This window comes from Myzus persicae, unplaced genomic scaffold, assembly GCF_001856785.1.
Source record: "Myzus persicae strain clone G006 unplaced genomic scaffold, MPER_G0061.0, whole genome shotgun sequence".
Lineage (NCBI taxonomy): Eukaryota > Metazoa > Arthropoda > Insecta > Hemiptera > Aphididae > Myzus > Myzus persicae.
Window position 1 is genome coordinate 43,981 of NW_019104034.1, and position 135,798 is coordinate 179,778.

The 135,798-nt window shown below is 32.5% G+C and overlaps 3 protein-coding genes across 4 annotated transcripts; 2 read left to right on the forward strand and 1 right to left on the reverse strand.

Moving 5' to 3' along the window:
• Positions 1-63,856: 63,856 nt before the first annotated feature.
• On the forward strand, positions 63,857-113,215 carry LOC111037850 (protein FAM200A-like). Its single transcript, XM_022320650.1, has 2 exons — positions 63,857-63,890; positions 112,875-113,215. The coding sequence occupies exons 1-2, from the start codon at positions 63,857-63,859 to the stop codon at positions 113,213-113,215; spliced, it is 375 nt and encodes a 124-aa protein (XP_022176342.1).
• A 1,275-nt stretch (positions 113,216-114,490) lies between these two features.
• Positions 114,491-119,395, reverse strand: LOC111037853 (muscle, skeletal receptor tyrosine protein kinase-like). 2 transcript variants are annotated; one of them, XM_022320654.1, is made up of 11 exons: positions 119,192-119,395; positions 118,223-118,396; positions 117,328-117,451; positions 116,967-117,258; positions 116,704-116,895; positions 116,343-116,590; positions 116,032-116,184; positions 115,533-115,960; positions 115,229-115,461; positions 114,981-115,172; positions 114,491-114,911 (listed from the first exon to the last, which is right to left on the reverse strand). In XM_022320654.1, the coding sequence occupies exons 2-11, from the start codon at positions 118,280-118,282 to the stop codon at positions 114,749-114,751; spliced, it is 2,085 nt and encodes a 694-aa protein (XP_022176346.1). In that variant the 5' UTR covers positions 118,283-118,396; positions 119,192-119,395; the 3' UTR covers positions 114,491-114,748. The 2 variants fall into 2 exon arrangements, with proteins under 2 accessions (XP_022176346.1, XP_022176345.1); XM_022320653.1 differs by lacking the exon at positions 119,192-119,395 and adding an exon at positions 118,463-118,607.
• Positions 119,396-129,347: 9,952 nt separating this feature from the next.
• LOC111037852 (prostaglandin G/H synthase 2-like) lies at positions 129,348-134,684 on the forward strand. Its single transcript, XM_022320652.1, has 9 exons — positions 129,348-129,396; positions 130,356-130,433; positions 130,694-130,786; positions 130,861-130,998; positions 131,736-131,852; positions 132,048-132,199; positions 132,350-132,535; positions 133,077-133,447; positions 134,174-134,684. The coding sequence occupies exons 1-9, from the start codon at positions 129,348-129,350 to the stop codon at positions 134,682-134,684; spliced, it is 1,695 nt and encodes a 564-aa protein (XP_022176344.1).
• The last annotated feature ends 1,114 nt before the right edge of the window (positions 134,685-135,798 follow it).

Consider the following 135,798-nt stretch of genomic DNA (forward strand, 5'->3'; position numbering starts at 1 on the left):
TTTTTTTTTTTTTCCGAAATATTACGGTCGACCATTGTTATTAAGTCGCGCATGTCCATTACGTCCGTTGGCATTAAACTAATGCTGTCCAGACCGCAAGATGTGCAACACCCATAATCATATACTTTCACAATGGACTCGTAATTAGAATAATATACGAGAGAATAATATTATCTTCCCATGTATCGAAGACTTTACGCGGTTGTCATATTATACATTATATTATTTATACACGTCCACCGTATAAATTATTTTGCGCGCACATTTTTTTTTAAACATTTTTTTCACGTTCGTTATTTTGTACGCTCGTTAAGGCACTCGTGTGTTTGTCAAAACTCTCCGCACTGCAACTCGGGCGATCTTTTCACCGGGAACGCCGCCGTCTTGGTGTATAAATATTATACGAAAAATATTATAAAAACGCTCGATAAAAAATATCGTGCGTAAAAATATGTGTCCGCGTCACCGCGGGGATCCGAATAATAATAAATAATGATAATAATAATAATAATATGGAACTGCTATACATATATAGGTAATACCCAGGTCGTATAATACGTATAATATACCCTCTCATTGTGTGTGCGTATCGCGCGTTACACCTGCAACCGAAACTCGTCAAACCGCCCTCTTTTATATACAATGCGGCTCATTGTGCTCGTCCACGTCGAGTTTTTAGTTTTGTTTAGGGAAATTCGGTGCCAGGGTGTCCCAACACAGCGGCTCGTGTCTTGTTTGCGCAATCACAGAATCGCGTCGTCATTATTACGTACGTGATGCGCATATACATTGTAATACTGTGTGGTACCCACACGATGGGTTACCACCTATAATATTATAGATTATTGTTATAATATGCACAGAATATTGCATTCGAACGTGACGCAAAATCTTCCATTAAAATGAGCGATTTCATCCCGACCACAATGACTGTCCGAAAATCGCATCGACCGCCGCACCGCCGCCGCCGCAATATCATTATTGTTATTATTATTATAATCGTTATATGTTGTAAGCTTTTTAGGAGGTAGGTGTCCACGCGCAGACATCTCATCATCGACCATCGTAATTAGCAGTCTAATAATATAAATAATAATAATAATAATAGTTCTTAATCATTTCCGCTACCTGCAGTAGCTACTATGAGAGCTATCCATAAAGCTTAGACTCGTATTATTAATATTATAAAAACGAAATCAGCGAAATTCGTTCCATTTACCCGAAACGCGTTGGTATTTGTTATTGTATTGATTATGACGATGCTATTAACTGGCATAAAAGACGCGATGATGAATGGACGATGAACACCGACAAAAATTACTCGAATTTCAATATTATTTTCTTATCGAATCACAGGGTACGATTATAATAGGTCATCGTGGAGGGCGTATACCAGTTGCCCTCAAAAGTACCTTTTTATACCAATTCTCCTTCAAACTACTTAGAGAAAAATGTTCCAGTTTCACTAGACTAATTATTGCAGCAGTCACATATTAAATACACGATTATATAGTGCCAACCGTCAAATTGGGGAGGTAAATATGGAAATAGACGAAAATAAAAAAACTGCTTGTAATAAAAGAATAAATATAAAATAGCAGCATACCATGCATGTAATTTGTCAAATACCTGTAAACAACTTGGATATTTACAATTATATTATTGAATATGTTGATATTGTTTACCATAATTGTATACTATTTTTTGACAAATTACATTGTATGCTGCTTAATTATAAATATTATATGCATTTTTACCTCCCTGGTAAAATCTAACCTAACCTAAATCAGACGGATTGGTATTGTAATCATGTACATATTATACAGTAGTCAATCGATAAATCGAAAAACTCCATAAATCAAACTAAACGCTAAGTCCCCCGAGAAAACCTCTATAATTAGAAAAAAATACATGTATTACGGTACCCTCGATAATTCGAAATGTCTGTCGGAGAGCCACACTCTACAATTCAATTTTTTTTCCCACAAACCTCTATAATTCGAATTTCTTATGTATTATATGTAAGTTCATATGTATAAAGATTATGTCAATCTATTTAACGTATTCGTATGAAACTAATAACGACGATGGTTAAATATTATCGTAGCTTATAAATGTTATCGTATTTTGCCAACATAATCTAATCTGTAATTGTATCATTTTACCTAAATAAACCTCTGCAATGGGTACACCAACACCGTTATTGGAATTAAATAAAAAGTAGTCAGTCGCAATATGGGTCCCATGAAGTACAAGTGCTTGTCGATAACAGACAAAAAAAAAGTGATCGCGGCAGTTGAAGCAGGTGGAAAAAAAGATGTTGCTCTACGTTTTGGTATTTCGAATTATCGAGTGACTGCTGTATTTTGTGTTAGCGTTAGGGCAATTGATACAGTCGGTTTAGGGTAACTGGTGCATTTTTTTAAATGCCAAAAACAGCAGCCGAGGGAACCTGGTCAACACCCTGTGTGGAATATGGACGGCGAATAAACGACAATTCGACGATGAACAACACAGCGGTAGGATTTATCCATAAATAAAATAGTGGATATGAAGACGTCTCTCGATCTACTAATTTCCTTTGGGGCAGCATTCTCGAAGTTACCCCAACGATACTGAAAACAAATAACTATTCTACAATATAGCTGATAACCGTACTCTTTTATATGTTATCGCACGTTCGTTTTAACACCAAATTATTAATTATCCAAGCGATCCGAAAACACGGTTATCAATTTGTATTTATTCATATTTTTATTTATACCTATTGTTTTCTTTATAGTAAACACGGAATACCTCCAAGGGAAGAAAAATTTCACCCCAACAAACTTCCATATTATATCATTCCATAACTCTCGTACAGACAACATGATGATATCCTATAGGTACTCCTAAGCACATAAAGTCAGGATTCTTTTAGTGAGATGAAGAGGTGTTTTAATTTTTTATTTAAATATAACTCGTGAGGGACATTGCATTCTGTACTGTAGCAGCCATCTACCTTCAAATTAATATTATATAATATTATATTAATATCAATTTATAGAAAATATAACCGTCGTAATAATATGAGTATACGACAACATGTCTAGCAGAAATCTGAACGCCTCTGCGGGGTACTCAAATCCATCGTGTTTATTTTTTATCATCTACCAAGTCTCGACATCACACTTTGCAATGAAGGCATGCTATCGCATTTCGTTAGTGTTTATGCCTACCTAGTCCTGAGCAATATTATTATTACGACTTTATCCGACGTTTCCCTGGAGCAGTAAACGTTTATGCCTACCAGTCGATCTTTCCCTTCAGACGAATTCTCGACGACTGCAACCGTAATACTAATAATAATATCTAGCCGTTATCATCGTGATTACAATTCGGGGAGGTCCTGGCACAATGGTTTGCGAGCGGCGAACAACTGCAGTCGGCGGGTCTGGTCGTCGTGGGCGTATTGCCGCCGCGTATATACATATTGTTATTATTGTATATTGTGATACACACACCGCGACATCCTGTGCGGTACACGATTTGATTAGACGATGTTGCGGCGCAGATAGGTTCCGGGACCAATGTTTTTATTTTTTTGTTTGTTATGTGTATTTTCATTATATTATTATTATTATTATTATTATGTTAACGATTCTGCGGTTTTCGATTACACCCGGAAATGTTCACGTTATAATATAATACTATATTATCTCTCCGAAATTGACTCCTGAATTCCGCGGCGAGATTGTTGTGCTACACCGACCAAGGACCTACATATATATATATCGTCGCAATCAAACCGCGTCTAGTCCGTCATCGGCGGCGGCGGCGGCGGCGGCATCTAAAGTATATTACAGGTCGTCGGATTAATAATTCGGTTTTCAGGACTTGAACTGTGCAGACGATGCGAGCCAAAGGTTATGTGTTGTACTGGCACGCGGTGGTGATGGTCCGGGCACGAGCTGTACTTAACATACATAGATGTAAAATACTTACACGGGCTCGATCAATTCTATAGGGGTTATATATACATGAGCGCTCCTAATAACGCGTACGGTAAACTATTTGTTGTTTTTTCATTTTTTTTTTTTTCATTAGTTTCGCGGTTTTTTTCATGAAAAATTCCTTCTCCGTCTAATCGACCCGCCGACAGTCGTATACGGCAGCATCGTAATAATAATAATAATATAATATACACACCAACTAGCCGATGGTAATGCTTTGTCGCCGGCGGCGGCGCGACGGTCGTCACGATTTTTTTCGCGCAAAATTATATGAAAAATCGTAATATATAATATACACGCCAGATACCCATTACCCACATTATAAAAATAATAATAATATGATGCGTATGAGATCATTGAAAACTATAGGGGAATATCGAAATTGGTGTCTTACCTATATTTGTATACTGCATATCCTACACACATCACATCCTATTACACCCACATAATACGGTTGGTACCTACATTATAGACCGCGGTGTAGGTATATACCATAATAATGTATAACGCGAAATCGTAGCGGTATCATAAACATAAGAGTAAGTACGATTATTATTATATACACACTCTCAAAGTCGTGGTGTTTTTTATGTGTATTTTTTTCTTCACATTTCTGAGGTTCGTTTTACCCGAACGACGCATATCATTTGTAGCTCATTTATTATTATTATTATTGTTATTATCATGGTCATTTTAATGTGAATTCCTTCGCGCAACGTGTTCAATAAACCGACTGTAATATAGTTTTCAATTATACGTAAGTACCCTACAATATTATGTGCATATTATGTAAATGTAAGATTGTACAGAACGTGTAAAGTTGTAAAAGGGGAAAAAACAAATGATCGGTACACGACTTTATTGAGACGTTTGATGAGTATAGTTGTGTTGTGTACAGAGTGCAACTGAAAGAACTGACAAATAAAATATAATATAATTAATATGTAATAGACCATATGTCAATGTGTATTTTTACATTGTTAGCAAGGCGAGATACTTGCCGTCAGTATTAGTTTCGATGCACTTCAGCCTGCAGTAGTGTTTGGACGTAACTTCCCTAAGAGTCCGTCGGCGATTGGGTTGGTGTTATAATTACACATACAATTTGTATTCTCGATTATCCGCGTCTTCCGCGGAATCGCGTACATACCTATATATGTATACAAAAAAATATATGTACGTATATTTACATTATACATCATTATCGGTTTAATTGGGTGATAATTTGTGACGACCGATTAGTCGATAACGACGTAAAATACAATACGCTATTGTTTAATATTGATACATATATATGTACATATTATGTTATGTTACATGAATACACTTTAATACTAGATCCTTGAATGTTTTGAGGATTATCCGCGGAATTCGTTTATCCGTGGAAGTCCTGCCACCCTATTCCGCGGAGCTGAAGTACACTGTACACTGTATTATGAATTTAACACTATTGTCAGTATTTTTTTTTGTGTCTTGTATCATCTATATTTGACATAAAACATAGTTTGCCGGTAAATATCATAATTTATAATACATTGTTCTCAGAAGTTATTTTTACTGGTATTCATGATATTATAACAATAATATTTGGCCGACAATTAATAGTACCACATCAATGATACTCACTCACTCTGTGGATACATAAATACGCAATAATTATTATTGAGTCTATTCTCTGGTCGATTGGTCCTCAAAATGGAAAAAATCGGTAAATGCGCTACACCACAATAATTATTTTAATGTCAAAGGATCTGCAGACATCGCCTGGAGAAGTGCATTTGGGATTGAAACTTTATATAAATAAATTATGGTATTATATGTATATAAGAACAAGTGCAGCAATTTAAATTAAAACAATTTTTATAGGTGTTGGACACATATGATATACACGCTCGTTTAGAGATGATTTATGCTCGATTTATTATCAACACGAACTACTACTTCTGCAGTAGTGCAGGTATACGCACATTAATCGTTAATAATATTCTCCACGTAAATTCTTCCTAAACTAGTTACAATATAATGATAATAATATATTCGTTCTTTGCAACACGCCACCCGTAATAAATTATAAAAAAAAAATTTTTGGAACACTGCGTATTACATGCGATTATGATGTATATATAATATTATGTGTCGGACAAATTCTTCCTCTCGAGCTGCACACGTTGGGATTATTATTATTTTTATTATTATTATTACTATCACGCGAAACGAAGAATCGAATTTGCAACTGTCATTTCGATTACACTCGTATTAATCAAAACAACACGCAAATGTAAAATATGCAAATCCCTACCGCGAGGAAGCTGCTGCTGCAGCGCGTGGCAACAAATTGCCTCGCGACAGTCCAATATAATACATTATAATATTATTATGAGAGCTTTGTGTGTTCGCATTAAAATAATATATTAACATTAAAATATGTATAATAATAGGTATAAGGTGCACCGCGGTGCATCACACGATAATAAGCTGCCGTACCAACTGCATCTATACGTTCATGAACAGCTACATCTTAATCCGACGTCAGATTATTTGTAGGTATATTATATATATTGTGCTATACGTCCACTTGATGTAATTAATCACCTCGGCTCGGTGCATATATACGCATAATGTGCTTTTTTTCAGATAACACATTTAATTATTATACGACATATTTTGTACAGCTTCCGCGGATATACATACGCCTGAAATATATATTTTATACATTTGCTGCAGATACCTATATACCTTTATTGTCGCATCACTATATATGTACTTACTACATTTTATACGCGCATTATATTATATTGTGTGGGTACCGCACATTATCGTCAATTATTATTCCGAATTATATATAGGTACCAAATGTACGAGCGATGTGTAGCACGCGTCTGTGCCAATAACGAGTATATGTCTTATGGTATAGAAGTCGTTTAATAGTTGCAACAGTGAGAATTCGCCGTATAAATATATAAATATAAATTATAATATCGTGGGTACATATAGGTAATATATTATTCTAAATATTCTGCAATGTAATAATAGTAATAATAATATTGTCGCATGCTTTGACATTTAAATCTAGGTGTATGTAGGATCGCTTCGGAGCAGTATAGGTAGTAGGTATATAATATAATGGTATTATAATATCTATGCGTTTTTTTGCGGATAATAAAATATCACTATACCACTCATCTTATACCGTCACATAGGTATAGGTACATACTTCTGAAGTATATTCTTTAGCTGATACCTGCAGTATATATATTATATACGAATTAATACGCGGTATAAAAATACCCATATATACTGTCGCATCGCTATAGCACTTTAAAAGTACGCGCATATATCATGTAGGTATACAAGTGTACAACATTATATGGTCAATTATTATTCCGAATTGTATACCAAATATACAAGCGATGTGCAGCACGCGTCTGTGCCAATAACGCGTATCTTATTAGTAATTATATTATTATAGTTGCAGCGGTGAGAATTCGTCGTATAAAATATGTATGATTATAGAATCGTGATTACCAATATAAAATATATGTACAATAAATTATTCTATATATTCTATAATATATTAATAATAAAATTGTCGGACGCTTTAAAATTTAAATCTATGTAGGATCACCTCGATGCAGTAGGTACCTATATAATATGTATAATATGCTTTTTTTGCTTGTTATCGTCAGTTATTATTCCGAAATATACTAAATACAACCGATGTGCAGCACGCGTCTGTGCCAATAACGTGTATCTCATTATATTATATTGCTGCAGTGAATTCGTCGTTAATTATAATATCGTGAGTCTCTACATATTATAATGTATACAAAATATTACTCTAAAATATGTGTAATAATAATAATAATGTTGTCATAAGTTTTAAATTTTAAACTTACGTAGGTAGTATGTAGGTACCTTTATATATTCTGCAACTGCACACATGCGCCCAACGATAACCGACGAAAACAGAACACATATGTAGCTATAAATAGGTATATACTAAGTATATAGGATACACGGGTAGGTAACGTACTGCGAGCCAAAAATTACACGCGTGTATATACCTATATAGTGTGCAGTGACTTTAACGAACGGTCACTTAAATATCGAGGAAGCAATAATAATAAGTCTCAACAGATGTTTTGAGTGTGCCTACCTATATATAGGTACCCGCGCGTATAGGTATACATAAATATATTAAAATGTATGGTATAATAATATGTAATACGCGCGTATATAATATGAATACCTGCAGCATCATGTTATTCGTCGCGACTAAATCGGTAAACATTTATAAAATAATACATGTTCTACTATACGGGCCGTACCCGCAACACCGCACCGTAACTACGTTTCAAATTAACTACCACTCGTATATATATATACACCTATATAATATACTATGTATATATAGAAATAATGCGTACACATATTTATTTCGAAAGATCGCAATGTTCCGTTTTAGGCGCATATCATCGTAATAGGCCATAAAAATAAATAAACTTGTCGTCGTGTTATGAATTTGAAACACACACACACACACATATATATATATATATATTGTACCTGTCGTAGTCGTACCGCAGTTGATTGTTTTTGCGTGGGCTAAATACACGAGGACGACGACGAATGCTAAAAACTCGTGTAATACGACGAAGAAAAAATGTCATTCAGCGTCGTACTATATACAGTTTCATTATATAATATATCATGAATGAAAGAAGAAATCTGGTAGAACGAAATAATATTATTTTTTGACGACTTAGAATATATCGGTAAAGTAGGCAGGACGATTACGATTACGATTTTTTTTTTGTTTCAGTGACAACCGTGAAGCAGGTATAAACGAATTACGAAATTCGTTTTGTCCATTTACTGCTGCAGTGGGTTGTGAATACTGTTCGTTTCTGGGCTGAAAAAATATGTATGTATAGGTATGTATGTAATATGTATGTATACACTAGAAAAATGTAACACATCAAGATATTACTATATGTCTATATCTATGTAGAGGTAGGTAGGTACAGGACGAATCAACAAGCGTGATTGTTCTTATTTTTTGTTTTTTTTTTCAAATTTTAAGATTTGGTTTACCATATTTAAGGAATGTTGTGCGGTACATATATTAATTTGTTTTTTTTTAAAAAATTCTTTTTCTCGTCAATTGTTAAGTAAATAATTCTGTTGAAAACATTGATGTATCAAAATAGTCTCATCTATTTACACTATAATAGACATCTAAGGTAAACTTTGATTACTAATAAAGGTGTAAAGATGATACATAGATCCGTTATAACACGTTTGGAAGATATGGGGGCTACGATGATTATATATACATTATTAATCGTCAGGTAATTGGTAATAGTAAATAATATCGAATTTTAATCCATCAACATTTTTTATTTAAAATTATAAAAAGCAGTCATAGTAAAAATTGCCCAATAAGAGTACATAATAGTATAATACAAGTAAGTATGTACTTGATTTAATTTTACGTGAATCTGTTTTATAGTTTTTTAAACCTTTTACGTAAGGGCTATTATCCTGAGTGAATAATATATTTTAATGACTCAGAAACTAATGATCTATCAACGTTTTCAAAAACATCGTTTGGTTCACAGTTTATATATTATATAGGTTGCAGGTTTTTGCCTGAAAAAAATAAGTTCGTATCGCCTGCACAGTACCACTCCTTAAAAGTTGACGTAATAAATCTAAGTATATATGTATTTTTAAATATGGTCCTGAGAAGTATATAGTCGAAAAATTCCAAAAATCAGAGTTTGAATAAATTCATTATTTAAAGCGAAAAATAGTGCCGGTGCAGTGCATGGCCAGATAATCACCCTGTATACATATATACATATATATATATACTTATAATGCGTGTTGTATATAATATAATATCCATTACAACGGCGACGGCCGAAAAACGAAGATTAATGTGTACAACGGTTTTAGATCGGAGTCGAGATAATATACGCTGAAGGAGTTAAACGAAAATTAAATCTTATATAAATGTATATACATACCTGCAGTTTTTATATATGTGTGTGTGTGCGTGTGTATGAGCACGATAGGTGCGATGCTGTTGAGTATTATTATATGCACGTATATGTGTGTGTGTATATATATATGTAATATAATGTATATTAATGCGTCTATGCGCTCGTTTCGTTTCTCGTAAATTTTATTTAGCCCGAATTTTTTTTTTTCTCCACTCGACGTCGCACGCTCAGTCTCGCCTTGTCTGCCGTATATTACACGCGACATATTATTATTATTATTATTATTATTATTATTATTACAATATTACCGTATACCTACACGATATACGGACATAACGTTAAAAATATTATTATTATATATATTATATAGCAGCGTTTCCCGCGTGTAAACGAAGCCCGACGAGACCGCGTTGGAGGCGCAAACGTGGATGTTCATATAGGGTTGACTTTGTATTAATCAAATTGATGATGTGAACGAGCGGTGTCGGCGGCGGCGTGTCGATGACGTACTATATATATATATAGGTACCTACGTTGACGACTTAATATAAAACGCAAACAACGACACGGGCGACAAAAAAAAAAAAAAAATGAGATGAGAAAAAAAATCGAGCACCCCCGTGGAAAGGGAATTGAAAAATAACACACAAACGCGCCACACATATCGCGGGCGCACCCCATGTACAAGCAGGGGCTGATTAATGGAGGGAACTTCACCCCAAACGAGTGCGACCTACCTCGGTTTGTGTTGTTTCTATTTCGTTGTTTTCTGTATATGTACCTACATACATCAAAATATATAGTAGGTATATGATTTCGTCCAACGAACAAAAACAGAAAACAACCCCAAATAAAGGGGTAGATATGTGATATACAGTGTATACACGGCGTGTAGGTACATTATCATATTATATATACTACCTATATAAAACATATATAGGTATACCTACCTAATAATAATATATACAGACAGGGAAAACAGTTTCCAATCGTTTTGAAGAGTACCTACCCATCTCGTTTTTTTATATTGTTACAGCAATAGGTACATGGAAGATGATTACTCTTTATAATAATATGTAGTTATAAATTATAATATTTTATAATAATAATAATAATTCTGTACATTACACAAAAAGTGACGTCTATAGCTTTTCTAAGTATCTCTCAAAAAGGACTTACATGAACTGATAGGACTTTAGATTCAAATTCATGATACCAAAAATGATTAATTATTTTCACTATTTTTATTGTGTTTAATTTTATATTTAATTTACTCCCGTTTCACATTTAGACTAATTTTAGACATTATCATATTAAAATGTTCAAGTTAAAATCGAATTATCATCGGGACAATATTTTGATGCTGTACCAGCTTGGTAAATGTGCTTAAAAAATAATAATTTATCATTGTAATAATTTGCAATCGGTTCGATGTTTGTACATTATAAAATTATTAAGGATTGAGTTAACTTAACTTGTTTTATACCGACGATCTGCCTCACCATTCCACATTAACTATAAAATATATATTAAATTTATCTATCTATCTAAATAGCTGAAAATAATAGTAATAATCGGATTTATTGATGTATATGATTTATATTTTATTTATTTTTCGTTTACAATTTTAAATTCAAATTTCATACGTCAGCGTATAATATTTTCTGTATAAAGTCCGAGCGTTGTTCTCGGAATTGTTGAAATGACATAAAAACCCACTTTTTTTAAAATACAAACATTTAAATTTAATATTTCGTATACTGCGCATACACGAATCTTACGGATAATTAATTGATCGAACACTGTTATACCTACGCACGCTTTACATGACAGGTATAATAATAGTAGGAATATTATTATTATTAGACAAGTGTTTTTTTCGACGAAACCTATATAGGTACAGCTGCGTAGATTGGAAAACTATAGGTATATATTATATATAACCTGTAAAATAAACAGATAAGAATTTTGTAAAAAAAAAAATACGTTCACATAATAACTCGTACACATTTTTGGATCGTGTTTCGGGTCTCCACAATAATTAAACGAACACACGCGTGGTGATATTATATCACACAACCGGAATATATGGGACGAGCGCAAAATATAAAATCCATTCAATGTTTTGCTAGCGCACACAAATATTTGTCATAACTCATAAATCAGCGTGAGGAATGTTTCCAATCCAAAATTAAAAACTCGTTCTACACCTAGTAATTACTTATGAAATGTGGTTGACAAATTTTGATAAGTCTAAAGGTCAGCGCGTATACGTATAAGATACGTATACATTTTTTTTCCTTACTCGATATATTATGTTATACCTATATAGTAGCTTTGCATTGTAAACCCACAGAAGAACGTTTTTTTTTATGATGAAAATAAGAATAATAATATGTTAGTATGTCATTGAAAACTGTATAGGTACGATTTTACTCGATTTCGTATTATTATTTTCGTTTGAGATTCCTAATTATTACGTGAGATGCGATTTAGTGAACGAACAAAACTCGACGGTCTTGTGTAGTAATGCGCAAAAACTATATAATATACTGGTTAATTATTGTTAAAAAACCATTTTATACTTTTATAGCTGCGCAGTTCTAGAATTATTGACGACTGACGCATATGTCCAACCGCAATAATATATTTTTTACACACTACATAAATATATATATTTTTATATCATATTATAATATTATACCCTATTGATACAATTTATATTACGATTGTCTGATGCACTGTATTTCCCCCCCCCCCCCAATAATACCGTATTCTGACCTTTAATTTAGAATTTAACGTGTCGGATTCGACGGCACGTCTAGAAGAATGCAACCCAAAACCGCCTATAATAATATTTTAAGCGCACACAGCCTGAAAACGCCCCTGAAATGGGTGTCAGCGTATACAAAAAATATTTATAGTACATTTTTATTCTTATACGTTAGATTATAAAAAAATTATTATTAGTTTTGCATTGTATACCTACCCACAGAGAAGAGCGTTTTTTTTTTATAATAATAACAATGATAGGTATGTTACCATGTCACTGAAAACACTACCTATACGTATATTGTTGCTCGATTTCATATTATTATTTTCGTTTACGATTTCCAAATACGTGAGCGAATAATAACCTAGCGAACGAATAAAACTCGACGATTCGAGTGTAAACATTATAATTAAAGCGCAAATACAATATACTGGCTAATTATTAAAAAATCTTTATATATATACTTCTTTTTTTTTTTTTGATCTTAACCTATTGTGGAGGTTACGGTTGGTCGAGGAACACTTCGTGTATGTGGGGCGAGGATTCGGCACTAAAACCCGGGTGGTCACCCATCTGCGAACTAACGATGCCGGCCGACGCTTGACCTCAGAACATCTTAGTGACTGAGGTGACATCAGGCGGCTTATAAACATGTGCAGCCGCGATGTTCTGTGTATTGATGGCTGTCTCGTCCAACCGTAACAATATATTTCTTACAAACAATATAGTATACAGATGTACGTTTTTATATAAATTTTTTTTTTTACCAAATATTCTGTATCACGACCTTTAATTTACAATTTGACGTGTCAATATCTTGTTCGGCTTCGACGGCACGTCAGGAGGAATGCAACCCGAAACCGTCTGTAATATTATTTTATAAGCGCGTACAGCCTAAAAACGCCCCAGTGATTAAGGTTATATTATTATTATTATTATGTAAGTCGCTTATATATGGAAGTACCCACCTATAAAGGGATCGCCTTCGAGATACGAATCGCGGTAGTCTACGTCATATATATACCACAAACGAGTATGGTTACCTCACATTCGATCCTGAAGAACCGCAGTAAGTAGGTATGTTGATCGTATATATACGTATATACGATTCGTACACGATGATCCACTGACACGGGTCGAAATTATTTTTAAAACGTCCATGTGATATTATATAGGTATTTTATTATTTTTTGAATGATTTCGAAACGTGTATAGTATTATAGTCATTCGTTTTTGAGTGCGCGTCGATGCGACGACGCAGACAATGACCATAACAATAACGTCTGACTAGTTTGGCCTGCAGCGTTATGATGTGTATCTGTGCGCTGTGCAACAGTAAATTGGGTGCATTTCCCCGAAACCTCCACTTTTGGTTTTTGGAGCCGAACCCGGGGCTTACGGCTGTTCTTCGTTTGTTCTTGTTTATCTTTATAGCTAACGAAACGAATAAATAAACTGCACGGGGTAGGAATTGAATGAAAAATGACAGTTATAGGTCTGCTACCTTTTATCAGAAACACACAGGTCCAATGAAATTCAAAAACAAATCGAATATAATACACCACCACTGCGATTTTCGCATAGTAGTATACAAAATATAATTAAAGTTCGATAAGCTCGACTTTGCCAATATATGAAACATCTTGCGGATATCACCGAACCTTCGACAATCATGTACAGTATGCGTTATGAGCAAGTCCGAATTAAGTTTGTGAAAGCGGACTGAGTTCTAGAGCAGTCCACATAAATTTTATTTTGCAAAAAATGTAATTTTATTTGATGTCCAAGCTTTATCATTTGAACGTTTAAGGTCTGACTAGGTAGTTGTTTTTGACTACATTCAATAACATAATATTTTAAATTCTATTATAACGACTAAAAGTAAATGATTTGTAACGAAAAATTTCAATCGAAAAATAAAAAAACTTTTGATTCCTCGATTATACTTCCTTCTGCGTGTGTGAACACACTGTATTTTCAATTTCGGTTCTTAATCTAGTTTGACTTTCTATTATTTATCGTATGTACCTTGTACCTCACTCAAATCGTGAAAATGTTTTTCATCGCATTAATTACTGTAAAATATCAATTACTGAAAGTATACTAACTATTTTTAAGTTAAAATGTTACACAAATTGCTGTTATAATTATGTACTCTAAAGTCTGGATGTACAATATTGCAAATTTACAACCAAATGAAAATACAAAATCGCCCTATTAAATCCTACTGAAGTTAGTCATTTGCTTAATTCCGAATTGCCTATTTCAATATAATCATAACATACGTTTGAGTTCTACAGTTCTGAATAAAAAATGTCAGTTTTATTTCGTTCCGAACGGTGTGCAACAAACTTCAACCGATAAACTATAACACTATGAATGCGATGCATTAAACAGTCGCTGGCAATATGCAGTGTCTAAAATTATAATATTATGGGCATTATTTAGATAATTATTGATTTAAGAGTCGTCGATGGTAATAATTGCAGTGTTAATGTGTATCATCTAGATAATTAAGTTTCTAAATAACCGATCTAGATCAAAATAATTCAAAAGATATATTTTTATCTGTCCATTTAAATAAAATGGCAATTCGTGAGATAAAATCATATAAATAGTTTTTTGTGACAAGGTTTTCAACTTTATTTTTCTAAACATTTATTTTTCGTGGTTAATCTTTCTAAGTAGCTATATTGTCCATAATCTATTTATTCGATAGTATTTTTATACTAATTAGTAAGTTCTGTTATTCATTATTGTTCTACTGTAGTTATTTTGTAGTTCCTAATTTTCTATATAATATATTGTTCATTCTCAACAGCTGTATAATCACATTATTGTGCGTTTAACACTCTCAAATTTACTCGAGTAAAAATTTTAATTTATTTATTAGCCTCTTTTTAGCGAAAACGAAAAATTACAAGCTTGAGTTTTGAATCGTCTGTTTTTTATCTAGATAGTTAATATTCCAAGTGTCATCGCTATTTTATATCTTATCAGTTATCTATAGACAACCTGTCAATGATAATAATTATCGCTGTCATCAGCTTATCTATTGATAAATGTTTGGTTATCTCGTGCAACACTCACTGAATCGGTAAATTTAACATCTAACTGCAGTGCAGCTTACACCTATGGGCTAATAATACGAGTGTGGCGAAGGCATATACGCTGCAGGTATTATGTGAATCTCGGACGGACGTTTTGCTCACGAGTGATAATAATATAATACTAAATATAATGTACCTATATATTATCTGTACGACGGTCGAAATCAAACCGGGATAACAGTAAAAACGGTCGTCCGGTATAAATCTGCCGGATGAAATATGACCGGTCGGCCGGCTCGACTCGCATACATACACTCATCGCATACCAGCCGCGTTACCCGCGCACAATAATAATAATAATAATAATTATAATAATAAAATACGCGTTTATTATTTGCAGAGGAGGAGGAGGAGGAGAAAAAGGAGAAGAAGAAGAAGAAGAAGACTGGGCGATAAAAAGAAAGTGTATACCTATCGGCAGAAGGAGCGTCAGCGGGCAGCGGCATCAGCACCCGCAGCGGTGTCGCGTCATAATGTATAATAATCGCGCACGTTGTACACACCAATCGACTTGAGACTATTCCGCCGCAGCACGTCTGTACCATAAAATAATAATAATGAAATAAGTTTAGCGAAAAAAAAAAATCCACTCGGGGCCCAAACACGATATAATATAAATATTATATATTCGACGCGCGACCACGACATATTGTTATATATAATACGCGTCTATAATAGGTGCAGCATGCGAGACGACTCTCATTGTTGTTTTCGATCTGTTTTAATAAGCTCTTTTTTTTTCTTCTCAGTCTCCATCATGCAGCACACAGTCGTCCGTCGACTCGTTCCTATATATAATAATCGCGGCGGCGGCCGGCGGACTCTACGGTAGCGATGCGCAACAGTTGTATATCCTCGATGTATATTAAGTATATATACGTATAGGACCAGCTGTACGTATACGGCGGATCGACGAACGAAATGAGAAACAAAAAAACAAATTCGAAAATAAATTCAAAAAAGAGAAAGGACCGTCCGAAATGTGGACGTCGTCCATTGTTCTATATAAATAATAATATAATAACGGGCGGGGCGGGTGAAGGGGTACCGATTTTGCGGACCGGCGGTATAAGGGAGAGTCGGCGGCGGCGGCGTCGTTTTCGTAAAAACGGCACTTGTTATTTATGCGCATACACCCAACAGGGCACCACGTATACACGCCGAAGTAAGTATACATCATATATAACCCTATACACACGCACACACACTCACACACACGTAGGAATAATATATTATATATTGTTATTATATGTGTATACAGCTCAATTTCTCGTCTCCGATCGCGTCCCCGTAAATGGACACGTCTCGATCTCGTTTGTCCGTCTTTTGACGGCGGCGGCGGCGGCGACGACGAATTCCTGGCAATCAATATCCCATTACCGTGTGCTGCTGTGTAGTATCCACGTATATATATATATATATATATACATACGAAGCACGTGTATACGTTTTAAATGACAGATTGGTGGCGGCGATGACGACGGGTCAAAAGAGACCGCAAGTCGGACAGACCGAGCTGCGCACGTACGGCGGCGCGATAGGTATATATTATATTATTATTACTATTATTTGGACTTGGTCATATTTTTTTATGCCCGCTTTGGATTTTTTCTTCTCGCGCCACGATAATACCTATATATATTACTAGCTCGTCATTTCGAATACCATATATATGTATATACATATTATATAGGAATGGGTAGATGAGTGTATAGGAAAGTATAAGCGGCTCGTTGGCAGATGATTTCTATATAGATCCGGCGTATCGAAAACGATTCGGACGAAACGAAAAAAAAAAAGGGCAATAAAGAATTCACCGGTTATTTTTTTACGTAGTAATATTGTATTCTGCTTTTTCCCACGTTTGTTTGTTATATTTTATTGTACACGTGACCCTCGCTTGACGGATCGCTCGCTCGTCGCGTATACATATATTATTATATACCTCCTATACCTACCACCTATATATATATATATATTTGTATACACATTATTATTATTTAAGTCGCACCGCCGCGCACATTATATGTTATTACATTATATATGCTGTGTGACGTCGTTATTAGCATAAAAGCAAATAATATTATAGCCGTGGAGCGATTATCCGATTACGCGAACGCAAATCCGCGGCGGCGACGGAGAATGTTCGCTGCAAACAGGTGTGAGAAGATCGAACTGTCGTCCCCGGGTCGAGGGCATAATATAATAATATTATTTTAATACATGTTATGCATTGCGTCATACTAGACTGTGCTACCTACTCGGGGACCCGAAACCACGTTACTGGTATAGCGCAGTTTTCCTCCTACTCCGACCGCGATAAACCGCTCCGTGGCTTCAACCGTGGTCGCAGCACAATAATATGACATCGCACGATGCACTAATGCAGTTATCGACCTATATAAATTGCACCTATTAGTTATTGGTGTCAAATTTTAGAAATTATACTTTAGAAACCTTTTGGAAACTTAATACTTTTAATGGTATTCGAAGTATATAATACCTCAAAACCTATTTTTTCGATACGCTGCAACTGTTATTTAAAATTGTTCTGATGGAATTTGTTAAATTATATATATATCATACCATCCACCGGAGTATAGTCTATCCACATACATTGATTGGATATTTCAGAAAAGCTTACAATTTTTTTTTTGGATATCTCACATACGTTTAAGGAATGGTCCACTAAATATCCGCTCTCTAATTATTCGTTGTTTAAATTAATATGATTTTGCTTTTCGCAAAAAACTGTACACCATGGCTCTATATATAGTCGCATGGGCGCCCACAAGTAAAATGTTAGGTAGAGTTAAAATAAAAAATTCTCAAATGCAAGATGATAATAAAGGTTTATAATTAATTAAAAAACATTTAAATAAGTATAGAAAAAAAACAGATTTCTATACTAATTTCATATCTTAAAAGTGATTTCAAAAAATAATTTGTCTTAGAAATTAGGTAATACTTATTGAACTACAAGTTCATTGTAGTTGTACTTTTACAATTCGGTCACCCCGAGGAGAACATCAGACACCTACGGTTCTACGATTTTCGGAATACGGTTTCAATACGGGTCGTATTTTAAATTATGGGTTCCTACAACAGCCACCGTATTTTAAATTACGATTCCTTCAACAGCCAAGAGACGAAATATTTTCAAGCACGTTCGTGTTAATTTGCTATAAAATAAATTTCACTCTCGATAATTATAGAAGCTTTTGCAACGCAAGACTGCTGCAGTTCGCATCTAACGATTGTAATGAATACCCGAATTATTATAAAATATGTTTACGAACCATATGCACTACGCAAATGTGTGCAACGCGTAGACCTATTATAATATATATATATATTATATTGTAATAATATATTATCATATTGGTCGTATCATTCGGTATTTTATTAAATTTCCCCACAAACGTGATTTTGCGTTTTTAGCACGCGCGTAATAATACCTACATATAACATTATATGGATATGTACGTTAAAGTGCAAAAACGATTAGAAATTCTGTACGTATAGGTAATGTGTTAACGAATATGGTAATTTCGTTGGATCGGGCGCATCGGGAGGTTTGCGCATATATAGGAGAGAGAAAAAAATAATAAATTACCCACATCACAAGAGATAACGAAGGGAAATCTATCTATTGATTATAATAATATTATTATATTATTATTCATAGTAATCATCACGCGCGAGGTCTCTGAAATGTATGTGTCCCCCCTACGTATAGATTGTGGCAAAAAAAATGGCGTCACGTTCACGTTGCTTCAGGATAATATTATTATTATATATTATACAGCTCGATTCTCATTTAAAGGTAAACATCCGTTTTCTCGATAAGTTTCAACGCTGTAGGTAAAATATATTTGTTTCCAAGAATGATGTTATATTTAAAGCTTTATCACAACGAGAAACTTTTTTACTAAAAGATTTTAGGTAGTTAACTTTTTACTTACCTTACCTATGTTTTACCTTTTTGAAAGACACCATACAAGTTTTAAATTGCATATTATACTTATTAAATTATACTTTACTTTTTTTAAGGAATGGGTTGTATATATTGAATAACAGAACGACAATCGTTTCCATGAACACAAAGTTTGACCTGAAAAAGAGCTTTACTAAAATTAACTGCAGACTGCTATAAATTTAGCTTACATAGAGAACAATTATACGAAAACGTCGAATATATCTTGTATCCAAAGTTTTAAATCAATGTAGGTATATCTACATAGATACTTTTTTTTAAGTATCTCGTTCATCCCTGCATATGTATCGAACATGAGTTAGTCTGCAGTATTAGGTAGTATAATAGTTATCAGTTGAGAGTTATAGTTAGTTGATCCGGACAAACTTATTTATTTCGGTATTTTTTTTTCATCTAAGTATATGGACACAAATTGATCCGTGATAGGGTTCCCCTGAAAAAAAAATAATCGCATGAACATGCAAAGCCATCGAAGATGGATAGAATTATTCTCGGTTCGCACTGTACACACGAGATTATAATAACCATCGGTGAACATGATATTATTAATTCGTTCAGTCATCGTTCAGGATTAGTGGCAGGAGCAGGAGCAGTGCGGACTGTCGAGCTTGTCACGGCAGCGATTTTTGCATGTGCGACGACAAAGTAAGTACGCGTTAATCGGTATAAATTATAACAATATCGCGAATAATGAAAAATAATTATTTGATAAATAAAAATCACGAAAACCACCCCGCCGGTGATTTAGGTGAACCGCAGTCGCATCGAACAATGACGATTTAAATTGCGGGTATTATATTATTTGTATTATTATTGTTATCATCGTCGTCATTGTCGTTGTCGTTGAAAATACTGGTGGACCCGCCGTGTGCGATATTCGAGGCGATGTTTTGATGATGACAATAATTCGCATGGCAAACGCGGTTAAAACGTATTATTAATATTATAATATTATGTACGGCGAGGATTGGTGCAATTTACTCGCCCGAAGTTGATATTATGCTACACGTTCGCCGGGCCACGCTCATTATCCACGCCGACGGGTCGGCATAAAGGACGTGTAATGATGAATTATGAGCTACCCGAAACACAAAACCGTCCGATTAATTTAAATGACAATAATAATAGTAATAATAAAAATAATGATAATAATAGTATATATATATATGTTCACGCTTGCGGATTATTAGAAACGTTTTCGCTTACTTATTTTTTTTATGTGCGTACGTTGTAGGTACCGGGTGACGTCTTAACTGCGAAACGAATAAAAAAAGAAAAAAAACCTAACCGAAACCGTGTGCGGTGGTATATTATAGAATAATATATTATTATATTTTACTGGTCGCGTAACGATGTAATTTATATATATGTTCGCTGCGAGTTAAACCTATTAAAACGGAAAAATGCCAAAGAGTTATTGCGCCGACAGCCGTGGAAAATCTGCTGGGGGGGGGGGCCTCCGCGGTTCGTCGTATGTAATATTAATATTATCCATCACCGTCTCGAGGATTTTCGCGCGGGCCAGGTGGCGGTGGCTTTTGGCTTTTCTCGACATGTTATTATAATGTTAACCTTTATACAACGGTATTATATAAGACGACAGACGGCAAACTGACGCCGTGAACAGTTTGCTGTTATATTATTATTATTTTTAATATTATTGAGTAGGTAAATGGATGGTGTGTAGGATAGCTGATCCGCGACAACCGTAACCATTCGATACGGCCTCGTGTGTCTGCTAGCGGGACCTGTAGATTTTATTATAATATTTTTATAATATCGCGAATTTCTAGTCGCGAGCGATGCCATATGCCAATATTCATTCCTTTTGGGCATCGTCGTTGTGCTGGAAAAAATCTCTAGTGATGCGCGAAACGGATCAAAATATGTATATATTACCATTTTTCGGCGTCTGTGCGATGCCGTGTCACTGTTTTTAGAACAAAAATATATTCATAGATTAAAAGAACCTATAACGTGATGAAAAATTTGGTCTTGTGAAAAAATCTTGTTTTTATTTTGTGTAGATGCTAAATAATTACAAGACACCTTCAATACCTAATGCAGTTATAAATTTGCACATTTAATAAATCACAAAATATTTTCTAAATAGGCATATGAGTTTATTTTAAATATCTCATAGTAGTAATATGTTATTTAATAATAATTAATTATACAATTATGTAGAGTCTCAACTCACAATGTAACATAGTAACATGACATAATATCTTTGCGTACCTGGGAGAGTTATACATTTAAAATACCAGTTATATTATAGGTAACAAAATTAGATGAATAATTACTACCTATAATCGATTAATACTTCTAGGCCAATCGCGTTTTACTGTACTACAAATATAAATTATATTATACCCAATACAATATATTTAAACTTAAAAACAATATATTTTTTGCAAGTTGTACTGTTATTTTATTATTATCTAGCTTAACTATATTTTCCATAATAATATATAGTATAATCATTGACGAAATTACTCTATACTTTTGAGGGTTTTTGAATAATAAAGAATAATATATTAATTATTTACGTTATAAATTATTAAATTATATTGTAACAATAATTATGATAGCTAAAATCGTGGAATAGAAATTTAACGAATATAATTTATTCATCGCTATTACCCATGTTGCGAAGTTAACAGATTTCTACGATTATAATGTGACAAGCACAGAAAATCGTTGAACACAATATTTTTTTATGCATAAACGCTCTCGTGTCTTACTCGAGCCACTGCAATAGAGAACTGTTGTTGGAGTCAAAGAATTTTCTGGTCTGTTTTCTGGTCTGCCTGCAGGACAGTAGCCAGTAATGAGTTTGGCCGGAAGAATGAAAAAAAGCAACGAAATCATGACATTAGAGTGGTCTGCACTGGTATATTTTAATGGGTTGGGTGACGTTAGGAAAAAACCGAGTGAGAGGCATTATATTTTTTTGTAGGCACGTTGTTTTCACTCGATTCACTCAAGTATACCTACCGACTATAGATTATTAATTATATGATAAAGCTGTTAATGCTCGATAGTAGGTATATACCTACCCATTTTAATATAGGTAGAAGTGCGGAAAGGAAAAGCTAAAAACGACATCAAACCGACGACGTTGGTAAATTAAATATTAAATTCTATTCACGCGGCGCCGCAGATGTCATCGGGAGATATTTTGGGAAAGTATAAATGACAAATTTACGAAGATGGATGTGCGCATACGATGCAGTCAACATTATAATATATATTATTATATTAATAAGAACGATAAATTATTTATTTTATGCCTGGCAAAAAGTCACCGGGTCAGTTTATACGTAATTTTACAATAATATTATACATTATAATTATTTTATTAATTTCTAATCTGGTCGTTCCGCGACGCAAGTCATAGTAAATAATATCATCTTCGAGGACCACGCGTGTGAAATGATAATAAGTTTTGACATTCAAATTATTTTGTACAAAACGTTTTTTTACGAGGTTGGCAGAGTTGTTATAGGTTTTGTGTTTAAGATAAAAATATGTAAAGTAAAAATATTTATGGCTTATATGAGCGTGATAATAAATAAATCCACAAAAATACAAAACCGATAAAATTATGAGTGATGACGTATACGAGTGTACAGTAATAAAAATTCAATTTTGTCCCACAAGAGAGTTGGCGATTAACAAGTTTACATAAGATGATGAAATGCATCTAAGTCCTTTATACTTGAGAGTTTGGATTAATACGAAATCACATTTCAGGTGCAGGTCAAATTAGGATATTGTTATAAGTAATCATTTTTTAAAAAAAAATATCCCGTTTACTTATTGTTATACCTGCCTAAGAGTTGAATGAAAATAAAATAGGTACATTATTCATAATATACTATTTTAATACACATGATACATCGTGTACAGTAAGTCATAGATTTTATTTCAAGGCAAAATCAAATGATTTAATCAATCTAAGTACCTACCTGTAATTTAAGGATCTACTGAACAATTCCGGAGATTGTAGACATTCGTTTGACACCGACATACTTATATTAGTTATATAATATGATCAATTGTGGAATTTATATGTAATTAAAATTACCAAAATATGTAATAAAAAATATAAAAAAAAATTAATGCAGTAAAAAATGAACATTTTTTAATTATTGGTAAAGCAATGGTAAACCATACACCTAATAAAATAAGTGTTGTTTTAAAATTATATGACCACGACGATTTAGTCTTAACGCTGACTTATGTCTAAGGTTTTAGAATTTCATGAAATTCATTTTCTATTACTACACACTTTCAATATTTTAAATGTTTACGAGTTATAGCACCAAACTATAATTTACTACTAAACCAACAATTTTTATGATGTAAATTGACTGATTATTTTATTTTTTAGTCTTAAGGAATTTGAAATTTATGAAATATGTAGACAAAAGCATACATTTTACAAAATATGTAAAACAAAATAATATCAATGATCACCATACTTAATACTTCACGACTTTTTAACAAATAATACGACTTATAGCTATTCACCAATATTGTATAAGCCAAATAAAAAAAAATATTATCAACATATTTTAGTACTTCTCTTGGTGATACTGATGCTACTACTCTGATAAAAAAGTTTACAATTATGTAGTCCCGTGCAGCAGGGTTTACTTCTTACTTTTCTAATTTCGATTTCTGTGGATTTTTTGAACCAGCTGCAGCATAGGTATAGTGATCTCGTTAAACGAAAATCGCTGAAAGGCAATGTGATAAGCGTACTTCGCTAATTATAGCGATTTATTATTAAATAGTCGATCGCGTCTTTAACGAGTTAACTCGCGAACTGGCATTTCTTCTTTAACCTTTTTTTCGACCGGAAATGCATGCGAGTGTGACACACGCGTACTATATAGTACACTTAAGCACGATATTATTATAAAAAAAAAATACGTAAATCACTATTAATTCGTAGTTTTTCGTTGTTTACGTTGTCCTTGAACTCGTAGTCCACGTCACTATACCTAAACTGCCTAGCTAAATAGTGATACATACAGGTAGGTCCTGGCATCATATTATAACGAGGAAACAAATGGTCGCCGTCGCTTAGGTGTATTATACTTTTGAATCGGCGGCCTTATAACGAACGTATAACATTTCGGAAACACGTCGTTTAGTTTGCCCGCGATCCGGGTGCTGGTGAATTTTAATTTTCGGAATAACGTCTCACAATAAATCAAAATATGTACCCGAGCCGTTCGCATATATTATAATTATTACACGTCCGCAGAAGACTAGAAACCCAACGACGAGACCGTGGATAATGTTATCGAGTGCGGAACGAATGTTTTGAGTGTGTTGGTGGAAAAAAACGCACAAGCAAGCAAGCACTGCGCTTGTATAATGTGACTAATGTTGCATTGAGCGCTGCGGGAAGACGTTCGATTTAAATAATATCGTCGCCGCCACCCTTTTCGGCAGTGGCGGCGCACAACTCCCCTGCTTACACGCCGTACCTACCTACTCGTAGGTACCTATGTAATTTTAATAATACATAGGTATACTACACTCGTATCGTGTTTTACTATTACGAGTGTGTCTCTTCCGCGTGTGTGTGATATATTGCTGTTGCTGTCTCTCTAATCGCCGCGGTCTTCATCCGTATACCCGCAGTATGATATATATATACATATTCTATACCGGAAACCCTTTCGGTGGTGTCTGTTTTTGTTTCGGCCCGACAACGGTTTGTCGCACCGAAGCCCTTTTCTCATTATGATTGTTGTCTGTAAGCAGCGATCGTCTGCTGCATCGGAGACTTTAATTTTTTTAGTCCTCCGTTCCCCTGCCCCTTCCCCTTCTTCACTACTCGTCCTCGCCCATGGTCATCGCGCGCGCCAGTCTCGATTTCCCGTCAATGGAAAAACGTGACTGCGTTACCCAACGACGACGACGCCGCCACAATAATAATAATTATTGTTTTATGCGTCGTAGTTTTTTTTTTTTTTGGAGTCTCGTTGATAAAGAGAAACATAGTATAATTTAATTTAATACTTTATACCTACCTACAACTTTATGGATACCTATATATATATTATACACGTCTGTGTGCCCAGTTCTCGCGGGACGAGTCTGACGATCGGAGGAAAATATATACCGCTGTGACCGGAAACGGAGATCCGATCGGACGAAGGTCCATCCCGACGCGTATGATAATGTACCTATATATGTATGAGATTATCTTCCGCCGCCTTGTCTGATTCCTCGATCTCGTTATCGCCGTGTAATCGAAACGCCCATTATATATTATATAATATTATATAGTACCTAACTAGCCACATGAATCGCATATTGTTATAAAGTCATAATTTACAGTTTTCTTAGGTCCGTATAAAATAATATCGGGAATTGATTTTTTTTTTGTATCTAATTCTCATCTCCTTGTACTGACGCAAAGTCACAAATATCATATAATAGTTATATAATAGACAGTTAGGTACTATTTTTATAGTTATGGTATAGTTTAATAATCAACTCTGCGCCGGAAATGAATATTTTCAAATTATTGTTATCCTACAATATTATATTGTAGTGTTAATTAAAAAAAAAAACAGTAACCACTCGGACCGTCTTTTTTTATCTTAAGTCCCAACCCCACCAGGCCCGTTCGTTTACACAATGCACAGTCCAAAAGTGTAGTAAACATTTCACTAAGTATTGTCCTATGTGCAAGTTTCGTTAAAATACAATTGTAAAATTTACAATATGTATAATTTATTGTATATATTTTTACGTTTTATTTCTGACTGACCCGAGTAGGTTATAATTAATATATTATATTACATAGCAAATTGTCTATTTTATTCGTTACTACTATAACAAACAAACTTTGTTTAAATACCCACAAAAATAGCTTAAACACTTTTACGGCCATTTGACATAAAGACGTATTGATTTATCGACATAAAGAGATTAGTTTCTTAGTCGGTTAAATAAGCTATCCTACAGCCAATGTACTCTGAAGCTACTGATAGTAAGAGTGTTGTTGGAGAGTGATATTAGAATCCTAGATATATTTTTCACATATTATCGTTTATACTCTATAGGTATACGTTTAAAAAAAATATTTGGCTGTTTATTCATTTATTTAATTTATTTATTAATATTTATACAGCAACGTCCAATTTAAATATATAATAACGATAACAATAATAGTATAATAATATTTTACAATTAACAAATTTTTAAATAATGTAATATAAGTATAGTAAAATTGATACAAGGAATCAAATAATAATACAAATTAATGATTACATAGATATAAAACCTAAAAGTGGGAGACAGAGTGGAGTTTTGTGAACAAAGTTTAATCCATTCTATATACGATCGATTTTAATCAATCAATAACAAGTATTTAATGTTCTGGTTCAATCCCCGGCTGATGACGAAATTTGTGCATCTCAATTTATTTATCGATTGAAATAAAATATTATAGTAAGCTATTAGTCATTACTCATTATATTTATTATATATATTTTTTTACCTGTATGATAAAAAGTATACCGCAGCTTGTATTGATGTACAGCATATAAGTGACAACAATTTGAAAAGTACTGAGAAATTTTAATTTTGACTACCCAAATGTATATAAACTAGATATATACCAGAAACCTCCATCGAAGGCTATCGTGATAAGTGTATTTTTCTACTAGAAAAAGTGTTATCAGACGCAAAAATAAAATTAATCAAACAATCAAAAACACAAGTGTCGTTGTAATATAATCATTACGTTCATCGCTTCGCTCTGAGGAATCGAAAATGACATGACCTAAAAAAGCGAAAATAAGAAATGTAGAGACTAGAGAAGTAAAAAATGCTAAATGTCTAAATAAGCGAAAACGATGCAGTGTAAAAATTTCAAAATTGAATTATCTTTGGTAATAGAAAGCACGTTGACAGAATTTTGTCTTGCACTAAATAGTAAAAATAAAAATTTTGCAACAAATTCACAACTCTAATAATACCTAACTATTCGTTATTACGTTTTTATAGCACGAATTCAAATATTCTAATGTGGCGTTGCATTCAATTAATTTTCTCAAGACAAGCATGTAGGTACCCGAAGGTGTTAAAATTTACGCCATACCTAATGTGTACGTAATAACACCGCGTGTGTGTAATAAATAGATACATATAACTATATAAGTGTTATTTATTTTTCATTAATAATTTATGCTAATGGTTTTAAATAACTTTTAATGCGTTTAAATTGTTTATTATTACGAACTTAAAACACTTATTTTATTAAATAATTACTAGTCGTAAAGTAATAAATTTATTCAACTCGGTTTATATTATAATATTATAACAAAAGTATATTAACCGAAGCGCACAGTAAAAGAGTAAATAATAAAAAAAAAAACACCTCTGAATTGTTAGGTATTATAATTTTATTTCGATATTCATCTTATGATAGGTGGTCGGTTTTTATTTAGTTTTAATAATTAAATAATAAGATTAATGCGATTATAATAGAAATGCATATTATTTATCCTTAATATATTTTAGTATATTATTTCTTAATCATTTTTTTTATTTGGTCCTCCATACTATAATATATAGGTTTTTGTATTTAAGCAAATTATTACACAAATGTTTTAAATTCATGTAATGCGATATTGTTTATTCCTACGACGTTGTGTTAAATGTCGACCATTATTGGCTCTCGGTCAAATCAATACAAACTTTTATTTTTTTTTAAACAATAATAAATAATTACAATAAAATATTGAGTATGCATATTATTATATAGTATAACGAAACTATAAAAATCCTTGAATCTTAACGATTTCAATTAAAATTTACGAGTCGCTTGGTTTCAATTCATATTTATGGAAATTGTACCTATCCATTTGAATAAAATATGTATGATATAAATATGTTATCAGTTATCTTTTTATCATATTTATATTGTGTTATATCGATGTTGCATAAAACGTTATTGACGTGTATTTTATGATTCTTTTCTGTACTTAAAATATTATTAATAAACCGTTTATGACTTGGATATTAAATGCATTAATTACTTCAGTGATGTGTTCTGTACAGTCATTGTAAACGAGATATTGTGCTGTTATATAGGTGTATTATACTAGCAAGAGAAACGTTGTTTTTACGATGATTAATAATGTATCTTAAAATAGTCTGTTTTTGTTTCTTAACTGAAAATTATAATTTTCCTACGTTTGGGGTTCATTTGCTTCGAGGTTTCCAATGGTTTTGCATAATAATTAAACATAAATTATTTTATGTTAAGTCATAGCGGTTAGGAACGTATCCCCGTAATAATTGTTTAATTATTATGTATAATATAATCGTTACATTTTTAAACTCTGTTCAATTAAGACATTTTAGTAGGTATTTGGTAATTACTAGTTTCATTCTTGAACAAGCAATTTATTGTTTATGATTTTGTTTCTAGTAATCGTTACATGAGATCTCATAATGGAGAACACTCGGAAGATTAAACCTTGTCTAATTTTTATTTTCCAAAACGAGTTTTACAATGTCTTTATATACATATCTATATATTATGTATAATTTCTTGTTTTTTTAGTTTCATATCTGATTACGATTTAACTCCGAATTCACGAATAAGTACCACTGTATAGGTACCTACCTATAATATAAAAGAGCAACAGCTAAGGCCCGTTCCTCCGACGTGGGAGATTGCGGTAAAAAGGACGAAAAAGGTTAAGGATTAGCATTATTGATAGGTACACGTATAGTTCGAAACGTGCACTGGACCGGATAAATCGAAGCCGTGGTCGTAAACTATATGTCTGCAACGAACACAAATCCAACGAATTATTTCACGTCTGCACGATAAAGTAAAAACTCAAATCTTTACTGCGTTTTGCATCGAATCGTTAGGTTAGGTAAAAAATTGAATAAACTCAGCAGCGGCAACCACAGACAATTTCCCTGGTACCGGTACAGGAAGAGAAGGAAACAACGAAGTCGATTTCAGCAGAATAGTATTAAAATATTACATTAAACGAGCCATGTTCGTAATAATAATAATATTATTATTTTATTATTATTGTCGTACAGAGACATAACATATTTGTCGCAGTCCAAAACTGACGCACTTATCAATGTATAATTTCTCGTTTTTTTTTTTTTTCATATATGATTACGATTTAACTACGAATTCACGAGTAGGTACCACTGCACACAGGCAACATAAAACAGCAACATTTCCGGTTCCGCTAACCCGGAGGATTGCGGTAAAAAGGACGAAAAAGGATTATTGATGTACGTTTGAAACGCGCACTGGACCGGATAAATGGAAACCGCGGTCGTAAACTACGTATATATTCACCTGCAACGAACACAAATACAACGAATTATTTCACGACTGTACGATAAAGTAAAAACTCAAACCGTTAATGCGTTTTGCATCGAATCGTTTGGTAAAATTGAATATACTCAGCAGCGGCGACGACAGACAGACGATTTTCCCCGTATACCAGTCCAGGAAGAGAGAGAGAGAGAGAGAGACACACACGCGGCGACGTCAAGTTCGGGAGAATAATATTAAAATATTGTGTTCTACGGGCCATGTTCGTAATAATAATAATAATAATATGTTATTATATTATTATTATTATCATCATCGTATGGAGATTTAACATATCTTTCGCAGTCCGCCAAAACGGACGCAGACACGCGTCGTCTCTTCGCGCATATAAACTCGATCGTTTTATGATGATGTCCGGCACGGCCGGTGTCGCATTACCCGCTCGGCGACCATACGCGTATGATCGTCGTCTCCTTGTACGCCGGCTCGTGCCCGTTTACGCATATTTATATTATATTATTTTATTACAATATATAATATAATGACGTAATAGTGCACACGACACCACGGCAGACTGCGCATAATAATAATAATAATAATAAAAAGAATATTGTACATTATTTTGTACGCGCCACGTCGCTGGCGCATACCTACATAATAATAATAATAATAATAATAATATAATAACAATATTATTATCATGGTGTTTTTTTTTTTCTCGTTTTTGTTTAACATATTATACTCTCCTGCTCGGACATCACGAGCTCTGCCCCGTCGTCGCGACATCGACGACGACGACCGCTGCGTGAATTACAACTCAATCCGATACGATACATATAGGTAGGTAGGTACCTACACAATACGACTATAACACTAAACTATAGTGTAATAATATAAGACTCCGGTATATATGTATATATATATATTTATATATAATATTATTATATCATATATTTTGTACGGTTGTATATACAACGCGAACCGCGATATTATAATATTACATTTAATCGTCGTATTATATAACTACGTCCGCCGCTGTCACCGCAGGATATTACAATATATAGTATATACTTAAAAATGTGTGTGTGTGTGTGTGTGTGTGTTTTCTTTCGAAAACGTCTTTCTACGTATATTATATATTTCGTCGATTTTACGACGATGCTGCGACCTCCGCCGCCCGCGACAATATCATTATATTATAAATAGGCATATCAAACCGCGGTATCACACACACATATATATATTATATACTCGTTTCGTACATAGCCGTGTAGGTATATATGGTATATCTATAATATAATATACCTATTTGACCGAACTGACGTCGAAAGCCCGACACGAATCTTCCGTCGTATATTACGGACGAGCGTCTCTACCCTCCCCCTTCACCCCTGTTGCGCCAATATTATACTGGTTTGCCATCATGTAGGTACCACACGATACGCACGCTGTATACGACATAAACTATATTACTAATAAATCGGTATATTATATTATATAATTCGAATAATATTTATGAGTAGAAAGCTGCATGGGGTCCGAATTCGGTTTTCCACAGTAAAGTTTCGAACGTGATTTTTACTACGGCATAGCCGCGCGGGAGACAAATAATCGCTGCAGCAGTTGGAATGATGACAAAATAATTTCGTTCTGGTAGATGGTTTTTTTTTTACAGGTCGCTTGCGTGTCGGGATTTGGCTAGACACTCACTCCTGCAAGACGTCTTACCTATGCGTAGTAAACATTACCTAGGTACCATATGACCTATGCCTGCAGTGAATTTTCTCAAATTATGTCGAATAGGTATCGTTGATATAATATGCAGTTGTCATATGATTTTAAATACATAAGCTTGATTTTTAAACTCCTATATTGAGTGATAATAATTGTGACTTATTTACAATTATAGTCTCATTAATAATAATTAACATTGATCAGATTTTTGATCAAACAAATGATGTTAGTAATAATGAGCATTCAAAAAAAAAATTCTAGTTTAGTTAGGTGTACTTAAATTACTAAATATCAACAGAAATATTAAAATTTATATGACATTATATATTTTAATTTATCTATTTTGGCTATTAGACTGTAATTGTTTAATAATGATATGTTTTTTTAATAATAATTATTATTATTGACTATTAAGGACACAAGTAGGTAGATACTTTAACGATCACGCATTCAGATATATCTATACCGGAGTACCGGACGTGACCACTCTAAGGCCTTATATACCTTTTTAAGGGATGCAATTATAGTATTTTATCAAGCAATAAGCATATGCTATCTAGTAAATCCGTCTGTAGGTTATTGTATATAGGCTTTTGTTGCATAATATTACATACAAGGCGATTCTTCTATAAAGGCAAACTCATTCTCGAAAAGCATTATCATTTTTGGAAATATATTTTTTAGATAATTTGAAACCATTGCATAAAAAACACTTTTACATTTTAAGTTTCAACTCTAAAATTGTTGAAGTATTTACTTTATTGAACGATAAAGAACATTTTAAATTTCCTAATCCAAAACAGGCAAAATAGTAAAAACTAATTTAAAAACAATATTTCGTTAAACATAACGATTTTTCTAAAGAAAATTAGTGTTTATTTTTATAAGAACCACTCTGTGTTATACTATATTATCTGTGTCATTTTAAAAACCCTTTTTTGGTAGGCGCTATTCCTACTCGACATTATGTTTTCCTCGACTAAATATCGTATGTCAGCCATACTGTCAGCCTTCTATAAAATATAACAGTATTATTTATTATGCGGTAATTTGTGATCCCCATTCATGTTGATTTATCATACACCTACTGCGACTGCAGTGTGACATAAATTATAAAATTATATTTCCATCGGTCACCGCATCATTATATCACTCTGTATAGTCGTATACTATATTACTATGTGTATACCGTTGCTATCACACTCTCTGATTTTGGAATTCAGAACTCTGAATTCTTGATTTCAGAATAATATCTATCCGCACAACAGATTTGCAAGATATTTCAATTTTTTTTTCCATTTCAAAACTGCAACATGCATTTCAGAATGCATCCTCTGTCCAACAATCAGAGAATGGTCCTGTGCATCAGGCGATTCTCGTATCTGTGATCAATAGACCTCGGAACATATATAATGTATATAGGTATAGGTAGTTTTATTTACATAATATGTTGTTTGTTGGCCGAAATACCAAAAGTTTATTACAGTCATATTTTTGTACACTTTGTGATTTATTAGTTTTAAGGGCATATTATTTTTAACTTTCCAATTTTTGAGAGCATATTTGATGGTTAATGATTGTATAATTATATAATTAAAAATTCGTGAATTAATGTACATTAATTTATTCGAGAGATCTCAGGTTTCTCTAGATAGGTACCTATATTGTATCGTGTACTAAAAATATCCAGTTGGTATAAAAAAACAACATTTATAGATTATGGTTTTATTCGTCAACAGTTTGTAACTGTATTATTTTATATGTGTGCTTATAATTATATCAATAAGACGAATTGTATTCAAGGGCAACTTTTAAATTATTTTGCCACATTTTTTCTGTAAAGGTGCGTGTAGAGCATTTCCTCCTTTGATAATGTTGACAATTTCAATTCAGAGATACAGTGAATTTTAAGTGTCGTCGATAATCTGTTGCTATAACTTTGATGAAATGTGCTCGGATTCCAAAAAATATTATCACCGTCAAGCTATAAAAGTGGGATGGATTTTACGCCGGCGAAATGTGAATATTAATAACATATGAAATACGCGATGCGTGCGACTTGTACGACCGCTGTAAAAAACACTTATGCGAGGTGCACATATTTTCATCGCGCGTGCGGATCCGACCGGAAAAACATCGTATCGCGCACATTATTATTATTATAAAAGATATAATAATATATGTTGCAGCGTTGTTGTGCAGGTAGGTATAGGCGGATAGGTGCATATACATATGCGCACAATCCGCTCGTATCGGTACGAGCGGAATCTATCGACGAAATCGCGATCGCTGCAGAACATTCTTCCCGCTCGCGAGAATCGTGTGCACCGTGACCCCTCGTGTGCGGATCGATAATAATATAATATATTATTATTATTTTCCGTAAAAATTATTACGCTGCCGCGTAATCCCGACCGTTTCGATAGTGTTATGGGTCGCCCCCGTCACACGCACTGGCCGAGCACACACACACACACACACACACACACACACACACACGCACACAATAAACATAATATTATTATATACGTATGTACATCGGTAGGTGTAGAATGGGTGTACAGAGGAGGACGTTCGGCCGTCGCGAGGCTCATTAGACAAGAAGCGGAATGAGCGGTCGGAAAAGGAGAAAAATACGAAAAGGAAGAAAACGGTTGCACGAGATGTATATTTTATTGGATCGCGGGCGCGGGTGCGGCCGTTATCGCGAGCGTCCATTAACGCTCCCGTCGTCGACCGACTCCTCTGCCGCGCGCCGTATCGGAAACGATCTGAACTCGTCGTCGTGTGTGTGTGTGTGTGTGTGTGTGTGTGTGTGTGCAGTGGTGTGAGGTCTCTGAACTCTATGCGCGTAAACGATGATTTATAATATTATATCGTACGAGGCGATCCATTTAAGTGTCTGCGCTTTCGTCGGTATTTACATGCCTATAACTCATCATATGTATTACGTGGTATACGAAAAGTTGTAACTTTTTTGAAGATATTATTTTCACACAATTTTTCACGATTATCCTCATCGTTGGACATACATCATATTTTATAGGTGTTTACTTTTTTGAATGATCCACCGCATTTCAAACTAAAGGCTTTTGGTTGCTATAATTTTATAGGTTCATTATGATTTTAAAAAAAAAAACAATTGTTAATTATACTTCGGGAAATTAATGTTCATGATTCGTGGAAGCGTATTACCGACTGCATCATGCGACGTTAGGGTAGGTTAGTAGCGATAACGAACACCATTGAAACTTTACTATAGGGTAGTCATACGTTATCATAATATAGTTGGTCTGAGTACTTCAGACTTCTGTTAAATCTATTTCAGTGCTCTACAATCTACTAACTACAAAGTGTATGAATTCCAATGTATTATATATTATTATTTATTATATTGTGGTCGACGCGCAAAAGGCGATAGTCGTAAATAAACAAAATATGAGTGAAAAATATTTCCATATCGCAGCCGTACAAGACTATACATAAGCTGTTCAGAAAATCATAATAATATCATATTGATCATTGGTGTGACTTCTAAATAGGTTCGAGCGCGATATACACATTATATCGGCACATGGGTTGACTACCGGTGGGTGAAAACAGGTGGTAGGTCGTGCTGCGGGGGAAATACACTACATACCTACACAACATAAATCGCGGCCACTGTCTTTGAGTCAAATGTATACACACACACACACACACACACACACACACCGTACAAATACTCGTAAATACCTATATGTATATGTGTGCGCTCAGTGTGGGAAAATCGTGTGTTCTCGAAAATAATGTAACAAACGAAGATGACGACTACCGCCGCCGACCGGTGCGGGGGCGGTGGAGGTGGACCGGAGGACAGTGGCGTCGCGCAATTTGTATTTATTAACGTCAAGTCTGACAATGAGCGATTTTTCTACATGTGCATCGCGAGTGCCATTGTGCGATGTCGGGTATAATAATAATAATAATAATAATAATAATAATAATAATAATAATAGCGTGTTCCACCCGCACGAATAATATAATATTTTATTCGGTCGTCTTCGTCGTCGTCCGTCCCAGTTTCTTTCACACATCGGTCGTCTGCACATACACACACATATAACATATATACATCATACATAATATAATATATGATAATAATATAACGTATTTATTATTATATTATCGTGGCCCGCCTTGTGCAGCACCCCGGCCCGGAGGGGGGGGGGAGGGATGGTGTGCGAACGACAAGCCGCAGGACAAACGATGACTGCTGCTGCAGGCGTAATAAATATACATTATTTACTGTATAGTGCATAATAATCGTGAAAACCGAGAGCGAAAAAAAATGTTGTTCGAAATCAATCGATCAGAATGAGAAGAGAAGAGATGGAGACGAAGAAGAAGACGAAGAAGAAGGAGAAGAAAGTAATCTTTTTGTTGTTGTTTTGTTTGTCGATGGGGACGCGACTTTTCGCGTTCTTATAATATAAAATATAATAATACCTACACCTAACCATGTACTACGCGAGAGATTTTTTCGCCGCGATATTATTATCATACGGTTTCACATGTCCCGTCCATTGTGAGACGCGCTTTTCTTACGTTTACGAACAACATAAATCATAACATATATGCGATACACATCGTACAATATGCAACACGTGTTTTACAAACGATTCGCGTGTTACGAGTAGTGAGCGCATAATATTATATATAATAATATCTTATTATTATTATTATGTACTGCTGTAGTTACGATATCGTTAAAATACACACACACACATATATATATATATATATATATATATATTATATATATATGATGGGCATACACCTACGTCGAACACTACGCTTGATAATAATACGCGTAGGTAGGTATGCGTGTTTTAAAGCGATCGCCGTACACGCCGGCCGAGTGTATTTAAAAAACGATTGTGCCGGGGGACGTCACGGGGGTAGTATAGGGGTGGTGTTCATATGGGTATTCGAAAACATAATGAGGGTGCAGGCGGCGCGTTCGAGATTTTCCCGGTCGATTTGATTTCAAACGCCAACGACGATGCGCGATTACCCTCGACTACGATGCGTCCATTCAAGGTTACTACATATTATTATTATTATTTATTGTAATACTGTATTATAGTGCATTTGATTTTAAATACCGCTGGACTGTGTGCACATGATAGGCACCGCGGTTACCGCACCTCGACCGCAGTTGCAGATATTGATACCTACCTATATGTACCCTATGTACAATGTATGTACTGTTAAGGCGCGGTCGTCTGTCGCGTGTCGTGTGACTTTCGTCGTGAGATGACTTAACAATGCATCGTAATTTCCGGGAAAAAAATCATTTTTAGATTTACGGTCGATTTTACTGTGATGATGTGATTCAAATGTTCTTATCGATATAGGTAATCAAATGGTTAGTGGCGACTGCGGGTATGAAATATACCACGACTGGGATTGGGTTCTACTCTCTGCAGGTTAGGTTAGGTTAGGTTAGGGACTATTGTAGTATACCGCTATTACTAACGGCTAGATTCGGCCAATTACTGTGCTGAATTTTTTTCCGGAAGTTTTCTGATCGACCGTTGTAATCCTGATATCATTCGGCAACCATGATCTACCGGCAGATTTCCGAAGTCGATCCGAGTGTTGGACAAAGCACGATGACTGACAGACGACTTATAGTTATGAACCTTGCTAATGCAAGCTTTGCAGTGATGCATACCTAGGTACCTAGGTAACCATAATAAAGGCAGTTGCCATCCTTGTCCAAATGAGCAGCGTTAACAATTTTAAGTGTCTAGTGATCAACCACTGTTTAGGTGTACGGATGAAGCTACAGTAAAACCTCGTTAAGAAGGAACGCTTTTGGGACCGTCCAATTTTTCCATCTTAACGGGGTTTCCGAACTGACAAGGTTCACATTCATAATTAGCTTAGTTTAAGGACCAAAGAAATTGTCCGTTTTACTGAAGTTTTCGTGTTACAGTAGTTCTACTGCATTTTTATTATTACATGCAATTTAATAATACATTTTACACAATACCTAATATTCTTCTTTCATTATTTCTCCATCCGTAAATTATATATTTTTCTTCACTAATAATATTCACTAATCCATTTACTTTGTGTATGTATAAAGTGTAAATAAGGTGTGTTTAAGTCTTAAATTTTAAGATTATGCACGTGATCAATAAATATTAGTATAATTAATTTTTAATAAGATCGACCAATATTATAGCGACCCCTGTAAGGTTGTACTATATACTTACAGTTAAATCTCTCAGTATCCATCATCATCATAATCACCATACACATAGGAGCGAAATCTATTCGGATGCTGCCTGCTGGGTGGAGGAGAGGAATGGAGGTGAAATTGACGTTCAGAAAATAATTAGTTTCATGATTCTGTATAACGATATCATTATTATATGATTATAATACTATTACATTCGATAAAAACAAATAATAGGTTTCAGATGTCTTATTAGATATATACCTGCGCAGTAAAATATTATATATACCATTTATGTATACAACTATACAAGTATATAAGTATATGTATATAATAATAACGAGTGCTTATAACGTACTGCGCGTCTTCTAAATATATAATATTATAACACAATATATTATATGTATATTATATACGATGATCGTGAAGTCGTATATTATTATCATTATTATATTTTAATAAGAGAACATAAATATCGATGACTTACATAATCATTATAATATTATTATATTATACTCGCAGTGGGTTTGGACTTTGGATGTGCAATTATAAATTATTATTATTATGAAATTGTGGTCGTAATTATTTTAGAATATCGGTCTGCGATAACAATCGTATGGGTATATAATAATTATTATATTATATATGGGGGGAAAAAATCACGTTGGTACCTACATAAAAATATATTGTAATATTATTATTGCTCGGGCACGTTTCTGTTGTATCGAGCTGATCGTCGTACGCGATTACTTATTTATTATTTATACCTAGATATACATGATAATAATAAAATAATAATATCATAACATCGATATGGTTCCTTATCGATTTCGGCGATGATCGTCCTCGCCATCGGTCCAGACAGAGAGTACGCAGAAGATAACACGCCTGTAATATAATAATTTGTCGTTCGTACACATTTCGTACGAATCATTATTAACTAAATGTTGTATTTATAATGTCACTATATATTATCATAGTTACCAATCGTATTACTAAAGTGGTTTTGTTATAATAACCGCAATTATGCAGTAAATATAAGTATAACCATTTTTACTTAAGCCATATTTTTAATTTTCAAAAGAGATCCTAAAAAATAAACCTTACACTTTTATAATCAACAACTGTCTAAAAACCAAATTTACAAAAATTATTGGCTAATTTTAAATTTTCAAAAAACATTTAAATCGAAATTAAACTTTTTTATTTTCAGTATCACGCAACAGCTGATGCGAAAACACACAGGAATCGAAAGATATATAATATAATAATATGCTCTCGCCCTCAGGGATGGCCTGGGAAATTTTGTTTATCCAGCTAACATAAATATTTTTAATCGGGGTAACCACTCATACTTCCGCAATTTGCAAGTGTCAACTAAACTTTAAGATATAATTTTTTTAAGTTCGAAGATATTCGAGCTTTTTTTTTTAAATAAAACTATTGATCCCTATACAATGAATCAGTGTAACAGCAACAAGAAGCATACGATAAAAATATAAAATGCACCGTGTTTCGGTCCAATAAATAACTAATAACTATATTGTTATATGAATAGGTACTTCCTATACGATCATATCGCAACACCTACACAAACTTTATGTAAAGTTAATCCTACACAAATTATGTATGAGCCATCACACATACACCTAAATTTATCGGATGAGCTTGAATACGTGACTTATTAAAAAAAAATGAAATCCCCCCACCCACTACCAGATGTGTACTTATATACGTGCCACGATTGGGCATAACAATCTGTGGTGGCCTCTAAAAACTCTGGTTTTTTAAATATATAAATAAATATTGTCTACTTAATCCAAATCGAAGTGCGGTGCGATAATAGGTAATATAATATTATAACGCGTTAAACGAATATCGTAGAGATGGCGGCGACCACAGCGACCTCCGGAGTTCATGGTCCCAGTTGAAAATCGTGTGATTTTAAATGAAAATCGATCAGCGGTCGAAAAATGTCGTTTCTGACCACGAGATTTTTAAGTTATTGAACAATATTGTTTTTGGCCGTTTTAACAGATTCCTGCAGCTGCACTAGCTGCGGAAATATTATATAGGTCCACCATAGCTGTTTGGAATGGGCTTCAGAGCAGTATTGCACAACTAAGAGGCTATTAGTTATTGTCATTGTATCGGATCGAAATCGACATTCGCATAATATTACCCATACAGCGCAGGTGCACGAGACACAATTCGACATACGGCATTCGTCTTACGTCGAAAATCAATTTAATTACACCTCCGTGATACCAAATAATATAATGTTTTGTTTTACAGCGTTTATGTTCGGTTTTACGGGCGGATTTTATTGTACGGGATCGTGGGTTTTAATACCGAACGATCGTAAAACAATTTTCCGTGCAATGCTTGCGCGTGACTGTGTAATTCAGTAGTGATTGGACAGCAGCCGGGCGAAAAGGTCAAGTATTGAGGTGTCACTGTCATAACTATTATTGGCCGTTATTAATAATACGCTATAATAAATAATAATAATAATTTTATACTAATAAAAATATTATATTATTATCATCATTGCGTTATTCTATTGTTCATTCGTTTGATAGGCTTTCATCGAAGTCGTCAAATATTAATGTGCAACTGCAAAAGAATTGCAAAACATCTAACGACTGATAGATATCATGTTTTATATTTTTATTTCAGCTCCGTCGAAATGTTATTATTCTGATCCCTGCAATACCACAAGGTAATCCGTTTAAGTGTCAACACTATCATTATTTCAATAAGCTTAAACTTTTTTGTTAATATGTATTTTATATGATTTGATATTTTGATGTCATTGCAATACTGCATTTTTAAACAAAAATTTAATTTTTACTATTTCGTTGTTATTTTTTTGTTTCTAATTTTTCCTTTTATTGGATGACAACATACATTTTTAATTTTATATTCCCTAACAAAATATTTGAAGATAATTTTGATATATATATAAATCAAATTTCGAACTAGAAGTTAATTCACTATTACTATTTAAAGTTTAGATAAGCGAAGTAGCGGTATTTTAAATCAAAGTTTTGTGGGATACCTTGTTTTAACTGATCTTCTCCACTCATTCAAAATTTAAATATCACAATAGATAACAATAAATTTTATAAAGAAAACGCATTTATTCTGATAAAAATACAGCTATACAAGTTTAAACAAGTGTAATCGTTGAAAAATAATAAATCCTCATTCATATAGGCATACATTTTACTCATAATAATTTCAAAAATAATAATTTAGCGAAATAATTGAATTAAAATATAAATTAAGTGTATCGAAGACAAGTGTTTCAATTTCATTGTAAGTAAAGATATATATTAGTATTATAAATAGAGAAAATTCACCTTAAAGTATTAAACAAATTTGGTGTTAATAAATTATATTTGTGAGATCATTATAAAATGTTGGTTATTGATCATTTATCAAAGATCATTATTTTGATAAATTAAAGTAACTATCTAGTTAATTGAGGCCAATCACTTTGTAAACAGACCAATGATAAAAATTAAAAATTGCAAAGCCCTATAGCTATTTTATATTTATAATATAGTCAGCAGACTATGGGCATTTACGAACAAGATTTTAAGTTGAAACAATCTGAATATAAAGACGGTTCGGAAAAGTTTTGTACTTGCACGATATGCAATTCAAGTGAACAGTTTATTGTTTTTGTTCCATAATATTATATGATACTATTACTGTGTACTACATGTAAGCCACACCAGCGTCTAGCGTACAATTTTCTTACAGAGAAGATATATGTGTAATTATGTGATTATGAGTTCAATAATAAAAGAACCAATTAAATCGTATGCAAAAATATCTAAACTTATGAATGATAAAGTTTAATAATTTAAGTTTGTGTATGTTTTGCTCTGGGATATAATAAATAATTAGGTATTGTAACCTTGATGAAGTTGCCTCCCCCCCCCATTCCATAATTTTTACGATTTTATATAGACTCTATTTGTGATTTTTTTATGTCGACCCAGTTCTGGAAAGGCAGTATAGACTATACAATAATAAAACATGATACGATATTTTAATACAACCATAGTATACAATTTAAGTTGCCCCCCCCCCCTACATTGTCGTATCTACTTCAAACCTTCACTAATATTTTAGAACTTTCCTATACAATTTCGTATTAATTTTTATAATTCGTCTACAATCGAAGTGTAAAATGCTTATAGTACGTGATTTAGGTCCAGTGCGGATTTAGAATTTTTCACTCCTGATTGGGAGGGGGCATGATATTGTTTTATTTATTTACATATTAATATATATTGCAATTTTTAGTAAATTATTTACGATCATAAAATGTTGTTTTGAGTAGTATTAAGTTCTTTTCGATGACCCAAACAGTTTTTTTCCAAAGACTTAATAAACGGTGGAAATAAAGGTAAATATTATTTTTTTCCCCTACGTGCTATCAAAAGCATATAATGATATATATTATCATGGTGAATATTTTATTGGTTTATTATACAATAACAATATTTACGGTTTTATACTGAATAATATTATTGCAGGTAATTTTTCATTTTTGTAATATCGTATTATGAGTTAAAAGACGCGTTAAAAGTCAATTACTTAATAGCATGTAATTATTTTTGACGTATATCATATTATAATTAATAACTATTGTCATATATAGGTACTTTCAGTCTGGCGAAGGACTCCTCGGCCGCCGGCTATAGGGCACAGAACCTGCAGCAAACAAATCACCAGGCTAAAAATAACTGACCAACAAAAGTTAGCAACAATAAGGTCTTAACCTTGTAACCGAGTGATCGCTGTAGGGATGGAAGCAACAGACTAGTCCTGGAGATTTAGGAAAATCGTCTTCGAATGAGCATATCGTGACGATCGTAGATTGTGTAACATTTGTTACTCTTTGTATAATATTATAAGCAATTATTATATTATACACCAAATACGCATTATAGAAGTGACCGAAAAAAAATACACACAATTAAAACTTTTCGACTTCGTCTAAATTATTATTTAACTATTGGCACACGTCAGTTTCCTCGGCAGTCACCACACCCATACGAGCGAACTCACCGATGCACACGTCATATTGACAGCCATATTCTCCGATGCAGTAAAGTACAACTTATGCACGCATAAGTATACCTATACTGTTCAAAAATATTTAATTATTATTCTAGACTTATAAACAAAATGTGTCCTTTAACTCACACACGTGAGTGATGCAATACGCTTGTATTTTACATTATAGTTATTCCTATTTTATCATCAAATATAATAATAATATAAAAAAAACATTTTTGAGCATTGGCCCACCGAGAATATTTCTGCGGTATCGGGAAAACCCAGTTTCCCCTGCAAGTGATCTAACTCCCAAAAACGGAAGACTTATCCGCAAAAGGAATATAAAATAAACCTTCTCTCTAAATAACTGATATCGTAACGAGATTCACTGGATCAGCAGTTTGCAACTGTTTGAACTATAACCCAATATATTATGATCGGAGAAATTGTGGAACGGGGTTTGGGGGGCTGAACACTGAACATTCAGAGATGTATGACCTTATAAATACAAAATGATTGATGCTCACGCTATTAACGTATTTACATACTTACAAGTTCCATCGTTGTAGACATGGCGTCATTTTAGTTTTTGAGAGAGTGGAGGGAAAATATTTTGACCAGCCCACAATAAAACTGGAAAAAAAACCACTTGCTAACAATTAAATTGCATTACAATAATTACTTCAATAACTACTATCAATAACTACTATCTCAATACAAATAGCCTTCTTATAATGTACCTATAATATTGAAACGTCAAACAATGGTTATTCCAAACGACAAACAATAAACATTAAACACGGAGGCCATTATCTGTTAAATACTCACCCTGATAACACACAACACACCATAGACCAGGGTTCTTGTTGGTAAACGATTAGAAGAATCATTTGCGATTTAAACTCTCATATCTACCTAACTCTACCTTACCCCTTCGGAAGAATTGAAAAAAATAGAGTTAAATCAACTCTGGGGGTTATGTGATTCGTTGACGGAAAAGGTGAGGAGCTTTATTTCCCACCCCTAAACTATTCGACCCACTGCTGATATACAATAATATATAGTCTTATTAATATAATAAATTGTTTCTAGAAAATCAATACTTACACATATTATTTTACAACTGATTGATATACATGCAGTGCTATGGTTGAATTGGAAGAAAATAGAAAGTCGAAAGATCGAACAAGTACTTGTTTACTCAAAGATTTAATAATTTCTTATTGATAAGTATATAATTAGAAGGGACACGATCCCCAAGCGTCCCCCCAATTCAAGCATATCGTTAATATGAATAATATCACAACATAAAATTGATTATCTCTATTGTTATACCTATATTATGTATAGATATTCATATTATGGCAAAAATCTTTTAATGATATTATATTACCTACCTATTTGATTATAAATATTATAATACTACATTATAATATTAATCACTCTTACAACACTGTTGACCTAGCTAATCTTCGTATTCAATCTTTGCATTTTATAAAATGATCGTCCACACTTATTAGGTGAGTTGATGGTGCAATATTGCCATACATTGGTAATGTATTTTTATACTCAGACGTCATGTTTTTATATATTTATTTTTAATAGTGCATGCACAGCCGGAGGAGAGTCTACGTAAATCATAAATTATAATATCGGCCGATTAAGGGGGGGGGGGGGTTAAGCTCCTCAAGTTCCACTTAACTTGCCATCAAAACGACGTGTCCAGCTGCTATATATACAAGCTCCAGCTATTGAACCAATGTCGTTTGCTACAACCAAGTTCGTGCGCAATAATGTGCATAAATATCGTAAATTATTTTATTCGACGATTATTTGGTAAGTAGGTTTATACCCCACCTATTTAATGTGTACGTCGTGATAATTATCATTATTATAATGCATATACGATGAATTCGATTGGAATAACACGAAGCTCACCGATATAATACGCTCGACCACGGGTCATGTATTCGTTATCGGTGGTCATCGCACGGTAAAAAATAATTATTATTTCGAAACGTCCGATTGTGCACGTAATAAACGAACCGAAATTGGTCGCGACGCGAAAGCATCATTATAATATATTATATTACACTAGAGCCCGGGAAGTTTGGACACGAGGCAGGACAAGGAAGGAAGAAGCGGGCGCGGTGATGGTGCAGGGTAAAAGTATTAAAAAAAATACTTTAATTCATGGACAACTATATACCATGATTGCGTCATAAAAATAATAATATGTATTTATACACCTAATATAATTATGATTTTTAAATTTTTCACCGCTCATGTGTGTGTGTGTATACGAAAACTAAAAAAAAAGAAGAAAGTTCAAGAAAACACTTGACTTATGGAAAACCAGAGAAACCAAGCATAGGTCAATTTTATTTATGACCGTGGAGTAGGTCTATACAAATAGAGGGTCTAACGTACAATATAAAATCATATAAATGTAAGAAAAATAATTGTGATTCAAATTTTAGTAAATTGGTTTAGGTTTAATGAAATAGTATAGAAAGTATCGAGTAATTAAGTACGATTTGGCTTTTCCATTGCGCGAAAAATAAGGATGATAATAATTCAAAACGTAAGGTGATACTTCAAAAATCAAAATGTTCACCAATATTTAGAAAGTTAAAGACTTTTCTATTATTATTATTATTAGCCATTATCGTGCCCATGAAAGAAAAATCGCGTTTGGTAAAAAATGAAATCGGTATTTGTTCAAAACCTTTAGTTGTACTTGTACAATGCAATTAAAAATGGTACACAAAATAATGTTTATTTTTGAACCCATCTCATGTCTAAATTATGACCTCTATTGACCATTGAATCAATTTTAATATGGACAGTGTTATTTTTTAAGTCTTATAAAAAATGAAATTAGAGCATAAATAATTAAAACAAAATTTCTGAAAACTTTATAAAGCGTACAATTATAATAATAATATTGATAAATCATATTTCTATTGATCAATAAAGATTGATATTTCAAAGTAGGCACAGCATTTTAGGATTTTTTAGTGCTATACTGTAATTAATTCGTCTGCTTTTTTACTTACACATCGACGAGCGCGAGATGTATATTATAATATTTATCGTCTCACGCGTTTCGATTTAAGGCCGTATATAAAAGACCCTAATATTATTTATAGTAATGTGCAGTGTGTTTGTGGATACGAATTTTTTTAACTCGACGTTTAAAGATTCGTTATGGGCCGAGCCACTAACACGATGTACTGCAAAACCATAATATATTATTATTTTAATCTTTTTTAACGATATTATATTATACCTATAATGTATCGATGCAACGTGTTAAGATCCCATAATGATGATCGCCATCGTTTTGGCACTTTGTTCTCGTGCGTTGCCTTTTTGTTTCGTCTCGCCGATTATCATTAAAAATGTGATATGTACTAACAATTAATATTATTATAAAGCACGTCATCGGTGGCATCACAAACTCGTTTTCACTACCGGGGCCAATATTATATTCGCCAGGTATCTCATTTCCGCCTACCTCCAAGAGTTGTTGTAGAATATTGAATATTCTCGATACTGCAGTGAAACAAAACAAATCATCTTTGGTCAACATCTCTACAAAAAATATTGTACCTTTTGGCTATTATTCTAATACAGTACCTACTATCGTTGTAACCATGAACACTGCAGCTGCCTGAAGGTTCTCACTCGTTGGCGGTTATTGTTTTTCAAAAATTGAGTAGCTGCACTTCGTGTTTGAAAATATCAAACTGCCATAAGTTTCAATTCGTTTTCTAAATGACATGTCCGAAATGATGATGAACACAATATAATATGTATCGATTGTTTATATTTGTCGGCCAGATGAGTTTTCATATGAACTCACAGTCGACAGTTTTTCAAAGTATGACCACGGCTGGCCGGAAATGTTCAGTTGGTGGTGGGCGAAGCTTCATCCGTCCAAATAATGTGCACACTCGTGTTCGACTTTTCTACAACCAGACGATAACAACGGTTTTATCACAATGTTAGGCGTAGGCAATCGAAACAGTTTTGTTTTGGTGCACATATTAAATCTCCTGCTATATCGTTTAATTTGTTTCACGCGCAGTGCAAATGTACCCATACTGTTTTAGTGTTTTATACCCGGTATTCGGTAATTTACGGTGGCGCGTACACCGCCATGTATGTCGCCATGTCGGTTATATAATAATTACTACGCGACGACATTCGGGTTCGGACCAACGCAATAAACACACAAAATATAATATAATACCATAATCATGGCTCTTATATTCGTGTATATATATAGGGTGATTCACCAAGCATGATGCTCACAATATATTTTTATTATCCTATCTGAGATAATATATTTATTCAAATTCTGATTTTTGGATTTTTTTTTAAATCTTTATTTTTATAAAATGATTTAATTTGTTTACCCATTAAGACTCAATATACTGTGATGGTACTTACCTAGGTATTTATTTTTTCATATGATAAAGATCCATAACACCCATGGATTATATTTAATGAGTAGGTACGTAATAACTCAGAAACTATAGGTACTAGTTAAAATTTCGATCAATATGTAACACATTTATAACACTCCTCGAATCTAAGTGCTCGAAATTATACGGTGTTCGCTTAAAGTGAAATAAAATAAATCCAAAATCAGTATTTCGACTGTATTTTATTGCACTTTTATATGTATACCTACAGATGATTTAAAGGGGGTGAGAATGTTTGGTGAATCACCCTGTATACATTAAAGTATTATACGAATTATAATTTTTACGGTGTTTTTGACAAGGACAATGCGTCGCCACCGACTATATATTATATTATTATTATTACTCCTTTTTTTTCTAACCGACATTCAATCCCCCGAGACGGCCGAGATCGCTAGCTATAAATCGAAATTCACGCACGAAATGTTCCGTAACACTATATGATATAATATTATTATTACTCTTACACACATACACACACACACACACACACACACACACACACACACACACACACACACACACACACACACACACACACACTGTCTGTTGTAGGTCTTAAAACGTCGACGCTTCAGACGTCCGAAACGTAAACGCAGACGGGCACATAATAATACGATACGTCTGGTGCAGAATAATATTGGAGATAAGATAATATTTTAGTTACCTGTATACGGCTACATACAATATTGTATGTCTTGCGGGGGTGTCGTCGGTATTTTTTTCGTTGTTATCGAATGTTGTGCATTTGAAGTGTGCGCGTCCTATAATAACAGACCCAACCCAAATAGCGAGGGATCGAAAGGGAGAGATCGATTTATTTGGTCAACGCGTTTGAATAAAAATCCTCGAGTTATATAACACAATGAGTGCAGGTAGAATAAATATTTTATTTCAATTCGAGAGGTTTTGTGCGTCTGTGTTATAAATAGGGTTTAGGACAAATGTGTGGGTACAAACAATTTTCGAAGAATGCAATTAAAATAACCCTTAAAAAAAGCTCTATAAAATATGAATCGGTCTTTTTTTATTTAATAAAATTATGAATAAATAAATGTATATAATATTGAATAATGTTGAAAGATTTATTTATTATTACTAGAGCTAAGATTTCGGTGACTTTTGCATTTTTTTCTCTAAGTGTTCTACAATTCTAACCAAAAACTAAATTTGTTTCGTAATATAACAATTTAAAATATGTAATTTTTATTTTACATTTTTTGTGTTAAAAGCATTTTATTGCATTTTTAAGGTCATTTTTAGGTAATATTACGTTCATTTTGTGTATTTAAACTAATTTTTGTTTATTTTAAGCGTTTTTAATATGTGTTGTAAAGGTAATCCCAATTAGTACCTATAGGCAATTACCTACTCCAGTCCATTGATATAAAAAAAGTAATATAAATAATTGTCGATTTATCCGATAAGATTAAATATCGAACGAACCCATAACTATTTAGGTATACAATAGTAGCTTTAGTAGTGAATTCGACACGCACCTATGTGGTTCTACCGATCTTAACTATACAAAAACTGTTAAGTCAACAGCAGGAAGCCGTTTACGTAGTTTTGTGAGCGAGTTTGGTACCGATATTTTTTCTACGGACGGTATGGTGCTTTTTTTGTAAAGTTTGTAATGTTGCAGTTGCCTCCGAAAAGAAATTTACAATTCAACAACACATCAGTCGAGATAAGCATGCTCGTGGAATTCAACGAAAACTGAATGAAGCGAATAAAATAATCAAGTAGGTACTATTATCTAATTTAACAAATAATAGTGATCAATCGTCATTTAATTTTGAGCTTTGAGAAACATTATCAGCAGCTATTCCACTTGCTTAATTAAATAACACAAATTTTAGAAATTTTTTAGAAAAAAATATGAATTTTAAAATCCCAGACGAGTCTACATTGCCTAAAAATTATGTTGAAAAATGCTATTTATATATTAATATTAGACACTTTGTAGGCGATAAAAAAATTTGGGTTAGTGTAGATAAAACGACAGATGTTGAATGTGATTATTATAGTAATATCGTTATTGGTACCCTGGAAGCAGAAAATTTAGGAAAAATATTTTTGTTATATTCTGATGTCTTGGAAAAAACAAATCATTCAACCATTTCAAAAGCGTTCGATAAAGCCATGTTTACATTATGGCCTGAAGGAATATAACACGATAATGTCCTCATTTTTGTATCTGATGCTGTACATATAATATGGCGAAAGCAGGAAGAGCCATTTGTACTCTGTATTCAAAAATGGCGCATGTTACCTGTGTGGCGCATGCAATTCATAGAGTTGCGGAAGAAATAAGATCAAATTTTCAAGATGTCAAAAAACTTATAAGAAAAATATTTTTAAAATCAGCATATCGTACACAAATGTTTAAAACTCTCGCTCCAGGAATTCTATTGCCACCAGAACCCGTAATCACACGATGGAACCTGGCTAAATGCTGTAAATTACTATTGTGAGACTTTTTCTAATGTAAAAAAAATTTTACTTGAATTAAATTATGGCTTACTCATCAGGATTCGCAATTTATTTGCAGTATAACAAATGTTGTGCAAAGTTACTCTCAAATTGCAAAGCTTTCAAATAACTTGTTCAATATTCATAAATAATTTTAAAATATCAGCTTTTAATTGAGTTGCATGTGACATAATGTTGGGCCGCCGACTCCACTGTGCACTTCCGCAATGAATTGGTACACAAATCAAGACACACATCATTATTATGCAGTTACAATGTTACATTTGAACATAATATTATTATACGGATCACGAAATCGCCATGCTATATATTGAAATAATAAATATATAAAATTCATAATATCGTTAAAGAGACGGAATTTTTTAAAACTCTATTACCGTATATAGTCAATAGTCATATATTATAATAGACTGCACTGAGTATAGTTTCGCATATTCATAATAATATAATGCACCTAGTACTATATAATACCTACCTGTCTAACCTATAGTTTAGTTTATGTACTGCAGAAACTTTTTCCATTACACACAACGGAAGCGAGTGGCGTTATATAGAGGCGGCTGACCGTCATAATATAATATATAAATTATACCGTATATATAGGAGGCGTATACGAAGGTATATTGTAGGTGCGACGAGGAGCAAATACAAAATCGCATCTCTTTTTTCGAAGTGACTACTCGCTTTACGCCCTTTAAGTTTTACGATATACATTATAACATACAAATATATATATACCCGACCGAAGTAGGTACATATAATAATATAATATGTATAATGCGACGTTATAATGTGTGCTCCACGTTGCGGTCGCATATGATTGTACAACGTACCTAATATATGTACCTAATACCTGTAACATAATGTGTAGCGGGCAGTAACTACGTGTGTCTATCTCGGGTGATTCAACAAGTATTCTCATCCCCATTTTGTCCTTTAATAATGAAGTTTTTTGATTACAGATTTTTGGAATATATTTAAGCACAGTTTTTGATTTTTTGATTCTTTTTGTACTACTCAAGGAGTGTTCTTTTGCTATACAAACTTTTTTTCTTCAAATGGGAACACTTCCTTTTTACGGTAAATTATTAAATGGATGATTTTTTTGAAAATTTTGATGTATTGAATTTAAGCAGATTCGAATGAGTAGTTATAAATGTTGTTGTAATACATGACCACTTTCAAAACTCATTATTACATTGGACTTTCTATCCTCAGAACACAAAGTTAAATAACTCTGAGTCTGATACGTCAAATTTTTCAGAAAAATTATCTTCTGAAAAAAAGAGTTCTCATTTTGAAAAACAGAAGTTATGCATGACAATCCTTAATCCCTAAATAGTACAACAGTTTGAAAATATGAACTTCAAGTACACCTTTTTAAAAATTTCAAAAATCAGATTTTAAATAACTTCATTATTGGAGAAAAAAGGGTACTTGATGAATCACTCTTTACATAATAATAATAATAATATTTTAACTCGGCGTCATTGTTCGTGCGGTGTGTACCTGCTCAACGATGGTGGTAATTACTGCAGCAAGTGAACAGCCAAGAACATAATAGGTACAACATAATATTATAATTGTATATATAATATGTATAGCTTCGGGAGACTTAAACGCTGCAGAGCACATGAGCGCACATGATATATATATTATATCGCGTGATGGAAAATTACGATGGGTGTGTGTGTGTGTGTGTGTGTGTGTGTGTGTCCAAGTTCGGCGATGCAGGATGCTGATGGATCTCGTTCACACACAATCCGCGTCCGGGATTGAGTCGTTATCCGACGGTCGTCGTCGTCGTCATTAACATTTTAATAATAACAATATATTATTTATGCAACACGGTCCACCCACTCGATTTTATTTTTATTAGTAATTACTTATTAGGCATCCATGTTAACGTATGTTGGTATACGTCGATATAGTTACAAACTTACAAATTGGTTCCGGCGGTCGACGACGTCCGCGTTTTATGTGCAAACGAGATCGCCAGGATGTCGTAACCCAAAATCTACATTTGATAAAAAAAAGGATTTATAATTTTTTCAAGTGAAAAACATTAACGACATACCTATATATCAAATATTAATCCTATGTTGTATGACGTACTATTATTAGTAATTTGTATCGATTATTATGACGTCTGTATAATTACTATGTAAGGATGTTATGACGGTTATTTTTAGTTATATTGGAAAATTGTTTTATCTATAATTACTGCATTAGACTTATAAAGAAGGTATCATAACAATCAATAATACTAAACTCTAAAAACAAACTAAGGAAATTGAAATAAAATTCTGCACGATTTTTATACAAACTAAGATAACATATTTTTTTTTAATACAATGCAAAATAATGTAATTTTAACTATTTTTTTTTTCAGTATGCATTGAAGTCACGATTCATTGATAAAAATATTACACATTCATTTCATTTCAATATTATGTACTTACATATAATTAATATACAATTAAGTTATAACGTGATCGGGGGAACGACCAGTTAAATATAAGATATCCAGGGAGAGTCATAAGACCTTATAGATATAATTACCATAGCCAGGTAAATAGACATCAGAATCTTAATTAAAATATTTAGATAACTTGGATTCAATTTCAGCTATGACTGTGGTCTATTGTCTATTAACCATTTACAAATAATAATACGCACAAATAGATAAAACGTGTTCTACAGTACTATAATGTTATTAGTATAGTGTACTAGTGTGTCGAAGTTGAAGGTGATCACTGATCAGCGAACTAACTTACTGATATAAATAGTGCGTGTTGGCCATAAGACAATAAGGCCTTTTGACCATATTACCTATGCCTTGCGATTCATTATACGAGTATGACGTGTGTTTTTATGTTATTTTATCGGTCAGTAGTTGATCATAGATAATTCAAGCTTCGTAGTGCGTATTATAGTATACATAGATATAGGTGCCATATGTAACATATTTATGTTTATAATTGTTACAAAGTTTTTACATTTTGTTTGATCATTTTATAAATGACAATCGGTTATTACGGCTGTTTTTGACTAGTCCCTCGAATGACACTATAAACGGTTTCTACTATATTTTATATTACCGGCGTCCCACCAACAGAGAATACAAAACGCAGATGGTGGTGCAGACTCGTCTTTTCAGTCTTCGCGCTCTTCATTTCCTCTACCTCAAATATCTGATCAACAAATTGGTCTCATTTTCCATCAGATATTGTTTTCCATCACAATACGGAGTAGCGATTAGCTAAAATTCTTTCCCGGCGATGTCCGTGGGAAGAACGATGATGTATTATATAGAACCATCTGATACCGATGGGTGTTTGTTCATTTAAAATAATATTATTATGACTTGTGTATTATTGAATATTATTATTATTTTTGAGTATCTGGCCGACCGGTACAAAGCGTATTATTATACTCTTTATTATAATAATTGTTATATATTGACCTGTAACGATCCAGAGGAGTGATTGGTGTCTTTTGGGTTACATAAATGTATATAAGACCTACGTGCATATTATTATTCAAATAATTATAAATATCTGTTTGTCTGACCGTCCGACTTTATTATAAATCATTGGCTTTGTTTCTATTTTTTAAGTCCGAGTTTCACGCCCGTTTGTCTTTCTCACGGATCCAAATTAATTATTATAATATATGCATTATTTTTTACCTATTTAATAATATGTTACGAGTTTTATTGATTATTATAACTACCTACTATTATCTGCTTCCATATTATGTTCCCGATTAAAGACGAAGTTCCACGACGTTCTGGCCAAATCGACAGGCGATCGCATGATTGTTGATATACGATAGTTGTCCTTTTGGCGAATTATCGAACAATCGCAAATTCACAAGTGAAATGTCATAAATAACTAATAAGGTAGTGAGATGGACTTTTACGCTCCATGGAAAACAAAGGGGAGGTGTAAGTTGCAAACAAGATCAATTACTCAAAGATTCAATCTCTATTTTTGAAAAAAAATTGCATATTTCCTATAGTGAATATTTGATTATTGATTCACCACGTATTTGGCAAAATAGATACCGTGAATGCCGAATGGAAGTATAACACATCAATTATTAAAGTTCAATTTCACTTAGTAATCAGCAGTATTATGCTCCAGAACTCCGATTTTCTGTAGGTAATATATCAAATATGCATAATTCAGCAATATAAGTATTTTTATTTAAGTTCAAAAATATCTAATTAAGTACAAATGTGAAGTCTTAATTTCAGAATCAGAACCGTCACAGTTAACGCCTTTATTTTTTGACACGTGTCACGTGTGCGGCTAGCAGTAGTTCAATCTAAGTGGTAGTTTGGCAATACACAAGAGGACGCATGCAGGCGATAGCCGATAAGCCTTATCTATGTGATGGGTTTATCGTACATATCCCTCGGATACAGTTTATAGGTCTGTATGCGACCGCCAGTAATAAATTGTCAAATTACCCCTTGGGTAGTTGAACGACTTGTCACACGTGTCACACTGGTACAGCTTAGATCATCTGTCTGGGCTGGTGGACTAAAAATTCAGTACAAAGTGTGCTCGCATAAGTATAAGCGTATAGAGGTACACATTTATTGTTATACTTTTACCCAGCTGACCCGCGAATTTTCAATTAGTTTGTTTCTGGTCGTCTTGTGAAAAGCTTCTGAACTATAAGTCAAACTATTTATAGGATAGATAAAAATAAAATTTTTTCGAATAAATGTAGTAAAAACAAACAAATAAACTAAAATCTAAAACTTCTTTTAAGAAATTTGGTCTCACTGAGCATGCTTAAAAATCACGCAGTATTTATGTACAGTTGACTGGTCGTATAATTTAGCAATGTAAAGCTACTGACTATCATGATACCTGCAGCAGTATAATATTATGTCACATATTTAAAATAGGCGTGACCGTGAGGTTTATTGTTTTTGAAACGAGGTATGACTCCTGCGATATGCTTATACAGTTATACCTACCAATATAAGTGCGATCCTCAGGACACCTCTCTCTGACGGAGCCGATCTATATTTTGCGCAATCACGCAAACTATATTATTATTACTGTTATTATTAGAACACAACACCCGCGAACCGTTCCACATAATATTATACTCATAACACTTGAGAGTATATTAAGTACCTATACGACTGGCTCCCGAGAATATAATATTATTAATTATTATAATAGTATAATACATATATCCCGTTTAAGCGACTGTAACCGTCACTCGCCGTCTATACATAACTCGCAACGACTATATTTAATAATAGTAGCGGTATACCTACCTGTTGCTGTTGGTATATTAAACTATTTTAATGATATCGCGCGAACGACTTTGTGCAGAATTTTTTTTTTACTTTACCCGTAAGACGAGCTGCAGCTAATAAGGTTTTGTCGTAAAACGGCCGCCGACTTTACGACGATTATTATTATTATTATTATTATTATTATTACACACTGCACCGCCACGTTACGACAGTAATAAAACGTCGTGTAAAAGGCTGTAAATTAGAACCACATCGATTACCGGCGGACCTTACAGACTAAATAATAATATTAATAATAATAATTATGAGCTTTCTCTTCGGGTGAGCTCGCGATGGTCATCATCTTATAACTTACACTTTAATATACCTACCGGCGGCGGCGTGTGTGCTAAGACCTATTTTTTTACAAGCTCATGTGGCCGCCGGGAAATATCGTCATTCGTCTTTATAGACACGTAGGTACCTACAAATGACGTGCGTAATATTTTTATAATATTGCGACCCTGTACCTATAATAATATTATGTCCTACATGATTTAATATATAATATACAATAATTGCGGCTAATGTTCAGCAGGTGATATTTCTCCCGAAACGCGACACACTCGCGGTTCTATTGAGTCAGATTTTTTTTATGTAATACGCTCATCATTCAAGTAAAAAATAAAAATATAGTGACCCGGTACGACGAGTGATCGACCAAAAATTGTTTTTTCCAATTTGCGTGCACGTAGTTAATATGGACTATTTAGTACGTTGTAATTTAACGATTTAAAAATCGCGGAGGAATCAGGATTAAGTACAAATTTGAAGAGAAATCTACAATTAAAAATATTGTATTTAACGAGGTGCGTTACAGTAATGACTTCGCATACTGTGGTTTATTTCAAATTTTAACATAATTTTGTACATTATTTTTCATTTAGATTTTTTTTATGTCATAATTAAGTTATGTAAACTCTTAGCTTGCAAAAAAAAAAGATTGAAGGGGCTGCAGAGCGAATAAGCAATGGGGAGGGGAGCAGAACGTACACTAGTACCCTATATACACTGTTTATGTCTGTGTTAGGTACACTGAAATATTATAATGCAGCAAATTGTGTCTGTGGTCAAAGCAAACTATTAAAAAGTCAATAAACTTATAGATCACACTCATTCTTGTACTATAAATTAAAATACCATTTTTTTATGTAGGTCGCATATTGCAGGACACTGTTATGCATTTCAAATAGCGGTGAATTATATTATTAATATTTTAATAATAAACTGCATTAACCAATTCCTGAGAAACACGCGAAAAGATATTAAACTTTAGCAATAATCACCGTAAACTTGCTGTCGTGGTAGTGATTATACGTCACATATATTATATAGTACTCAATTCCCACCTGTATGTGCGAGTTACTGTGGCACACCTCTTTCGATCAAACATATTATCATAACAGAATGTCTCTAGATCCTATGAATTGGATAAACGGAATACGGGAAGCAGGAATACCAGACGCATCCTCTCCGAAGTCCTGCATCCAGACAGCATACATAAATAACACAATGACATGTATGAATAAGACCAATTTAATCAATCATTTGTAACTACTACACTATTATCCAATGTATTTTAAGTAATAATAAAAAAAATACTCAATCGCCAACGAGACGTCATAATATGTCTGTAGTAATAATATGTAATGAATATAATGCGTTATATCACATAAACGAACACATTTTTGTTGCCATTAAGTGCAAGCAGGCGGATCTGAACGATTCAATATTTGTTCGACGACTTAATTGTATTATCGTTTTTGACGTACGCGTCGTTAGTGTAGTATCGGAGGTACGTGACGAAATCAAAGACATACAACTCCACAACGCGGTCGTCTCGTAATAATACCAATATTATTGTAATCCGCTCTCGCGACACCCTTTGACCGCACCTACAAGCATAAAATAATAACGATAATATTAACAACAATGCACTGCACCACATGTCGCCTGCGAGTCTTGACCTTGCAGATGTGTGCGCTTGGGGGGGGGGGGGAGACTACGTCTGTGAGAGGGTGCGGCGCTCTCGATTTTCGCATTCCGCGTCACTTAAGAACAAACAGACGTGTAGGGGGGTAGGTACGTGTAAAGGGGGTGGAAAAAAAATAAAGTTTTTTTCGAGTTTAATAGGATCAGGTGCTTAAGTAGTCCGGTTTATACACGGCTCGCAGTCGGGGTGTCTGCGGGTGGTCGCGTCACAATAATGGCCGCGAGAATTCCATAAGAAAACACTCGAATCGCCGTGCAATATATTGCAGCCCCGCCGCCGCCACCGACTCGATTCGACTACTCTGCACGTTTCGTTTTGTCCGTAGGTAATATTATTGTTATATTGTATTCCGTCGGTCGTTGTATTAATATTATTATTATTATTATTGTATTTCATTTTTAATATTATGACGATATGCACGCGGACGAATAATAATAATAATATTTTCGTTGAAAATAAATACCATTATGTTATTTTAATAATGGTTTTCACACCACAAATCGCGAGCGACTTGTGATGCTTCAAAAATAATAATAATTCTATCACAACAACAACAACAACAACAACAACAACAACAACAGCAGCGGCAACCTATGAACAGACAACGTGAACGACTATATTATTATAATATAGACATATTAGATACTACATATAGGTGAACGTTTTCGTGACCAGTCGCGATGGCGACGGCGATGATGACGATGACGGTGGTGATGACGACGACGGCGACGAAGATGATGATGAAGACTTCAATCAAGGCAGAGTGGTTTTTTTTTCCTGATGCTTTCTCACTCTTTTAATCACGAGTATTACTATTATTATTGTTATTATTATTATTATTATTTTTTAATTCGGAAACAATTATTGTGGAACGACGCCGACGTCGCCTACATATATACAGTGCGATGCCAGTGAAAGTATAAATCATCCGGTCAAGTGGCTCTGTTTTGACAGATGCACGAGCATGTGTCAAAAACACACGAATTTACTTTTGAATTATTGTAGGTAATCAGGAAGGACCCGTTACTACCAGTTATAGCATATATATATATATATATATATTATATTGTTATAATAATGGACGCGATGTGGTCCGCGAGAGCATCTTCATCTGCGCAGGCCACCGCGACCAAGTTTATGGGAACTGTTTTCCTCCACGGAAAAACCTATTACAGTATTACATAACCCAACAGTGTAACGCATCTCGACTCGATATAAAACAAATATAATAATATCGTACTATAATATAGTATAATAATAATACGAGTATGTCGTATGTATACGCTTCAAGTGGGCGTCTTTTGACGGAATAAAAAAACAATGGTATATACAACGATGAAATATAATCATCATCACAATAATAGTAATAATAATAATAATAATAATAATACTAATATTTAAGACCATTAAATAGGTATATGGTATACTGTAGCAGGTAAATATTATAATAATATATTATGTACTAAATGGGCGTGCGAAGATATTGTTCACAGGTGGTGGTGCATATTCTATATACTCAACGATTCCACATAAAAGATGGTATGATTATTTTCCCAGATAGGCCTCCAAGAAAATGACAATGTTTTTTTTTTAGGAGAAATTCATTTTAGAACACTGCAACTATTTTGTTATCTTATTAGCAGCCCGCGAAGAGGAAAGGTTAAAAGCCCTCAAAACAAGGTTAAAACAAGGTTTTTAAAACAAGATTTTCATAAACAATAATAATTATTTACCATGTACCTATAGGGTTTTCGTAATTGTCATGACGTATAATATACCATCAACCATTTCAGTTATTTTTCGAGATAAAATTGAGTTATCTTGTCCTGACACAAGGATATTGTTCCTTCATACCCTGCACCGCCTGTTTTAATGCCCACGAATACAGTAAGCATATAGCAAAATGTTTATGCATAATTAGGTTCCCACTTTTCAAGTCGTATAATATAATATACATAGGCCATAAATAATAATTTTGATTTTCTTCCATGTATTGATGTTGCCAATTGTATTGTGTTTATAATAACATTTTTCAAAATTCAAAACAATTATTATAGGTACCGAAAATTATAGTAAAAACCATGACAAAAAACGTATTTTTACATTGGCATCACTTACTCGTGCATTTTTAATTGGAATGAGACAGACTTTCAGGGAAATCTTTATAGGGGAAAAGAGAGGCACATCACATGGGAGATATTTTCAAGGTGAGGGGCTTGAGTGGGCTTAGCCCTTAGCCCCCAATTTTATCTGTAGCTTCCTTGTTTTTACTCATATTTCAGTTTAAAATATCAAATATCAGGCTTTGAGCTGCTGAAACAGTTCTAGCCACCTCAGAAGAATTTCCCTAGCTGCGCCTATGGGCCCATGAGTGCAACGAGAAATTCTTAGTGCTTATAAGTGCTCATTTCGATTTAAAAGTCGTTTTAATATCAATATATTATATTAAATAGATACATTATACTATGTTTGTATATAATAATTTTATATCGTAAATTCTTACATGAATCTATGGAATAATATTTTGCGTATCCAGTACCAACCTAAAAATTGACTTTCTAATAATTGTGCAGTTTTTTTACGACAGACCAAATTGGTTTTAGCCAGTAAGGACCACTAGTATTACTGAATTAATTGCATAAATGTTTCTATAAATATTAATAAAAATTTAAAAACAACGATATCTTGCAATAAAATTAATTTGGCCAGTACAACATCATATTTAAGTGAAAATGCATTGTAATAATAAGAATAGCATAGTATATAAAATACAAACAGTAGGTACATATTCTTTTGTTTCAATACATATATCTACCTCCTATAATCAGTATACTCGTGGTGAAGGTAGGGAGTTGTATTGACAGAGTTAAAATAAAAAAAGTGATTATTAGGAATAAATATCATCGAGAAGTATAAGGTAGCGAATAACATTCGTAGAACTATGCATATACACCTATTTATAAGACACGTAAATAATATTAAAAACAATGCACTTACGTATTTGTTATATGTGTTCGGACAGTAATCAAAAAATAATAAAAACTATCTATTATATAATTGCATGCAAGATTGCCAACTGAAGACTAACTACAACAACTATACCTAAACACGATGGAGTGTGGTTTTTTTTACGGTCCATTTGGGTTATCAAATAGGTAGCTGGGTAGAGGTATATTATATAATATTATATTATGGCGGCGACAATAACAAATAATCATAATAATATATACATAATAATATATACATAAACTTGCGCATCCGATACCGTTCGCAGTCTTATAGTATATGTAGGCAGGTACTGCAAGTCGTGTAATAACAACCGCTATTAGCATAAGCCCGTTAATGACACCAGGACGCATTACAAAAAAAAAGTCGTATAACTTTGGCTCGGTGAAGACTTATACACTGCGAATTATAGGTACGGTTATTATTATCATTATGTAAATAATATTTTATACGATTATATATTATATTATATTGAATGGCCAGCGATTTATTTGCCACACATAAAAAAAAAAAAAACAATTTTATGTAATATATTAAACGAATAAAAATAAAACAAATTTGACTTTTACGATCCGCAGCTGCAGCTATGAGTCTCGCGGTGGCGTTGGCCTATATAGTATTATTATGATGACGTACCTACCTGTAATATAATAATAATGATATATATGTTGATGTCGGCGTAATGTGTTATATTAATCGACCGCGGTAATAGTCAAATCGTGCTACATACGTGCAGCGTGTATAGATAGATACATATTATTAGGTATTTACGCCTAGTTATAAATTCGGTTATCCGGCGCATATAATCGCGTACTATCGATAAAAAATATAATATATCTAAAAAAAAAAAATAATAATAATAAATTGTTATGCAAGTACTTAGGAAGACGACCGGAAGAGTGTGCATCGAGCAATCTCGGGGGTCGAGTGCATTATTTTTATTACACGACATTTAAACGACATCATATTATAATATCACGTTCGCGGTTATCATTGTCCAATGCCTGCCATCGGTGTTTGGGAGTATAAATCGTAAGTTTAGGAATTCCGGATAGGTATGCAACTAGTATAATATATAATATACGCATAGGTAGCTCCGCGTATATAATACCTCACCTAATTGCCTGCGTGTATTGTTGTTGCAAAAAAAACGTCAACTGCAGTAATAATAAACTGTCGATGTGCGCAATCCACGAAAGCTTTTATCAATTTGTAAATTTTTAGCGCACACGCACACACGTTTCTACCTACATTCTGGTCATACGTTTAGATGGCTTGCATAACCGTATACTATTTGAATATTTAAGAGATATCGATAATTATGAGAACCGTGTAATATACGCATCAATCGCAGGCGGAGAAATTATATTTATTATGCTACTATAAGTAGGTACCCATACCTATACATATTATTATGTTTAGAAATAAACTGTCTCTGAATTTCTTAAAATAATATATTTTTTTTTAAAAGTGCAGGGTAAAACAAAAAACGTAGAACGCTATACTCGATATTTTCAACTTTAGGGAAAATGTATAGGTACATGAACATGAAAAAATGAACACAATATGAATCATAAATACTATGTTTTTGGGTTTTTGACGTAAATTGAAAACTATCGAGTATCACGCTAGTGTGCTACATTATAACTTATAAGTTAAATTTTTACAAAAAATAAGGTCAAATCAAACATACCTAATTTTAACCAATGGAGCTTTTAATTATAAATTGATCGAATTTCCTTTATCCAAACTTATTACATTTCCGTTCTCTGAACAATTTCTAGTATCTATTATAGCATTAGAATTCATAATTTATGAAATACATCTCTTTTTAAGCAATTAATTCTAAAACAAGCTATTTACATACTTTATTATATTTGTAATTTAATTGTATAAATTAAAAAAAAAATCTAAAACTGTTTGCTGAGTCAATAAGTTTGAAAATGTAATAGAAGGTTCCTAATAAGTTGTTATTAAGACAGTTCAAAAATATTGAAGATATATCTATGACTTTTTTTATAACCGTTAGGAGTTCGAATTTTTACAAACTTCATCAAAATCACAAAAATGAGCAACTTATTATGTACCTTCGATGTATTTATTTGCACAAATTTAGATTTAGGAGATGTGGATGAATATGTGAATATGCTTGGAATTGTTTAGGGGTACGTGGTGTTTTATATGTTTTTACCTAGTCTGTCCGAGTATTTTTAAAATGTTTACACTCGCCACTACACAATAATTACTTATTCACTTTCAGAGTTAAATAATTATACAGCCCACAAAAAGTCAAAACTGATCCAAATAGTCATGTTATACTACGAAGTACGGGAGTACGTAATAAGGAGTAGAAAGTATACTCATAAATGTTTACACACTTGTAGCTGGTTTCGGTTGTCACTTCGCCAAATATGTATGTAGTCTAGTCATTGATTTGAAATGAAAATCTTTTCTTTTCGACGAACCTAAGACGAAGCGGACTATAATTAGTATAACAGCCACGGGTCGGGCGACTTTGGCCACCATCGCTGCGGGAACTGTAATTCTGACGTCTAAGCATCAACTCGTGTCAGGAGCCTATTGAATCATACGACCACGCATCAGACGGACTATGCCAACCGAATTATCGCCAAGCGGCGACGGTACCGATCGACTATATCGCAGAGGGGCGGTATAGTCGTGCTACCAAGGTATACTACCACAACGGTGCACCGTGCCACGTATCCTGGTTACCTCTGCTTAACACGGTGTACCTAGGCGCCCGCATGGTTAACCTGGTGGTGCATCAGCCAACGTATAACTTGGTTCACCATAGTTATGTACCCGGTATACAATGGTGTACACGATTGCCTCGCACCTAGAGGATAGCGATCAGATACCGCTCGGTGGAGACGTTTTTCACGAACTGCCAACCGAATTATCACCAAGAGGCGACGGTACTGATCGACTCGCAGAAGGGCGGTATAACCGTGCTTACCCAGGTATACACCAAGACGGTGCACCGCCTGGTGTATCCTGGTTACCTCTGTTTAACACGGAGTACCTTGGCGCCCGCAATGTTAACCTGGTGGTGCACCAACCAACGTACAACCTGGTTCACCATAGTCTTGTACCCGGCTTACAATTGGTGTACACGACTGCCTCGCACCCAGTGGATGGCGGTCGGATACCGCTCGGTGGAAAGCCGGTATGATCCGTCGTCGGATGGGTCATAGACTCTATAATCTACGGTTGATGGTGCCAGGTTCCGTCATTAATTTTTGTCCGCGATGGTGGCCAAAGTGGCCGAACTGATGTCTGGTGGTAATGATATTCTGCTTCGTCTTACCTGCTACGTAGTGATCTCCGCACACTTCATAGTTCAATGTCCGACTAGGTTTGACTGAAGGCCACTGAAGACGACACAGCTCACCTTCTGCTCGCCCTCTTTATCTTTGAATATCTGTTTGATAGTAGATAGGTATAGGTAAGTACCTAATATTCTATAATAAAAAAAAAATTATTTGTATTGTTTACTATAAGTATACCTTACTTTTGTGGGGGTGAGGCTATCAAACTAAACGTTAGAATATATGTTATGTTTATTATTACCCATAAACTATCTGATCCCGTGCACTTCGCTGCCTGTTAAAAATGCCAACTCATCAGCTATACATGAATAATATTTTTATTTTTTCAATGTGCCGAAATTCGGTTTGATGCATGCTTCGATTAACCAATAACAATAACGAATATACAAAAAAAAAAAATACTAATTATACCTTTACAACCATTTATGAACAAAAGTTTCTTCCGCGGTACCTAAATCTCAAAATCCCTGTGCGAGCAACCCTCCGGTTATTGTACCGACTGGGTTCAATATTGTGAATCTAAAGTCCAGTGAACCACTCAAACACACACATACATTTCATCGAAATCTGCATTGCTATTTAGGTAGGCGTAAGGGACATACACATACAGACATGCATATTCATATTTTATGTATATATAAATTGAAATATTATAAAATTTTGTAGTTTTTTTTATTGATTATCGTTTTGAATTATATAATCTGGTTGGGTGTAATAACGTACGACGATCACCCTTTCTTTGCACGTGTAAACATAATATAAGGAAAATTTAAAAACAGTTGTGCTCGGTTTGAGCTATCATTCCGTCGCATACCTTACCTAATACCTATAATAGGACGGCTTAACTCAGGGATAACTAACGTTTTTGAAAATATTTATTTTACTTAGTTTTAAATAATATTACAATAGAACATTTTTAGAAAAATATAAAATTTTTCTAATTTTTTTTTTATCTTTATCAGTTTTCAAGTTTTTTGCTTTTTTGAATGACAATAATACAACATACATATATAATTTCATATTCCGGAGCAGAATATTATTGGTATTACTTTGATGTGTAAAAATTGAATTTCATACAAAAAGTTTATTATTGCGTTTTATAACTTGTATGTTTTTAAAGTTTGAATGGGCAGATAGTGGACCAACATTTTTAGGGACACTCCTGTACTATTCAACTCATTTAAATTTTAATATTTAATATAACTCATAACTCGAAACTCTAAAATTCAATATTTGTATATCAATGTAGTTTAAAAATTTCTGCTGCTTTGGAATAATAGGAATAATAAATACAAAAATGCATGTTTTCATTAAAAAAAAATAAAAACTTAAAAATTATAAGATTAGGTGACAGACAGACATACATTCATTATATATAAATATGAGTGTTAAATGTAGATTTTTGTTGAAATAAACATTTAATATTTTAAACACCGTGTAAGTATTTTTAATTTGTTCATAAACAATCGCTCTCAATATTTAGTTGTTCATTACCATTATAATAATATATAATGGAGCTAAAGTATTATTTTTACTCACATATTCTGACATGTAATATAAATATAAAATAATAATTAAATAACATGTTTTCAAACCCTATTTATTGCTTTATCAAATAAAATTAAAGTAACTTACCCATTAAAATATATTTTATAATATTACAGTTTAAGGTGAGGGGGAGTCTTCGTGAAAAATAATTTTTTTTAAACATTTAATTCTACCTAAAAAGTGTTCAAAATATTTTTGCCGCTCATTATTAGTCATTGCACAGTTAAATACAATACACTAGTTTATCAATACCACTATAGGTTTTGTTTGAATATTTGATAACATTTTAGTTTAAGTTTAAGCTTCGCACATAATTATTACAACATTATCTATTCAATATGTTATGCATATGGTACAATTTACCTCTGTTCTCTGCTATGTAATAAAGTTTTATTAAATATTGTATATTATTATAATAGTACCGAGGCATAGAAGCAGTTCAAATTATAGTTATGATTGTTACGAACAATGTTCTATATTTTGTATATATTTGTATATAATTTGTAATATTTTACACGTGATCACATATTTACATAATATTTATGAACTGCAATTGATGTAATTAAAGAAGATAAAAATAAAAATGATAATAACAATCTTTCATACGGACAGTGGCATTATACATATAACAAATATTATATATAAAACAGCAACATAGGAGATTTGGTGCAGTTTGAAAGCATGAGGTATTAGTCTAAGCACCGGATTTTTATGCAAATAAATATTTTTCTGCAGTTTGCCTGGATTCATTTTGATTGAACATGCTGACGTTTTTTAATGTTTAGATTTTATGGTTACATTTTTTTAATAAGTACCTATAATAGAAGTTAAGGTCTATAAGTTCTAATATTTACAATACGGCGTACCCATATAGATAGTCTTAGGATTTAGATTTTGAAAGGCATTTAGTGTCGTACAGATTTAATAACGAGCCTTTGTGCTTTCCGCCGGTAAATTATTTAACTAAAAGCTCGTTTCGAATAAATATGGTTTACTATCGAATACATACAATATATATCCTAAGCCCAACTATCATTTTATAATTAATTTTAACCAAGTTAAGTAATATTAACTCGAGTAAAACAGAATCTAACTATATAACTATACCTTTAGCATATATAACTATGCGAGCTGCAGCCACATATTCTAATCGGTCGACAGAAATACAGAATATCACTTGACGCGCGAAACGTAGCACGCTAAGCACAACTGTGTTGGCAGCTATATTTATTGAAGTCAAGGAAAAAAATTTAATGTATTGAGAACACTATAATTATTACTTTACTTTAAACACTGTATTATAAAATCCAAAGTTAAAAAAAGTTAAAACCTATTGGTGACATTTAACAATTATTAGCTGTCGAAGTATTACGATGTACATAAACTAATTATATTCGATTAAACATTTACACAGTGCATAGGTACTGCCGTCGACAACAATAAACAATGTATTATTCACCAGCTTCCTATAGTAATAATAATAATATTTATAGCCAGCACAGTATATTATTATATTTTTTTGTTAATATATTACACATATGTTTATTCAGGTAGGTATGCCTATACTGGCTGTACTAGAAAAAACAGTTTATCAATTTTATATACAACATAGAGTAGGTATATTGTTATCACAATAATATGATAATAATAATAATAATAATAATATATCAAGTCATTTAAGTATGTAAAAAATAGTTATAAATATAAAGCAAAAATGACAAATAAAAATAAAATTCTAATAACTACTTTAATACTTAAAATTAAAATCGTATTTCGTAAGACGGCAAAACATTTTCTTTTGTATTATGTGCGTACATAATAAAATCATAACAAAAGTTGATGTTATCATTCTTTAGATCTAAAGTATATGATAAGTAGATAATTGACACGGGTCTTGTTTTAAATTTGGTAATGTCATTAATTAATTTGCTACACAAATCTGTCCCCACATTAACTGCAGTGAAAACAATTTGAAAAAATTCTATAAAGATTATTTTCAAAAATGTTTTTGCGTTTCAAATTAGTTAAGACGAGGCATGGTGTGTCGCACACCACTCGTTTACTGCATGTTTGTATGCAGTATTTTAACAGCTATTCAGTAAGTATACAGATAACTAATATATTGTGCACGTGACTTTGTAATGGCGTAAAAAAATGTTGGCCAGTTTGTAGCTTCAGAAATTTGCCCATACATAATAATAATAATAATAATAATATAACACATACAAAACGGGTACACTCGAGACACGTGCGGCCGCGAACAAGAGGCTTTATATATAGGTAGGTGGTAGGTATTTATTTTAATATCGTATATAATATAATTTAGTGTCTGTCCATTGTGTTAAAACCAAAACCGTGTTATTATTTAATTTGACTAATTATTCGACGAAACGTTTGCCAGTTTCCCACCATATAGTATTATGTAGGTATACCTACCGCCACATACCCGGCCATATAATATATGTAACTTGTACTTATACCTCTAAACATATACTCGCGTATATACATATCATTATATTATTATTATACGCTGATATACGGTCGACGTGCGATAATTAGACACACGTCGTCTTCCGCGTCTTCTGTCCCGTCCGCGAGTCGGACGGATCGTGTAATAATATTTTATATTATTATCGTATGACTACGCGTACGCCTATAATAAAATATATGCTTCATATTATATGGGCGTGTTACATTCAAAGTGGTCGCCCGGTCGGTATTCGTACGTTTTTTTACGCGGGACAGCGAAAAACTATTACTTTACGGTTATTTTTCCGCACACATACAGGTATAGCCGCATTATATAGGTGCATATATTATGTAGACACTAACCCGAGGTTACAGCCCAATATGTTTACCTATATATAGCTACATAAAATATTTAATAAAATATTAATTATTAAAATATTATACATTTTTGTTTAATCAGTAATGCAGTTGTATACAGGAAAATAATCCGAAAACGCGATTCAGCGGATCAAAACTGTTACAATAATGTAACAATCATAATATTTTAATAGCATGACAAAAAAATATCGTTGATTAATAACTTGTGGGAGACTTTAACGCTCGGTCCTGGGTAAACAAATTTAACGGCAAAAGCGACTATACTACGTTTACAACTGACTGTAATATATGCAAATATGCAACTTTACAGAAACAGGTGATAACAGGGTTGTTAATGGATTATGAACAATAATTAACACTCATATGCCATCTCAAAAAGTAACAATACGGTTTTGAACATATTGCCATCTATTTCATGATTTGATGTAGGTATATCATCTATATACATTAATCGAAAAGTTTTTAATATTTCATATTCCCAAGCAGAATTCAATATATTTTTGTAATTTTTATGCATTTAATTTGATTTCATGAGGAAGTTGACTATTAGCATATTCAAAGTTTGATAAATGGAGTTTATAGTGGGCTTCCAAGATTTTACTGAGTCAAACCTACCACTGATGTAACCCTGTGTCAAACCATTCTACAACACTAACCTGATGCGTTCAAAATTGTATTTTCATAGATAAAAATTATCAGTAAAATAATGTAGGTAATACCAATATAAGTACAATAAATTAAAAACATAATTATATAATGTTAATAGAAAAATACGTTACCAATTTTTTTTGTATTGACTTAAAATCAAGTAAAAGATAACATTTTCAAAAACTTAAATAATATACTTTTCGAGACTATTATGAGTATTGTTTACCGTTAAAATAATAATCGTTCAGTATTATAGACGACTTTCGACGAGAATAACCGTAATAACCACGAGAAAGTTGAAATGAATGAAATGAATGTTCTTAAATATATATAATATAATGTCTGACGATCTAGACGATCGATATATTATTTAGGTACCATTTGTCTGTGATAAATGATCGCTCTTGTTATTAGACAGGATGAATATCCGTATTTGGGACGTTTGAAATATCGTTCCACTTAAAAAAATGTACTCTATTATGTGCAGTATTTGTGTTTTAGTTTTGAAGAAACAAGATCCGAATATCGCTGTTGGAAGTTTTTTTTAAGAACCGGACCAAGGTAATAAAAAATATGATATATACCTACACTATATATTAATGTATACATAAGTCATTTTTCCACGGGGTGGGCAGAATAATATTTTAGTGGGCATAATTCTTCCTCGACTTTTCTTTCTATAATATATTAGAAAAATACGTGTTCAACATTTTAGATTACATGCGGATGAGCTATGAATGTATTTATTTTACAGTGATAATGTGTGTTTTTGGAATTTTTATTTTAGTGGCTGGAGAAACTTTTTATATTAGGAATGATAATTCGATTATTAGGTTCGATGAGGACGGGTTCTAGTAGAAAAATGGCTCTAGCTTGTACTTTTAAAAAAAAGACATTTCTTATAGTGTTTAAAATAATCAGAAAATAAAATGATTGATAGAATTTAATAAGCGTACCATATACCCATAATACGACGACTTATTTATTATAATTTATAAGGCTATTAAATTAATACCTGTTATGAATATTGAGTTTTCATTAGCAGATTAGCCGATGTCCTGCACGCGAACTGGATAATACCTACTTAGTACTCATATAAAATATTGTTTATTTATTAATTATTTGTCATTTAATATTTATATACGACATAAAAAAGCATATGTAATTATTAATTAATCACCCGATAAGAAGTCCTAGTACCTACACTTACAACGGTGGAATCCAGCAATTTTACTTAATAAATGTGATCAACAAAGCTGGACTCTGCCAACTAATTTAAGAAACCATCAACATAAGACATAAGTAATCCAATGTATATATAAATATAATTATCGCAATTAATGTAAATATGTAGATAAAAGTAATTATTTTAAACAATGTGATCGCTGGCAAAATAATATAATCACGCAATTGATGCATTAAATAATGTGTAACCAAGACCAAGGTTAAAAAAAAATATTTTAAAAACTATATTAACATTTTAACGCAATCATATTTATTTTAGATTCTGAGTGGAGTGAAAATTATATTGATTTTACAGTGATGTGTGTTTTTTTTTATGTATGTCTACTGATATTTTTTTTAGCAGACAAAAATGTTCTGGTCTTATTCAACATCGTTCGAGGATTCTAGTAGCAAATTATTAGATTTAGTTGGTACTTTTGGGAGGTTGAATTTGTGAATTCTCATCACTTTTTAAAATATTCTGGAAAATTAAAGAAAAAATACAAACATTTTTCAAAATTGTAAAACTGTAATTAAAATAATTGTTTAGTCATCTACTGATATAACCAAAAAGTTAAACAGTTTTTGACTTGGAATCGATTTTTCATGGTATACAATATGATATCATAGAATTCAAATTTAGCATAATAATATTATAATATATTATATGCTATTATATACTATATTGCAATTGACCCTACATTTATTACTTTGGTATAAATGCTGTTTTGTTCTGTCATCTGATTATTGAATCGTTTTAACATTACCATCGAGAATTTCGAGTGTACCAGTAACGGAGCTATTACAGTCACTACGTGTCATCACACGGTGCCGTGTACTAAAAGTTATCCCAAAGATATACGGATCATCGCACTGAAACGACAAGAAAACGGCCGTTAGTATGTTATGGGTCTCCAAAGTTAAAATTTTTTTCTAAAATGAGTGGTACATAACAACTTTGGGAACCTCTGAACTAGTTCCGATTCGCTAAAGCAGAAACCATACTCTGTCAAGCTATCGATCAGAGAGTTTTTTTACTAGAAAAAGTGTTGTCATAAGAAAAAATAAACTCAGTATTATGTAAAATCAATACATTTGTCGATTCGTTCCGAATCTAAAAGTCGAAAGTTAATTCTAATTTGTCACTAAAGCACGTCATACACGCATGCGCACGCCTATGAACATAATATTATATATAGCTATATAATTACCTTAGCATTATACAAACAACCGTTTTCGGATTTACCTTTTCGGAGAATTTTAAATAATTATAATAGATAATGTACAGATGATAAGAATATAAATTATGTTATTAGCTCTGCTGCGTGTTAAACCGCAGTATATACTCATATTATGATAATATTATTATAATCATAAAATAATATATGTTATAATATTATGTGGGATCGGACGTCCACCCGGATCGCTACTGACTATCTTCGTTCGTATCTACCAGTATATAATATACTCGCGTATATATAATATAATATGCTCGGTGACGACATTATATTATTATTATATTCATTCGCCTACGCTAATATTATATTCGTACCTTTATATTTGTATACATTATTATAATGGCACACCGTTCGTCCACCGCGATTTCTTGTACGCTGGTAAACGCGACGCCGTTTAGAACGAAAAAAAGAAATAATATTAATAATAAATAAACGTTTTCCCCGTCTACGGAGGTATATAATATATATGTATATAGGAAAAACACGGTGCGGAAGTTATTATGTTAATTTCGTGGGTCAATTATTCTGCTGCAACAGACGAACGGGCGGCGGCGGTGCTGTGCAGATGTTATGTGCAGCTATTATAATAATATATACAAGACGTTCGCGGTCCCGCGGAGACTTGAACTCCCGAAGATGTGGGTTATGATCTCCTGTCGTACGGTTCGCGTCCGAGCCGATAGATGCATAATATAGATACACGCGTAATTTATCGATTTTCCGGAAAGAAATTATGCAGCACTTCTGCACGAACGCAAAAAACCACGTAATTGGATAAATTACGATAATATATAATATTGTACTATATGTATGTATATAATAATATTGTAATCCCATTGTAATAGCTCGAGATTATCACACCTCCGCAGCCGCTGCAACCACCGAGGAGACACGCTGTTTAAGAGCATATAATATAATAAAATATAAATATTAAAATAGGTACTTTGGAGCAGTTTATCTCTAAATTATGTATATTATATGTAATATAGGTACGACTCATACGAGTAGGAATTTGATTTCTGTCCGTATACGATTTTATATTATTATTATATTTATTGTTTTTAATTCGATGCAATAATCCTATTATTGGTTATCATTATTTTTTTTTTCAACAGCAGGTTTAACATTCGATTCCATTTTATTGATTATATTTTGATCAATCGATGTGTTTTCTAAGGAAAATCGTTTACAAAATATGAGAAATTCAAATTTATGTACACCCAATCACTACAACAGTTATGTGACGATATAGGTGAACTGCGATTATTGGCCACGATACTTGCATGCATATCATTTTTTGTCATAAGAGTGTGCAGCGATTACTTTTGTTTTTAGTATATTTCAATATTTACGCATAGGTAGTAAAATTGCGTTATAATTAAAACCTTTTTTATATAGTATTGTTTTACATAAAGTTCAAGACTTTCCGATTAAACCTAAAATAGTTTAATATATTATTTCTTCAACGATATAGGTAGCGCAGGTGAAGGTATTTAGACCGAGCTCACCCACAGCTGTCAGCCTATAGACTTTTTTAAAATTTTTTTTAGTTTTTCACATATGTAAATCAGTAATATGATAATCGCATGTTAGTAAACAAAGATTCATGATCACCTAAATATTCACATGTTATTACGTCATGGTCAGTTGCCACTTAAAACGTTTACATAATATCGTATTATACTATTATGTAATTAACATTTATATTTTGATGGTCAAGCTCAGAATCTAAAATTATTATCAACACCTTGGTTTAATACATTTAATTAATATATTGATAAATAAGTATAATAACAAGGTTATATGAGGTATATTACGTTCAGTGGGAGAGAACTAGCTAGGAATCGTTGGAGTTGTACTGACGGAGTTGGTCAAAAGGTGTTTTTAAATTAACTAATTTTACTCTGAGCTTAAATCAAAATTATTAAAAATTAAAAACTATATTTCATTTTTCAGTTAGTTTGAAAAATAAGCGTTGATCATTGACAAAAGTTGAAATCAGCATTCATCGAAAAATGAGTTCGGGAGGGAATTCTAGATTATGCCGTCTCCGGTCATAATAAAAATAATTGCGGTTGTTGTACGAAAAAAAAAATAGTAGAGGTGCTCTGTCCGTAATACTACTATAGTCTTAGATTGAATTACAAAATTAAGAGTACATATGTTGTATTATAATTGAGTCATTTTGATTTATTCGGACATTTACATTTGTCCTTCATCTGCGCTAATATTTAATAGATAAAGGTTTATTGAGTCGAAGATGTGTTGAAAAGATGTTAAGAAAAAATTGATTGAAGTTTTGTTTGAAGCAATCTCCAAATACAGTAATCTCTGCACCCGTAACCGCATGATGCACGTTACACGATAAACGTACTTGTAACCTGAAATGCATAATATTATACCAAAAATTCAGAAATGTCCTACCGACATAATTAGGTATACTTTATAATAATATGATATACGCCTAGACATAATATTGATAATGACTAGTACCTATAGTACAATACTCATTATTCGTAATATTATGGTGATTCGTTTAGCTTAATATACTCATCATTTCATGAAACATCATAATTAGGTACATATTCTTATTATATAATGGTTTCACACGTTAAACGGACCACTGCAGAGCACACCGTATGTGTAAACGGTGTGCATATTGAATAATAATTTCTATAAAATCAGTTTAAGAAATGAGTCGTAACTATATTATAATAAAAGTATAGAACTCGACAAAGCAGATTTATTGATTTCCTGAACTCAGTTTGAAATGGTTCCTTGGACTTTACTGAATATTTCTTCCTGTTACACTTTTTAGAGTCCTTTCGCATTCGTCCAGAAATTTCTCAATTTTATAAACCAACGAACAAGACCTTAAATGGGTGCCATGCTCCGCATCCCATGCTCAGAGATGCAAATAATATCTGAAAAATTATTCGCTAAATAATGATTTACAGGTGAAAAGGGGGGTTCTCATTTGAAAAACAGAATATTATTTCTCCACAGGACACCCTCTAAATGGTATATAACAAATCTTAAGTATTCCAAAATATTGTCTTTTTTAGTATATTTGAAAATTCTAAAAATCTTATGTTAAATAAAAGGTGAATCACCCTGTACATAGCATGTGCATACAGGTTATAAACGATATTACTATGATATTTATTATACATAGGTATATATATATTTTTTTATCAGAACATTATATTTTAATAAATGAGTTTATACACGCATTTTATAATATTACAATAATTTCCAAGAAACAGTCGAGACTTCCGCGGTGGTTACAATTAAGTCCATACCCAGAATAATAATTTATTTATTATAATATGTTATGCCCAATGTGCGGGTATTCTTACATCATATGTATAAAAAAATATAATTTATATTACAAGACGTATTTTAATTTCAAGAGCGTTTTTCATAACGAGATATACCGCGGCCGATAATCGCTGTTTTTTGTGCGCTCGCATTATAATCTGTTTATCGGCTAGCCCATCTCGCGCGGGAGATAGGAAAAAAACAAACCCGAACGCGTTTACCAAAAGTCGATTGACTTGAACTGTATCGCATAATAATAATATATTATTCGAAATTCGTTTTCATACCTATTTAAATCATTTAAAATAAAAAAAAAACCACATGTTGTTCGTTCCCGTCTCTCACGTCGTCAACCGTCGAATTGTAGCGCTCGCCATACCTATACCTACCTACCTGGTATAATAGTGGTATCTATATACCTATCTTCGATATGGGTAATATATTTATATTATATATTGTTATTACACGCTCTCGGATGGCACCCACGCGTCCCGAAAATACGATCGGCGTGTTGTCGGCGCGATAATAAATTTTAACAGCAATAATACGTTTCAACATCCAGATCGTATACATTATTATTCAAATATCCTTGACATCAAACCTATACATAATATTATTATTATTATTATTATACTTTAAACACCGGCTGGACGTTTCGGCGATATTCGTCAACCATCGTTGTGTGTGTGTGTGTGTGTGTGTGTGTGTAAATTATTAGTTTTTCCCTCCTCCGTTGCCGACCAGCGGAAAAACATACGAAACTAACGCACTCGTTAGGTCTCGGGAACGTTTATATATATTTTAATATATATATATATGTGTATATCAATCTCCATGTAAATACTGTGTATATCGATCTCCATTATGTATAGCCCTGTTTACGCATATCCGCGATGTATAAATTATTATGTGTAATAGGTACGTACGTATTGTACGACACATGGATGATTAACCGCGAGACTATGAATGAGTTACCCAACGATGTGTAAACCTAAATTATATTGTTTTACACCATATACCCGGTTACGGGTGCATGGTCGCATCATAGCGTTTTTCACTCCGAAAACCAATCACCTACACTCCGCGCTGTTCGCTCGGTGATTATATATACTGTTATTAATATACACGCCCGAACGATATTATTATTATTATTATTATTATTATTATTATTATAATATAGGCATACAACCGAGCCGCGCGACTTGAGCTCACACACGCGCACACGTACTCATACTTATGTGCCCCTACACGCGTATTATATTATTAAACGAGTGCGCAGTGCACACTACAGTAGCCTAAATCTATATTGTAAAATATATAATATGTGTCTTGGGCACACACACACACACGAGCGAACGTATTATAATAATAATACACTAAATTATATTTTATAGATTTATCATCGCTCCGCCTACGATCAGTAGCACGCCGCCGCTAATGACCGTGTATATTGTGAGCATGAGATAATAATGCTCCGTATCGCAGTCTTCTACGATATACCTAGTCCGGTAGCTCATGTATTTTTTCGACTCCGGTCAGTTATAATATATATACCGTGCACTATTTATATACATACGTGCGTATATCTAATATATATATATATATAGTTATATGTAGTATATACCACATAAACATGTACATATTGTATACACACAACGTAATGGTTTTTTTTTTCGTCGGCTACCGCCGCGCCGGGACGGTATTATAATAATGTGGGTATAGTATAATATTATATTATGATATTATAATCTATTCGTTTTGTCGATACTAAGTATTGATAAAAAAAAATAAAAATAAAAATCATAATCATCTATAAACTGTGAGCACTTACGATGTAGAACGTGAATATAATTTACGTATATATATATAGACCTACGAATATATTAAAGTCGTATGATGTAGATCTGGTGTGTTGCAAAGCAGACGCTCGCTCTGATTGATCTCTTTTGAGATGTAAATAATATAGTTAGGAGCAATATTTTAACTCCTCTATATCGTCTATTACCACACCCACATGCGGTATGCATACGATCTGCTGTGGCGTTTTCTTGGAGATCTTGTGTTGTACGAAGAGTAAAATATGAGCAAGTGTAATGGTATCGTCTAAATAATACGTTCAGGTATTTTTAAAACCATCAATTTTCGTAGGAAAATTCTTCAAACGCTTAATATTAGGTCTATATCGTGTGCTTTTTACATGCGGTCGTGTGGATATTATGATTTTTTGAGTTTTAAACTATTTTCAAATAATGGCGGTTGGCGGCAGTTATTATATTCATATTTGCATAGTCTTTTATTCAATATAATTATACCATACAGTTTTAGACATCATAATGGTATAATATAATATTGGTTAATTACCAACCCACACGCAACATAGCAAATTTACGTTTAGCAGAACCTACCCTGTGTTATTACTTTTAAATATTAAAACGAATTCACCTATTATTAAATTTTAAGCTGAGAACATAATCTGTATCCCTATATTAGGTTTTTACGATACTTCAATTTGTATACAACTTAGCATTTTTAAATTTAAATAATTTACGCGCTCAAAATTTACATAAAAATTAAAATATCAATAAAGTATCCAACGTAAGGACACGTATTGCAATGCTATTAACTTACGGTTTGATAATACACAGATAAAACACAGATGAATTCACTCTAATATTAAAATTTTTAACACAGAGTTGGTTCTGCTAAACAGAAATTTGCTATATGTTGTGGGTAGGTCAGATAGTGAAAACAGCACTATATTTAAATATTTTTTCTGACATCATCTTAACTGGAAACGAATACGATTTATAATCAATAATAAACTAGGTAGCGGCTCAATAATGCATAGGTACAATATTAAAATTGATATGACCTTTTAGGTATTTCCTAAAAATTGATCTTATTTTTGTAACTATTCTTTTGGACTATGAAGCCAATCAAAAAGGTGAGATATAAGATTAAATAAAACAATTGCACTTTCATGAATAAGTACAGAGAATTAATTATCTTAACGCTGCCAGCGTTCCTGTGCCTATGATTGAAAAAGATTCTGCGGTATGGGTACAAACAAAATTATGGGTTTTTTTTTAATGATTTGAATTTTGAAGAAAAAAAGTGGTTGTATGCAGTGATGCTTTTGGAGAATCCATTTTTTAAGATTCTCAGATTGTTTTCATAACTATAGTGTGGGAATAGTTTTTGAAACAGTTGAACTTGGTTAACTCGAACTGTTCTAACTCGCAGTTGTCGACTCCTCAAACTTTTTCTCGGTCCCTAGAAATTCCTGTCATTGTATTGTTCTTGCTGAACTCGAATTCTTGGATAACTGTAACTTTTTGTCCGGTCGCTTCAACTTCGAGTTGATCAAATCCGGATGTATTATAATATTAGATGCGTAGCACATTATTATACAAAGCGAAAAAAAACGGGATTAGAATATTTTCAAATTTGTTACTATAAGTCCGCGCATTACGCTCTCCCAACTATATTACTATCGGTGAACATTTAATACTGAAGAGCGGATAAGTGATGCACCTATATAGATGCATTTGAAGGCGAAAGGATCGTATTGAATTCGGAGTAATCACACCGATCGTTTAATCGTACCGAAAACACCCGATGTAGAGATTTATTTTGGATTGTAGAACTGATATCGTATAATATAATATTATGGGAATTGAACAGTATAGTTTCGAGTCAAACTGCAACCCTTAATTATTACGCTCATTTACCATTTGTACTCACAACGCGGGGCAGGTCAGTATAAAAGGATTTGCTGTTCTAACACCCTGTATACTGGCACACACTCGAGTTTATTATGATAACAATTTATTTAGGTGTTTGGCTCGTTGCGTGTATGTTTAATAATATTAATTGCACAAGCGAACCTATAGGCCTGCATTTACCTACCTATAAAACACACCGCTTTCTCTGTTGTTACGTTATACAATAGTTATAATAATAAAGATAATAAATACGTACACAATATGTACGCGTCGTGTATATTATATTCTATATCGTACAAACACGCGCAAAAACGTTCGGTCCCGCAATTGGATCCTACACGGGTATAGGTACCTTACGTAAATATAATCCATGGTTACCTGTGTAGTATACACGTAGACGCATACATGTCTGAGCACCGTGGCATAAATATATGTTATATTATTATATTTACGGTTAATTTGAAACGACCGCCGTGCGCTGCAGACGTCTCCGATTTCATAAAATATGTAATATTATTATTTTAACTCGCTCGTCTATACGCCACCCCCGATCCGCCCAATACGATATATTATATTATTGTATTTTATTTTTCACCCTCTCGTTTTCATTCGGGTAAGATAGTATTATGTGTTACACAGATTGGAGTAGACTGCACGTCACGTCTCCGGAATGATTTCTCTCGTTTCGTACTTGTATTATACACCTGCAGTCCATACGCCATACGGTCTCAAGTAGGTATATAATATAATCCATCTATATATTGATAAAATGTGATATTTATGTGTATGTGTCATGTGTGTGTGTGTGTGTGTGTGTGTGTGTGTGTTCAAAAGCAACACACAGCCGTGTATGTCGTACTCGGTATATAGTTCTGAAATTTGGTAACTACACATGGGCAATAGGATATGCAAGGTTTGGTTAGTAATCGAAGCAATTTTTTTTTAGTTTTGCATTTTAAGGCTGGGCTCACCCAGGCATTTTTTACCCGACGATAAACGAATATTTGTTTGTTTGATGTGTATATATAGGCGATTGTCATTTGTTACAGAAAAGAAAATAGTTAATTACTACAGTTATATAAGATGTCATTATTTAGACCTGTATTTTATGTTTGGTCAAAAACTCAAAACCAATACCAAGTATGATTGTGTTAAAAATATGTGTAGGTACCTATAGTTTACATTTATAACCGAATTTATGTGTATAAATCCAATGGCATTAATTAATTTTTTCTCTTGGGGCAACGCCGTACAGGATAATTATAATAAAATATGTAAATACCTACTACATAAAATCAAAGTCCTTATATATCACTCAACATGCGAATTCACAGCTTTCAACGGCTTTCCTTAAAATGTTCGTCGCAATAAATTCAACAAGGTCCTCGTATAGTGTCGTATTGACTACTTTTTATAACTTAATTTTTACTTTTTAACACAAAAATATTGAATAATATTATAGTTGACTCACTAACAACTGTCATTTTTTCAATACTGCTACCATTGCAGGTTACAGAAAATTAAATAGCCATTAAGATTGAATATCATTTTAGACCCATATTTTATAAAAACCAACCAATAATGACTGTGTTAAAAGTCGGTGGACTGAACAGTTAACGGAGTAAAAAGAATAAATCCTCATGGGCATTTAATTTGTCCCTTGCGACGCCATGCAGGATCAGCTAGTATATTATATACCTTAGGATTGATGGTTTTTTTCGGTATACCAATATTCTAATACCATAATACCGGTATCCAAATTCAATACCGTCAACCCTAATATCTACCTATTCAATACCGTGTTTAATGTTTGTGTAGTGTGACATACGGCAAGTTACTTTTATCAGTAACTGATCGGTCGTCTGGTCGAATAATAATAATAATAATAATATTTACGGTGCAAGTTTCGCTGCCTATCACGACACAAGTACCTACGTTGTTGTAAAATAAATGTCCAAAAAAGGGTTTTACATATTACACAATGCTCGTTGCGAAGGAGCTGAGAAGACAATTTATAACCTGCTGCCAAACACGCAGCTGAAACATGTCTGAAAAACACTCGCGGTCCATGTATTAATTTATCATCTCCAAGGGCCATATGATTCCGGACCTACCCGAAATCACGATTAAACGTTAACAATAACTATAACTCGTATTATTTGATAGTATCTGAACTCTGCAGGAGATTGAAATTTGTAGATTGTAAAGCGTGTATATTAATTTATTATTTATATAGGTACAAGAAAAGGTTGATTTACTGAGCATGCGTTCACCCCAGTTTTATTCTTTATAATAACAATTGAATACAATTCTGATTTTAGGAATTTCTAAGTAGGTACACTTAAAGACTAAACATGTATAGACATATAGTATAACGTACGATTAAAAATATTTTGTAAATTCATTCAAGTAGAGTGTCCCGTGGCGATACGAACTTATTATTATTATTATTATTATTATAATGAAAACTACTCCCATTTTTACAGTTAATTATTATTCAGATGATTTTTTCAAAATGTTGAAATATTCAAATCTAGTTTCTGAGTTATTGAACTTAATCAACTGGGGTATAAAGTCATTGTATACAATATGAGTTTTTCATAAGATATATAATAGATTTGTAATATTTTGCGAATAGTATATCTACTTATTATTATGCTGAATATGATCTCGAGAATATCAGGAAAATCAGAGTTTTGATTAATTTAGTATTTATGGATAATCGGGTGATGCTTTATTGCTTTCTGAATTCTTTTATAGTTTAAACGTAGGTATAGTTTCCATCTTTGGCGAATCCAGATGTGGGGTTTAGACTTTAGGTGATTGTAACTTTCTCCTCGAAAATTATTAAACAGTATCAATATTTGCATGATTAAATCATCTTCAGATAAAAATTGTCAACAATTAATTTTCAATCCCCCTCCTTCAAGAGATAGACTTTGGATACGCCACTGGTTTCAGTATCGAATTCATCACAGTATCTGCGGACACTCACGTAATATGCGCTATTATGGTGGAACTTATGCCCGAAAGCATATTCATTATATGACCCTATACATAATATTATCATGGGTACCTACACTTACTATATAGGTATTAGGTAAATATCTATACATTATTATCTTGAATGTGAATAGAATGTGTTAAATGTAAAAATGTATAATATTATAGGATTCTCAGGCATATTATCATTGCGAAGCTCGAACGTAAGGATAATCATATATCGTCTTAAATCAGATATATAGGTAAGTATTACGACATCTCGTATACATGGTAGCAGGTTAGGTTAGGTTAGCAGGTACACGATGTAGGTATATTTGTATATAATGTTATGCTTATTAAAGTTTGTTTTTTTTCCATCTCGCAAAACCACACTTCTGAATAGTAATGATAACACGACAAATTATATACATACAAACCACGTTAATTCAAATAATAATATATTACATGTACCTAAGTACCTTCGATACACGCATGTATCGCATACGTACCTACCAATATGATAATAATGATTATTATTATTGTCAACCACGACGTGAACATGTTATATAATATATTATCAAACACATTACTATAATATTTATCATCATCAACGTCACGAATCGAAAAACCAGTGGATACGCTTATTAAGCTGCAGGTTAGGTACTTGTTCAGTGTACGGACAAAATTGCATTTCTTTCAGAAGCCATTATAATAAATAATTTATATTGATGAAATAATTATATTCTCTTAAGTGTGACGTGTATAATATTCTTTTGCTGTTTATTATAAAATTATTTGTGCATCTTATTCAGTCGACGACTATCATGCCGAGTGACCCATTCGACGCAAGACAGTCATTACTATATATAGTACTTTTTTGATCACAACATGCATTTTTAAATTCCTTCCTCCAGAACGAGATGCTTTTTGGAGTATTATTTCGATACTTGCCTGACATTTGATTTGTTTATAGATCGAAATACTCCGAATGGTATTCTGCTTAGGAATATGAAATTAAAAATGCAGTGTGATGTCCCACAAGTAAAAAAATTAAAAAATCGTAACGATAAAAAATATCATTTTTGGTCAAAACTGTTGTTTTGTAACAACTTGAAGTCATGTAAAATAAATTTTTCAAAAACGTCAGCTCTTTCTGAAATAATGACTGTCTGACGTGTTTGATGCGGATCACCTAGCTGCAGGTATATATAGAGTATAGACATAGTGGTCTGAAAGTCGTGGGTATAAAATTACCCCCTTTAGATTCATAGAAGTCTAGTCTTATTCTACGGCTGCAGTAAATATCACGATGTTGCTCTCTGCAGGACTCAGCAGTGGAGAAGATGACTTGGATCGATGATTTTCCGGTCGCATCGCATGTACCATCCAGGACACTAGAAAAACGACGATGACCGGATATAAGTATAGTATACACTATACGTATATAATAACTTTTCGTTTAATTTCTATTTTTCCTCACACTCTTCTCCTGGGGGGGGGGGGGCATGATCGGAAGACAATACTCATAATCTCAAGTACTTGCTCATGTATACACCCGTGCATCATAAACATAATATTCCTACCTAATATATTATAAAAAAAATAATAATGATATTGTGAGTTTGCGTAAGGGTGGCGGGGAACGCGACGGAAAACGACCAATGTTTGTCCAATGTCCGTATTATATTATATACACGTTACGTAGGTATTATATATAAATATATATATACATATATACATATATATACCTGTGTTATGTATATACGCACACGTTATATATAATTATTATTATTATGCGCGTCATGACACGTCCCATCGCGCGCATTAGCCGGACATAAATTACGTTACCGGCCGCGTTCATTGGAAACGATAATTATCAGTTCAGCCCCACACCGAACAGTATATATATATACTATATATTATGATATAGGTACACGTAAGATATTTAATTTTATTATTAAAATTACGTCGGTTTATTAAGACTTAAAGAACGACGGGGCCCCCTGTACCTACATATACACATATACCTATACATATATATGTATATTGTATATGATATACGTGAGCGCGCGTGTTTGTATATTATGTATATATAATATAATATTGACCGGACCGATATTATGTTATAATGACCGGTTCTCCGGTGTACACCACGCCGCCTTACGCTCTATACTGCAGATATATATATATATAATATATAATATTAATATATATATTTATATTATGGGTACAAGTATATGATGGCTGCAGAGTATTCCACGCGTACAATATAGGTGTACGCATTTATATATTTTATATTTTTATGTGTGCGGTGTGCATAATAATATGTACGACGCGAATGGTTATTATATTGTATTATATACGACGAGCGCTGCCATTTTCCCGCAGAGACTTAAACGACGACGGCGATATCCTCTCCCCCGGAGGACCCCGTTACGCACCTATAGCTGGTGTGTCGGAAACGCGTAAAATCCAAACGTCTGGTCGGAACCTAAGTGCGAAAACCTCATAATAATAATAATCCGTATGGGTACCTAGTACCCACATACACTATTTATAGCTATATGTATATGACGTAACTTGGTCGAGCTAAATAATAATAATATATTGTCAGTGGCGTATGTGATAGACATGGTATATACCTACATAACATATATAGGTATTTACCGCGGGTCGAGCTGCGGAAGCCCGAGAGTGTTTATGTAAGTATACCTACATATATTATAGGTACACATTTATTTTCCAATTACTCACCTGCCTAGGTATATCATTTTTAGGGCTGTGAATTTGTAGGAAAGTACATTTTTCTTCGGTGATTGTGAAACGTAGCTTTGTAAGTACATAATTTGAAATATGTAACTACGAACCTATTTATTCAACTTTTATTTTGCATTTTTTAACATTTTTAAACGTTTATGTCATTTTTGTGCATTTTGAGGTCATATTTTTCTTTTTTAGTTCATTTTCCAGTAATTTTAATCGAATTCCAATAATTGATGGAAAAAATTAACGTTCTTACGATGTGCAATATTACACTTAATACCTGAACTGAAAACGAATATCGGCAGCAGTGGAATGGGAGACATTTTTTGTTTACAAGTCATATAGGTACTATTACTATATTTTATTATGTGGACACAAGACATGAGAAGTGCAACACTAGTGGCATAATTAACTTCCAATAAAATACAACTCATTACAGGGGAGAAGCAATGGCAACACCAGTTCCTCTCCCGGTTCTCGATAACAAGAAAAAAATAAAATTGAAAAAAGGATGTCTAATACAAGGTTTCTATAGCTGGTAATCAACGGTTAAAATAACAAAATAACTTAATTTGAAATTACAATTTACATTTATATCATCAAACTTTGTTTTTAATAAAAAAGAAGTATTCATACCAAAATTTCAAATACTACTAACGTCTCCCAAAATATCCCTTATCACAGCCAGTCTACAGGATCAATCTCCCACCCCTCTTGCGGGTGCCCTAGATATAACTATTATGTATACATACGTACTCGCGTATTACCTACGATGACCTTCCTATATAATACATCCGAATGTCCGAGATTTAATAAACGAAATACAATAATAATAAAATAATATGGTGAAACATCGCCATCACTTAGAGGTTTTTGATGAGCATTATATTATACATACATTGTCGCGTGGCTAAAATATTCGTTTTCGGTCGCATATAATATAGGTACACTAGTCATGTGAACGCTCTGCTGAACAGCTAGGTACGGTTGTGATTAATAGAGAGATTAATTTATTTAAAACCTTGATGAGCAGAGCTATTATATGCATCAACTTCATGTTTTTTAATTTTTTTACAGTTATATCCATTTTTTAATTTTATGATAATTTGACAATTTTATTATTATAGAAGCGATGATTAAAATAGTATTTGTGAATACTTATTTAAAAAAAAAAAAAAAGGAACCTCGACAATACCTGCAGCGGGAGGGGGCGGCGATCCACGCACGTTTCGATCCCCTCCTCGAATACCTAAATCGCCAGCACACCACGACTGACGACGACGTGCAACAGAATATTATTATATACCGCTGCTTCTGAGATTTACGGGACGCGATAAAAAGCGAAATATTATATTTTAATAATAATAATATTATTATTACTACTATCGCCGTGCGTTGTGTACCCGCTGTTGATGTAGACGGTGATATTTGCGTGGCAGAGAGTGAACAAAAAAAATAAATAAATATATAAAACCTATAGTTTTATCGCGGCGGCGACTCGATGACGATCCGTGCAGATGTTGCAGCTTAATGAGCTATTACGAGTCCATTAGGGTGCGCGATCGACGGGCTATAATAATACGCTCCACCAACGCGAAATCGTTTTCGCCTTCGTAATTTTTTTTACAGGTTTCTGTTATCGCACTACGACGAATTTAAATTATTATTATTATGTATCTCGCTGGTTCCAGTACTAAAATATATCGCCAACAATAAACAATAAAAAATAATATTATGTATAATATCACATTATTATTACATAAACATTGTGATGCGTCGTGTGGGACCGTTGAGCGGCAAACACCGGTTCCGGTATGTATGTACCTACGTAAGAATCTGCCAAGCTCTTAGATATATAAGGCGATTTCACGTGGTTGAGTTTCGGTTTTGTAATAATCGCAACGATTGAAGATAATATATCACAGAATAATGTTATACCAAATATTACCATAGTTACCAGAGTTTTCCAGGGTCACGTGAAATTTTGATTTGTTTTATTTTTGAGATATATTATAACTGTTACACTGTCAATGAGTCAATCTATATGTGTCAACCACAGATATATAAACATATAACATATATATGTTTATATATCTGTGATCTCAACTCACACAATATATAGTTAACCTGCGACCATTCACACGTGTGCAGGATATCAACGGGCAGTATTCTACAATGAAACTAGTCCGAAAGATCCACGATCAACCCTTGGACATTATTTTTTCTTCGGTTAAAATGTATAAGTACAATTTAATTTAAAAAATTGGAAATTTTCAGTTTTTGATCAAATGTTTCTTTTTTCGGATATGCTATACACAGAAATTTGTTGTCTTTGTCTGACAGTTGAGTAACGTACAGCAAATTTAAGCTCAGAATATCTGCACGTTTTGCTTCTTCAGTTTAAAAACTAGAGGTGAATCTACTCAGTATGAAATTTTATGGTACATAAGAACATTATCTTTTCTTAGGATAGTTCAATTTTTAAACTTCTTTAATTTAAAAATTTGACTGAATTGATGTATTACGAAATTTGATGGTATATAGGAACATTGAACCTGTGTTTGTACGTGGGTTTTTTCACGATAGTATTCAATTTTTTGGCAAGTATTTAGTAATGTAGCTTAAATTAAACATACTCATAATACTCACTTAGAAACCGAATTATCGTAAAAAAACCCACGTACAAACACAGATAATCTTCTTACCGTCGATAACTTCAGGATAGGTCGATTTAGGTACTCTAATTTTTTAACTAACGAAGCTAAACGTGATCTGCTAAGCTTACATTTGGTACGGAACGCACTTGTAAGACTGCGAGACCTTATAATTATGTTTGTGAAGCGTCATCTTAAGATGTTACCCGTGGTCGATTAAAGGTCCTCCTGCACTTGCACAAATTATTGAGTATATAATATATATGTTTTAAATATTTGTCTATTTAAAAAACGTTAGATATTTGTATTCGGTTCGACCGAAAGTGAAAAATGTTGAAATAATATTCTTTCATCAGTTTACGCGTTACTACTATACAGATGAATAATAAACAATGATCGTGCACGGGACCCCTCTCGTCGAAAAGCGGTCGGAAATCTAGAACATTTTTATTTTGTTTTCGACATTATTTTTTATCTTTTTAATATTATAGTGTATCCTTAATTCGTTTTTTATAGCAACTTTCTTTTTACAGCATGATGTTTTGAACCTCGGGAAATCCTTCATAATATACACCTTTGAATGTGTTCGCAATGATAACACAGAATATATAATATTTACATACATAATATATTTATACTCTGTGATGATATTATGTTAAATTTCTAAACTATAAGAAATTGAATTTTGGTCTTGTGTGGACGCCAAACGTGGTAAAAATAAGTACGGTGAACAAAAGCAGAGAAAAAATTGCATTTTATTTTATACTTAATATAATTTAAATAATAATATATAGTCTTTTTCGATCAAAACCATTGTGATTAGAAAAAAATTACGAATATATATTAACATTTTTACATAATACTTAATATCATATTTACATTGTTGATCACAAAAACCAATATCGTATGATACACTTGATGCGCCCACACACTTAGGTGGCAATCGCACGCCATCGCGATGCCCACACGTTGCGGACAAACGCGCTTATATACCTATGGCGTTAAATCGTAGAGACTTTATATCATAAAAATTCAGTCGAGTAGTACCTAAAATGTGAATACTAGAAATGATAATAATATTATCATAGATATTATATTATTGTAAACTAATATGGTAAAAACTCCGATTATGTCCGTAACACAATACTAAACGAGTATTTGTGTTTATTATAACCACACTGTCGCCGGTACTATATATATAATAGGTATGTCATGTTATATTATGATATAAAAATAACATTATTTTTATGTTTATTGAATTTTTGTCTGGTCGTTTAATGTATCTACATACGATAAAATCGTATCGGTGAACTTATAATATTATATATTTAAAACAACCCATATTAATATAAGTAGGTACATAAATACTCCACGACAGCTTCATGTAAATATACGACAAGTGGCGCCTATTTATGTTGTATAAATGTTAATATAATATAACAATACATATTATTATAATGAAAAAATGGTAATTAGTGGTGAATAATATTTCGTTCAAACAGTAATAATAATAACTATATCACTCAGTTGACTTTTGATTCCTATTATAAGGTATTTTTTATTAGACAATTCGTTTACTTTTTGAATGTTGTATGTTTTGTTTTACAAAGTGCACTGTCTGCAAATTGAATTACAATGATTGAGAATCACTAAAACAAAACACAATGTTATATTATTATGCTCGTGGTTTTAATAATAATTCATCTCGACGAGATGTGATCATAATATTATAATAGGGATTTTAATCTGCAGAATCGCAGCTGATGCAATAAGTAAAATACACAATGTCAACCAATATGCATATGTAGAAAAAACGAATAAAAAAAACCCTACAAACGAATCTTAAATTCAATTAACGAACTGCATTTAAGGGACACTTACATCATTTTGAATTGCGTTTTATGTGAAACTACAAATAAGTTTTATACTTTTTACTCGTTTATACATCTCTGTACGTACAAACGATTTATGCTTTATAAAATGATAAAATATAATGAAATAATGAAAAATAGTTATTATTTATGTACTAAAGATTATTAAATTACCGCAGGTAAACTTACTGTACCATGCAGTTTGTATAGCCAGGCTCTACAGTCTCTTCAAAACAAATTGCAAACAAAAAGAAAACGATAAAACAGTAAAATTGACGTGTATACAGAAAAGAATATTGAAACAAAAATAATATTAACTAACGAATTGTATGAAACCGAACTACATCCGTGAGAACTCGCTGATACTCACTATATAGCAACAATCGTGTATAGATGCAATATGGATTGATATAAATATTATATAATATCATTGAGACAGCCAAGGATTTCGACCGAGTAGTTCAATCGTGTTGAATAATGTAAATATTTAAATATTATATTAAAATCTAATGGAAACAATCAAAAAACAAATTATACTTGTTGCCCGAAGTGGCAGATTGTGCTTTCCAACCAGTATATTATTATTATTATGAATTGTGAATTGTGATGCATGTTAATATCCAATATGATTCATTCTTCAATCGACATTGTAATCTAACCTACATTATATTTATATATCTATGTAGGTACAGTATATTATGCAGATAATTAATTTGAAGGTCAGTAGCAATAATTACAATGTAGTGCGAATATTTGAGAGCATTTTTTTTTAAATATCATATAACGTCCATCCATATGCGTTTCGTTTGATTGAAATCTATTTGCTTTTAAAACCTATATGTACACAGAGCATATTATTAAACAAAATAACAATCGATTAATCCGTTTTTACTACAGTTATATAAGTAGATCTGTAACATAGAAACGTGATTTTATCTTAAAAGTTATTTTTTTTCAAATTAACAGGAAAAAAACTATAGCTAGGTAAGGAAGTGGTAATTACAATAATTGATGCTGTAACTAAATAGCGAAATTAGAAAATTAACTAACTAAAAAAAAAGTTACAGAGTTAAAGTTAAACAATAATTAACTTTTTAAAGTACACCAGTTGTTAATGCACACCACTGTATACGACCACTGTATATGACTACTGAATTATATGACGCATTACCAGCTATATCGGTCGAAACGACGAAACCTATTTGGATCGCAGCATCAATCGATTTGTTATTCGAAGCGTCGGACGCATTTGAGAGTTTTAATTTTACTGTAGTAAATACATCAGCCGCAGGTAAACGTCAATTTATATTTTGTCGGACGGAACATCATCGGAACTAAAAACGCAAATCGAACGCCCAGAATTCCAAAAATGTATTGATAACATAATAATAACATAATATTATTGTCTGACTCGACGATCTGATCTTCGAACGAAACGAATATTAATATAATAATTATATTTACGTGCGGATATATATATATATATATATATGTTTACCCGAGTATATAATAACATAATGAGTTTATTATTAATTATTTTAAGTATATAATACGATACGATACATAGAAGCACCTTGAAATCGAACCAAATCGTGACCGGCCACTAAAATTCACACACATTTTTGAAAACGTTTGTCGGGTTATGAGTTTTTTTTTTAAGTTCAAACCGGTATGTGTATAATACGATAATATTAATATAATGATAATAATATCGTGTAAAACCCACCACTGACACCGTATTGAATACACAGTACACACACATTTGCACGTAAAACTTCGCTGCCGTCGTCGCATGAGCTCTCACGTAATAATATTAATATAATAAATAATAATATTTAATAATATTTAGATCGCGGCCAATAAATTGACGTACATTTCCCAGACCCACTAACTTTAAATTTTTCGAATTTTTTACGTCAATGTTCAGCACTTAATTTCCTTGAATTTTCATGACAGTTTCCGAAATTTTAACGGTACCGGTTTACGCGGAAAATAAAATTCCATGGGTAAGGCGGGGAAAAAATTTGGAAAATTTGAAATAGTTGGTGCTGAGCTTGGTAATGTACGACGCACAGTGGCCCAAGTTTAAATATAAACATAATAATAATATTTTAAATTCGTGAACGCTCCATCATAAGAAATAATAATATACTATACGTCTATACCTAATAACATTGAGTATATTTTATTATGTGTTATATACAATATATACTAAATTATAGTTTGTCAAGTTTACCGTGACATCAATTTCTTTCAATTTCAACTCTATCTTCGAATTTTCGAACGGGCGCGATGTGAAAACTTTAAATTAGCCAAGTCGACACAGGGATATATTATGGAAAAAAAATGGTGGGTAAAGGGAGATTGAAAATACGAATAAACTGAAAAAAAGTTCGACGGTTTCAACAAATGTTTTAATCACTATATGATGGAACAGTTTAAATATAATAGTAATGATAATGGTAAATATTGGTAGATGTCGAATATTTAAATTATATTAAGCATAAAATAAAATGCAGTTTTTTCTCGGCTTTTGTTCAACGGACTTATTTCTACCACGTTTGCCGTCCACACAAGACCAAAATTCAGTTTCTTATAGTTTAACAATTTAACATAATATCATCACACAGAGTATAAATATATGTATGTATATATTTCATATATTCTGTGTTATCATTGCGAACACATTCAAAGGTGTTTATTATAAAGGATTTTCCGAGAATCAAACCAGCATACTGTAAAAAGAAAATTTTTATAAAAACACGACTTAAAGATACACTATAGACTACAATATTACAAAGATAAAATATAATGTATAATCTATATTTATTAATAATAATGATTAAAAAGGTAAAAAAAAAACTGTAACGCTATCATAGTGACATGGTAAATGCGAGTCGTAAATAAAACGACCTATCTATAAAGGTGTTATAATAGGCATATAAATCTATTTGCGTGTAACGAAATCTTCGTTTGTCAAACTATCGCAGCTGCAATGCACCCGTTACTACATTTGTCTGGTGCATCATTTTTTAAAACATAATATTATATAATCAATAGTATGATATAGGTTATATCAAGTATTCTAATTAATTGTTTATAAAATACACAAAATATAAAAATATCTTTAAGATGATCTAAAAGTCGAAAAAGAAAAAAAACATTTTAATTTTTAAATTCTTTGATGTACCTACATAAACATTAGAAATCGATGTTTTTAATGCAATATTTGCATCTGCGCTCTATAGATACTTCTTCTGTAAAATATCCTAAACGACCGACGTATTTATCGTTTAACATTATTTTTTTTCCACACCAGTAAATACATCTATGTAATATTATAATAATATATAGGTATAGCATAATACTCACATTTTTATGTACATTTACATCTGGTTTTTATTATTATTTTTTTTTTTTACATATTTAATTTGAATTGGAAACAGCAATCGATCCAACAAGATACCGACCATAATATTGACACGAAATACCGGTTTAAACGCGAAGTGAAAAAAAAACAGCCGTATCGAAGATATAGACTTATATAATTTCAATCAGTATCGTGAAATATCACCGAAGATATAACATAGAAATCGGAAACATATATATACCTATTGGCTATTCCACATATAATATAAGGCGCGTTTGTGATTTTTATAGTAACTTTAACTCTGAAAAATTAAATTTCCCAAAATCCAGTCCGAAACGCGTATTTAAACTCATGTGCCCAACTCACAATCCAAAACGTTTGCTCACGTCGGGCTCGTTCTGTATATTATACATAAATGTAAACCGTGTCAAAACTATTAAAACTCTACAAGTATGATTGGTCAGCCACAGAGCTGTGAACTGAATGCACTTCAAAGGTGTTGAATATGCATGCATCATTTATGTACTAAAAACAGACAAAGTATGCTGATTTAATCATTGTGCACTTTTTTATTTATCTATAAAAAATTGTATTATGACACAATAACGACGGTTTAGATCTAAGACCGTCGCGTACTCTCACGGGTCACTAAATTACAGTCAAAATAAAGAATATTTTTCAATCGATCGAAAATCGAGAAAGTTCAAATAAAATAAAATGTATTATAAAAATGAGAAAAAAAATCATTAACACAAAGAATTGATGAAATCATGGATTTTTTTATTTATATTCATATGCTCTTTATATACCGTTGATTTTAAGAACTATGATATACTATAATATTATTTATGATTAATGCCTAAACTGTTAAATACCCAAAATAATATTTTTTTATTTACCTAACTTATAAATAACACAAGAGAGGCTTTGACAAAATCCATTTTCTTGTATAATAAAAACATGCGAATGTATTAAACACACATCCCTGCAGGCTTACATAATATGTAATGTTGTCATTACCACGCACAGATAATATAAGATATATAACACTTAGTATACTGAATAACTTTGTGATTTATTCGTCGAATAACACTCATTTCGACATTAAAATACCAAAAGTCCAAAAATTACATATATTTTTTTTAATATGACTAAAAAAATGGTGGTATGCGTTCGTCGAAATGAAACCGGGTAAACGACACAGTTGGCTCGAACCGGAAACTAATATTTCGCACGACAGAGCGCGCCCTGGTGGCTCGCCGCCGAGAGGGTGAAACGTCGATGGTGATTCGTTCGTTGGGGCGGCGCTGGGGGATGGCAATTTCGCCCTTCGTCCGTGACGGGCGGAGGACGCGCGTGACGGTTGTGTTGCTTACGACTCGCGCCGTCGCTGAAAACGATTTACCGCCATCGTGAAAATGAGTGTAACACAACGAATATTCTAATAATATCACTGTTATTGAAGTGGGTGCGATGTGATTTTTTGAGATTTTCTTTTTCTTTTCAACAGTGACACACACGCACGGTCATATCTGAGCCGTAACTTGAATTTTTTCTCTAAATTGTCATTCTCTATTTACACAGGCATTTACCTATATATTATACACGAGTAGTGAGTACATGACTATTGTACGGGTGTAGGTGTTGTTGTACCTATATTTGAAAACAACACTTATAATAGTAGGCTGCATAAATGCCATCACTAAATTATGATGAATCAATATCGTAGAGAGCAATGGTCGCTTAAACACGATTTATATAGTGGCCCACCAAATTAGTCTGCTAAATTCAGGTGGATCATTAAATCAATTATCATATTTTATATGCGCAACTCGACATAATGAACAGGTATCTTCGCATCATAATTTGTGATTATTACTTATTATAGAGATTCAATTTTGATGGACCTAATTTAACAAGCTAGAAAGCTTTAAAAATAACGAAAATTCACTAAAAACCAAAAAAAATATGAACTTTTAAATGAATAGAAAATGAATAGAAAAACCTAACCTAACCTAGACATTCAAGTATTAAGTTTAATTTACAATAAAGAAAAGAAAAGAAAATTACTACAAATAAATTAGAAAGTAAAATAGAAAGAAAAAATGTATTTAGGTATATAACAAAAACTCACAGATCTCATAAATCTAACAATTTATTGAAAAAATTCCCCGCATTGTATAAAACTACAAAAATGTCCTATAATATATGTAAAAATTTTAAAAACCAACAAACTATTCAATGTACATAATTATTACTAAAAATCTCTTAAAATGCAAAATAATGCAAATAAAATGAGTATAATATTCTGAATCACTATGAAACGAACTTTTTGTTAAGATAACATTTCATAGGATCAAATAAAGAAAGAAAATGTAAAAGTCATCAATATCCTATTTTTACTGATTAATAACGCGGTATGTACCTCATAATATCAATAAATTGATTACGCGTGACCGACGAGGCATATTACCTATATTATACAATATTATTCATTTATTATTATTATTATTATTATTATTATTATTATTATTATTATTATTATTATTATTATCATCATCATCGTCGTCGTTGTCTACAGACTACATATTTTACCCATATCGTACCGGCCGGTTGGCTTCAGCTTAGGTTAGGTTAGGTTAGGCGTCGTGGCGACATTATTATAATAATATTATAGGAACGCAAAACCCGTGTGACTGCAGCTGAGATAATCTTTACCCTACTGACACGAAAACGGGATACTTCCCGAGACGAGGCGTATCTCCGCGGCTGTCGTCGTCGTCCTCGCAAGTTGTAATATATTATTACTGTGTTGTTCGTGTGTACCTGCCTACCTATCTATATAGGTACTCGCTTAGTGCATAATATTATAGTGTGCAGCAATGCACTTACGGACATTATAATAATAATATGATTAATTTTATACGATTCGAAAAGAAAACGGTTTGTGTGCGTACGACTCGGGCTGTATTTGTGTATAATATAATAATGTTCGTACCTACCCATGTCCTATATATTATTATATCTGCATCTGATAGGTACATTGAAAGTCGTGTACCGCGAACCCGCTAACAAAATAAATCCATTACCAGACTTGATTATGGTACCTATATAATGTTTTAAGTATTGTTATTATTTGTTTTGTTCTCATCTGTGTAAAATAATGTATTGATAATATTATACTGAAATTGGGTGGAAATGTTTTTTGAAATATTTAAATGATATGATTTGATACCTACCTATACTGTTTATTTTATTTGTTTATTTATAATTTACGGGCTAAACCCTTTTATACACGGATAGAAGGTTTGTATTTACATTTATGACACATACGCTATAGGTGAACAACGACGTCAATTGTTGGGAAATAGAAAAGAAAACAGAAAAATATAAGTATACACAAAAAATCAAAAATATACATCAACATTAGACATCAAGAGCGTGTGAAATTTGAATTAGACATTATTCGTCCTAGTGGCTCGTTGGAAATGTGGTGGCATGCGGGGCGAAAAAAGGAGCGATGGCCGATGGATCGGGTTGAACGCTGAGGTACCTAAAAATAAATTAAAGATAAGATTGCAGAAGATTCTACTTTGCCATTTAATAAACCTTCAATGAACCCGTAGTATGCCATAGTTCAGCTTAATAAGATAGGCCAAATACATTTACTACCGGAGGATAGTCATGTGTATGACAGGTAATTTGTAATATGTAACTTGCAAAACGCAAAAACCTATTTTGGACTCACTCCAGCTGATTTGAGTCGTTAGCTGAATGTGGAAATATTATAATATATTATGGACTGCACCTCTGACGATTTTGCAGGGCTGCGATGGATTCCGCACTCGGCCCACTCCAGATTTTCCGAACGGTATTTTCGCAATCATTTTTTCGCTAATCCCTGCTACTACGTAAAATAAAATCCTTTCATTCGACAACTTCGACCAAAATTCAAAAGCTTGCCTAAGTCTTTTTGGGGATCTAATATCTATATTCTACATTGAAGGGTTTTAACACTTTTAACATTTCATGAAATTTATGAAATATTAGAATACTTCATTGATGTTAAGAATAGAAATAAATTTTTAAAAAAAATAATAATAAAATGGGTAAGTAGGTAATCGCATCATCGTAACAGTAAATTGTATAGATGTACCTCAACATTAATTAAATCAATGTGATAGACGTGTGAAATTTGAATTCAATGATAAATCACTGAATATAGATATACGACAAACGATTTTGAGCGGAAACTGTCTTTAGGTCGGCCGATATTGCAGCCAAGTGCATTTTATGATATACCTATTAATATGTTTACAATTATAAGTACACAATATGCTAGGTTAAATTAAAATATGTTTTAAAAAATATTATACAACCTAATTAGGTATATAATAAATTGTTGATTTTTAAAAAAACTTTATAAAATAGATGATGTCAGTATGCTTGTGGAAAAAAATAATATTATTATGTTTACGTTCGACAAACGAAAATTAGTGATTTTCTCGATATGAATCAATCCGCGATCAGAACGATACGTAAGCTCCTACATTATATCTCCGCCAACCAGATGGGTTGAGTTTCGGTAGACAGAAAACAAAAAACAAAAAATCAGAGCAGAAAGTAGTTTTAAAATATTATTTTTTCATGAAATAATAATGTATTCTGACTTGGCGAGGCTCGGTTGTACGCTCAATCTGCAGCAACGCTCTGAGCGCACGTACCGACTATCGTTGCTATCACTCGGATGGGTGACCGCCCGTGTTTTTAGCGACACATACAAACGTGTTCCAACCAACTGCCCTCCCCCACGCAGTACCAGGCTAATGACCTTATAGTAGTTGAATCCTCAATACAAATAAAAAATAATTATAATAATAATATACTATCGTAATAATATTTCAACGTAATATTTATTATCTTTTTTTCGGAACATTTGGTTCAAGCCAATGTTTAAATCAAATTTAAAAAAAAACGGTTGTTCGTGTCAAGAAGTTTATCTTTTAAAATATCAATATATTTTTTTTTAATAGTTATAAATTTATAATTAATTGGAAACGTAATAATAGATTTTTTGTAAATATTCTTTTTCCGAGTTTTCAGACATAAGTAAATTTTTTAGTAAGCAGTATATTATATTAGGTATCTATATCATTTTCATAATTGTTTTCATGCAATTAGTCTGACCTTATGTATAGTATTCATTTTTCATTTTTCTACGGTCACATCCTGCAATATATGCGATTATTATTATCCGACAGAAAAACCATCGATTTTTATGTTTCCTGTTTCGCTCCGCAGACGCCGTTGGTCGTTCATATTATTTTCAATTTATCGGACTTCATTTTCGCCTCCGGTCGCCCCGTGGTCTGCGCAGTACTCTCAATAATATTATTATATAGGTGCCTATTATTAAAATGACGTGCTACAGCAGAGTCCTCTCGGCAGGGCGACTCCAGTACAGGTAAATATAATATTATAATGATATTTTTATATAATAATATTGCGGAGAGAATTATTATAGGTATTTCGTCGTTGTTTTTTTTAACGATCGGGCGAATAAGTAAATAATACAAACGCGCTAAATTTACGATGACGCGCGCTAAAGTAATTTAATAATATATATAATAATAATAATAATGATGCACCTTACCTACGCTATTTATTCGGAGAATCGCACTCCTGACGACGATAAACGTGTTGCATAAATATTGTTAAAATAATATTTAAAATATATAATATCAAGCGTCGAGACGCTCTGCTATTATAGGGCGCGTTCCGGGAGACAACGGATAGACAGACGACATTATCATATAAAATACGTAGGTAGGTATAGGTTGCAGGGCGTATGGCAACAAATTTCTATAAAAGGGGAGGGCCAATATAATAAAAAACTTATTAAATTTGTATTGTTAGCACTAGACATAATTTTTATATTTATATGACCAGATCCAGATGCCATACCTACATAATATATATATATATACCATAATATATATATATATACCAAAATATTATACTGCATCCTACTGAAATAAATAACTTTTTAATACATTTGTATTTGTATTATTACTGCAAATTACACTCATGTTAATATGAGGTACCTTCCCACTTATAACATAATATTATTGTATTGTGTTCAAGTCCGATCTAAAACTTTCATTCTGCGATTTTTTTTATGGGAGATTTTAAAGAGCGGTCAATATTTATTTTTCTACGCAATGCCCACTTTTTGACCCCCCTCTCCGCTAACACCACTCAGTAACTATACGTAGATACCTATATTGTGGTTCCCACGCCTAATAACGAAAGATTGTTTTATTAATAGCAGTGTTTTTTTTATTGTGTCAGTGTGGTTTTTATTATTTTTTACCGTGTCGCTTGCGTAGGCAGAGGCCGTCTAGCAAAGCCCTTAAAACATTGTACGTAGACACCATACTAATTTTATTTATTAGAACGATACATTCCCAATAATTAATAATCTACAGCGGTTTGAACTCAAGTAAACATTTAAAAAAGTATAACAAAACGTAAAAATATATTACAATAGAGACAAAATACCAAATAACGTATAATATAAAATATTGAAGCGAGGAAAATTAAACTTCAAAATAAGATACTAGTTATAATAATAAGGTGCATAACAAATGGAATATAATTCAGAAACAAGGGGAATTCCTGAATGGTATGATATAATTTATATGAGAGAAGAAAGGAGGATAAATCGATGGAAACAGATTAATTTTTGGAGAAAACAAATGTTGAGAGTATGTCGACTATCTACTATGAATTACCCAATTAAGCTTTAGAAGAACCGGACCGAAACATAATCGTGAGGCCGGGCAGTGGATATTTAAGTAAAAATTTAAGTTAGACAACATTTACACTTACCTCTCCCTAGACCCTTTTTATTCTTTTTTCAATGCATATTAATTATTTTTGTTTACATAATATATTAAGACGTTATCTGCAATATCTATTTTAATGTGAGTATTGAATATCCCCCCTGCCCCCCCCCCAAAAAAAATGGTTCACAGCTACTCCACTGTACGGCGATCAAGCAGTCGTAGTATACAAATGTGTGGAGAAACGAATAAATGATCTCCCACATTAACAACACATGGAACTCTCATTGACGAAATCTGAAATTCTGAACATATCAAACTCGACAAAATGATAAACAATATCAACTTATTGCAAAATCCCGAACCTAATAGAAGAGGAGAAACCATAATTATTAGCAGTCTCTAAATTTCAGGAGTCAGGACGTACTCACCTAACGCACAGTGTCCTGATAAATCAAAACGAACCTCTACAAATTGTGTGTCACGTGTGGCATTCTACTAACGGTCAACCACGTTCATCGTCACCAAATTTCAAAAATTCCGACAAAACGTTCCCACAAAGGTGTCACGGTGTTAAACTCGTTTAACAATTTGAATTATTTTCTTATAAACATTATTGTATAGTTTGGTAACAGAATTCAACATCAACGAGGGAATCGATTTATTATTCGTCTGACCTCCAAAACATCCTTTTTTAAACGGGGACCTACATACAGTGCCGTGTGGTTAGGATGAATTCGGGAAACAATTCAGCACCACTATAATAGTGTCTATACCAGATCGTCAAAACCCATTGCCTTTCGACTGTGCGATGATTATTATTAAAACTAACGAAAGTGATTTGTTTTTAACGCTTTGCCGAGACGCATCGCAGACGCGTGTCAAACGCCGCCGCCGTCGGACACTTGTCGAGCTCATAAATTCACGTCATCTCCGGAAGACGACCGCCGAGATTGCGCACAATAATCATAATAATAACATACCTATATGATACACATGCGGCTGCAACTCCCACACCATCACACGATTTTCACCGCGCATTATAAAAATACGTGTGTGTGAGTAATTTACTTACGTGCATGTATGCAGGTAGCCTCTTGAGACTCGAAAATTAACGAATAAAATAATGTATAATTGGAATATAGGTATTATATTATATATTATGTAGCTGGTAAGCGCGATAACTCGTATAAGGGCGGAGGTCCGCGCGTGCGGGTCGGGCGGGAGGGTTTTGAAGTTTCGAGTGTGCTGCAGTGTGTGAGTGTGTGGGGGGAGGGGTCCCGTCATTACTGTTATATTATTATTTTCCACTAATTAAACTACGTGATTAATACAGTTTTTTTTTTTTTAATCAGTCACCATCCCCCATACACCGCCAGGTAGGTCGACGTGGTGCAGTTGGGTCGGATGTGATGTACAGGTATAGGTTGTTGCCACAATAATATGTGAGGTGCCGCCGTATATATTAAAACAATAATTAAAATAATATGTACACTCACACACTACAATATAATATTTGGAAATATTATATTATTATTATTATTACATCACATACGTGTGCGTATTATACGTCACACAGGTGTAACGCAATTTATCCGATTTGTTCTTGTACAAAATATATCATTATTATCATAATACAGGATATAATTTTATCATTGTCGCTGTTGCTATTATTTGTATCATTATTTCTCCGAGTACCTACGAACGAGACACGTGAGCTACGCGTTATCGGCGCATATTGTGTTTATACGAAATGATCCATTATTTAAACGGTGTTAGGTATTATAATTTATAGGTGTATGGACTAATTTTTCGAGCTACTTTTTTGTTTCAGGCTATACGACTCAGCTGACTCCAAAGTACTGTTAGGTTAGGACGGTTAAGTTTATGATTATGAGTACACTATTAGATGCAATTTTTAAGATAAACAAAAGTTATGAATACTGTTAAACATCAGCAATTCAACATTTAGTAGGTCAGATTATAAATACAGCCAGTTATAAGTGTAAAGTTGAGATAGATAATATACCTTTAATCACAACAATAGGGACATCGAATTCAAAACATTTGCCCAAGTTTTTTTATAGATGGAACATATCTATAAGTAAATATTTGAAGTTTTTTAAAAATATTTCTATTTTTAAATGACACATTTTTCTTTTTTTTTTTGACAATCCGGAAATAGTGCAATAGTGCAAAATATTGTATTACATTCGTGCAATAGATGATTTCAATATGAGAATTACTGTATTTTTTTGATTACATTTACTGTCAGTAAGCAGCATACTATCAGTGTAAAGTGCTCGCTCGTCTAAGAAAATGAAAATTCGGGTTAAAAATTTTAACACAAGTCGATGCGTTGCTGTGCAAATAGTTGGACGACCCCCACACTCATCCCATCATAGCTTATCACACTCGTCCGAATCATGACAATCGTTTCACATATCGAGTTGTTTGGAAAAAACAAAATCATCAACTCTGCGAATCGCCACGGAAAAATAGCCAAAAAAAAAAAATCACTGACAGTATATATATATACATATATATACAAATATCCGACATTGCGATAATATTATGATTACATAATAACATAATATCGTACCATTAACTTGCCTAATATATGTATTAATAATAATAATAATAATAATACTGGTCGTCGTCGGAGGTTTGGAGTCGGCGGCGCGCGCGGGCAGAGCATAAGGTTCAAAGTGCGGGCACGGAATTAATTAAAACCGGGAGAGAGACGGAGACTAGCAGACGGAGAAAAACAAAATGAATAAAAAACGAAATAATAATAATAATATTGTTTCAGCCTCGCGGCTCGTCAGCGATGTATGTACGACGTACACCTATGTACATGAATGGGCCGTGGGAATGCTCCGACGAGGGTGCGGTGCCGTGTGTGAGCAAGCACTGTCCGCGAGTCGTAGTGTAGCTCGTATAATATAATATTATATATTATACCGGGTGATCCACTTAACGCGTATTACCGATACGAAAACTGTTTAGATTTTCGAGAATAATTTAGTACAAAGATTCAAGTCGTTATAGAGAACACGACGTTTCCCCACCAAAAAAGAAATTGTATTTTTACCATTTTCTATATCAATTTTTTTTGGTTTTTTTTTTTTAACGGCACCGTGCTTTTTTCATCCTCCGTTATAAAGCGGAATATGTTTTTGAAGTACTTCTAGGTACACTAAAATCGAATTTTGTATAAGCAGTCATAAGACTTGACTGCAAGTTAGAGAGTATAGAGGAGTGGAGTGCGGTACTGTAGGGGCAACCCGGGAAACGTTGGTCCATCACTCCGCTCATAAGCTGTATATTATAAGCTTCAAATATCTGTAACTAATAAACTACGTTCGTCAGACAACCGATTATCAGAAATCGAAATACTCCTAAAAATATCATACTTAGGAAATTAAAATATGTGGGTCGTCATTCAAAAGATTGTTCGACGATAAAGAATAGTGAAAGATTTAATTCTTTCACCAAAAACATTGTTGTCCAATACTACATGATGACTTTAATAAGGAGCAATAGAGATGGATTCTCCGCGATGCGTCTTGTCAAATGACGAGTGAGTTTTACGTTAAATGAATCACCCCGTAGATATATTACACATATTATTATTATTATTATAGAGGTATAAGTAATAATAAAATATATATTACAATACACTTACAGGATATTATTACTTGTGTGTGTGTGTGTGTGTGTGTGTGTGTGTGTGTGTGTGTGTGTGTGTGTGTGTGTGTATAAATGTATATATAATATAATAATAACATGTTTTAAGTCGTGTACGCCGAAATCTATAAACGGTCGAGATACGGATCATCGCCTGCTATCGCGCATTGTTTCGTAAAAAACTCATATTATAACAATCGTAATAATCGCGGCGGTCGACCTCATCCGGCGTATACAATACCTATATATAGCATACGTACATAATAATAACAATATTGTAATATAGTTTATTTATATGTATGTGTGTGTATGAGGTATACTGCAGTACCTACGACATACCTAATATCATGATATGTTATAGTAATATTTAATAATATCGTCATAATAATACACGCCATGGTGACCTCCGCGGTTTAGGGGTCGCGCGCGCGGAGTAGGACGCATTTAATATCAATACCTCTATACGGAGTTCGTGAAGGATAATATGTTACGTACATTGTAATATTGTATGCACACTTGCACCGACGTATAATATTCATAATAATATCATAATATTGTTTACCCTAACCCGCCCGCTGCCGATGTAGGCGATATCATAATATAACATTGTGTTGTTTTCACGACGAAATCAATATACTAATACGATAATATAAATACGTACAATAACGATCATTATTCGGTGATACGAACTTACAATATGTAATATCGAGGAAAACTGTGGGATCATCCGGTCGATTTTCATTGTTCAAGAAACAATATAATGTTATCGTGATATTACCTACATATTATGTAGGTTTTTATACACGGGGAAACCGATCTGCAAAGTACGCGAAAGTCAGAAATCTATTTTGTTGTGATTATCTTATTATTATTATAATATAATACATCAATTTATTTCGTGTAATGATTCTTACTCAAAATCGACTAAAAAACATTTGATTGAAATTTGTGTTAATAATTTGTTATTTTAAACTAATCTAGATTTCGTTATTTAAATGAATATTTTAAATTACGTTACATCCACTGACTAAATAATATTCTTTTACGGCCACATGGCACGTACATAGATATAATTAATATCTATCAAAAATTAGTAATTGAGCAGCCGACGACAAGAGTGATGTCATAATTTTGCGTTATTTTCAAGAATATTATATAGGCGAACGATGATGAGCGCAACTCGGTCGTAAGCTGTAAATCAAGGAAAATGGGGTGTGATTAATCTGTCGATTTCATTGGTGCAGGTTGATATTGTGCTACTACAGTGCCGTAATTAGGGAAGTGCACGGCGATGCACTTGCACCCCCTGGTTTTATGAGGTAAGTTTGAAGTATGTTTAAGCTGAACTTTAATCCTATAAAAATACAATACTACAATTTCAATATTTCATTTATTTTATGCCTTTTTTTTTTGATAAAATTTGATGAGTACAATACTGAACAAAATATAATAAAATGACATTATGTAATAATTGTGTCTTATACCTCATATCAAAACAGTGTCGTTATATTATCATCATAGACTGCATAGACTACATTTCAACAAAATTCAATTTTTATTTGCTATAAAATATATTGTATTTTTATGCGCACAACCACATGCAGACATGAAGTATTTGAAATAAACAGATTTTGATATTAATTGTGTGTGCAATCAAATATAAAAGAATAACAAATAATAGCGATTGGCTTCCAGTACGACTTTAATTTGTCTTCAATGATTATTAGACTAATGAAAGTAATGCACCTTCTGAAATCTAATGGAATTACTCCAACGATAGAATATAATATCATAATATACATACACATTATTAATACGTTACATATTATAAGTAGGTATTAACACGTAAGCCGCGATCTGCAAGGTAGGTATACGCGAAAGTCTCCCTCCCTCTTATAATATGCGCGTGACTGCAGCAACCGAATGAAATCTAATTTGTTGTGATCATATTACCATCATCGTAATATTATAATATTTTTGTACCTACCTACCCATTCGTTACGTCGTGATTTTTCGATCGTTTTCGAAACAGGCGTCTCGAAACTCTCTTCGCTGCAGCATGGTAATATCAGCCAGTAATTAGTGGTGTAACCTATGGTGTCCGGATTCATCATGACACGCGCGTGCACACATTATAATATCATGTACGAAGTAAGTTATCCGTCGGATGATCCGGATATACTGGTGTCGTAGGGGTTAATCATTTTATGTGACCCCACGAAAATGTTTTGAATTTTGATTTTCGTAATTGCCCATAATGATATTGTATACCATATAGGTATATTATAGATACTTGATTATGCTGTTATAATACGCTTCAAATGTACCACTATATTATAATATTATAATAGTGATGCCTCGAAATATTAATCAGTATGAGCCCTTTTTAATTTTGTGTCTATGCGTTACATGTTCGCTGCTGCAGTTATAGTAATTACGTATAACCTGGAAATCTGAGTTTCCAAATCAAGACGATTTGGCACACGCGGATTTCACATTTTCTGAATACGACCACTGTGGTATATCGTCATCACCACTGTTATTTTATATTGACATTCCTGCTGCAAATGGTGTAATGAAAGTAAAATGCGCACCTATAATATTATACTCAAAATACAGCGAGGGGGGAAGCCAGCCTGCAGTTACTGCAATATAATTAGGTATATATGTGCAGTTGATGATTTTATAATAAGGTTATTGTAGAGACGCTAAATAAATAATTATAATAACAATGATGTGTATAAATGTATAATACCTATAATGCGTTGTCAGTCAGCTGCTTAAATTTCTCATAAAATCCAACAGTTAATTATTTTAACAAAGCGACCACGTCCATTCGGTTGGGGAAAAGGCGTTTTTGAATTTACTTATATAATATATAGTTTCGGCTATTTGGATGACATACTCCAATACGTATTTGCCATGTCGTTTGCCTGCTTATTAGCATAGAAAGGTACATCATATTCTCAATACATTCATAATTGAGTACCTATACTCTTTCCTTTCGTCCATTCTACCATATTAAGTTTTTGCATTTCTTCTATAGTTTCTTAAGTTTCTACTCTCGACGGGTTATATGTTTTCCGTGATTGATAAATATAATATTATGTTTTTTACTTGAGGTAGGTTTTTGTTGCTCAATAAGTCACCCTTTTCCAGGAAATAAAATGAATTTTAACATATTGTAATAGTTTTATTATTATTTTTTTTTTTTGCTCTCTAAATGAATAAAATAGGTAATATCCGATAGTCACAATAAACATAAATCGAAGTTCGGTGATTAGGAAGCCGATTACAAACTGATCTAGTAATATTCTTATACTTGAGGCCACGGCCGCTCCCAGCTCGTATTTCTAAAAAATTGTGTATTATTAAAAACAAAATTACAAAAAAAAAACACATTATAATATCGAATGTTTTCTAACATATATGACTTAGCGCCCCCCTCTCCCCAACCAAGTCTCTGGAGCCACACTTAGTTAGACCTTGGAATAATTAAAATATACAGTTTAAAAAAAATTAAATCAAGTGACCACTGCACCACTTTATTTTAAGTCTGCCGCTAATATTTTTGGAAATAGCCAATAAGAATAGTGAAGTAGAGTACCTATATCCTGTATGTAGCTTGTATACATGCATAAGCTATTTATTATGAGTGGACTGTAATGGTTTTCTAATACTCCCAACAAAATTGTCTATAAAATATAGTAGGTATAGTTAGATAATAATATGGAAAAAGTATATTTTACAATATAATCAATTTATTTTGTACTCAAAACGAACTAAAAAATATTTAATTTGAAATTGTATTAATATATATGTGTGTGCGTCTAATTCATTATAAATTATAATCATGGGTATTATATCTATATTTCATTCTTTACATTAAAATTTTAAATTACGTTACATTCACTGACTGATATTTTAGTCACATAGAAATAATTAATACGGGTATACCTACTTATATAGTGAATTAGTGACTGATATTTTCGACATCACAATACGCCCACCGCAACACCACAGTACAGCAAGCTTACCACTATTAATAATTACGATTTTTTTTTGTCTGCTTCTATTTGGACTGGATCAAATTTGTTTCAGAAACCTATAATCACGCCACTTCACCACAGCATACGTCATCGCACATATTCTATTCTTAGCTAGAAAATACAGGTAAATCTATGAAAAAACTATTCTATTGATTTTGACAAAAAGCCCAGATATCAGAAAAGTTTAAAATATACACCAAGTGCTAAATCTAATCTACAACTTTCGATTGTCAGTTAATTTCCATTTAAATACACCCTCCTGATGAAAATAATGACCTAAAATCTAGGTTATAAGCCGGGTGGGCAATATTATAAACTCGGTCCAAGGGAAAACAATTTTTTAAAAAGTCCATGTAACTATATAGCGACAGTGCGACACTATAGTAAACTCGGTTTTTCTCAGGTTAAACGTGCTCTGATCTTCTCATATCTAATTAATATTTATGTCTTTAAATATTGTTAAGAAACCATTATCCAGAGGACACCAGTCTGCACTAGTTAGGCGAGGTAATTCTCATTATCTTCAAAAAATGATGTACATTGAATGATTTAGTTTTATTTTTATATATTATTGATAACTATTCAAATCCATTATAACATAAACTACAGACTACAACTATACAATTAAACAAATTTAAATGTATACAATTAATTTATTAATGTAAACTGCAGTTATTTGCGTATTTGACGTATTCATTTACTGAATATATTTCTTTATTTTTACACTTTTGAAACCTGATTTCTAAAAATTGTTTTTTATTTTTGGAATTTTTAAATTTAAATCTTTCATTTAGACTGCTTATGTTTATAGGTACTGTATATAGGTTGGTATTGCTACTAATAATATTTGGTTATGACTGAGGATATACCTATTATAATTTGGGGAAGTTTAACTACAACTAGAAATCAAATGTGAAGCGTAGTCATCGCTTCGCCGATAGCCGATAGGTATATACAAATGGTCCAACGAGAAAATTATCAATACCTACCTACCATTGTGGTTCTATAATAATAATTATTGTTTCTCAGTAGGTTTAGTCCATCACTATATCATAATATGGATAACCGAAACCGTTTTCAGCGGACAGATAATGTTATTTGTCATATTATGTATCGTTATCCTATCGCAAAGCTGCAGCGAATAAAGCAACTATATACCTACCTATGGCTACGGTTTAATTTTTATCCCATGAAGTGGTTTTTACCGTTATTTTTGAGATTTTTACACGTCGTTTCGTAATTTTTATGAAATATACCCATTATAATAATATCATGACGTATAGGCACATCAATTCGAACCCATTTGATTACAGCGGCCTGACAACGAGTGGTAGTATATGCTTTGCAGAATAAATAACAATAATTTATGTATTCTACGACGGCCCCGGCGAAACTGTTTTTAATTTAAACGTAGTTGGCCATCTGGACAGTGAACATTAATTTTCTAAAATTGTGATTTTTCTAACGTAAAAAATAAACGCTTCGTGATAAATATCCCAGTGATTTATCTTTATCATTTTTAAAATTTTTTTTTTGTCGTCAAATCCGGTAATCGCAGACCGTGTAAAATTCAATATATTATATTATGATATTATGATATACTGCATCGGTTTTAACAATTATGTACGCCAACCGTAAATTGTTTTCGACGACGCCGAGTCCTTAAACGGGACGAGACACTATTACAAGCTAAAAAGAATACAACTAGACGAGTACATGGAGCCATGGAGGTGTTATTTAGTGGCGCCGAGGCAAGTAAAAAAAAGGTTCAAAGCTCGAACCAACCACCCAACTCATCATTTCAAAACTGAAAACCAACCACGTATAAGGCCGCTCTAGGAACGACACACATTTTGTTAAACAAATGCATATTTTATTTTATTTCTTTACTACTAGGTATCTATTTCAATCATAGTCAATATTCAGTGTTCACCGAAGTTTTGATTGCATGTTTTCATACATTTATACAATCGATCGCCGATCATAATCGTGCAGCAGAAACCAGAAGGGCGCAGAAGGTTCATGCACTGAATCAGCAAAATGTTTTCGGTGAATTTATTGGCCTGTGGTGGTGCAAGTTATAGCCGCTTATATAGTTACAATCAGGACAATTTATTATTAGTAGTAAAAGTAGACGAATTAATAGAACTGAATCAATTTTTTCATTTTATTACTTTATAGCTTTGTGAAATGTACAATGTTCCTTGTTTACAACAAAATAATTACGAATTATATTTTGCCACTACAGTAACAAATAACAATAGTCAATACACAGCATATACCTGTAATGGGTATATTAATGGTATATAATTAACAATATTGGATGGTCAAAATTTGTTGGGTGGCTTGTAAAAAAGTGAATTGTTTTATTTTGTATATTCAATTTAAGTTTGCGCACACTTACGATGTTGATCATCCTCTGTATTACGCGGGATAATATTTTAATATATATACTACAAGGTGCAACGTACCTGTAAATAAATAAAGATATGTAATAAATTTAGATATGTCATGTACATATATTACAGGATAATTCATCAAACAAGGTCCGCGCTTACATTTATATTAATCCTTTGATTATATTATATGCGTTCATTTGAATTATTCAGGTTTTAGAATAATTTTTCATAATATTATTTCTTGCATACTTTAATTTGTTTTACCACTGAAAGAACGTTTTGTTCCAATATAAAATTATTTTTCTCATTAATTGAAAACCATTCTTCTTTACTGCACCCAATAATATTGGAATATAATATTTTTTATTGGCTGTTGACTTTTAAAAATAATGTTGATGAATAAAAATCGAACGGGTGCGATTTCTAATTAAACTGTAATATTACGTGCTCACATAATACACATACACCTATATCTAATATTAAACGACATAATAAGTAGATTAAGCTAGGTTAGGTTAGGGACCTTTATTAGGGTGGGAATAACGATAACTATTACAGCCAGGGGCGCCATTTGGGGGGGGGGGGNTAAAAATAGTAAATAGTTAATACATACGTAATTCTAAATTTTTTTTTTAAATTTCCAATATCCGAACTTTTGCGTATCCGAACTAGGTGCGGTCCCAATTAGTTCGGATAATCGAGGTTCTACTGTACTCGTTTAGTTAAGGGTTTTGCATAGTTCACCCCACTGAAAATGATAGCCGGTATTTATGGCCGCATAGGTCATAATAATACATACATATTATCAAATATAAAGACCAGAAGTTAAATGTAATAACATTCGAGTCCCAGGGGCGCCATTTTGGGGGGTGCAAGGTGTGCACTTGCACACCCTGTAATTTTGATGTCTACTATTGGCCTGGCCTAGGCATCATTTATACTATGGCCTTCAATTTGCCAATCTTTAATTGTGTATGCACCGCTATTCACGTCTAATCATAAGTAATATTTTAATATTATTGGGTCCTTTAATTAGATATAATTTATATTATTATTCTATTAATATTTTTCGATCTCGCTCGCGCCCACGACAATCTCTTCAACACTAAACATATGTACATACACACTCTGTACATACGTATTTACATGGGTATTACTGTATTAGGTAGGTATTTAATCTAAAAATATTATTTGAGGACAATTATTAAAATGGGTAATCGAATTACATGGGTACAAAATATTATTATAATATCACCATCGTGCAGTGGTATTAGGTAATATAGATACCTACTAATATAATAAAATATATATAGTAGCGGTGAACCGGTTTCACTGGCGCGCGTGCGAAGTTTTTGAGACAATTTTTTTTTAACTCTACCCATACGATTCGCAAATCTCTCTGCCACTATCTAGCGAAAAGTGAAAAAAATATATTAGTACATCCATTAGCGACGCGTGCAACACATCGGCACCCACAATAGTATACATTATTATATAATATTTTATATTTAGTAATTATTATAGTATAATATGACATCATAACAGCGACTCGGACGTGTGGCGTAAATTTTAATGATAAAATACAAAATAAAAATCGTATTAATAATATAATTATATTACATTATAATGTACGCGGGCGCCTATACCGGCGATGATCAGTGTTTATACATATTATATTATTATTATTTTAAAGCGATACGATTATAATATTATACACGTTCTCAAAAATTATACACCTATATGTGTAAAACTGTAAAAGATATATTATTATAATAACTGCAGTCGACGAGACGATATCGTTTGCAATATATCACGCGCGGGCGCCCCTTTTCGACCGGACCGGTAACATTATTATAAACACAGGTACCGGCTGGCCGGGGACCTACCTACATATTTTTTAATAATAATATTAAAATATTGTTGCTAATACGAGCCGCCGTGCATATTATCATCGTCATTATGTTATAAGCATCGTCGTCATCACTGTCGTCGTCTGATTTTAATTTTAATTTAATTTTAATATATACTATAATATATAATTAACGATAATGACGCGCCGCCACCCGCTGACATTCACGCAGCGCGTGCATTATAATATAGGCATAGGTACCGTTTAAGTATAATATTAATACATATATGTACATGTATATGTTATATACTCGGGTGTACATACACTATGTATAGGTAATATGGTACGCGTATATCATATAGGTAGGTACCATGTATGATGTATCTACAAAAGAACAAGACGTCTTGACCGACTGCAGATTCGCGTAGTCGCAACGTATATACAGCCAAAAATAAGATAGCTATAGAGACTTGTATGTTTATGGTACCCACGTCATATCCGTATTACCATTTGGAAGTGCACGGTAATTGAAATTTTTTGAAATTTTGATTTTAAGGAGCAAAAATGCACATGCGGCAAATCGTAGATTTATACAGTGATAACATTTTAACCTTGATAAAAAATTAAAAAATTAATATTTTTTGTTCAGGTATATAACATGATATTGTAAGGTTGCCATAAAATTAAAAAAAAATAGATATTAATTATTTTGATAAGATTCAATTTTACAACTGTATTTTATATATTCGGTCAAAACCATCCGAATTATTGAGTCGAAAAATCTGTGTTGCTTGCATTTACCGGAGTGCCTAATAGAGACAAGGTAGATTCAGGCAAGGCGCTAGAATATTTTTCTTTGGAGTGCTGGGGTCTGGAGCAGATACTTTTTGACTTTTAAACATTGGCTAGGGTTTATTAAAGAACTTCTGTGTTTACTCAAATAAATAATTTAATTTAATGTATCATTAATAAAATTGCTTTAAATTTTTTAAATACTCGTTCATTGTATAATGGTGTTCTAAGTTATGTCAATATGATATGTATGCACTTTTCAGTATCTAATTAACGTTTTAAAAATACTTCTTATATAATAAAGTGATGGACAATAACAATAGTACAACATTTACATATTATATTGATGTCTGATATACCGTGTCACCGCATTGTATTGAATAGATAGGTACCTATGTAGGAGCCGGGAAAACTAAATAACATCACTACAATATCAGGTAGACTGGTACCGCAATAAAAGTCAAAGATAAGACGTCACTAACCACCAGTACGTTTGGCGCAGACTCTGGCGGAGCAGTGACACATAAATAGGTTACTCTATGGTCTAGTACAGCGTTTCCCAAACTGTGGTCCGCGGACCCCTAGGGGTCCGCACGTATACCGGAGGGGGTCCGCGAACGTAAATTAAAAATTTACAAAGTATACCTATCCATAAAACGAAAATAATGATGCAATATTCGTATTACATGGGAAATACTGTTGATAATAAATACATTGTTGAAATAGTTATCGTTGAAAAGCAATTAAGATTAGTTACTAAATATGCAAATCTTTTCAATAATTTTGAATGGCTCTGTACAGTGGCCTATTTGGCTGATATTTTTAATTCTCTGAACTCATTAAATATTAGTTTACAAGGGAAAGAAGACAATATTTTTCACACGGAGGATAACATTGAAGCTATGTTAAAAAAACTTGAGTTATGGAGAAAACGTGCCCTTCAAAACAATTTTAACCACTTTCCAACTCTTTATGCATTTATAGAATCATCCGATGAAGTTTTTCCTCAGGACACAAAAGATATAATTATTGAACACCTCCAAATTTTGAAACATTCATTTCGAAAATATTTTCCAGTTCCTGACAAAAATAAAAATTGGGTAGTAGACCCTTTTAATGCAGATGTCCCTGATATAACTGGTTTAACAACAACACAAGAAAATCAATTAATCGAAATATCCAGTAATTCTAATTTAAAAAGGGTTTTCAAAGAATCTTCTTTGTCTTCTTTTTGGTTGAGTATAAGACAAGACTATCCAGAAATATCGGACTCAGCACTAAGGCCATTGATGCTTTTTTCAACAACTTATCTCTGTGAAAAAGGATTTTCAGCTTATGTGTACACTAAAAATAAATATAGAAATCGATTAAATATAGAATCAGATTTACGTATTCAACTTTCTAATATAGATCCTAAAATACCAGATTTAGTATTAAAGAAACAACACCATCCATCACATTAAACGCATTAATTATTTATTATAAAAATAATATATCTATTTATCCATTTTTTTTTATTAATTCAATTTTTCATTATAAACATATGTGTATTTAATTTTAAAAATAAAGCAAACAATTTAGTATTATTATTTATTATTGCTTTAATTTAAATTTTTATTTAGGGGTCCGCGATCTTTTTTATTTTCTCTAAGAGGGTCCGGCAGAGAAAAAGTTTGGGAAACGCTGGTCTAGTAGACATTGATTTGGTGGCCCGGCGGTTTAGGCGATCCCGCTTTGACTTTTGAGGGAGTGAATGATGTTATATTTTGCAAAAGTCGACTCTGAAGGTTTTGCTCATAAATATAAGATGATTACTTCGTATTATATCTATGGTCTGGTCTTGGTCTAGATATCTGTCATAATATTAAATAATTATTGGATATTTTTTTTGTATCTGAAATATAATCTGATCTTATAGTACATTTAACTTACTTAATTAATAATTATATTTTAAACTGTATACTATTGTATTACTATTATGGAAATCATTCATTTTAATATTATGGGTACTATTAAACATAATATAATAATAACAATAGTTATACTAGTACCTATAGTAGTGTTACATGTTGAATGAATAAATGTTTAGTGTTTACCTATTTTATAATATGGTTAGTTATTAGTAAGATATTAAAAATTACATTGTACTTAGTTTCCCACAAGATCATAAGTCAGAAGTATTTATAATTGATTAATGTTTTGTTCAAATAATGAATTTGGTAGTTCATATTTATTGTTGAAAGATATTTAGATACAAACTAATAGGTACCGTAACAGCCTGGATACAGTCCCATGGCATAATATGTTCTTTTTTTTGTATGCAATGTTAATTTTTATGTTTTTGACTATCCCGCTAATTTAATATTTTAGATTCTGATTGGAACGATAAATGTAGGTGTTGATTTTACTATGATGTTTTTTATATGCCATCACTCATCACCTTTTAGCACAGTAAAAATGCTTCAATGGAGGTTATAACTAGTTTTAATATAATCAAATAATATCCAAAATCCAGATCATAATAAACATCCAACTGCAAACTATTTATAAATCCTCTTTAACAAATAATACCACTTTAAAAACTTAATTAAATCATCATTAAGACAACAAATCTTCATCCGTTCATCTTTAAATTATTTTAATAAAATCTGTAATTTTTGTTAATCACTACACATTAATTAAATATAATTGTAAAAAAGGTGAAACAGTGGGTACATCACATCTTTGCTGTACTGTAGTTGTCAAGTAAGTCACTGTATTGGATAAATTACACATAGATATCATTAATTATAGTTAAGACTTATATTAATTAAATCACTTTAGCTAGTGTGCTATTAGTAGGAATTGGATAAATGATTCATACTTGACAAAATGTTTGGTTAACCAAAAATTATATAATAAATTGTAGGCTTATTACAAAATATATAAAACATAAATTAACCTTCAATATTCTTTTGATTGAATTAATATCGTAACATTGTTTATTAATTATAATATTATAAATTTAAATATACTGATTCAGGGATTGTTTGTAGTTCTATATCTCTATTATTAGTGTATTCTAAAACCATGTAATATGATTTTAAAAATTTTAAAGAGAATTTGAATGTTGGCCTTTTTTTGGGCTCGACATGCCAACATTTTTTCATCAAATTATACCTGAAATAAAACAAATATCATTAATTAAAAAATAAATCATTAATAGAATAATTTTTATTGAATATTTACAAAGTTATTGGACAGTTTATTGGTTTTTCAAGCCTTCCACCGTGTTGAACATAATGCATAGCCTTTATATTAGACAGCCCTGGATAAGGCTGATGACCTCGAGACATAATTTCCCATAATAAGACACCAAAAGCCCAAACGTCAGATTGACTGGTATATACACCGTCCACTAATGATTCTGGTGACATCCAACTAAGATCAAAATAAAATATAGATACACAAAATATACTTTTAGATATTGATAGTACCGAACAGGCAGTAAAGCTTCTCCTTCTTTTCGGTAATAATCATGTGCATACATTTTTCTTGCTAATCCAAAATCGCCAATTTTTATAATTTGCTCTTTAGGGTCCGCCGACGATACCAGGCAATTACGGGCCGCTAGATCTCGGTGCACAAGATGCATATCTTCGAGATAAGAACATCCTTCGGCTACATCGATACACATTCTAATATAATCAATATGACTCAATGAATGACCCTGCATAAATATAATGGGTACATGTGATTTAAAATTTTTTTTTTAGATCATGATAATAATATTTATCTTACTAGTGTTGGTCTGGTTTTCCTTAAATAACTCAATAAATCACCTTCTTTCATAAGTTCCATAATAATAAAATTAGGTTCATTATCTAAACATACTCCCAAAATTTCCAAAATATTTTTATGTTTTAGATTATTCATTAATTTAGCTTCTTTTAAAAATTCTAATAATTCACACCGAGTGGAACCTTCTTTTAAAGATTTCAAAGCAACACAATATTCAGCTTCTACCTTTATATCTTTGACTTTTCCTTCAAAAACTTCTCCAAAAGCTCCTGACCCCAATCGTTTTGTAACTGTTATTTGCTTACGTTTAATTCTTAACAATTCATTGTTATCTCTTTTTTGGGACAACAATGCTACACTTTGATAACCCATATTCTCAAACAAAAGCGGTCTCTGTGGCATATTTTTGCCTGTGAAATTATTTGAACCTGATACAATAAAATATTTTAAGGTTAATTAATTAAAAATAACATGCGTAATTTCAAACAAAATGACATACAATACTTAATTAACATTATCAAGACAAGGAAAATGATAAAAAGTCCTGATATTAGTATTATCCATGGTTCATGTGATCTTCTATATTCATACCATAAATTATGATTCTCTGCATTAAATTCATGTTTCACTTTGGACATGAACGAGTGATTTCCTAAAGTTATTTAAAATAGTAGGTATACATTAGTATTAAGTTTTAAAGTTATCAAAAAAGTATAATTATGATGTCCACTGTACAGGGTTATAACTGATTAAGTTGTTTCAAAGAAAAATAATACAAAAATATTAATAGTAAGTTATATGATACTTTACTTGTCTGTGAGGGATTTCTAGGAAATGATGTTGGTTGTTGATCGGTACAATTAGATATTATTAAATTGACTTTAAAATGATTTTCTGGATATATAGTTTGGTAGTATTTTTGATCATCAATAAAATGGTCTTCTCTCATTATTACAGAACCATTTGACCAGTAAAATAATTCATTCACGTATACTAATGTTGTTGCATCAGCAAATAACGCTGTATGTGTGTTATTTCTAATATTTATTACATATTTACTGTAATATACCAAAATGACATTAATTCAAATAATAATATTAGCAATCACTGAAAAATGTATGAATAACTACAGAAAATGATCATCTTTAGAACATCATTTTTACAAACTTACCCATCCAAAGAAACTGACATTATAGTGTTTTCCTTTCGGAATATCACTAACAAACATACATTTAAATAATCGATTACAAAAGGACCAATATCATTACGTAAAATTATTCTTGACTTATTCATATCCAAGTTTTTTAAGTTTTTACTGGTGTCTAATCGGTATAAACCTAGTTTTGTGCTCCAAAATAAAAACCTATTATCAATGAGATTAAATAATAAAAATTATCATTATACACGCTTAATAATATTTATTAAAATATCTACCCATTTAAAGGATCCACTTCTATCTGGAGTGGTTCAGAATCAAATTCACAAAATATTTCTTCTATTTTTTGCTGCTCATAATCAAATTGTTTAATACTATAAACTATAGTGTTTTTGTTTGTTGATGACATTAATATATAAAGGTGATTATTAAGCCAATCAATAGTAATGTCCATTAATATTTCCTTTTTGGTTGTTAATAAAATGCTAATCTTGTTATTTGACATTGACAATACAGAACCCGAAGAATCCAAAATATATAAAATATTTGTACGTATATTAATTGATACACCTAAGAAAAATTTTCATTTTAGTTTATAACACAAATACAAGATAAAATAATGGTTATTTATATGCATACCATTGATTGTTTGATTTGTAGAATAAACATTTATAGGTGTATCCATCAATAGATCGGTAGATCTAAATATATTATGCGTAGAAACCAATATTAAATGAACAGGTTCATAGTTAGCAGTGTCATTCTGAAATAAAACAATAAAAATATGATAAGTGAAGAAGTCACTTTTTAAAAATTAGTTTCCCAATCAGAATGAATTTAAGGAACTTTACACAATCTATGGATACCTACCAAAATAAAAATAAATTGAAGTATTTTGGAAGTGGTAATATTAAATTGAAAAATGTTATTGTGGATAATTTATTTTAACTATAAATGGAATATATTTAATAAATACAAAATATTGATAGGATAAATAATAGATATATTGTATATGAGAGTTAATTTGAAGAGAATATTGTTGAATATTGCAGTATTTTAGTTTTTAGGAAAATGTATAAATACAATTCATAAAAAGTACTGATACCTAAGTTACCTAACTAGTTATAAATAAAATATTTGATATGTACTTCTAATGCAATTGAAGCAGACACTTGTCTGTACAAATTATACATTAAAATATATTAGAACATTAAATTATTCATTAATGAACATGGGCAAAGAATAACTAAAATCATAAATTACTTTGGAATTTGTTGTATAACAAAAATTTGTAAGGTAAAATATATCAGAAATTCCAAATATTATCACAGTGACACAGTATTATAATTTATAACTGAGCACAGTGTGATATAATAGTTAATTCAAAAAGCAACATGGAAGTTTCTGTAACGCATGTAAGTTCAAGTTATAATTTATCATCGTTGAGTATGTCACTGAAATGGATGTGTTATGTTTGAATTCAATGATTATGAAACGATTCCGAAAAATAACAGTAACTAAATAATATTATTACCTTTCCATCAGCAGCCGCAAACGACCAGACCATCAAAAGAACGATTTTAAGAGCATTCATTGTAACTGCGCGATAAAAATTACTAGGACCCGACAGGTCGAGTACAGGACATCCTATTCAGAATATGAATAATTATGACCGCCACAATCTTTCCACTATCCAAACTCGATATCGCTGTTAAAATATTATCTACTATTAAAATAAACGAATAAGAAGAATATTATAATTAAACGATATTACTTGTTATTGTTATTGTCAACAATGAATTCAAAATAACGTGCGTGCGTCGCGCACTCTACGTCCACAAGCCAAAATTCAATATTGGGTATTAGTGTATTACCCAATCTATTTTAAAAATTGACCAAATTGGTAGAGACTATTGATTGGCGGGTGGGTGACGGGGAGCAGTACCGTTACGGGTAGGCTAGTGTGGGGGAAGGGAATATGGAAAGTGGGTATCTCCCCGTTCAAGCCTACGAATAGGCCTTCGTACCCGCACGCACATTATGTTTTCTCCGTCTTACTAACGCATTATGTACCAAAATGTTCGTCCACCTGTTCCAATTTCGTATTGTTCGCTATTAAAGTGAATCGAACTATTATCAAACTTATAATGTCAGAACACAATATGTGTTCTCTCTAGTTTTTAAGATATTTTAATTTTTATAATTTGTCCGTACCTATATAAAAAGCGTAAATCAGGGACGCTCATAACTCACTTCACACAAACTTCAGTACAAAATAGAGTGTACAAACACAGATAACGTTCTTACCTTCGAGTTTCATAATAATTATTATCAATTAATAGGTCGATTTACTCTAGTTTATAAGCTAACGGAGTTGAGCGTAAATTTGGTCAAGTCAATATTATTATAAGTTTGCTTGTATATTTTATATTTATTCATTGATCTATTTTGACCGCAATACACATACATTGTTTATTTATTCATATATTTACTATTTATTTACATGTGATTATCGGCAATTTCAACCGGACACGAGATGAAGAAGATTTCGGTCCGTCCGGGAAGTCGGAGTATCGCAGACATAATAATATTATGGCGTCACAATACTCGTTCAATAGCGGATCGTTCGGTCTCCACACAGGCGAGTGTACCCATAGTACCGACCCATAACCCAAACGCTGTGACGGGTCTTCCGGTCAGCAGAGAATAATCTCCACGTTTGTAGCCCACTTTCCCGCGCCGTCCGACTTTTTACGCATATAGGCGTAAAAAAAAAAAAAATAATAATATTATTATCGTTATTCGTTATTATTACAAGCACACCGGCGGGCGGTGCGTCATATTTATATGATACATACGTACGTACACGCTCACAAGTCACAGACGGTTATCGGCGTAAACGCGGCGAAATTTCCGTTTCCGGTCGTATATCACTGCGCAATATCGCGGACGAGACGGCGGCGAGTGCCACGTCCTCTTATACCTATTACGGGACCTCGAGGTCCGAGGCGGCGATAGGTCTCGCCCGCGGTCTGCCGGGTCAGCGCGCGGGTCATCGTGCAGTGTGTGTGTGTGAACGGTGCGCGATGGTCGGCGACAATATAAGACAATAATATTATAATAATAATATTGTTATTAATGGTGTACCCGTAATATGTGCACACCCACACACGAAAACAATTTAATAAAATGCCACCAAAAATGCATACATACCTATTCGGTTAGTTTGGGCTTGTTCTTTCGGCACGTACGTTACATAACGCATTAATAATAATAATATTTTACATATTATAGATATGTGTTGTATGGGTGCCTCCATTTAATATCATAATATACCCACATGGAAACGACCGTATGGAAAGCCGCGCACTGCGATTTATAATACGACGACGTTCGAATAGTAATAATATAAGAGGAGAAATTATTTCACGCCGGAATGCGGAGGTATAAATAAATAAAAATACGCGTCTGCCGTGTGCCGTTCTTATTGCTTACCCATACATCGCCGTGTACTTATGTTGATGCGACGTATACCACGTGTACCGCTCTGTGCGCAGGTGGCGGTCATCGCGTATCCGTCTGTAGTCAGAAATTCTGTGTGGGGGGGCTATTGTAAAATCATTTTTTTTAAAATAAAATATTATATTACATCAGGCTAAAATAAACTTGGTTAATATGGGGGGAAGGGTTGCTATAAACCCCTTCGCTCCCCTCTGACTACTGCACTGCCGCAGCCGCCACGGTTTCGTTTGTATTTTTACGATTGAAAAACATCGAAATTGGACGCCAAAACGGCCGGACGAATTTGTCGCCATTCGCCAGGCGCCCGCCGGACCCGGCACAGTTTCCGATACATCAGAATCGAAATTCTAAAATCTTTCTGAATATAATGTCAGGTACTGTACTGTATTTTGTTTTGGAGAGTTGTTACCCTTTTTTGACAATAAAATGGATTTTTCTTAGCACACTCTTCGATGAGACGGGTCTGCGTTACCGTGCTTTCACATTTCGTCAAATGTCGATGTGCCTAAACTAGGACCAACGCTGGCAATCGTATCATTTGTAATAATAATACGTATTGTGCTCTTGTATACTCACCATAGTCGCAAATAGGTGGATAAGCCCTCCCCCGCAAATAATATCAAACGCTTTATTTACACCTATATTGTACTCACAAGTCACAATAAACGCATTATATTATTTCGGAATGCACCGGCTTTTTTGGACCAACAGTTATTGAACTAAATACATTTGAACCTATAACCTATATATTATAATATAAATAATAGTTAATCATAATGTATTAAAAACTTTTAAGTGTAACCCTTCTAAGTTCATCTTTGAAATTTTGTTAAAAAAATAGCGTAGATCAATACTTCATTACCATAACATCCAAATATGTTTTGGAACAATATTAGTTATTTAGATCCAGTGTTGACTCACATAAATTTGAGTAAATCTATTCATTATATATACAGAATATACATACTAATTTATTATTATTTTTTTTTTACTATGAACTGTAGTCGAATACTTCGTCAAACAAAACAATTGAGAACCTTAAAGTTCCACTAAAAGATAGGGTGAAAAATATATTATGCTGTATACAATGAACTCAAGACATGAAAATCGGTTTGGCAGATTAATTATAAGGTAAAAAAAATATTTCATACAAAATTTGAAAGTATCATAGTAATACTTTTCAAAATAAGTATCTGTACCTGTACATGAATACTTTCAAACGACTGCTTGCACGGGATAAGTTACATCCCAAGTTCCCATATTATCATTATAGTATTGACAACACGATATTATAGTTATGTCTGGCATAATTCTTTCTAAATCACCCATATTTCATAATATTATTTACTTGCCTAACTAAACGATTATACCTATCAACACCATAATATGCAATACTGACCTTTTATAACTAATAAAGCTCTAATACTAAGTTAACTTAGCTTTTTTTTAAATAATTTATCAGGTAAAAATATTGTAATGTATTGGAAGTTTTTGGTTTTAATGTTTTTATGCATGAATAACTGTATAAACAGTTTTAAATAAAAATAAAGTAATATTTAAATACAAGAGTAATAAATAATAATAATACATAATTTCTATTGTTTCTTTTTAAAATAATACTTTTTATAGATGAACACAATACACAAAATACTCTTTGTGTAATCTATGTACTAATATAAGAAATCTAATAAAAAGCCATTAAGCCATTAAATTTAAACTGATCGAATTAATTTATTATTAAATTGTTGTCAACTATTAACTTCTGACTTAACGATCTCGTGTGTTCACTTAACTTTATTATTTCCATTTACTTGCCCTCCTTTAATTATTATTATTATTATTATTATTATAGCGTTAATAGGTGCTATATGGAAACATCAAACACTTAAGGCCGCTTTCGAAGGTTGTAAAAAACCATTAAAATAAATATATATATATAATATAATATGCATATCTGAAACGGTTTTTTCAAACTTTGTATTATTATTAATTATTAATTATCATCTAAACATAAAAAATACCAATCGAGCTATTTACCTGGCAGTAACTCCGTTATCTAATATTGTTTTATTTTATTTTATTTTATGTTTTCGTCGTGGGAGATCGGCGAAGGTTCCTCCTTGTTTTAATGTATCGTCGTCGTTCCCTCGCGTGTTTCTAATCAGCGCATGACTGTAGATCGATTAAACAACAACAATTTTCGAGTCTTTAAACGTTTAGATGAGTTTTTTAACCATTAAAATCTTGTTATGATCCACTGAACTCTACAGTGCCAGTGGATCGGGTTGACACACAGCCAGGTAGTTTATATTTTATATAGTTTTCGGACCAGATCTTTTACGTTGAACGAAACGCCGCGGGTTTTTGTGTATATCTATCTGTCACTCCAGCCGCACGCATACACAGGTCTTAGTACATCTTCGTAATTCGTTTTTTATGTCTCGTCCTATTTGACGTCAGTGGAGCTCTTAGGGTTTTATGGTCGAATTTTACGATGACGTGTCGTCCTTTCGTCGTGTATGTAATATATAAGTATATATATATTTTACATTATACCTTTACGTTGAAACTTATAATGTATAGGTAATAGGTATTATTATATTATATCTTTACAATAAATGTTGTGTTTTAAATTTTAATTCACTTTGGAGGACGCCACACCTGGATGAGTTGTTTCCGTCTCACAAACGATTATTTAATACAACATGAACAATTTTACGTTCACAATAATATATCTTCTTCAGTTATTCCCAAAATTAGAGTGAATTGACCTCCTATAAAATTTAAAAAAACTGAGGTTATTATAATACAGAGCATCTCGGAGGTTTTTATTGATATGGGTATTAAGAAGCAAGTTATGAAAATTTTTAAACTTTAGGTACATTTTTTGTCTATTGAAAATAAAAAAATTAAAAATATATTAAAAATAATATCAATGATATATCCTAACGAAATGCCGTAGCTAATAATCTTACCTTTTTATAATTTTACCATGAGTCATTTCACTCTAAACTTAAAAATAACATTGTAAAATGGATTATTTTTTTTATGGACCAATATGTTGTAACGGCAATAATATTAGTATGTTCCAAATGTTAAAATTTGAAGTACTACATTTTATTGTAACTTTTTTAATTTATATAAATTATAAAATGATCAGATTTCTAGGAAAAACGTGCGCTCATTTAAGAATCATATTATACGACAACAATCAAAAATACTTTATATTTTGGTTGTATTATGTGACCAAATGTCAGCGTAGAATGAATTGATAAAATTATTAATTAAGTTCAAATATGTCTCTAAAAATAAAGAATCAAAGAAATGCACCATAAAAATAAAATAAAAACTCAAAATATGCATTTATATGCAAAATAAAATGTCAAAACAAACTTTGCGAAAGCATGAAACATATTTGTTTTATACTCAGCTATCTTCGTGACTGCGCAAAACAAATATGCAAATGTTACATGTCCCCTGCCCCCAGTTATTTAATAACATATTTTCTTTTTTTTTTAAATAAATAATATTTTTTTGATATTTTGGTAAATGAAATTTAGTTATATAATTCTGGCATACTCAAAAAAATGTTAAACTTTGATGTACGCTTCTTCGCCGGGTCTCAGGATTTCGAATAATTGCTCAGGTAAGTCATTTTTTTTTCTAAATGGATTATTGTTAACGTTAAAATACCTAAGTACTTTGTCGAAACCGCGTGACGTGGAGGGGTGGCATAGCATAAATATTAGGTGGAGAAAAATTACGCCGTGAATGTAATATTCTAAGACTTAGAAAAAAAAATAACGTGATAATATAATTATTAATTTGTTATACATAGTCATCGGTCACGATAATATCAGTATAAATTAATATAGAGATCTAAACCGATCGCGCGGTGAGCGATTACACGTCGTATTATAATTATACCGCATCATTACTGAATTCGTTAAATCGAAAACTTATGTCGAAATGCTTGTCGGTACGTTACCGGCAGCGGGCTTTTATATTATTACAATGATTAATACGAATCCAACGGTAATTGCATATTATATTTTTATCATTATTATTATTATTATTATTATTATTTATTATTATGTACGGAATGAGACCCACGCCTCGACCATAGGTACCCCACCATACCCACCGCAGTGTATGTCGGTTCGGCGGAGGCGATGAGAGCGAAATAATTAGCACTTTGTCAAGCGAATCTCAATGTCTTGCAAACGATTATTTTCATCGCCGGTTCGCAAAAAACCGAACTGTAGCTGTAGCTCATTATTTATTATTATAAACAACCCGCCGAGTAAATGTACGTCCAGGTAGTTAACAGTGTTATAGTCGAGTTATATAAATTGTATACTAAATCGTACAATTTCGAATATAGATCATACACAGGGTACATTTTTAAGCGTGCTCGCTCCCATTTTTTCTTTAATATTTTTGATTCAAATTCTGATTTTTAAATTTTTATAATACCTTTGACTATATTATTTTCTAATTTCTGATATTTGTTGAACTATACTTAAAGAGTGTATAGGATGGTTTTTTTTTGATAATTTGGATGCATCTAAATCAAAATTCTAATGAGTAGTTTCTGAGTTATGTATCAAAATGTTTAAATCAAGGGTAATGATTAGGTAATCTTTAAAATTGGTTTAAAAAAAATATAATTTAAATGTAGTATTAAATGGAATTATACTTTGTTATAGTTTGAGATTGTTTTTACAAATTATTTATATTGATAGATATAAATTACTTGACCCCCATAGCTATAGTACACCACTAGACCCATCACTGTAGACTTGGTATTATCATCAGTAGGTACACTAAGTTATATAACTCAAAAGTTTCTCACTTGAATGTTGATTACATCAAAATTCTCAAAAAAATATCTGCTAAATAATTATAAGTGAAAAATGAGGATTCATTTCTATTTAAAAAAACAGATGTTTGCAATGTCACAGGATCATCCTTTAGTTGCACAAAACAACTCAAGTTTCAAAAATATGGTCTTCAAGCGTATTTAAAATTTCCAAAAATTAGAATTTTAAATATTAAAATATATCACAATATATAAAATATAGGTTTGCCAGTAATTTCCTGTGCATTTCCTGTGCGCCTTAAAAAGTCTTATGATTATATTGTGCACCCTTGCATGGAAGTAGTTCCAGCTAATACCGAGCGTTGGCGTTAATATTGGATATTGCATTCCCAAAAATACTGTTAAAGGTCATACAGTGGATTCTGCAGTACCGTCTTTGTCTCCATGTATGTTTAAACTTTTAAGGTGTATCAGTGTTTTTTTCTTTGACTAGGTATCATCCTTTTTTATATTGCTCACTCATCCACTGACAACTTCTAGAGACTTCGGTTAGGCGATTGATTACATGTGCCTATGCGGATCCTTGCTTTCTAATAGACTCTCGATATTGTGTGATGAGTTGTTGTCAATATACGCTACTCGATTAATGTTGTACATCGCATGATTCATGTAAGTAATCAAAAGGCTCACAGTACCCGTTAAATAAATATAATATTATTTTACAGCGTAGGAGGGTGTGTAAGTCGTGAATGTTGTACATATTATTATCATTTGGAAATATTATAGGTGTACGTGCGTCTGAGATCGTTTCGAATTCAAAACCAGATAGGTCGGGTTCTGATATGTTGACACATTTTACGACGCCCCCCTTGTTTCGTACGTCGGAGGAGCAGGTGCCGAATGCTTATAGGTTTTTTTCATCCACAACAAGCGGACGGAGCTGAATATTTTTGTAAAAGGTATGTTATTATTGTTATAATAATATTATATACTATTATACTGTATATTAATTATTAAGGTATTTCTGTACGTTTTGTAGGTACATTTTTTTTCGTAACGTATTCTATTTCACAACGCAACAATGCAATATGTTCTTATATAATATGATACATTATATTGTATGCCTACTTAAAACGGATTATGGAAAGTAAAAAAGGTTTATGACAATGTCTCCTAGTAGCTGTATTCAGCTGTGTACATTGTACAAATAAAGTACCTGCATAACCTGGTATTAGTACGTTTCTATGATGGAGTTAAAATGGTTTTAACAGATAAGTTATAGATACTCAAGATTTGAAAATTTAATTCAAGGTTCCTCGTAAGATGTTATGCTGGATAAAAAAAATAAGTTGAGCGTAATTTTACAAATATTTTTTATGAGCATCTGAAAAGTTGAAATGTTGATAAAAAAAAATATATTCATGCTTATAATAACGATTCCTCGTAAAAGGATGTTCTTATATTGTTTTTTTTTTTTTTTAATAGGCAATAGAATGAAAGAACAAAAGTATGACTTTGGTACACAATTATTTATCATTGAATTCGTATTTAATTCATAAGTTACCTACGCGACGAGGTATACGCTCAACGCCTATATACATAAAACCGGGTTTTTTTTTCAAAATAACAAATTTCCAAAACTATGATTCGAACCAATTAATGCTTAATGTTTTATATCGTTAAAAAAATACATAATATTCAATCTGAGTAATAGTTTTCACCAATTGACCATGGATTGAAAAATCGCCTTTAAGTTAAGAAATCTGTAGTAGACTGTCGACCATGTGGAATTGTTGACAGGCGTGCTTTCAGAAGCAAAGAGAAGCGGAACCTTACCCATTATCACACTGTCACAGTCATGAGTCATGACGAATAGTTTTATCGTAAACGGCATTTTAACCAATAATAACCTCAATAACGAACTCTTGTGGAAACTGGATAAACGTTCGAAGGAGACAAATTTTTCGACTTAGTCAAGTCCACCAACTTGGAGTCATTAGTATGTTGCAACTTGGAGGCAAATTGGCAGAGGGTTGAAAGTTGTTCTTTATGCGAACTCAACAAGGTAGTCATTTTTCTTAATTATAAGCTACTAGATATCAATGTATTATGTCTATGCTGTGTCGTATACGCCGATCACTTCGACGCACACAAAAAGAAGAAACAAATAATATTCTAAGCATCTTTTAATAAACGCTTGTGTCTGATGGTAATCGAGCCACACGATCACCACCACTAACCCCCTTTCTGTTTTTACATATTCCTGAAATATAGAAGCCCTATAGGTAATATTATTATTAAGTTTAATCTAGTTACATTATACTTATACTGACTATGCTTAAAATTATATTACTTTACCTACTACAAATGATTGTTTACTAGCTTAACCTAGTTAATATGTAGTGCTAACATTTCTAATTACTAATATTATTATATCTTTTTAACTTATACCTGTATGTATTAAACGCTTATAACAACAGCTCATAATATGCTCATATAGCTCGTAATAATAATAATTCTCATTTATTTGGATTGAATCAAAAATATATTTTTATACAAAGCCCATTTATACCAAGCATATCTTTGATGCCATTTTTATTTCAATATAGTTTTAAAGCCATATTATACCTATTATTTAATATACGGTATACACATATTATAATACAACACACCTTCATTCACGGAGCTCATCTATTTTCCGGGCAATCCTTACCACTCCTTATTCACAATCGATACTCGACAGTAACTGATAAACATACTCGTTTTCTCTGTGTTATTAAAAAAATTGTTGACTTCTAGATTTTTGTGAAAAACATTTTGGAAATATTATACACTGTAATTTGTCTATAACACTCCAATAGCATACTATGCACATTGAAATGTGCTGTTCTGGGCTTATAATTGATATAAAATGAAAATGTATATAATTAAAAATGATATTAGATAAATACAGCAATATTATTATGTGATGAATATGCGGCCATATTTGAAGTCAAAATTTTCTTTTAATAAATTTATATTTTATTATAATAATATATTAATATAAATATTACTAAACAGTAAACATCATACATTTGNTGAATATAATGTTATTTTATAGTTTTGTTTTTTTCATGTACAATTTCTAGAAAAATGTATATTGATATTTGTTTATTTAGTTTTATATGTATTTAAAATCTTAATTTAATTTAGTATAATTTCTTTTATTAATAATTATATTACATAATTTAATAACTCTCTATCTCCAACACAAGCTTTGCTTAAAGGAGATAGATAATCGAAAATATTATCTATAAAAATAATTTATGTATTTCTTTCTTTTCGATAAATAAAAAAAAAAAAAAAAAAATTGTACCACATACGAAAAGAGGGTGTTTTATTATGGGATTTAATAGAATATTTTATTTTCAAGCTCATGTATGTTGATGATATTGATTTAATTATATGTGTTAAGTGGTCAGATAATGAACTATTGCTATCTATGCTATGGTTATTTAAAGAACTGAATATTGAACTATTATTCATAAAATGAGAAAGAACTATTGTTTGAATGAATAATTTATTAATTGTTTTATTTTGGTAACTATATGATTTTAAAAATTTTTCTGCATGCATATTAATATTACGTCGTCCCTTGGATATGTAAGACCCCCAAACTACTCGTAGGTATCTCCAGCGGACAGAGAGAGCGTAGTTGGACCCTCGATAAGTGTCAACGACCGAACATTTGGCTTCACTACTAGAATACAGAAGTTATATGTAACGGCCTCTTTATATTACTCTATGCGTGATAATGTATATAATTAAAAATGATATTAGATAAATACAGCAATATTATTATGTGATGAATATGCGGCCATGTTTGAAGTCAAAATTTTCTTTTAATAAATTTATATTTTATTATAATAATATATTAATATAAATATTACTAAACAGTAAACATCATACATTTGTTATAATTTCAAGCACGCTACTTAAAAATAAATGGTGTACTTGAAAACAATTAATTTGGGTCTCAAAAATATATGCTGGCCAATTCAGCCAGCATATATATACTAACATATTAATTTATTATTATATTTTGTTACTGGACAACGGATTGCTTACGAATTTCATTGTTAGTTCTTCGAATAATTTAGAATCAGTCGTATTTTCACTAGTTTAATGAACAGACGTTACATATATTCGCTATAATATATCGTACTGTTGCATTACTATTTTCTTGTTAGTTTATTGTATTAGAATCAATTCTAATTTAATATTTGCTTCAACTTTCTGATCAGTCGATCAATTATTGTTTACATACAGTCTCATCATGGTTCATGTTTTCGTCAAGCGTTTTAACCGCAAGTTACAGGCTTTCAGTAAGTACCAATTGAACATTTAAATATAATATTTTCTGGAAATATTTGGCGATACAGCTACAGGTGCGCGAATGTCGGTCGAGTGAACGAAAGAAGACTGCTTGCAAATAATGTCCGCTTGCTAGCATATAATAGATGTATTTAGCTACGACCGTGGGCTCGCCGTGATTTAATAACACGGAAGTTTTAAACGCCACCCATTTGCACCAGCGAAGTATTGTATCCGCCGTGTGTGAACGCGGGATGTGATAAAAAAACAAGAGGCCTGGGGCCTTGGCCCTGAACCCTCCCCCCTAAAGACATCACTGCGCACCTTTAATAAGTCTCGACTCCCGCCGACGGTCTACACGCGAATAGATCTGATCACGAATATAATATCCAGCCAAAACCGTGGACTCGGGTCCTCGCCGTGAATCAGGGGGGGATGTTAGGGCACCATTTGTTTTCTTTCTCTAACCCATTTTAAACATAGAAAGTTTATGTTTAGCAGAACTAAACCCGTGTTTTTAACTTAAATTACCCCAAATTTACCTACGAATAGATTTAAGCCAAGAACATTAACCTATGCGTAGAATTGTTAACGATATTTAATGTTTTTCACAATTTGAAAGCTTGTTTTACAATCGTAATAATTTATGCATATTCGTAAATTGTATGGTAATCAAAATATCGTAATATAACGAACGTCGTAGGGACACAGGTGTTCTTCGTAACTTAAGGTTTGAAAATTGGCGAATTCGCTCCAATATTAAAAGTAACCACACTGTTTTGGGGTTGGACGTAGATTTGTTGTGTTGCGCGCGGATCAGAGAGAAAAACCGAAAGTTAGCTGACATACTCTGAATGATATGGATTAATGATAGGGTATATAAAATGTCACGATACCGACTCGTGGACCCACTAAAATGTTGCCTCCGTCTTAATATTATGTAAAAATTAATACGTATCTTTGTTTTCAGTGAACTCGTGTATTGGGACATTCATCGTGTTTTTTATACTATTGTTGGTGACACTGTACTTGGAATGTGATCGTATAGGTGAGTTTTCCCAACCCAAGGAGACGGACCTTATTAGTAGTGTACAATATTTTTACTGCCATCTTCTAGCTTTTTTTAAAACACATTATTTGATTTGCCTGAATAAATTTCCCCTTATAATTCAATATAATCACTAACTAGCAAGTTCTATCTATTGGCTTGATAATAGTTTGGCCATCCATTTCATTGGGTCCTTTCCACGCCCCAATCGTATTGTTATCATTATTTATATTATAACTTTATACTGTACCACGTTGTAGATAAAGCCAGAGTTATCCATGAACAATATCTCGACTACTGCAAGATGCATGCGACGTGCGGCCAAGAGCATGATTTAATGATGCCGACTGCAGGTGCGTTTGTTTTTTATATTATATTATTATACATTTAGGTAAGGATTAAAATTAAAATTTTTTTCAAATCGCAGAGAAACCCACGTCGTTTATGTCATTTGTAGTATGGTTGTTTCGCCTTGAAAACACTGACGTGAGTAGAGGCAGACCGACAATGTGGTGGAGCATTTTTCCATTAACTTCGGCACTCCAGCTGGAAACCGTTTATGCTTGTAAGTATTTAAAGCAATTACAGATAAGTTAAGTCAATATTAATTTAAAACAGTGAAACCTTCTCTAACAGACATCCCCCAAATAGCAATTTTTTGAAACAAACTACATACTTTCTAGGTGAAGACAAAATGTATGTAACAAATTTTCAGAGGTTTCACTGCATATAATCTAATATATACTTATTATTAATTATTATAAATTCATATTAATAATATCATAAATAAATATTAACAAAAACGACATTAAAATAATACTGTATCTATGTATAGATTATATATTATGTGGGCGCCCTCGAAATTATAATAATTAGGTAATAGTATAATTACAATATGCTATGATATATTATATTTTAACAATCTGAATTAAAGACGAACTTTAATAGTGGTAAGTACTCGATATAATTTTTAAACATAATATTATAATTAGGAAAATCATTCTATGGTGTTCATATTGGTTATTTTCCGAAACTAGGGTTTACTGCAATCATTAATTTAGGAAATGTGTCCATTTTATTCTGACGAACTCACAATGTAAATAAACATATTTTTTTAAACTTTTAATGCATAGATAATGTAAAATAAACAAGATTGAAGATCTATAAGTTAATAAGCTAAAATATATTTTAAAAATTATTTCAGTATTAAGTACATATACAGGAATTACATGTTATATAATCTTAGTAGTTACAATAATAGCACGTGATGTATATATAATATATATATATATATTTGTTTAGTCCATCAAAGCGCAGTGAAAAGATTAGAGTATGTGAGGATTGATGCCGACTACGATAATGGATACGCGGGGAGAATATTGCCTCCTGCACGTCCACTGAAATGTTGTAAGAATGACGGTAAATATTTATATCCCACTACGTATTATTTTGATAATATTGTATTTGAATATATCTATAATATTCGCATGGGCACGCGAAGTAAAAACTGCGTATTGTCTGTCGCCGACAAATTCTATATGGTCGTATTCGAACGACCAGTTATTAACACTCAATAGGTTAAAAGGAAATTTAAAAGCTTATAATTTTTTTCAGAGAGTTTGCCCCAGCTGAAAACGTTGTACAACGACATCTTCAAACGGAAACCTGGTCAGTTCGTACCGGATCGTAAAAACAGAAATTTACTTTTCAACGCTTTCTATCAATATTTCGTTCTGCAATTTTTCGACGTGAATTCCAATTTGACGGTTTGTGTAATAAAAATTACAATAATAATATTATTATTGTATATGCCGCGTGCGCGTTTAAAACGATATAATATACCGTATCTACCACTGAATAATAATAATTAAAATTAAATTTATTGAATAATAATTATATTGTCCAAACATATATAGGTAACGGCTTCGCAATTGTACGGCAGTGATGCTGTGTCGGAGAGATCGATGAGATCGTTATCCGGCGGTAAGCTCAAGACACTGGAATTTAATTCCGACCTTTATGCACCAAATCAGGTGTTCGAACTGCGCTCAAGCGTATTCTCAAAGGCTTGGAAGAAAAGCATTTCAAACGATGGTTCGTGGGTGAGTACCGGTTTTTAAAAATATTTTTTTCAGATTTAAATCGAATTTTTGTTAGTTGGTAGTAGGTACCTATGTATAGAATAGCTGCAATTATTATATTATTATTATGCGGGTCGATCATTAATTTAAGCGTTCATTATAATACTATATTAAAAACGCTTTTGAAAATATTTTTGTTTTTTAAATAATTTCAATTCATTACTGTATAAAATGTTTTGATAAAAGTTTATATCACCTACTAGTGTTTCTAATGTTTAGATAGACGGAGTTACAATACAAGCGCAGACACACAGAAAAATGTTTGTTTTACTATAATACTGCTAATTCCCTAATTTTACTATTTATACATAAACAAATTAACTGTACCTACATCTGAAATTTGATTTCATTACATCGAAGTGATCGGAAAAAATATTTTTTGTATGCTGTTGTTCATAAAAATAAATAAATTAAAAAACAATAAAGATCAAAATACATTTTATTCAAAAATGTTATTTTGTAATGCGCTTTCAATTATTGATGGACTATTTGTGAAAAATAGCTCAGCAGAACGATCGCCCGGATTTTCAAACGGGCAGATATGTTGAGCGCGAGTCCAATGCTGTTCGTGATGTCTACTATTTGGGTGCGTGAGCACAACCGAGTGTGCGACGAGTTGTCACAGAAGTCACCGGCGTGGACAGACGAAGAGCTCTACACTACGGCCAGGAATATTGTAACCGGTCAAATGATGACCATCATGATGAACGAAATCCTAAATGTGAAACTCAGACCGGAAGTTTACCACCATCGAATGGAAAGCATCCGTGGTCTTGGCACGCCTATTGAATTATATTTGACGATGGCAGTATCAAGTCTGCCAGAAAACTTGATATATAATTCAACAAGTTTGATGCACTTTAGCAACACGAGGTCAGTCTAAAACTTAATTATAAAATTTAAAAACCATTTAACTACACATTTTGACCCTTACGGATAGCATAGGTTATTATAAGCTATTTTCATGCACAGTTCCAACACGGATAAATGATTTAAGTTAAGAGCCTCAGGTTGGTGCGTTTTTAGTAAACTAAAATATGTCTTTGAGGAAAAACTCTCACGACATGTAAGATAGTCGGATTTCGTTAATTATTTTTTTTATTTAAAAGAGAACAGCTTGCTGGTCTATGTAATTTCAAATTGTATTAGTATAATTGCGAAATACTGAAAAACCCAGCTACTATCGTCACCCTTAAATATTTAGTTTAAGTATGACAAGTATATAGACGCCACCCACATCAGCTGGCTTTGGCCGTCGAACTTGAGGTCCTATGCAGTCTTATATAGGTAGCTTTTTATTCGGGGGTAGGTACTGTACCTGCACAATATTGCCACATCCATAAATTAAAAACATAAAGCGTCGTTGAACTAATGCAAAATATAGTATGTTTTTAAAGAACACGTTATGATATAATACGTTTTAAACAATAATATTATGAACTCATCAACTAGTATAACATCGAACTATAAAGGGACTCTAGGGAAAAGGGACTAGAACAGATTCCAATCTAGTTTCAGAAAAAAAAGCGACTTTAATGAGATAAACATATATTAATCACCACACGCGTATAACACGGTACGGTTTGTCTATACTTGTAGACAAGTTTTGGAAGGTGGATTACAAAACGCTATGGAATTTATGGTGAATTCCAAAATGGGTGGGGTCACAGCACACAACGATGGAGCTCCAACGGAATCAATGACAAAGGCGCTAATTACGCTGTCGAGGGAACACTGCTTACAGGGATTCAACAGCTACAGAAGGCGATTAGGGCTAAAAGCTTATAAAAGCATCGTCGAAATGACCAGAAACTCGGACACCGCCATTCCCTTGTTAGAACTCTACCAGACGGTCGAAAAAGTAGAGTTCTTGACCGGCATGCTGGCGGAAGGAACCAGTTCCCAAGTTTTATCCACGGCCGAAGTCTTGACAAATAGCTACATAATAAATGCGATATTGACGAACAACCTCACATCGTTGGACTCGTGGGTGCCATATACGTTCGGCGGAGAAGACTGTTTTAAGTTGGTGAAGACGGCCAACTTAAAATCATTGGTCTGTAGAAATATGGAGTGCGACGGACTAGACATCCAGCTATACGCAAAGTAGAAGAAAGTAGAAGATTAAATATACAATTTCTAGTACAATACTAACCTACAATACTAGAAATTGTATATTTAATCTTCTACTTCCTTCTACTTTGCGTATAGCTGGATGTCTAGTCCGTCGCACACTAGCGAGTGTAGCGTGCGTTCTACCAGCTATTTTTGGAAGTATGAAATATAAAATATAAATAATATAAAATAAAATAAAAAATATAAAATATAAAATTCATCCAAATAATATAAGTTTCCTTATTTTAGTCGTCGTTTTCATTATATATGTCTCCCGCATATCTTCTAAAAATGCAATGAACAAATCTGGTTGACTTTTTCGCCACATCTTCCAGCAATACTGATCCAAATGTGACTGAAGCATATGGATAGGTACGCCTCTCTTTTTCTTCAGTATGGATATTTTTGCATCCAACCACGATCTTTCAACACCCTGTGTGTGCGCATCTGTTAAGGGCTCAACATAATTTTCTTGATGATTAACAGTTTCATGAATGAACCCTTCTGATGTTAAATATCGGTATGAGGGCCACTCATCTGAGTGAATGACGGAACCACCTTCACATTCCCTTTTAATAATAGGTAAAAGAGTATCCTTGTCACGGCGTTCTACGTAAAAATACCTGCTTAAGACCGAAAGCCCACGGTCCATCAACCCTGGCACCATGGTTGCGGTTGTTTTCGACCTGTGCCCCCTCATCCGTATTTGCTGGTGGCTTATCTCCACCTAACATGCGACCACGGTTATATTTTCGACGACCGGCGAAGCGGGCTTCGTCTATTTGAATGGGGTTGACATATGTGCCAAGCATTTTTATTTTTTTTTTTTAATTACAGCAGTGCACACTTCACGACACAAGTTATACCAATCGGTGATCGTTTTGTTGGATCATTGATTCTAGCACTTTTGGACATTTAGAAATATGAATTGCCACTCTCGTAACATTTTCTTTGTGAGTGTTGTTACATGTATCATATGTAATTAAAAAAAAAAAATAAAAATGCTTGGCACATATGTCAACCCCATTCAAATAGACGAAGCCCGCTTCGCCGGTCGTCGAAAATATAACCGTGGTCGCATGTTAGGTGGAGATAAGCCACCAGCAAAT

Excerpts from the sequence above, each read along its gene's own strand:
- LOC111037852 (XM_022320652.1), top strand. The coding sequence starts at position 129,348 with ATGGTTCATGTTTTCGTCAAGCGTTTTAACCGCAAGTTACAGGCTTTC. Across the intron at positions 130,999-131,735 it reads GCTGGAAACCGTTTATGCTT|TCCATCAAAGCGCAGTGAAA; the intron begins GTAAGTATTTAA and ends ATATTTGTTTAG. Across the intron at positions 132,536-133,076 it reads TTTCAAACGATGGTTCGTGG|CTCAGCAGAACGATCGCCCG; the intron begins GTGAGTACCGGT and ends TGTGAAAAATAG.
- LOC111037850 (XM_022320650.1), top strand. The coding sequence starts at position 63,857 with ATGGTGGCCAAAGTGGCCGAACTGATGTCTGGTG. Across the intron at positions 63,891-112,874 it reads GGCCGAACTGATGTCTGGTG|ATGTCCCTGATATAACTGGT; the intron begins GTAATGATATTC and ends CTTTTAATGCAG.
- LOC111037853 (XM_022320654.1), bottom strand. The coding sequence starts at position 118,282 with ATGAATGCTCTTAAAATCGTTCTTTTGATGGTCTGGTCGTTTGCGGCT. Across the intron at positions 116,185-116,342 it reads TAGAAATCCCTCACAGACAA|GAAATCACTCGTTCATGTCC; the intron begins GTAAAGTATCAT and ends AAATAACTTTAG. Across the intron at positions 115,961-116,031 it reads GATAATGTTAATTAAGTATT|GTTCAAATAATTTCACAGGC; the intron begins GTATGTCATTTT and ends TTATTGTATCAG.